This window comes from Ruditapes philippinarum, unplaced genomic scaffold (genome assembly GCF_026571515.1).
Source record: "Ruditapes philippinarum isolate M1 unplaced genomic scaffold, ASM2657151v2 ctg578_1_1_1_1, whole genome shotgun sequence".
Classification (NCBI taxonomy): Eukaryota; Metazoa; Mollusca; class Bivalvia; order Venerida; family Veneridae; genus Ruditapes; species Ruditapes philippinarum.
The window spans coordinates 436,937-581,115 of NW_026865402.1; the positions used below are offsets into that span (position 1 = coordinate 436,937).

The 144,179-nt window shown below is 33.3% G+C and overlaps 7 protein-coding genes and 1 long non-coding RNA gene across 10 annotated transcripts in view; all 8 read right to left on the reverse strand.

Moving 5' to 3' along the window:
• The window catches only part of LOC132728881 (zinc finger protein 142-like), a 9,233-nt gene extending 494 nt beyond the window's left edge, over nucleotides 1-8,739 (reverse strand). Inside the window, exons 1-6 of one of the 2 annotated variants that reach the window (XM_060714578.1) lie at nucleotides 8,608-8,739; nucleotides 6,390-6,789; nucleotides 3,536-3,607; nucleotides 2,109-3,010; nucleotides 979-1,194; nucleotides 1-113 (exon numbers count right to left, since the gene is read on the reverse strand). The exon at nucleotides 1-113 is cut by the window's left edge and continues 494 nt beyond it. In XM_060714578.1, the coding sequence (XP_060570561.1) occupies nucleotides 1-113; nucleotides 979-1,194; nucleotides 2,109-3,010; nucleotides 3,536-3,607; nucleotides 6,390-6,789; nucleotides 8,608-8,671 (1,767 nt within the window). In that variant the 5' untranslated portion in view covers nucleotides 8,672-8,739. Of the gene's footprint in view, nucleotides 114-978; nucleotides 1,195-2,108; nucleotides 3,011-3,535; nucleotides 3,608-6,389; nucleotides 6,790-8,580 lie in introns of both variants that reach the window. The other variant, XM_060714577.1, reaches the window with a different exon arrangement.
• A 4,412-nt stretch (nucleotides 8,740-13,151) lies between these two features.
• Nucleotides 13,152-18,552, reverse strand: LOC132728884 (uncharacterized). Its single transcript, XM_060714581.1, has 4 exons — nucleotides 18,405-18,552; nucleotides 17,165-17,474; nucleotides 16,203-16,307; nucleotides 13,152-13,589 (listed from the first exon to the last, which is right to left on the reverse strand). Exons 1-4 carry the CDS (start codon nucleotides 18,475-18,477, stop codon nucleotides 13,208-13,210), a joined length of 870 nt encoding a protein of 289 aa, XP_060570564.1. The 5' UTR covers nucleotides 18,478-18,552; the 3' UTR covers nucleotides 13,152-13,207.
• Nucleotides 18,553-36,253: 17,701 nt separating this feature from the next.
• Nucleotides 36,254-48,118, reverse strand: LOC132728877 (transcriptional repressor CTCFL-like). 2 transcript variants are annotated; one of them, XM_060714565.1, is made up of 8 exons: nucleotides 47,842-48,118; nucleotides 45,872-45,952; nucleotides 44,947-45,196; nucleotides 44,017-44,251; nucleotides 43,075-43,198; nucleotides 39,639-40,681; nucleotides 38,582-38,797; nucleotides 36,254-37,990 (listed from the first exon to the last, which is right to left on the reverse strand). In XM_060714565.1, the coding sequence occupies exons 1-8, from the start codon at nucleotides 48,024-48,026 to the stop codon at nucleotides 37,728-37,730; spliced, it is 2,397 nt and encodes a 798-aa protein (XP_060570548.1). In that variant the 5' UTR covers nucleotides 48,027-48,118; the 3' UTR covers nucleotides 36,254-37,727. The 2 variants fall into 2 exon arrangements, with proteins under 2 accessions (XP_060570548.1, XP_060570549.1); XM_060714566.1 differs by lacking the exon at nucleotides 47,842-48,118 and adding an exon at nucleotides 47,600-47,820.
• Nucleotides 48,119-50,037: 1,919 nt separating this feature from the next.
• Nucleotides 50,038-58,278, reverse strand: LOC132728876 (zinc finger protein 37 homolog). The gene is made up of 7 exons (XM_060714564.1): nucleotides 58,162-58,278; nucleotides 57,528-57,691; nucleotides 56,978-57,172; nucleotides 56,065-56,460; nucleotides 53,929-55,214; nucleotides 52,315-52,533; nucleotides 50,038-50,589 (listed from the first exon to the last, which is right to left on the reverse strand). The coding sequence occupies exons 2-7, from the start codon at nucleotides 57,686-57,688 to the stop codon at nucleotides 50,312-50,314; spliced, it is 2,535 nt and encodes an 844-aa protein (XP_060570547.1). The 5' UTR covers nucleotides 57,689-57,691; nucleotides 58,162-58,278; the 3' UTR covers nucleotides 50,038-50,311.
• Nucleotides 58,279-59,560: 1,282 nt separating this feature from the next.
• On the reverse strand, nucleotides 59,561-82,251 carry LOC132728886 (uncharacterized). The gene is made up of 7 exons (XM_060714585.1): nucleotides 82,229-82,251; nucleotides 74,679-74,860; nucleotides 73,954-74,148; nucleotides 71,998-73,281; nucleotides 68,386-69,509; nucleotides 67,456-67,674; nucleotides 59,561-61,842 (listed from the first exon to the last, which is right to left on the reverse strand). The coding sequence occupies exons 2-7, from the start codon at nucleotides 74,855-74,857 to the stop codon at nucleotides 61,547-61,549; spliced, it is 3,297 nt and encodes a 1,098-aa protein (XP_060570568.1). The 5' UTR covers nucleotides 74,858-74,860; nucleotides 82,229-82,251; the 3' UTR covers nucleotides 59,561-61,546.
• A 5,512-nt stretch (nucleotides 82,252-87,763) lies between these two features.
• On the reverse strand, nucleotides 87,764-90,001 carry LOC132728896 (uncharacterized). The gene is made up of 3 exons (XR_009625539.1): nucleotides 89,367-90,001; nucleotides 88,520-88,603; nucleotides 87,764-88,203 (listed from the first exon to the last, which is right to left on the reverse strand). It is a non-coding gene; the product is annotated as an uncharacterized LOC132728896 (long non-coding RNA).
• A 4,236-nt stretch (nucleotides 90,002-94,237) lies between these two features.
• Nucleotides 94,238-105,402, reverse strand: LOC132728887 (uncharacterized). The gene is made up of 6 exons (XM_060714586.1): nucleotides 104,547-105,402; nucleotides 103,832-104,026; nucleotides 100,658-101,815; nucleotides 97,482-98,584; nucleotides 96,621-96,839; nucleotides 94,238-94,751 (listed from the first exon to the last, which is right to left on the reverse strand). Exons 1-6 carry the CDS (start codon nucleotides 104,723-104,725, stop codon nucleotides 94,456-94,458), a joined length of 3,150 nt encoding a protein of 1,049 aa, XP_060570569.1. The 5' UTR covers nucleotides 104,726-105,402; the 3' UTR covers nucleotides 94,238-94,455.
• Nucleotides 105,403-125,376: 19,974 nt separating this feature from the next.
• Nucleotides 125,377-144,179, reverse strand: part of LOC132728888 (zinc finger protein 37-like) — a 19,202-nt gene continuing 399 nt past the window's right edge. Inside the window, exons 1-4 of the mRNA XM_060714587.1 lie at nucleotides 143,851-144,179; nucleotides 130,696-131,825; nucleotides 129,686-129,904; nucleotides 125,377-125,969 (exon numbers count right to left, since the gene is read on the reverse strand). The exon at nucleotides 143,851-144,179 is cut by the window's right edge and continues 399 nt beyond it. Coding sequence (XP_060570570.1) covers nucleotides 125,674-125,969; nucleotides 129,686-129,904; nucleotides 130,696-131,825; nucleotides 143,851-144,179 — 1,974 coding nt within the window. The 3' untranslated portion in view covers nucleotides 125,377-125,673. The remainder of the gene's footprint in view (nucleotides 125,970-129,685; nucleotides 129,905-130,695; nucleotides 131,826-143,850) is intronic.

Genomic DNA, 144,179 nt, shown 5'->3' on the forward strand with positions numbered 1-144,179 from the left:
ACACTGTGTACATTTGTATGGTTTTTCTCCTGTATGTGTGCGCATGTGTGATTTAAGCTGGTTGGATTGAATACAGGTAAATGGGCACATGTTGCATTTAAATGGGTGAATATCTGTAAATAAACAATGATATATATGACTTTGAAGAATTTTTTACAATTTCTAGCCAATTACATTTAAAAATGCATTTCATTTTTACTTTAAATGATTTTTAATCATATATAATATTTATCACATAAACCGAGGCGCAGGAGTGTAATAAATACATTTAATAAAAACGATATTACACTAGTGTAATAACACTTTGATGTGACATCATTTGTGCTATATATAAACATAGCATTAAAGCGCACTAATGATGGTGTTTCACTGTAGGCTCGTCAATAAAATTCTTTTTGAATATGTGATAAATAGAATATAATAGTCGTGTAGATTCAATACTAAATTTATTGAACGAGTTGAATAAAACAATCATTATGCTCGCCAGAGGCTTGCATAATATGATTTTATTCAACTCGTTCAATTTATTTAGTATTAAACCGACACTCATTCAATATCCTCTATTTACAATTCAAAATTGCTATAAAGTTTCCTATTTTTGAAAATATTTTGTTTTCCCCTTTACAATTTATGGCATCAAGTATACCATTGATGTCAAATGAGTTTATATTTATACGCTACTATAAACTATGCTGAATAGTGCAGACCATGGTTATTGTTAGACTGCATGAATGTGCTGGGTGATATTGGTCTGCAGTGATCACATGGGTAGAATTGACAGCAGGCTGAAGGTAATATCTGATAAATTCTTTAAATGTAATCAACAATGACTGCCCTCTGTCACCAATATAAAGCCTGCTTATCATTGCAGTATGACCAAAATTTAAATTTGCTGCTCATTGTTAATTTTTTTTACTGAAATTTGTCATTTAATTTGCTGTACACCTTTGAATTAAATCTTAAATTAACAAAACTTACTGTCGTGAGATAGAAGATGGGTTTTCAACCTCCTTAAAGTTTTTGCAGCATACGGGCACCTGTGACACTGATGTTTTCGAATGTTTTCATGCTTACTCTGAATATGCTTATTCATGCTCTTTGTTTTTACCAACAATCCACAAATCTGACACTGTACGCTTGAACTACAATTTTCTAGATGGGCCTTGAACTCTTCTTTGCTAAGAAGGTACTTGCCTGTTGAAGCAGAATAAATCATTTCTTGAATCATTCATAACTTTTAAAAAGTTTAATACATGTTTAGTTTGTCCTTTCTTTAATATAACCTGTTACAATAGAGTTTAGTGAATTTGAATAAGCAATTTTGTATTTGTTTTCAGTGCATTGTAATATATGAACTATTTTCTGATGTTTTGTACCATAAATTTTGAATTAAAATTGATATAGTGGTCAATTATTATATCTGATTAAGAGATAATGGCAAAAAAGCCTCAACTTTACAAAATTAATTCTAAACTTTAGTTCAAGATATTATATGATATTCATAAATTGGCAAAATGTTCACTGATCTTTTATGAATTTATCTTAGATTAATTAAAACATCTGACGCAAAACAGGTGAAACTCGTACCCAAATTGTCATGAAAGCATTGCCTCATTATACACTTGTACATCTCATGAACCTAAAATTAACTCTATGAATGCTAGCAGAGATGTTTTGCTTTGTTTGGATTCCAACTCAAACTGACACAGTAAAGAACATATGAAGACTTTCCAGAATTACTGGTGGGGAAGGATCTCACATGCCTCTTTATGCATTATTTCAGGCACCAGCAGGCACCTGAGTAGAACCACCAACCTTCTGTAAGCTAACTGGATAACTTCCTTGCATGAATGAACCCCAAGCACTGGACATGATTCGAACCTACAGTGGTGAGGGGCAAGTGATGCTAGCAGAGCATATGACCTAGTTTGGCAACCAGTATGAAGCCTAGGCAATCTGACCGGACTTCAATATTGCCTGCTACTTAATAATTACATTTTGATATCAAAACCATTCATGTTTATAACAGAAGTTCAAAACTCAATGTAAAACATGTCTATTATACAAAGGCAGCATGGTAAAGGATAAGAAAGCTAATAATAACATACACAATTTACAAGATTCACAGTACTGGCAGGCCTCCTCATGGACAGTTCTCATATGATCTTTTCTTTCATCCCTTGTTTTGAACATGTCAGGACAGAAAATACACTTCCAACTAGGTATACCATGAACTTTTCCGAGATGATGCCTTCGACTCTCAGAAGAAGCCGTCCAATGACCGCACAGCGGGCATACGCTCTCCCTCTTTGGTCTTTTACAACATGTCCACTTGTGTTCACGAATATCCTGTTCACTATTCCCTATATACTGACATCCCTCACAATCCAACACCTTGTTTATATGCTTCTCTATATGATTTTCAAATATATCTTTTGACGCACATTTAAAATGATTACAAACTAAGCATGAAAATAAAGTCTCGACAGCATCGTTACTCCTGTTCATACGTGCAAAAGATTTCAAACTTTCTACAAGATATTTATCCTCGTGTTCTGAAAGCTGTATTTTTATCCATGGTTTTTTAGGTTCAGGGCTTTTAGCCTTTTTCTTTTTACCATTCTTAGGTGTTACTTTTGACTTCTTTTCTTTACTCTCCTTTTTACTTTTCTGAGTAGATTTCCTCTTTTTTCTTTGAGGTACTGGTTCCTCATCATCGTCATCATTAATGTCATTTACATCATAATCAGGGTCATAAGATGCTTTAGGTTTCTTCATTTTCGTCTTTGTACCAGATTTATTTGAGTGCAGATTGCCTTTATTGTAATCTGAGATTAACCCAGCTACAAGGTACTCTGGCTCAATTTGTTCAGTGTTTTCAGTGCCAGTATTATTATCTTGTTTACCCCTAGCCTTGATAAAGTCAGTAAGTTCATCATAGTCTATATCTGTAGAATCATTGGACGCTTCGTCATTTATTTCCACCTTGACTTCTTCAGTCTTAAATTTCCTGTTTAAAAATATATGTATATATTACTTATTGACAAATACTTGTATTGGTTAAAGTACAAGGGAGGTAATTAGAACTTTATTTTCTATAAATTCTAAGTCAAATGTTCCAATAAGAAATCAATGCATGTAATTTATTGATTAAATATAATGTGCACAAATATTTGCAATAAACATTTTACATATTCTTTGATGTTTGAAAATGGTTTTATTTGCATAATTATATCCATATATATTTTTTTGCAAGATACGTGAACACAGTAACAATATCAATCACAAAACATACAGGTTCTTTAAGTCACATTGGTATATAGACAGATAGATGATATTGAGACTGTATTTAGAGACTCCCTGTCATATGCGACCTTTTTCTGAAGATCCCTTGGAAAGTCACATATGACAGTCTCGACTGTATTGGTTAAAGTACAAAGCTATGGCCAAATGCGAAGACAGATTTCAATATAAATAAAATTAAATTTTCAGCTGTTTCTTATTACATATTAAGTTAAAATACCAGTATACTCACACAGATTCATCACCATCACCATCATCAACATGTGTGTTTTGTTCAAGTCCAGAATTACCATGTCTTTCAAACCTGCAAAGGGATTAGGTTTAATTTACTTTATGATTATAAATACTTGGCAAAAACAAATAATTTATTCACACAACTAAGCTAAGCAAGTGGTAACTGAATAATTTTGGTTTATTGTAGCACTGCAAGACATGAACTTACAATCTAACAATAGCAAAACAAAAAAAACAAATAGTAAACCACACAACTAATCCATTTCGTCTGGAAGGGAGAGATGTCCGTGAAGTTTAGGTGTCTGCCTTTCAACCCAGGAATCATGGGTTTGAGCCCTACTAAAGTCATACCCATGTTTCCACATATGACAATCATACTGGTTAGTTCCAGAAAGTGGATGCGAAAGTGATTAATCTTAGTTGTAATCACTATTTCCAAACTAATTATTCTTAAACAATAAGCCAAAACATTGGTACATGTATATTAAAGGGAATTTTAAAAATTTGCTGTTGACTACTTATTTTTTTTACTATTTGAACAATAAGCATAAATTCATACATACATACAAATGTGTACTTAATAAAAGCTCTTGTATTTAATAAAATTAGATAATTATGTATGCTCTTGACTATTCTCAGGACTAGGTTGTAAAACAAAGGTCATGAAAGAATTTTCTATGCTACCAAGAGGAATACATGTAATTCAATAAAACTATCCATACTCAGGTAACAGTACTATGGTCTATGATCTATAATTATAAAATTGATGAAATGTATTGACTTTCAATTCAAGACGTTCAGTTTTTGTGTGTTGAATAGAGATATACATGTATCTTACATGCAAAACTTTGAACAGGGTAAAATTTCAGTAATCAAAGTGCTGCAGCACTGAATGCGACGGACATTCAACCGGAGAGACATTCAGGCTTTTTTTAGAAAAAAAAAACAAAACACAAAGTAACAGAGAAAATTTGTTCCATACAAGTTCGAGATTTGTAGAGCAATATATTTTGTGTCCCAAACTGTTATAATTCAGATTTTCTACTTTCAAGCATTAAATACAGAATGAAATTTATGCCTAAAAACTCTGGTCAAACTTGTAAATCAGTGCCCTTATCGATTTTGAAATGATATGTAAATAGAAGAAAAAACTGACAACGAAATATTTCTAAAATAAAACCATGCAAATAAACTTCAAGCATAATACATTATACATGTGAGAATGCTATTTAGAATTGCTTCGTGCACGGATTTATATTACATATTACATGTAATATAAATCCGTGCTTCGTGTTATCATAGTGGGCATATAGACAATAAAATATAAGTCATTTGTATTGCATGTAATCTGCTGGTTTATTACATGTATAATGTGTACTTATCGCCAGCATAAGTGAAGCAGAATCTATTTTTAGAATAGCGAAGGTTAACTTATATTGTGACCTAGAAATTTATTTGTAAACAAACCACAAGAATCGGAAGTAGAACTGATATTATAACTTCCTTCAATAAAGATAACCATGAAATACTAGTAACATGGTGGTAAAGTGTTGAAAAGCTCTCTTGATACATGCATTTTCAAAAATAGATATTTATACTAACCATTGTACTGTATCTAATTTATTAATAACTGCTGAATATTCAGCTAAACCCGCGGTATGAGTCACGAAAATAGTTCTTCTTTTATTAATGCGCGAGTTATTCTAGAGTCACGAAAAACTTTTGATTACTTAATAATAATGTTTTGTATAATGTAGAAATATTTATTTCTTACTAATAATTTCTTGGAACTCAGAGCTTACAGCTTTATTATAGTATAATTTGCTGTCCTACTTTTTCGACAGCGGTAAATCGTTTCGGCAGTAATTTGCATATTGCGCAATAATACTATGGGACTACAAAGTTTTTATCAATCATATACGTTCATATTTTAACTTGGATAACTTTATTTGAAATTGAAAAGGCTAAATATGGAAGATATTAAGATATCCCGACAAAGTATGGGAGTTTTAAAGGATCAAATTCATGTACTATTTCTTAGGCTGTTAATCGGTTGAGGACACCTTGCGCGATTGTAGCCGACGAAATCCCATGTGTAGATGACTTAGCTCTGAACGCGCCTGAGGGCGCGTCCGTCGCAAAAATCATACCATGAACTAAAGGCAGTAGGTATCTTGTAAAGTTCAGATGTTTAAAGTACTTTCATCATGGACATAAATAAATGCAAGTTAGTACCAGTACATTCAATGCACCCTTATTTACCTACATCTATAAAGTGTTTCATAAGATGAACATTAATGATGTTTGAAAGATCGTTGAATCATACATACTTGCTGATACAAAAAATTCAAACTTTGTTCTTTTATTAGCATCAGTGATTATACGCTTACATGACTGTACATTTGTTAAGAAACAGATATTTTCACAGAAAAAGACCATCAAATTGAAATTCTGCCATTTAACTAAATTTTAACAATTTTCTTAATTGAAATTGATATACTTTTAAAGGTCCTTAATTGAAATTGATATACTTTAAAGGTCCTTTAAAGGTCTGTCAGTCTTTATTTAAAGACTAAAAACAAATGAAACATTTTCAAACAATGGACGAAGCACTTTTGTTTTCACACTAAACAAAAATTACTATAATAAAGTTTCTGTACATATATGTTGAATTTTTTGGGAAATTTTCAATATATAAACTGACTGAGCAGCAAACAGTGCAGACCATGATAATACTGCATGAGTCTGTAAATTCAGTTGCCATAAGCAGGCTTTGGGTTAATTATTAAGTTAATACTACCAAATGTAAAAGAGAGATGATTATTTCAAATATTAGCAAACCGAAAACTTACCAGCAATCAATAAGCAGTAAAGCCAGGTCACTATGGGTTTTCACACTTAGACTTTTCTTTAAATCATTCCATCTATCCCATGCAAGCTTTGTAAATGTCAAGTTACGTCTAGTCTGCTTCTGTTTCTGGTTTTTCTCTCTGCTTACAATAGGCTTTTTTCTTTTGGGTCTCTGTTCAGGAGTGATTTGAACTGCATTATCTCCATCTTCTTTTTTCTCTTTTCCTTCTACTTTACCATCATCATCATCATCATTATTATCATCATCATCATCATCATCAATTTCTTCTTCTACCTTTTCTTCTTCTTCAATTATCTCTTCTATTTCAAGTTTCACGTATTCTGTACTCGGCAGTGATTGTATTAAATGTAAGTTGTTATTTTGAGAAAATGTTTCATCTCCTGCAAATGAAAAAATTTGTTTTCCTCAATGCATTTTTATGATGAGCCCATTGTATTTTTCTTTTAATTGAATGTTGTTTCCTTGTGTCATGCAGAGGAAAATACTTAAAAGTTGCAGTGTTAGTTCATTGTTTGGTTTTATGGTGCACCAACACAATTTCGGTAGTCATATGTGACTGCGGCAGTCATGTGGCTGAAACAAGAAAGCTGATTTTGGTTAACCTCGGGTGTTACAAACTTAAAGCAACACAGGGGTCAAAACCACCTCACCTGTCGGAGCTAAGAGATGCACAGACTTCACTAATTAGAATCAATTTAGTCGCCTCTTACAATCACCCAGGGTTAAGCGGTGACTGTTTTCTTTCTTGTATCAAAGCATCAAGAACTGTAAACTATTAAAGATAACACAGTATACCCGGTAATTGATATTTTACATTTTTGTCCATTTTTTTATAGAAATAAAAACAAAATGTCAGTGCAACTGGGGTTTTAACACGTTAAGCTTGGATTGCAAAACATTTAAGCTTGACTACAACCTTACAATACACCCTTACAACTCAGTAAAATAACACTTGATAATATATAAATCTGCAGCTATTTTTTGCAATCTCCTGGAATATATACCCCTATGTTTATCAATGTCTGTATTTTAAAGTAATATACTACAAATACAGATAAAGCCTACTTTATACATTGTATATATATCCTGTTCTTGTATCATCGTGGGACTTAGGCCTAAACTGGCAAAGATGAACTTTATATAACATTTTTAGAATGTGATTTTTGCCCTAAACACAGGAAAATATTAAATTTAGACATTATGTTTACAAAGAAAACATCATATCTTCAAAAGAAACAACAAAGATTTTTCTATCTGTGAATACTGACGCCCATCCTCTTGATGAACAAGGTACTTTCTTAAATTCTTGTATTATAATCTGTTAATATACATGTATGTTGCTGAAGGCTGGACACTTTATTATGATTTTATTCTATAAATCACCAAAAATCATTTGTGCCACTCTTAATTATGTGTTTAAGATACATTATCATAGAAATGTTTGTGTTTTATTATGCAAAATATTAAGTCTATATGCAAATTAATAAATCTACTGGGATCCTTTATATTTACCGGACAATCAGTTTACCGGACAAAATCTATTCCTTAATTTTTTACTTCGATTAAAAGTCATTCGGTCTGAATCTGACATACACATACTTTCTATTTCAAAGTAAATAACAACAAAACCACTCTCAGGTAAATATTGTTGATTCAGTTCTTTATCTACTAACATAACCTTTTGTTTACTAGTTATTTCATGACCTGGTCATGCGGGGGAATAATCCTGCGCATGCCCGAATATTCAGGCCCTTAATGGGTTATTTTATATAGGTTTTACTTTTAATTCTTCTCAACGTTATCTCAGGAGACAATCGTAACATATTTTAATGATAAAAAGTATTTTTTATGTGATGATATAAAAATAATTTTTATGTGATGGTATAGGCTCCGAGTCCAATTTCACATTGTTTTCTGTACCCATTAGAAATTCGAGGACGAATTTCAATAAAGCTGGGTAGGATATCACGGTTCAGAACTGTTCACTATTTAGGGGAGAAGATGTGTAAGCTCAGTCGGTAGAGCCACGGAACGGTATTCCAAGGGTCCAAGGTTCGGGTCCCGGTCAGACTGCACATTTTTCTCACCCTGGGACATGTCCATAAATATCATGAAATCTTAGACCTGATAACATACGAAGCAATATTATATTTTAGGTTTTTCATATTTACCAAAATCACAGCATGCATTTACATCACCTTGTTTGTTATTTTTAGGCTCAGTATTTTCATTTACTCCGTGTTTCACTTGATGTAGGTCCATAATCGTATCTGAAAAGGGGTAAAGCTTGACTTACAATCTGTACAAATGGCAAATTTATGAAAAAGGGAAGTAACTTTTATAATATATTTTTTCATATTATATTTTTCTCTTCTCTGGCTAAAAATAAATTCTGCGGTCCATAAAGTTGAACACCACTAAGCATTTTTCTTCAAACCTTGCATTATTTCATTTCTGAAATTATTTCTGAAATAAGTTATCCTTACAGTTTTTCGTAAACATACAGATTGCAATTTCGCAAGTGCATTTTGCAAGATTTATTTTACATATACACATGTAGTTGTTTTACAAAACGTGTCATTGATATTTTCCAATAACATGCACTGAAGTGTAGTCCTATACATGAGCAATCTTCCAGGTGATTTGAGGTGAATTAAATTAAATCATTTAATAAATTCCATTTTAATGTTAAGAGCTGAATTAATAAAAACAGCTGAATTTATCAAAACAAAACATATGTATACTATACAGTAAGTTTAGGATGCAAATATACTGCTAAAATGCTATTTTTTGCCCACATACCAAAGTTAACAAGATGAAAAAGGAGTATGATAATTGATACAATATATTAAAAGTCATATCGAATGCATATTGTCATCTTATTCAGGTGACATGCAGGCAAAATATTGCCAGCTAGCAATTGGATCCATTGTTATTTCTATGCAAAGTAGAGGAATTACAGGTACTGTCCTAAATGACTATTAACAACTGATATAGCCAATGTTTCCTCCTAAACACAGTGCAATGCCTTGTGTTTAATTTTTGGCAGAAAATGCCATTGTACGTAATGTATAATAATAAAAGGAATAATAGAATCTAAATTTGATCTATCTTTATAGATTATTTTGGTAAATAATAACCTTTAAGGATATGAATGGTGACATGTCCAGGGTCTGAACTCTCAGTGCCTAAAAGGGCAGATGGAGCCTAGAATACATGATACCTAGACATGATGCATATATTTACTCAATATGATTAAAATCAGCTCCTAAATAACGCTACGTTTTCAGATCTGATGATCAGCAATAGGTTGTCACCTTCTCATGATTTTTCAAACAACCAATCATCGGCGAGCTTTCACAATTTTGAAAGTGATGTTGTTTCTAATTTTAATAGCTGGAAAACCAATACTGAGTAGGTAATTTTCATGATTTCGAGAACAAACATGGCATTGTCCATATAGCCGATAGATAAACTGGCAATACAATCTTGCCCATTAAAAAATTGAGTCTAATATTTCCAGTTTACTTGTTTCAAATTACTTCAAACATTTTTTCTAACAAAAATCAACAATTTGTTTCACTTCCACGGAAAATGAAATTTTGATACTTCGTCTGATGCCTAAACCAGTTTGATTGCATGGCTTAAAAAACTTTCTTGGGAAATCCTAATTATAATGAAGGCAAACTATTTATGGTGGTTATCAGATATCCAAGTAAGAGTAGATCTGAACATAAGTCAGATTGATATTTGCTGTGTGTACAAATTTCACCACCACCTTTCATGGATTTTTTCAAGTGAGGAAGCTGTCTGGCTCATCGGTGGTTCATTCATGGCTGAAATAATGCATGGAGGGGCACTCAAGGTCTTCCTCCAACAGTAAAGCGGGAAAGTCACCATTATGACATTTACAGTGTTGGTGTGATGTAAAACCGGACAAAAAAGCATTTCTGTCTGTCATATAAAGTGCTTTTAGCTCTTTGATTGTATGTATTATTCCATTTTTCTCCATTCATCTAACATCAAGTTTATCTACAGGCATAATGACCACTCAACATATACTTCAAGTGTTTACGATACCTAGATGATTATTGTTTGGTCATTTCTGTTATAATTATAACTCTGAAATACAGCATACATTTTGCATTTCCTAGCAATCAGGTAGCATTAACTCTGGCCTTGTGATGTAAATACAGTAGAATGTTTTTCACAAAGTCTTCAATCAATGCTTCCATTTAATTTTATTATACAATGGATATCTAACACATTACAGTTAACACACAAAACACAAACAAACAAATTTAGCAGTTTTTTGTATATTTTATTTCAGAAAACTTATTACTACACTGTAGCTGAGTAAAAACAAACAGACATAGGGTGCATATTATTTAACTACTACTTTCTATAACAAACACAAAGTCATATGTGCATATAATTTTAGTACTACTATCTATAACAGATGTATAAAAAGAGGGCCATGATGGCCCTGAAGTCGCTCACCTGTATATAGGCCCCCGAAGAGGCCAGTTTAAACCCCAGAGCTTTTATTTGAACAAACTTTGTAGACACTCACTAGAAAATGCTTCGTGCTTAATATCTTAACTCTAGCTATTTGAGTTTTTTCAAAGAAGATTTTTTAAGTTTTTGTTATACACATATAAGGAAAATGAATGAGCCCTGGGGCAGGGCCAATTTTGACCCCAGGGCTTTTATTTGAACAAACTTGGTAGACACTCACTAGAAGATGTTTCATGCTTAGTATCTAAACTCTAGCTATTTTGTTTTTTTTTCAAAGAAGATTTTTTAAGTTTTTGCTATACACATATAAGGAAAATCAATGACCCCCGGGGCGGGGCCAATTTTGACCCTAGGGCTCTTATTTGAACAAACTTGGTAGACATCCATTAGAACATGTTTCATGCTAAATATCTTAGCTCTAGCTCTTTGGGTTCTTTAAAAGAAGATTTTTTTAGTTTTTACTATATGCATATAGGGAAAATCAATGACCCCCTGGGGCGGGGCCAAATTTGACCCTAGGGCTTTTATTTGAACAAACATGGTAGACATCCATTAGAAGATGTTTCATGCTAAATATCTTAGCTCTAGCTCTTTGGGTTTTTTAAAAGAAGATTTTTTAAGTTTTTATTATATGCATATAGGGAAAATCAATGACCCCCTGGGGCGGGGCCAATTTTGACCCCATGGCTTTTATTTGAACAAACTTGGTAGACACTCACTAGAAGATGTTTCATGCCAAATATCTAAGCTCTAGCTCTTTAAGGTTTTTTAGAAGAAGATATTTAAAGTTTTTTTCTTTTGGTTGCCATGGCAACCAGAGTTCTGCATGGAATTAAATTCTTTGAACAATTTTCAAAGGTGACCACCAAAGGAACATTCCTGTGAAGTTTGGATGAAATTGGCTTAGTGGTTTATGAGGAGATGTCATTTAAAGTAAAAGTTTATGGACGGACGGACGCTGGACCAAAAGCGATCACAAAAGCTCATCGTCACTTTGTGACAGGTGAGCTAAAAACACATCATATTTCTAACAGTATAAAAAGATGTTACCAGCTGTACATTGACAGACAAAGAAATCAACAGCAATAGAAATAGGTACAAAAATTTTATGTAATAAGCAAGACACCATATCAGGACAATAATATTTTATAATGTGAATGTTACAAACATTTTTTATGACAAGTTGAACAATCTTGATATGATGCTACATTTCATTAATAAAAATGGATTTCATATCAACTCCTGTTTTTATTTCATAAATAATAATATCTAAACATTATTTGATTAGATTCACAATACTGTTGGAAAGGTTTATGAAACAGTAGAATGCTTGGTTTTAGACTGACAGCAAAATTATTTTTACATATTTATAAAATGTAGCTTTAATACTAGCACTTATCCAACATGACAGTTTTCACATTCTTTTCAGAGGGCATAATCTCACCAAAATCAGACTGACAATTTCTAAACTTAAGATTTTTTACATTAAAATGTATATACTATTATGCACACCGCATGGTGCCTGTGAGTATGCCAATTAAGTTTTTCTATATGGACTAAAAACATGTGAAAAAGAATAACTTAAGAATCATTTTTGTGAAGTTTGGATGATACTGACTATGTGATTCAGCAGAAAAGGCTGTTTGGAGAAAATTTAAATTGGATGTCAATAATTAAACAGATTGATGCCTATCGGCACAATATCTAAAATGAGCACCTGACCCTAAACAGTCAAATTTAATATAAAAAGGAGTTATTCCTTAGTTTCAAATTCTCTAAAAAATTCATACTTAACTGCATAGGAAATAAATTTTTAAATGGTAAATAAATACATACTGACTTATATGTATAAGTACTGTTTGATGCATATGAAATTCATACAAATGTATTAACAGGTGAGTTTGACTATGTGTAATTTTGTACAATATTACAGTCGATGTGGCCAAGTGGTTAAGGTCGTCGACTTCAAACCACTTGCTCCTCACCGCTGTGGGTTCGAATCCAGACAGGGACTTTGGATTCTTTCATGTGAGGAAGCTATCCAGCTAGCTTATGGAATGTCGGTGGTTCTACTCAGGTGCCTGTTCGTGCCAGAAATAATGCACGGAAGGGTACCTGAGGTCTTCCTCCTCCAGTAAAGCTGGAACGTAGCCATATGACCTACATGTATACTGTGTCGGTGTGACGTACATGTAAAACCCAATCAAACAAACAAACAAACAAATTTACAACATTAAAGGAAGTTTTGACAACAATGGAATTCACACTATCCTTTTTTATTCACTGTATATCCCCCATCCTCTTTACCTTAAGATAAGATATTGCATCTGATAAACCTTTACGCTTTAAATTACCAGTTCTTTCCTTTTGTTGCAAGTTTTTTCCTTGCCTTTTTTGTACTATCTGTATTTTTTCCTGTGATTCATCACATTTTTCTGGATTGCTATGGTTACAGTTACTTACAGCTGTAGAGTTAGGTGTAAAAGATAAAGCATTGTTATAGTCACTGTCCTCTACTTCTACTTTAATTATATCAGAGTCAGGTTCAACTTTTATATCAGGTAACCTTGATAAACTTTTCTCCTGATCAAATACAGTATCATTTGCTATTTCTCCTTCAGATACTTCAACTTTGATTCTATGGCAATCAAGTCCAAGTTCCCTGAAATAACAAATCTCTTCATTATATATCAAAAGATCATAGGTACAATTTGTAATCTTTGTGGTCAACAGATAAATTAATTTTAAAAAATTTAAAAATTTACTAAATTTATTTATTATAGAGAATAAATGCACCTTTATTCGTGTATTTACATCTGCCGAGCACGAAGAAATATTTAAAGGGCAAATCCACAGGTTAGTCATTGCAGTCAGCTTTTTTTACATTGTGCCCTGATTCATGCCTATTAAAGTTGTGCAACAATGATGCACACATGCTTGATTTCATCCATCACTGCAGGTTTTTTTCTATGTTTATATTTATCTGGTAGCTGCTTATACAGTTTTTGTGCGAGAAGCGAGATGCCACAAGATTTTCATTTTCCAATTAAAGAATGGTAAAATTAGTTATAAGAATCTTAATTTTATTTAGAATTTAGATGAGACAAGAGCCATGTCAACATGGCCATCCCCCGCCGAATGTGTTTGCTCATTGGAAGAATGTATATGTAGTAGAGCGGAATAATTCCATTTTAAGAGGTCTTTTGGTAATGAAAACTGATGGCTATAGTGATTACAGATTTGAAACCTATGTGAATACTGATGGCTGAAAATAACAAAGGGCAATTACTGAAAAATAATGCAGGGTTGGTTATCATTCTTGTGTGCTGCATTCCTCCTCAGTAAAATCTATCCACCTATGAAGTTTCAAGTTGATACCTCAAATACTTTTTGAGAAAAAAATTGAATTGAAAAATTAAGTATGAAAAAGAACAAAGGGCAATAACACAACAATTATAAAAGGTAGAGTTATCATTCTTGTGCAGTGCACACCTCCTGAGTGAGATCTATGCACCTATTAAGTTTCATTTTGATATCTCAAAGGCTTTTTGAGTTATGCTCTGGACAAAAATTAATTTAGAAAAATAACAAAGGGCAATAACTCAAAAATAATGCAGGGTAGAGTTATCATTCTTAAGCACTGCACTCCTCCTCAATGAGATCCATCCACCTTTGAAGTTTCAAGTTGATACCTCAAATACTTTTTTAGATAAGCTCTGGACAAAATAGCATGAAAAAAAAACAAAGGGCAATAACTCAAAAATTGTATAGGGAAGAGTTATCATTCTTGCGCACAACATTCCTCCTCAATAAGATCTATCCACCTATGACATTTCATGTTGATATCTCAAACACTTTTTGAGTTACTGGTTGGGGAGGGACCACCAAAACCGGACAACCACCAAACCCGGACGGCCCCAAAAATGCTTGATTTAGAATTTTCTTTGTTCAGTGGTTGTCAGTCACTTTTTTATCAACAATAAATGCATGTTTCTTCTAAAATTAAGTAAATAAATTTATTTCAACCTCCGTAAATGGTAATATTTTAATGTCTATTTCAAGAATGTTGACGTTGAAATTTGGGGGTCAAGAAAGCAATGCCTGACCTCATATAACAGCAATAATTATTTGCAGAGTAAACAATAAAATATCCAAAACTTCAGCATTTGCTGCTGAAATATTGTGTGTAATGTTAAAAATAAAAAAAAGAACACCAAAGCTTTTATCTGAATTAAATCAACGTTATTACATATCTGTCCGGACACATGGTACTGTAATATGTACGATTTAGGTAATTTTGATACCTTCCTTGACGGGCCTCGGATATAAGTGTCAACATAATCAGAACTAAACAAACTAGTTTGTTAGTTAGGAGAAGAACCTAGCTGTACTGTGTCAAATTTTCGTACCTCTAGCTTTAAAATTATGAAATTTGTATAGAAAAATAATCAAAAACTGTCCGGTTGATGGTCCCTGACCAGTATGCTCCACTCAGGTGAAAAATTAGGTATGAAAAATAACAAAGGGCAATAACTCAAAAATTATGAAAGGTAGAGTTATCATTCTTGTGCACTGCACACCTCCTGAGTGAGATCTATGCACCTATGAAGTTTCATGTTAATATCTCATAGGCTTTTGTGGTTATGCTCTGGACAAAAATCAATTTTGAAAAATAAGAAAGGGCAAAAACTCAAAAATCATGCAAGGTAGAGTTATCATTTTTGTGCACTGCACTCCTCCTCAATGAGGTCTATCCACCTATGAAGTTTCAAGTTGATAACTCAAATACTTTTAGAGATATGCTCCGGACAAAAATGTCGGAAGGACGGACGGAAGGTCGGAGACATATCCTCCGCCGAAATTTTTCGGCGGGGGATAATAAATACCTTGTTATGTCATTTACACACTTAAACTGTTATTCAAATTACTTACATAACTATTAGGCTTAACTCCAAATATTTATCAAGCCTTTATGTTTTTTATTACATTGAATATTACAATTTACAATCCCTGGAAATAAATATGCTTTTTTTGGTGTGTCATTTACACATTCATAGTTTTACATTCTCAGTAATATTTTTTGACAAAAAATTTTCTCCTAAATGTAGCTGTACATTTCTATTCAAGGTTTCATATGGAAAAATAAGGTACAGTCATACCAGTATTAAACGCCTGAAGAATCAGTTCATGAATTTGTATTACAATTATAAATCTACAATATAAATTTTCTAGTTCATAAATGGTGTTGAATTAGAGTTTTGCAAAAACAACATACCTATTATCAGAATCTGTCGAGTCAGATATATTTGGACCTGCCTGGTCTGTATTACTCAATGGATTTCCAGGAATCATGGCTAGACCAGGGTGGTGCTGTACATAGCTTAAGAAAAAAAAAATGTCATGATTTCAAACATGATAATTACAATTTGAATTTGTATTCTAAAGTCTTAAAAAACAAAGCATTTAAAACCATACACACATGCATAACTTCCATATTTAGAATGCGAAACAGCAATTATGATTTAGATAATTATGTATAGTCAGGGCCAGTTTGTACAATTGGGTAGTCTGACTCGACCTTCTTCAGTAAACTGCTCAAGTCCAGCTCTTTGATATCAAAACAACTAAAAATAACAATTCAAAGCATAGCAAATCCACTATTCTATGTTTTTTATTTAGTAAGATTATGGTCATTTTTCCTGCAATAAAAATATTTTGAGATCTTCACAAATTTAAATAATTCAAAATTGTTTTATAAGAAAACATGAATAATAAACAATGATTATAATAATATCAAAATGATTTTCAACTTCACTGTTTAACAAGTAACAAAGATACTAAACTGTGAAATTTAATGTAATTCAACACTAAAAATAGTGTATTTATTCATGATTTCCTCTCTAACACCTAGAACTGGTAGGTACGCTTTTCTTTTGTAAACAAAAGACTAATTTGTAGTGTTTAAGTATAGTAATTTATCACATGATTAATTTTTCTACTTATGAACATCAGCATAAAAATTTTGGGTCATTCCAAGAGCCAAAATCATAATTATTATGGCTTTTCAACTTTAAAAGCATGTTCATCTTATGATTTACATAATTTATATTGTTTTCAATATTAATCTTTGTCACTGGTATACATATTATGGTTTTGCTTTTTGCTTTAAATATTACCAAAGATACTATTACAAGATTACAAAAATTCTATTAATAGAAAAATAATCAGAACACTTACAAATCTATAAGTATCTTTGCCATATCACTATTACTTTCAGTGTTTGTCATACACTTTACAAATGCCCATCTTTCAACTTGATCTCCTATATTCACATTTTTAGCTCTAAAACGACGAGCTCTTTCTGTTTGCTTCTGTTTCTTTTCAGATTCTGACTTTTTAGGACGCCCTCCTCTACGTTTCTTTATTTCAGGTTTCTTTTCATCTGTTTGTTGGATTTCATTTTCTGGATTATTGCTCTTATTCTCTGCACGTAGCTGTCTTTCATTATCTTTAACTTTCTTTGCAATAAGTGCCTTTAGTGTACTTGCTGTTTCATCACATAAAATGAAATAAATTCAACTGTAATCAGTCAATATGGTATACAGAAAAGAAGTGCTATAAGCTCAATATAAGCAATTAAAAATTTTGTGTGTGCTATAGGCCATTGAATTTAACAGAATATTAATTAGGTACTTTAAATGACAATGGGAGTTATTTAAAGAAGTCATAATATACATTTAGGTTATTATGAAAAATATTTTGAACTTTAACACTATCAATATCAATATTTTTTTTCATGTGAGTTCAAGACAACAAATATTAATGTAATTAAATATTCTAAAAAAAAATCATATCGAAAAACTGTTTAGATCTAGTTGTAATTTTATGAGTTGATTTTGGTAATGAAAATTTATTTTGTTGCAGTTGATATCCGTATCATAACCTATCAGACTATGCTATGTGACATCCTTAATTCTTGGCAAGGCAACTTGGCAAAATTAAAGCTACCTATATCTACAGAGTTTACGGTATCTACAGAGTCTACGTATACATTTTGGACTATGCAACAGCATAGGCCTATAATATATAGTCTCAACATTTCGACTGCAAGACCGACTGATTTTATAATCTCATTTTCATAGATGTCTGTCTTTACAGCGAAGGACAACCAGCATCTATATAATGAAAAGCCCTAAAGCGCACAAGTTGTTGGGCTAGGCCTATATATTGAATACCAGTAAAAGATCCATTTGATTAAAGGAGTACAGTAGAATGGACATTCAATGATGTATTGAATGAAAAGCGTCATGATTACCGTCAAAGTAACTGTAGTTCGTATCAGGTTTATAACAGTGTATTATTATATTCTATTTCTAAACATAAAATACTTCCTTTTCAAAAATAACAACTTCTTAGTCGTATTCATGAATTTCGGACAGGATTTTACGTCAGCACAAATTTTATTAACACGACTTACAGGTACTGTAGTTCGGCGGTTCCTTTTCTTCCTCAAAGTCGTCTATTTCTACTTTAATTGCCACCGGTTCCATTGTGTTTTCCAGTGCAGAAATGATGCTACAAATGGCAACTTTACATATAAGGGAGGTAACTTAGTATGTAAACGCATAATTATAATAATTCGTGTTTATATTACATGCATACTGTAAAACGGGGTCTTTCAATACAGAAATGTTGTTAATATAGAAATGAACGTAGATATAATAATGTTATTATACTAATAATCAGTATGAAAGATACAGTAGGGTTCAAAGATTTTTTATACCCGGTATATTTTTTTCACTTGTAAAATCAAATTAAGCACAGAAGGCGCTGAATTTGTTTGGGTCTCAGAATGTGAGAAAGGTGAAGGTTGTGAGATTATAAACCAATTTGTTTTTGTATAGTGCCACCAGTGCTTTCCAGCGTTTTAATTGTAGTTAATTGGCTTTAAGACTAATTGCAACACTGATATTCAATTCAATGTTTATTTGACTTAAACAATTTGAAAAAAAGAGTTGCCTTCCTGGATTTGAACTCCAGACCCCTCGGCCACGGTGAAGTTATATGTAGAAGGCCTGAAAAAAAACCATATTATTCTAAATTAGGGTTTTTAACCCTTATTATTTCGACGCTAACTGTTGTTTAACACAGATGTTAATAATCATGGAGCTTATTATAAGCATGTATATCTATAAAGGATAAAACAATATTAGAAATCTCGACCATTCGGGAATTATTTTGCTTGAAAATTAATGCGCCTGTCATTTGACCATCTTTACGCACAATCTCCACACAGTGATCTCCCCTTAATTCTTCGGCGTTACAATTCTGCCAAGGGAGGTAATCACTGTGAGGAGTTTGCTTTACGCAGTGATCTCCACTGAATTTTTTCGGCGTTAGTGTACATATAAAGGGAAGTAACCGCTTCAAAAAAGCGGCCTACTTTCGGCATTTGCAATTAACAGCATCATACTCTGAAATTTCGCTACCATTATTTGTTTGGTCTGACGACCCAAACAAATAAAAACTATTACAATAAGCTATGAAAAAATGCCATATTGTTTCCAATTTAACGTGTCGTCTGCTAGAGAGATGTCATACCTTTTAAAATCAAAGGGCTGCAAGCTCTGTGGTATTTTCTGATCTTTGCAATCTAAATCATACTGACTATCTGTATGTATTTTTCTATATAAGTTTATTCTATATTACTATAATTCATCTTACGCAGCGACTGCGTTAAGATTTTTTCTATAACAGTTTGAGATTGATACATATAGAATTTTGCATGACTAGAGTTGCATCAAAAATCTTTTTTTATGACAGCCACACTTTATCCTTGCATATCGTGGCTACTTCCTTAAAAAATACACTTCAAAAAAAAGTTGCCTCGACTAGGATTTGAACCTTAGGCCTCTCACACCCTAAACGAGCGCGATACCCCTGCACCACGGTGAAGTAATACGTAATATGTAGCCTGAATAAAAACAAATTCATTGTAATTCTAAATTGAGAATTTCCATTTCGAGGTATTTTGTTCACGATAAACCTGTTTAACACTGATAAAAATAATTTAGCGAAAATCTTCTCGCCAAAACAGTCCGACATGTATATATTCCACTACTCGGCAGTCAGATTTATTTGTGTACTACGCCCTGGACTATTCAGTAATCGACATAGCTAAAAATAGCATTTTCATTGATTAAAATGATATTCATCCGCAAAATTTGTGATTGTAACCTCGTATTTCTATTGACTAATCTGAACTTTCAATGCAATGTAATTCGTTAAATGTCTACATTAAAAATTATTCTGTCTTTTAAATTGCTGGTTTTTAAGCAGTTTTGAGTGGAACTACTTTGCGTTGTTAGGGTCTGTTAGGAAATTTTGTGTTAGACCGTGGATGTTAGCTATGTATTTACTGATCTTGCGATCAGAAAATACAAAAATGGAATAGTACATGTACATGTCGGAGGGAAAATACAATGTCGCCGTACGTAATAAAAAACACATAAATTGTATCTAAAATGAGTTATGTAATACTTTTATTGTCTGTATACAACATATTAAAATTAGTTAGTATTAAATACTATATTATAGCTGTGTTTAAAAATAGTCTAGCTCCGTGAATGAATTATATTTTAGAAATTTAAAAAAAAATACCTAGAATGAATCTCGCTGTTACAGTAAGCAGACATTATTCCAAAAGGATCCGTCAATGATTCTTTCATATCCCGCTGTTTGCTTGTCGTCTGCAATTATTTTGATCGTCTGCTACTGCTGGCATATAGGTTGTCGCGTGCTCGTCTTCAAGGCTTGATTTTGAGAACCGTGAAAATTCACCAACTGGATTAGGCGATCTGCTTGATGGTTTCTCGTTTGTAGTGAGCAAATGTTTTTGCTTAGGTTTTAACTATCCAAAAGAGATACGTCTGTATATGCTGAAAGCGTAAACTTGATCGCGTACTTGTTATACAAAGGTTTAATGTGGAATAATGCCAAATGAATCTTTCAATGTCAACAGACAGTATACCGGAAGTAAACAGTATCCATAACAATTGTCGTCTGCTGATTTTTTTGTATTTCTCCATGATGGAAACTTTTCTGCAGGTAAGTTAACATTATTGTTTGAACATTTGGCAGGCACGCAAATATAAAATTTATAGATTAAGTCTATCCAGTGCATTAAAGGGTGTATTCCTTTAAATGGCAGAGACAATGTTTGCGTTCGTGAATGCACGTGCATAGTGGCTCTTGAATAGCTTACATGCAGATGTCTCTCTTTTATGATCATTGACATGTCTTTTGAAACTATATATCACAACTCGGGCTTAAATTTGACACATTCAAATGGTTTCGGATCTGGACATGTCAATGCATTGCGAGCAGTTGAAATATGGCGAAAATTGTCGTTTGCTTTTTTGGCGTAGCATATCATCATGTGCTAAAGATATTGTTTAAATATATTCTTGCAGGTGACTTCTGCTGGAAACATTAAGCCATATCCAATAATGGCACGTTTTCTAACTCCAAAACTGTAAAACCCCTCGCGTTGCACACCATCTCCCCTTTTCGGAATATTTGATGTAAACTTTCGGTTTTTCTACATGTCTAAGGAAAGCGTCTACACTTTTGCAAAACTCGTAATATGAACGGGTTCGTTTCACCGCGTGCTTTCTAGCTTTTTAATTAAACTTAACAAGTTATCTACCTTACGTGACATGTTTCCTTCATCGACTCTTACGGATTTCTTTACAATTAATTTCCCTTTCCTTTTCGGCCCGACGCTCCAGCTTTCTGTTTTTCTAGAACGCTGGCATACTAGTAGGTTACAATGCCATGATACGAAGCATCAACTTCCGTTCCTTGATCAGCATCTTTGTCATGACCGTCTCCAACGCCATCACTGTGTTTGAAATGACAAAAGATTTCACTGTTGTCCTGACAATCTCTGACTGGTATAACAATTCTAAAATGAGAAGAAAATTGATTTTCATTTTTAGAAAATTACTTTGCAGAAAGATATTACTTGATTCGTTGAAATTAATTAAGATACATAAACGGAGTAAAACTTTAATTTGAAACTCGATTTCGGTAAGCCTGTTGCATTAAATAGAGCTACATGTCCACTATAATACTCTCAAACATCTTTGTTTCTTTCTTTTTTAAACAAATATTTCGTATATACATTTTCTACAATTTAAAGACAACATTTCCGTCTTCGTTTTTAAATAGCTGAAATCTGAATCAAATATTTTTTAATATTCTGCTGTTAAAAAGCAGCTGTCTTTGTGGGTAATGTATAGCGTATTGAAAACCACAGAGCTAACGTCTTTTTTTACGATAACTTGACGCTATTCTCAAAATATGTGCAAGGGCGACAATTTTGTAAATGTTTCTTGTGTGTTGCGCATGGGTATCGAGAACGTAATTTTAAGTCATACAAAACGTTTAACTCATTAATGCAGCATACAATAATTTGTAAGAGGATGCATTGTAATGTGTAGGAGAAGGCACGGTTAAACAGAAATTAAGTATCTGAAATTTAACTTGAAAGTATGAATGTATATGTTACTATTTGTTTCTTAGCGTAGGACTCATACGTGTCCGAAAACAGACGGAAAGGGCCGAAAAGTTGCGATTGGAATTTTACCCCGCCATATTTATTTTAACAAAAGAACACTTGGTTAAATCTATTGTTGTTTCAATAATGAAAAGGTCAGAGTTGACCGAAGTACGGCGAAAACCCCCGGACAATTTTCCCGCTTCACACATTATAGGTCACGTGATCATTTGAGCACAGAAAAGATCAGTTTAGGAGGGAACGTCGCACGGCGAAGATGGAAAATTGATTTTGCAGGTGTGTTAATATTGCGTCATTTGATTTTTTTCAGGTTTGTACAGTACTGGAAGAAGAAGTAGAAGAAGAAAAAGAAGAAGCCTGTTTAGGAGGAAGAGTTGCACGGCGAAGATGGAAGAAATGGCGTGCAGGTGTGTTGATATTTTTATTGTACTTTATTGTGTCATTTGATTTTTTCATTAGCCTATCGTATTGAATGCCTTTGTTATAAGACTGTTTATTTTTATTTTGATGATTTGTATACATAATTGCTCCTGATAATTGAGACACCTGGCCGTTTTATTACCCCGCCCCCACATGACTTGCTAGTTATCGTGTTGATGAAATAATTATATTATGGTTGATGTTTATTTTGACGATCTCGATTGGCCAGTCTGACCAGCCGCGTGACATACCGGTAACATACTTTGCGCGACATAACATACCTCGGCGTTTTTTGTTTAATTTTCTTATTGTTTATTGACAAACTCTCCCGCCGCGTTCTGATTATTAATACATGTATTTTGTGCATGTCAAACAGGTTTATTTATAAATATATAAAAGGATGTATGTTTAAAAAATGTGTATACAAAATTTGTATGAAAATTGGTATAAAAATTGGATATAAAAATGTTTTTGGTCGCTCGGTGATATATGTTAAATGCATAATGGGTATTAAATGCATAATGGGTATTAAATGCAAAAAAAAGGAGTGGAAAAATCGCAAAACAATAGTTTAACTGTAAACCATGTCAAAGCAGGTTTTTTAATATGTAAAATAATGAGTTTCAAAAAATGTGTATAAGACTGTGTATGAATGTGTATCAAAAATGGTATAAAGATGGTGTATAAAAATGGGTATAAAAAATTATGTATAAAAATGGGTATAAAAAATGGGTATAAAAATAGTTTCTAGTCGACAGTTTCTAGTACGAGTGGAAAAAAGTGGTAATTCTATCAGAGAAATCCTATTAAACTTAATTGTCAAAGGTTTTTTATAGATATGCAAAAAAATTGTTTAAAAAATGTTTATGAATAATTTGTATGAAATGGGCATCATAAAAGGTATCATAAAAAGGTATTGAAATGTATCTGGTCTCTCAGCCTCAGGTTGGCTGCTTCAAAAAGCGTGAACAGGAGAAATCCTGTTAAATATGTCAAAGAATGTTTTTTAAATATTTAAAATAGCGAGATTCAAAAAAAAATGTGTGTAAAAATGGGTATAAAAATGTGTATCATAAAAAGCATTAAAAAAATCTGGTCTCTCAGCCACAGTATAATTGGCTGGGGTCCATTACTCTCAACGTAGAAACATGTATAAAAAATGGGTATCATAAAATGGTATTAAAAAATCTGGTCTCTCAGCCACAGTATAATTGGCTGGGGTCTGTTCTCTTAAGGATCGGTATCATGAAATGGTATAAAAAAATCTGGTCTCTCAGCCATAGTATAATTGGCTGGGGTCCGTACGCTGAACGTAAAAACATGTACATGTATAAAAAATGGGTATCATAAAAGGTATAAACAAAATCTGGTCTCTCAGCCACAGTATAATTGGCAGGGGATCCGTACTCTCAACGATGGGTATCATAAAAATGTATAAAGATTTGGTCTCTTAGCCACAGGTTGGCTGGGGTCCACTTAATGCTCAACATAAAAACATGTAAAAAAAACATGTATAAAAAATGGGAATAAAAAAAGGTATAAAAAAATCTGGTCTCTCAGCCACAGGTTAATTGGCTTGGGGTCAGTACTCTCAACGATGGGCATCATAAAAAGGTATAAATGAGTATTGTAATGTGTATAAAAATGTGTATAAAAATTATTTCTGTTTTGCAGTGCTGAGGGATATGGAGTTTCATAGTATGGAAGTGGCCTGGATCATGACTGTAATTGGTAAATATCTTTTGGTAAGCAAACAGACACAAATATTTTCATTTTGTGTCTGAAGTGGCGATGCGGAATTTCTAGATTTTTGCCTTCATATCCTTACTTTACATCATAAATTGTTTTGTCATTTACTTATAAATTGTATTTATTTTCTCCCTCCGATACAAATATTTTCGTTTTGTTCCAAAACCCGGCACAAATATTTTCGTTTCGTGCCTGACTAGGCAATGCGGAATTTTCGTGGATTTTTCGTTTCTTTATGGATTTGTAAAAAAAAAACTTGTGTATCAAAATAATTTGTATGAATAATTTGTATAAAAAGGGTATTATAAAAGGGTATTAAATTGTATCTGGTTTCTGGTTGGCTGTTTCTCAAACAGGAGAATTTCAGCTAAACTTGTCAAATGTGTTTTTTATAGATTTGTAAAAAAAGTGTGTATTAAAATAATTTGTAATAATAATTTATATGAAAAGGGTTTCATATAAAGAGTATATGTATCTGGTTTCTGGTTGGCTGCTTCAAAAAGGGTAAACAGGAAAAATCCTGTTAAACATGTCAAAGGTTTTTTAATGAATAGTAAAAAAAACATCAGTTCACAAAAAACTGTATAAAAAAATTTGTATGAAAGTCCTTGTGTGAATAAAGAATATGTATAAAAGTTGTTTCTGGTTGGCTGTATGGAGTATGCTCCATAATATTCCCCATGAAATCAAAAGATGATATGAACTGTGTGGTAAAAAATATCGAAAAGTTATAATTTAAAAAAGGGTATTAGTTTAAAAGTGTGCATCTTTGATGTTGGTATAACACCTACTAAATTTGGGTTCTGAGCTCATCGTGCAACTTTATGCGATTTCTTCTTTATAGTTAGAAATTTTAAACACAAAGATGTTCAAAGGGTTAACACATATGTTAACATTGGTATGATATGCTAAGAATGGTCTTTATAAAGTGCAATACCAGGTATGTGGCAGTAATAATTAAAATACCGGTATGTAAAAAGAATGTTTTACAAAAATGTGCTTGAAAAATGTGTATCAAAAAAGGGTATAAAATTAAAAATGTTTCTGGTCAGCTCTTAAAGAGCTAAATAATGCACGTTGTGTAAAAGTATGTTATGGAATGTAAAATTTTTTTTTTTAAACTTTAATTTCAATCAATGTGACAGTTATAAAAAATGGTATAAATTGTCATGATGTTGTGTTCATGAAAAATGATAATAGATGCTATATGTAATAAAAGAAACAATAAAAAGAAAACATATAAAAAACATAAAAGCAATATTATTATAAAAAATAATAATTACCTAAAAGTAATAATAATTATAATAATAAACAAATTATTATATTAATAATAATAATAGCATAAAAGTAATAATAAAAAAATTAAATTATAAATATAATATTGATTTTTTTTTTATAAAAGTAATAATAATAAAAATAATAATAATAAATCACATACCAACCACATCGCAAGATTCGTAAACTGAATGGTGGGAGAAGTGTAGCGCGCTTTAAAAATAAAAATACAAAAATAAAAATCAAACGTCCATTCAGTCACGCGTTTATAACGGTTCGACGTATACTATGACTACACTTCTTCCAATGCTGCCTAGTTTTAATAACTAGCATGTCCCAAGCCATGATAAAAGCAGAGGGGAAGAAATGAAGTTAATAGATTTTATAGTGATATCAACAAAAGTTGTCTTATCACTGTTCACAATTCAGTCAGTATAATTATTTTGAAATTTTCCCTAAAATAAGATTGAAAGATAGGCAAGTCCATTTAATATACAGCTCGATTTCATTAGTTCTTTCATTAACCTGTTTTTCATTTTTTGCTCAGTTATGCCCCTTTTTACCACAGAAGCTATTACTGTATATATATTCACTTTAACCTTACGCATCCAATTGGCATGCATTTCTAATGGGAAAATAACCTTGACAGAATTTTTCTTAATTATCTCCCTTTTAGTTTGACATTTTCCTTATTTTAATCAAAAAGCATCATACATATTCACTACAAACTTGAAAAACTTGTTTACTATCAAGGGCATGTAGGTGTGTCCGTGGCTGAGTGGTTAAGGTTGTTGACTTTAAACCACTTGTCTCTCAACACTGTAGGTTCGAATCCTGGCAGGAAATCTGAATCTTTTCATGTCAGGTATCCACCAGTAAAGCTGGAAAGTCACCATATGACCTAAACTGTGTCGGTGTGACTTAAAACCAGTAAAAAACAAACACAATCAAGGGCATGTAATTCTGCCAAGCACTTGCAGAATTATGCCCCCTTTTTACTTTGCATTTATCATACTACTCAGCACTGAGTAAAATAAGAGTGTGCTGTTCATTGACAGATCTTGTAATTTTTATAATTTGTCTAATTTATGCCATTTGTACTCTTTTTATTCTCCAATTGGTGAATTTACATTTTTTGTATCTAACATATGTTAACCAATTATTCTATATATACTTGTAGGAGATGGGATGGTTCAATGGAAAATGTTGCAGTGTTTGTTGATGTCACAGCATGAACGAGTGAGAAAATTTCTATAATTTACATAAATATATTTATAAGTAACAGATCAAATAACCGATTTTTCTGTCGCCTTGAAAAATTGGACATATAGGGGTTACTTTTGTCGGCGGAATCCCGTTACGCTTGTCTGGTAAGCATATCTTACTCATTATATGTTGGATTGACTCCAAACTTGGTATTAATGCTTCTTTCAATGACTCAAAGTGCAGTGCACAAGAATCATTACTCTTCACTTCCTATTTTTAGAGTTATTGCCCTTTGTCCAGGCCATTTCTCCTAAATATGAAAGCTATGGACTTCGTTGGATGATAGATCTCAAGAAAAAGTGCAGCACACTTAAACTGGTACTTTGTATTTTATGATATATTTTTGAGTTATTGCCTTATGTAAATTTTCATAATTAAAATGTCCGGGCAAATTCTCCTACTCTTTAAAAGCTATTGACTTAAAACTTCATAGGATGATGTATCTCATTGAGAAGTGCAGTGCACAAGAACTTGTATGCTGCACTTAATGATTTTAGAGTTGTTGCCCTTTGTTAATTTCAGCGTCCCCTTGTCTGGAGCATAACTCACTGACTATCGGTCAGATTGACACCAAACTTGGTATGCATGCTTCATTTAATGAGCACAAGAATTGCTATTCCTTGCACTTCTTATTTGTTGAGATATTGCCCTTTGTAAATTTTCATATATGTATTTCAATGTTGCAAAACAGTTAAATATCAATTTTATTTCACAATTTCAAAACTTGTTATGCTTACAATGCCTTACATGATACACAACTCGTAATGCTTTGTGGCAGGAAAATGATGAAACATCACTTTAAATGTGCTCTTTAGCTCGACTATTCGATAAGAATAAGTAGAGCTATTGTAGTCACTAGTGATGGAAATCGGTTGAAATTTGTCCCAAACGATCATCGGTTCAGTCGGATGGGACATAATCGATAACTTTTCGAATAAAGTCGCGCTAAAAAGAAATTTGGAAGTAAGATTTCTTCACAAGGCACTTGATTATATTCAGTAACATGAACTTAATTTAGCACTTTTTAACACAGTTTTAACCTTATATAGTCATAATTTTACGAAATAGATTTTATGTTGCAATGGATGTCAAATAATAACACTCAAATCACATTATATTACTATTGTTTACATCACTTATTGAGCCTTTTCAACTCCAAATTGTCTCTGAGATGATTTTTTGCGATCGGCGAGGTGTTCCTAAAAGAAAATTGCCGTCAGAATTAATTACATTTGATTTTTAAACATTTTCGACATCGCTGAACAAATTTTTGTGAATCGATTATTGTCGCTTTACATAACAGTAACTGATTATCGACGACTTGCGACAATCGGAACATCACTAGTAGTCACCCAAGCATCGGCGTAACAACTTATGTTTAAGTTTTTGTAATACCTCAAATATTTTCAAAGTCCATTGACATATGGCTTTGAAACTTTGCACACTTGTTCACCATCATGAGCTCAACCTGTAGACAGGAGGAGGTAAACTGTATCAAGCATTTTGACAGAATTATGCCCTTTTCAACTTAGAATTTACATTTAGATTTGCATACCACCACAGATATTTCATATTCTATTGAAACAAGTTGAAATTTATACTCTTCTTTTAGAGCATAAAAGGACTCTCTTCAAGGCCTATAACTGTAACATGGATTTCAAAAAAATTTTGTTCTTTTGTTATTAACTATAATATTAAATAAAATTTTACATTATCAAGGCTCATTTACTGTCAAGCATTAAGAATACCGACAAGCTATTGTTTTAAAAACAATTCTTAAACATGCAGTTTGAAATGATTCTTGTAGTTGAATTGATTCTGAGAAATTCTTTTTACAAAAAAAATAAGAATTTTCAGGATAAAATAGTTTTTTATTTAGAATAGACCCAAGATATTTGGCACTTACCTATATTTGGCTGCTTAAAAAACTATGGATTGCAAAAAAAAGTAGGAAGAATGTTAATCTTTAAAATGTATTACAAGCCATGGCTAGTAAGTTTTAAGCTCTTGTAGTTTAATTGTCAAAATGCCTCTTTAGTGTATCACATAAGAGGAGTTCTGAGTTCAAATCTCAGCGGGAGCACTTATATTAATATGCTAAATTCATGGTTTGTAAAATTAAAACAGGGCTGTGAATGTTATGTCTATATCAAAGTCATTGTTTATTTGACATTTATTAAAATCAAGGTTTTGTAAATTTAATAAGATATTTGACAGTATGATTTTTAAAAACTGTATCACCTTAAAATAGTGAAACTACATTTTCTAGTGTGTCTCAAATCATTTTTGTATACATTGCTTGCATTTTGTATACATTGCTTGCATTTTGTATACATTGCTTGCATTTTGTATACATTACCCACACCCATCACCCACCTCCTGAAAAAAAATGTGATAAAATTGATAGAAAGTTGTAAAACTGTATAAAAATATGTCCAAACATCCAAATATAATTAATTATCCTGATTTACGTTTGGGCAATAAATTTTCCTATTTTTAAAAATGAGCATGGAGTTCTGTAACAAAAATTTAGCTGTGCATACCACAGGTTAGTCTTGTGAATAAAGGTCAAATTATCATAAAATAATCTCCCTTTGATCAACAAGAACAAAATTACTATCCAGCATTCATTTACTATATATACACCTGTAAAAAATTAAGCACACCCGGCATTTTGCCTCAATTTGGACAAGATGACAATTGAAATTTTATATTTTATTTGGGCGATGGTACGAACCACCTGTAGTCAACCTGCACCATCTAGAACAAGCTCTGCACCAAGAATGGCAAAATTTACCTCAATATCGCATTACACGCCTGTCTGGTAGTATGAGGAGAAGGATTGAGGCTATAATATGGGAACATGGCGGTTACACAAGTTATTAAAAATTTGGCTACATAATGTCATTTTAAGTTATATAATCAATAAAATTTACCAAAAAATATCCACCAGTAAATGTTTTGTTAACGCTCTAACATCATGCTCATAAACACTTACATTTTTTGGTAAAAAGAACCAACACATTTTGCTTATGCTTCAATAATTTGGTTAAGAATAAACTAAACTCATAAACTTACTGGTTTATGATTACTATAACTCATAAATTTACTGGTTTATGATTACTAAATTGGTATCATTAGTTATCAAATTACTGTTTTCCTAGCTCAATCAAGTCATCATCTCATGACAGTGCTTTCAATCACATTTAAAATTTCCGGGTAGTGCTTATTTATTATTACTTATTTCCAGGTGTATATAATATACATGTATACACATGAATTTTCCTTTTTAATTTGAATGCCTTAGATTTATGAACCTGAGTCAACAATATCAATAAACCTTTGAAACTTTTTTTAAACTGATGTAAATCAGTGAACATAAAGTGTTAAGAAATAAATACATTAATTTATTTTCACAAAAAAAAAACTCAGAAAAATACAAACATGATAAATATTTTTCCTGATTTTGCCCTCAAATTCTGAAAAGTGTTGTAATATTTCCCATTATACATGTAAATGTATCAATTAAGAAATACTGATATTATGAGAGAATAATTATAGTCTGCATATATGCTGCCTGTCACTTCCAATTTTATTCTTATTAACCGATTGATATTGATATGTCACAGCCTGAAAGGGGCTCAAACACCTAGCTAACCCTTGGAAACACTGTTCTTCGAAATGAGGCCGGTAATTTACCCCTATCAATAAGGAGAAAGTCACAAACTCTTATTATTAAACCAGGGTTCGAGCCTTAAGTGCAGACAAATATTAACCTGATGTTCGGGAATACAAGGGAAATAAAACATTGTTTTACATTTTATAACCTTTAATTTTCATTTGCAATAGTAGTGCCATTTAAGCTCTAAAATTGTTTATTTAGATATAATTTTGGTAAAAGATCCCAGTAGTACCTATAGTATTAAAAGTCATGACAGGTCTTTAAAGTAACATGCATTTCCTATTCCCTTCTGACATTAAACTGAAGATTTCATCAAAACTCTACTTATTGCAATGTTTCACCATCATATATCTATCTATCTATCACTTAATACAGGTGTTTATGAGGACCCTGTAAATTGTTTACTTTTGTCCTTTTTTTTACGTTTTGACACCTGTTTTTTTTTCATATAATTTGTAAGTTGTATCTCTAGTAAAGTCCATACCAGATTAGTTTTTTTGCATTAAAAATCACCTAACAACCTAAACTATAGAAGAGCCAAATTAATCTATAGATATTCCCTATAAATTAAATCAATAAGGATCATGTTTTTACTTAAATAATCAAATTCATTAAGATTCTCCTAAAAATAGAAAATATTTAGTGAAATAACCCTAATTTAATAAGATTATGCTTAATAAATCCCAAAAATAACCAAAACAGTTATAAAAATCTATACAATTGTATGATAATTATTAACAAACATCTTTAAGGGTCCAAACCAAAAAATCCCTATGAAATTCTATGAACTTGTATAAAAGTTACAATGATTATCCTATATTAGCCTAAACAATTTCAATAAGAAGTCAATCCTAACAATAAATGAGGTAATTTTACTCTAATTTAAATAAAAGGTCTATAGTTTATTTAATTTGATATAATAATATCTATTAACAAACAATATTTAACTGACTTGGAGAAGAAAACCCGGAAACAAAATAAGTTATGACATAATCAATTATAATGGCCATTTACAGTCCAAGGGAGAGAACTGTGAAAATGGACCTCGCACTGATTTTTCAGCATGCAAATTAAATTAACTGAATAAGTAGTTCTATACACACAAGATATATCCAATATATATTGAATACAACTTATTGAGAGTTTAAAAGAGTTAATCTAACCAATTACAACATAAGATTCTTTAATAGTATTTGGAAAAAAAAGAAACTTTTATAGCCAATAAATGAAAATACCACTAAATAGAAGGAGTTATCTGCTCTCCCCTTTATAACAAATACATATATGACTTATATGACACTATGATATGTTTTAAACTTAGTTTGTGTAAATATAATCATATGAAAAGTGCTGTGATAGGTCTACAATGTTAATAAAATTCTAGAAAATGTCCTTAAAACTACTTTATTTAATGATTATTCACTCCTTAAATATAACACTTAATTATAACATGTCAGAAGAAAAATTAAACATAATATGATAAATGTTGAAACCCTGATAAAATTATTTGTTTACCTGGGTGCCAGACCATTACTTTAAACCTTAAAAAAATCGAGCCGCGTCATGACAAAAACAACATAGAGTGTCAGTTCATGCAACTAGCATGGATCCAGACAAGCCTGCGCATCTGCGCAGTCCGATCAGGATCCATGCTGTTCGCTATCAGTATCTCTACTTGTTATAGGGTTTGTAAGCGAACAGCATGGATCCTGATCAGACTGAACGGATGCGCAGGCTTGTCTGGATCCATGCTAGTTGCAAACACTCTATGTTCGTTTTGTCATGACGCGGCTCATATGTTAATAATCTTATTATTTTCTATATATCTCAATAAACTAGGTAATTTATAGTCTTTTTACTCCCTACAGTACGCGCCTCCTCCATGAAAAAATATAAGTTTAATATAGTTTTTAATCTTCTTTTACTTTTAAAAAAAACTTAATGAGAAATTGTTTATTTAAGCTTAAATCTACTTCTTTTGATATATTAAAGACATGTTCAGATATAAATAAAAACATGTTGGTACTTTATGTTAGTTGTACAAATATATGTATGTCTATTGGCAATCTAATGCTAAATATTACATTGTTAAATTAATATTAGTTAATAGGAGATAGACACCAAGAATTCAAGATTGTGCAAAAAACAGATACGTTACCATTTTTCCAATTGCTTTCAGAGACTAGATAAAAATACTTAGCATGAATATACACAATTAGAAAAATTTATTATCAAAAAAAAAAATTATTTTAAAAAAAAAATCCACGTCAAACTGAAGCTGATGAAAATGTTACTTATTAATCAGACTGTTTATTCCAAATACATGATTTACTTATAAAAGCATTTTAGGTCAATAAAAATACTGATGTTCCATACTTATTCTATTGACACAATGTTGCTCGGATTTACTTAACAGTATAAATTTATTCCGCTTAGTGGAAACGAATATTAAAATCATAGTAACGTATCTGTTTCACCGTTCTACTATGAACAAAATTATGAAAAACCCTGAACACGTAGATAGATATTCATAAAGTTTTTTAAACAACTGAAGCCAATAAATAAATATGTCTGAACAGTACTTAATATTAAATAGAACACACAAAATCTTTTCCAGTTTTTAGGTTTTATTGTTTTTCTGACTGAATTTCAAAATAGTCAAATAACATTGTGAACTTTAACAAGAACATTTAAATAAAAGACACCCATCTATTAGAATATGTAACAGCTAGATTAATGTGAGTGTTTCATAGTGTGAATTGACACTTCTGTATTTCGTTTGTCTTTTTGGTTCATCTGCTGTCCATTGTTCTTATATACTGGTACAATCTCGAATCCTTGATTGTTCATACTTGGTGATATGAGTAAACTTACATGTATATGCTTATCTAAATTTAACAAAATTATATCAGAAACAAATGGTACCGCTTAAAAAGAAACCAACTTAGTTTATATCAATCCATATATATGTGCCACCTCCAAGATTTGTCTTATCTCAAATTATGTTCATTCCTACCATAGACAGACTATCTTGATACGACGCTGACTAAAATTTGGAAACTAACGGCATTCATTTAACCCTTTACCACATATATACGCGAAACAACGCACTTTCGACCCCTCCCCCCATTTTTGGGCCTCAAATAGGAAAAAAATGTCCTATTTGGGCCCCAAACATAAGTTTTCGTTTGAGAGATGTTGCTAAAAAAATTGAGCACTTTTTCGGCGCCGCCCCCCATCCAAAAGATACATCAGGGGTTGCCAGAAGGGGGATGTGCCCCCTTCTGTTAGGGGTGTTTGAAGGGGGGCGGAGTCCCCCTCATCGCCAAGAAAATTTTGGACTTGTGAGAGGCTAAAAATGACCCCAGGTCGATCATTAATGTAACGTTTAACCAACGCTGAAAAGCCTTTGACTTTATCTCAATCCCTTGAGAAGTTGCAGCACTTTGAAATAAATTTTGATGGAAAAAATCGAGGCAAAATAGTGATTTTGGCAATTTTGAGATGCCCCCTCGTTGCCATGGTAACAGGAAATTTAAGACTGAGCATGTCGTTACAAAGGCAATGGTCCAGTCAACATTTGTGCCAAGTTTGATTAGTATTGAAGCATTTTTCATAGTTTCATAGCAGTTTGAACTTGTAACAGGAGGCTTTTCAGTGAAAACGGCAATTTTTCACAATATGCTCATGGGGGAAAGGGTTAAAAATACTTCAATATGTTGTTTTTTTCATCACAGTGCCGTTATATACCGTTTAAGTGGTTTTTTCTGCGGTGACTTTATTTCTGGGGTCAGTTTCAGCACCGCAGAAATAAAAACCGCAGAATATTTTTCCATGTTTTTGTTTTTAGCCTGGTACTATAATATTATGTGCACTGCATTATGACCTGTTTCATCTAAACTTTAAAAGTAATAACAACTCACGGATTATAACGGTTAGTGGGTTTTCAAATTGAATAAACTGTTGTCTGCAAAGTATGTATTCTGTGTTTGTTTGTAAGGATGTACTTATTGTTAATTATTTTAACTTAAGAATAAAAATGTTTAAACAGCATGTAATTTATAGTGTTTGCCGATACACTAAAGGTTTGTTTATCACTAAATCATTCAAACCATTTCAACCCTTATACTGCTAAATAATCGTCGAATACTTTAATTGTCATCTGATTTACGATATTGCAATTCAAGATACTACCGGGGTATATTTTTCACACGTCATTTCAGGCAGATCAAAGAGGCATACTTTTCTTTTGTTGCGCATTAAATTTGTTTGCAAGCAAACAATTGTTTGTAATAACTGTACAGTTTTTTGGTGACGACGATAAACAAATGCGAATGTGTACATGAAAATAAACTAGAGAAATGTTACTTAGATAAGGGAAGTCGCAGAAATTAAATCACGTTTTGTCCAAAGAATGTGCCGCAGAAATAAAGTCCGCAGAAATAAAAACATGCCAAAATTTGGAAAAACCGCAGAATTTGGAGCCCGCAGAAAAAACCACTTATACGGTATTGCCTAACCATATATTACTAATTTAAACCAAAGTTTTGTTGAAGATTTAGCTATATATATTTAACAGTACTCAAATCTCTTTCTAAATAGATACGTCACAATGATAAACAGATACGTTACCACCCATAAGAAGATGTTTCATGCGAAACATCTAAGCTCTAGCACATTGGGTTGATTAAAAAAAGATTTTTTAAGTTTTTACTATACACATATAGTTAAAAACAATGACACCCCTGGGGCGGGGCCAGTTTTGACCCCAGGGCTTTTATTTGAACAAACTTTGTAGAGACTTACTAGAAGATGTTTTATGCTTAATATCTAAACTTTAGCTATTTGGGTTTTTTCAAAGAAGATTTTTAAGTTTTTGCTATCGGGACAAGGTGAAATTTATGTAAAGTGTAGCTCGTCAAACTATGATTGTTTGATGGGGTGGCATAATAAACATGCACAAGTAGCTTTCTTTCTATTTAAAGATATACTATATGCTCATCTTTGAGTAAAATATTTTTACCGCAGAAATTCATTAAAATCTCTAAAATTCTTAATAAATATATCTAATTAGAATAGAAGAATGAACAAACTATGTATTGGAAGCTGCATTCCCTATAACAGTTATACTTTCTTTAAAAAAACCCCAAAAAACTGCCAATTTATATTTTTAAATGGCACTAAATGTATATTTCATATTGTGTCCACATACAGTGTGTAGAGTCTAAAACAAACCATATCTACTTACTGTGAAGTCAAAACTTATTTACTTTATCTTTACTAAGAGACAGAGAAGCAATTATCGATATTTTCATAAGCAAAGTAAGACTTAAAAATAAAAATAAAAAAATAATATGGTTTTGATGGTTTAATTATTTCTATATCATTAAACAATCCATAAAAATACATACCTTGTATAGTTATTTGTATAAAATACTACTATCTAGTCAATTAAAACTCAAACAAAAAACATTTGAATAGTATCCTGTCATATACATTAACAGAAGCTTTAAATTAAAATAAAATATAAGATCCAATCTATAATAAAATAAAATGTAAATATACATGTACTTCCAACATAACAATTATCATAGTGAATTCTACTAAATTCCCTTATGGTTTATGCAGTCACAGAAATAGGAGGGATGATCCGGAATTACCCGGAATTAATCCATAGACTCAATAAAATGTATTTAAAAGTTAATATTACAAACATTATCTTTAAGAAATAATATACATGTATCCCAAAAACTGATTTTGTCACTTAATAAATTCACTGTTTAGAGTTCAAATGCGAGGAATTATATCACGAGGGCGTAGCATATTTACACACACCTTTGGTCTTTCTATCTTCAATATGGTCTTTCTATGTATGTTCAATATGGAAAAATGCTGATCATGTCGAATAATATGTAATATAACCTCTTTTCAGAAAAAAAAAATAGAGCACATCACTTAGCAAAGTGTCTTAAATTCTATACAGCAATCAAACACAATCTTTGTCACTCCACTCTCCATTATTGCCTTAATTTTGACTGGGAACCTATGGTACACCAATTATACCACTCTCTTATTGCCCCAATTTTGAGAGGGAACCTGCTGTACACCAATTATATCACCTTTCCTTATTGCCCCAATTATTAAAGGGAACCTGAGGTTCACCAATTATATCACTCTTCCTTCTTGCCCCAATTTTGAGAGGGTAACCTGTGGTATACCAATTATATCACTCTTCCTTATTGCCCCAATTATTAGTGGGAACCTGTGGTGCACACCAATTATATCTTAAACGTTGATCTTTAACTGCATTTCTAGATTTAAATCAACACTTGTGGAATTGGAAGGAAATGTGACTTAAATTATTGATTTTTTAATATCGGACACTAAATACACCTCTTACCATACAGCTTCAAGATCAAGTATTTTGTTCTAATTAGAGAGGTGGATCGACTATCACAACCAGGCAAGGAATGTTTTACATCACAACTCATATTCCTTCCATTTATAGTTAGTATTACTGAATTTTACCCGTTTAAATGTATTCAAGCAAATAATTGCTTTTAACGCCGTGAAATAAATAATTCAAATTTTACTAATATTTTCTGCATAATTGCAATTTTCAAACGAAAAAGACAAAAGTTAGACAATCTAATTTAAACAATTTGCAGCAGATCAGTGGAAAATTTACTTCAAATTTACTAAAAGGACAAAATCATTTTAGTAAATTGTACAGTAAAAAAACAACACTTTCCTTTAAGCAAGATCTGCACTATGAATACTAGTAATTGTCAAAATCTATATGATCTAGATACTAATTCTTAACAATATCATGCTACACACTGTCTTTTCTTCAGATGAATATTCCGCGTCTTTTCATTTTTAAACATAACCTCACATTTCTCACACATGATGGCTGTATCCATCGCATGAACTTTGACATGTTCCTTTAGTTGAACATTCCAAGCTGCAGCATATTTACACTGTGTACATTTGTATGGTTTTTCTCCTGTGTGTGTACGCATGTGGGAAACCAGCTGGTATTTTTGAACACATGTGAAAGTGCACTGGTCGCAACTAAAGGGGTGTATATCTGAAAAGACAAAACTTAACTTGTAAAGAGATTTTGCAAAGTAAATTAGGTAGTCTACATACATGTAGTATATGTAAACAAAATATGGAATTTTGTTTATGTCCGACAAAAATTGTCAGAAATGAATTCAAAATCCCTGTCATAAATCAAGAGATTTATTTGTTTTTTTGTCTGTTTGGTTCTTTATGCAAACTTCAACATATTTGATTTCAAGAGAACAAAAAAATCTCCTTACATTCAATAACAAAGCTTGCTTATTTGTTAAATATAAATTCTGTCATTATCCAAAATGTAAAATGGCATTATAATGCAAGCGGTTACAATAACTGACTACTTTAAGTTCAGTCTAGTCAGGTACTTGATTGGATACAGAGGATATTGAGGGTCTTTTTCAACAAGCAAACCAATAAAGTCAGCATGTGACGTCATCATAGGTAATCCTGGTGCCAAAAATTCTGACAATAAAATTGAAACTTGTATTTCACAAGAATTTGGCGTGCAATAAGAACATTTTACAGACATATAATATGTAAATACATGTTGCTTCATAATTGATATTATCACATCATTATTATATCTACTGGTACTTACTGTCATGGCTGTAGAGATGTGTTTTCAATCTTTTAAATGATTTGGCAGCATACGGGCACTTTTCACACTGATATTTTCTTACATTTTCGTGTTTATCATGAACATGTTTATTCATACCACCTAATGTGATAAGTTGTCCACATATCTCACACTGCTCCTTCGAGGCACAATTCTTCTTATGGTGCTCAAACTCCTCCTTCTTTAATTGATATTTACCTGAAATAGTAAGAAAAGAAGGGATATAAGTATGAAAGAAGAATTATATGTTTTAGCCAAGCAATTAAAAACTGAGAATTTAGATGTCTTTTGGTTTGTATAGAATTTATCTTATTTGATTGCCAAGGAAGCTATAAGCTTATAGACACTATTTTGGATCCTTTCCTGGAACCAACCAGTACTGAGCAATGAGTGTAAAGTTTCTTGCGGGCTTTTTTTTTTTTACAATCATGCAAACTAAATGACCCCTAGAACATAATTATATCATTTTAGTTGAGATTCATTAGTTAATCATGCATCCAATATATCTAGTGACGGCAAAGCTTACTATCTAAGGCATGATGGCTGTGTAGGTCCAAACCTGATCAGGGGCAAGCCATTGTTTCCCAAAGCAAGACATTTAAACACTCATTGCCTAGTACTGGTTTGTCACAGCAACATATTCAAGAGAGCATCTATTAATTTATAGCTTCCTACACAATGGAACTGAAATAAATTCTGTATAAACTAAATATCTTATTCTTGACCATAAAAGTGTCACATAAAAAGTGTTTCCTATGTATAAAATACTAAGTAAACGATCCCTTAGAGCAAGACCATATTAAATTTTATCTAACAAAATCTATTTTAGCCAACTCTGACATTGAAAAAAAATTGAACTGAAACCCCACAAGTTTATGACTACATGGTTTAAAACATAACAAATATCAAAAAAAAAAATTAAAAAATTATCACTTTTACTCTCAGTGACTTTGACCACACTTGCACGAAATGGTTGATGTGATATGATAAACAGTTAAGTTTGACTGAAGAAAGGAAAGTGAATGAAAGAACTACTCACTTTGTTTACAGGCCACACAGTATTGGCAAAGCTCTGGATGAACCTTCCTCATATGATCTAATCTATCACCTACACTTTTGGACAGGTCAGGACAAAATCGGCATCTCCATTCAGGAACATCATGAACTCTCCCCATGTGGTTCCTCTTACTTTCAATTGAATGAGCAGAAGTACCACAAATTTCACATACAAATAACGCCTTTACAATATTACAGCATTTTATTCTATGTTCACGTAAGTCTGCTTTACAGTAACCAATATACTGACAATTGTCACATTCCAAAGCTTTATTTATATGCTTTTCAATGTGATTTTCTATTACATCTTTAGTGGAACATTTGAAATGTTGACAAACCAAACAAGAGTACAGATTCTCACTTGCATCTATTCCACGATTCTTTCTTTCAAAAGACTCCATTTTTTCAGTTCGATATTTGTCTTCATGATCTGCTAATTGAATTTTGATCCACGGCTTTTTTATTTCTGCCACCTTCTTTTGTTTCTTTGTAGTAGATTTCTTTTTCATTCCCTCTTTTCTTGTTTCATATTTGCGCTTTTTTGGAATCTTTTTAGACTGTTCATCAGTGTTAGGTTCAGCAACACTCTTGTTTCCTTCAGTTATTTTAGTATCAATTACATGTACATCATCCCCACTTTCGTCCCCATCACTTCCATCATAATCAGCTGCAAATGAAATATCAAAGTCGGGATCTTTTTTGTTTTTTCTCACATATTTTGTACCTCGAACAACTTTGGACATTTTAGACTTCAAATTTTCTTCAATTTCTGTCTCACCTTTCCATTCTAATGCAGCATAATTAGGTCTGAAGCCCTTTTTCCTCATTCTTGCACTTTTAATAACACAATCCTGTGAATCGCTGTCACCGACTTCTGGTATTTTCAAGAGATTTCTGGCATTATTCAGCTGATTAAGCACCTCTGTAAACTCTTCATCAGTTGCTGAATCCGTTGCTGAATCACTGATACTACCAGCCTCTTCTACATCATGTAGTACTTCCATCTTTACCTCCCCATCACCATACCTAAAACAGTTCAATAAAATTTAACAAATAACTGTTTAAATTAAAAATAGGTCACAGTAAATTTTATATGCTCAATTGATAAGCCTACAGTCATTCAAAGCCAAATGAATGCAGCCATTCACATTTATTATATGTCACTGATTTTTTGAACATCTAAAACCTGCCTAAATTCCACTTGGAAAATCTGCCATGTGGCTACTTACTTGATTTCTCTTTATTCTTTAATAATCTAATTATGATGAAAATATTTAGTCATATACAATGCAAGTTCAGACAAATAAGTTACAATAATGGCAAAGTCATTAAGTGCAACCTAGCAGGTACAACTCTTGACGTTTTTTTTTTTTTTTGAAATCAAACACATAATGAAGATGATCCATTAAGAATTAAATAAATAATATTCACTGTTGATGTTTTTTGACAGCAACAACAACCTGACTGAGGCAATAGCTCAAAAATTTTCTTTGAAAAGGTTGAGGTTATAACAGTAAAATAACTGAGAATTATTGTGATGGCAGTAAAACAATAAACAATTTGATTGAAATCAGCTCCTGATTTTAAAGGATACTGAATGACTGTACATTTAATACTAAATTTATTAAAGGAGTTGAATAAGATCCATATTTATGAGAGCCTGTGGTGAGCATATTATTGTTTTATTCAATTCAGTTTTGAATCTACACAAATATAAAATTCTATTTATAACACATTCAAAATTAAAATGCATCAACATGCCTATAGTGTAACGCCAACATATTTCACTGTGTTTGATATAACACAAATGATGTCGCATCAAATTATTATTACACTAGTGTAACATCGTTTTTATTTCATGGTTTTATTACACTATTGCGCCCTGGTTTATGTGATTAATAAAACATAAGATTAGAACTTTAGTCAAACAAGCAAATTCGTTGAATTTATATCCCCCACCGAGTACTGGTTATTATTAACACAACAACTGAAGACATAAGGCTTTCTTTATATAATAATCATGGCATGAACAGTAATATTCTTTGAACCTGATAAATATTCAGGGAAATAACAGAGCCATAACTTTTTGTTAAATAGTAATATCTGGAAATGCCAATGAGATGTATGCATACTACATAACTATTCAAGGGCCATAAATCTGAGTTATAAGTATCTGACCGGAATAAGGCGACTATATGCACATCTCCTCTTAGTATCCCATACAGTTTCATTGAATTCCAGCCAGTAGTTACAGAGAAGTAGCACGGAAACGATTATTGCTCTGGTTGTATACTGCCTAATTTATCAAGGGTCATAACTCTAAGTTTAAAAGTCTGACCCAAACAAGGTGACAATATGCGCATGTCCTCTTCGTATTGAAGGTTCAAATAAAGTTTCATTGAATTCCAGCCAGTAGTTGCAGAGAAGTAATGAGGAAACAAACTGCATAACTAATCAAGGGCCATAACTCTAAGTTAAAGTGTCTGACCCCAACAAGGCAATGATATGCCCATCTTCTCTTGGTATTGAAGGTTCCCATAAGGTTTCATTGAATTCCAGCCAGTAGTTGCAGAGAAGTAGCGCGGTAACAATTTTTTCTCTATATGCATACTGCATAACTAATCAAGGGCCATAACTCTGAGTTAGAGTGTCTGACCGGAACAAGGCGACGATATGCGCATCTCCTCTTGGTATTGAAGGTTCCCATAAAGTTTCATTGAATTCCAGCCAGTAGTTGCAGAAAAGTAGCGCGGAAACGATTTTTACTCCATATGCATATGGCATAACTAATCAAGGGCCATAACTCTGGGTTAAAGTGTCTGACCGGAAAAGCTGACGATATGCGCATCTCCTCTTGGTATTGAAGGTTCCCATAAAGTTTTGTTGAATTCCAGCCAGTAGTTGCAGAAAAGTAGCGCGGAAACGATTTTTACTCCATATGCATATGGCATAACTAATCAAGGGCCATAACTCTGGTTAAAGTGTCTGACCGGAAAAGCTGACGATATGCGCATCTCCTCTTGGTATTGAAGGTTCCCATAAAGTTTTGTTGAATTCCAGCCAGTAGTTGCAGAGAACTACTCCGGAAACGATTTTTACTCCATATGCATACTACATAACTAATCAAGGGCCATAACTCTGAGTTAAAGGGTCTGACCGGAACAAGCCGACAATATGCGCCTCTCCTCTTGATATTGATGATTCCCATAAAGTTTCGTTGAATTCCAGCCAGTAGTTGCAGAGAACTACTCCGGAAACGAAATTCAGACGGACGGAAGGACGGACAACGCCAAAACTATATCCCCCTCCCGATTCCATCGGCGGGGGATAATTATGACAAACAACTGAAGAGTTTGAAGCAATGGCAGAATCAACGTCTATCAATACGCATTAAAATTTTCTTCACAAACATAACTTACATGATGTCCACAGAGGTGTCAGTCTCATCATTATAATCGTCATTTTCAGTTTTTACATTTCCATCTCCAGTTACTGAGAGATATTCTTGTTGTGTATCAATGTTCATATTGTGACATCCTGGCTCTATAGAAATACAAAATGATATCTTTTAAAGTAACACATTTTTATTTCATACTTATTAATGAATATTGAGAAATATTGATAAAATAAAATTTGTAATTCACTTTTCAGTATTTTCACTGTAAAAATTTATTTTTCACTGCAGTGAAACACATTTTCCATATTTTCACTGGTATCTTGCCAAACCACTTTTTTCTTAATTCAGCCATCAAATAAAATAGAAGGAGAAATCTTAAGGTCAAAAAAAGAAAGAGTATATAATAGAACAGAATATTCAAGGTTTTTCCTATAAATACATGATTTTTTTATTTCATGGTATGAAAGGCAATTAAGCATATAGCTATAAAGTTCAGGTTTTAATGTTGGAATGATTCATTCAGATCAGGAGTAGTATGTTAATGTCATAGGATGAGAAATTTTGCAACCTGACTGGGACTCTTACTCTTGGAACACAGTTCCACATCTCTACAGAGTCACCAGGCAGCTTACAAATTTTCTCCACAACAAAGACGTGGTTCTATACTGTGACATAAATTATACTGTTATATACATCTACATAATCACTTTCATGGTTTCTGAGTATATATCATACATGTATAAATCTTAACATTCACTGTAATCAAAATTGGACAAATTGATGTAAATTAATAGTCTAAGAGAAAACAGAAAGTTTTAAATTATTTGAATCAAATTATTAAACAACTACATTTTTTGTATCACAACAAATTTAGTAAATGGTAAACAAAATGTTATACATGTATTTTGCTTTAATGAGGATTATAATTTTGCAATAAGTGTTATTAATTTATATTATATTTTACCCATTTTCACGCTTGTATTATAACTGTCCGTATTCCCGGTAATATCCTCTCCAGCCCTATATAACATGCATGTAGCAGGTGGCATTATTTCTATACCAATCCTTCTAAATGTGATATTTACAGCCGGGTAGTCTGACGCTGGGAGGAGACAGGTGAGCAGTACATCCATGGGCGGGATATTGTTGATGTCTGGCTGAGAGTTCCATGTATGTACATGATGATTGTTGGAACATGTCTGATAACAATAATGACAAAAAATGTATTATGCTAGTAGATCTAGTTGCAATACTATCTGATATTATTTTTTCATTTATTTTCTTTTAAAGTACATGTATGACCCTCTTATGGGCACTAAAAAGAAAAATTGACAACAAAGTTGAGTTGTTTGCCTTAAAATTTACAGCACAGTTTTGGACTTCAGACATTTCTCTGATCTAATAGAATGCCATTTTTTTTCCAGAAATTCAGAAATAAGAAAACTTTAAATAAAATACCTATATAGAAAATATAATCAAAACTAAACATTTTTCTTTTCTATAATCTTTGAGCCCTAAATTTCCACTGAATTGACCAAACTCCTAAGAACATATTTCCATTAACCAGCAGCTTATTGGTTAATGTTGAAAGAGCTGCTACAATATCATGACTGCACTTTTCTCGATAGTTAAACAAGAGCCTTGATAATGTAGAATTTTTTAAGTACAAAAAAGGTCATAACTTTGTCAAAATCCATGTCAGACTTATGGGCCTTGGACATTGGAGTTTTTTCTATCATAAAACAAAAAATAAGTGTGTGATGTTTCAACACATTCCCTTAAATAGTTTTGGAGACACCCATTTGCACACAAAATATCAATTTGCACACAAATCTTAGCAATAGCTCTCCCTATTCTTCCAAAAGTCAAGCTAAAAATCAATTAATCAAATTACCCATTTTAACTGGACTGATGTTCCTATGTACTTTGCTGCCACTGATACCGGCTTATTACAAAACTTCTGTGAACAAATTCTCTTTATCCTTAGATTTGCCAAATTTAGAATTTCTGTATGCACACAGATAGCTTTCCTTTCTGTAAATATATCTCTGTTGGAACTAGTTTCTTCAACATTGCTTGTTTGGTTGGACTGATCATCAATATCCTCACTGTCCTTACTGCTTTCAGGCACAGCCTCTGATTCCCTTAAGAAAATAAAACCAACATGAACTTTAAATAGTATCAATTTCAAATCACCTTCTGATAAAATATTGTATTTTCTAACAAATATCAGGCAAATTTATCATAAATTCTAAAACTTTCACATCAAGTAAAACATTCCGCGCGAGCTGTACTGTAACTGTTACTCTGACAAAAGTTTTGCAGGTAAGAATGTGATCTTTCAGTCTCTCAGCCTCTCAGACTCATTAAAACTTACTTAGACTATAAATGTATTTAACATAACCCTTGCAGACTTAATATGTATCTTAATCAATTAATCTATAATGAGGGATCATACTTTTTTTCTCAGATTTTTATGTTTCAAAACAGCAGGTGTCAAGTGCTGTGTGGCAGTTGTAAAAAGTTGGCCTGTACTGTTATATTTTTCTGGTCCTTTGGGAGCATTGATCAGTGTTGAAGTTGAACTGTTGTTACTGCTCAAGCTGGTGCTAAAGGGCGTGAGAGATGTTGCATTTTTACATTATCTCTTATACACAAAGTCAATTAAACAGAGTTTGCAATTTTCATATAATGTAACAGTTGTTGAGGGATTACCCCTTTTTCAGATATTTTTAGTTGCTCTTGATCATGACTTGTTTTTTGTGATATGATAAGAAATTATGCATGATAGATATGATACCTTAGACAGTCAACCTTACCTTTGTGCACTCATTGCTGGCAAGTCTTTTTCTGTAGCAGTATGCATAGCACCATCATCATCTCTATGTCTAAATTTCACCCTGAAATACAGTTGTAGTTGATTTTGTTGCTGTTTTGTTTGTTTGTTTGTTTTTTGTAAGATTTTAAGCCACATTGACACATTATATTTAACACTGTTAATATCATAATGACAACTTTCCAGATTTCTACCTGGAGGAAGACCTCCCTATCATTGCTCAATAAAAAATCCAAAGTCCATTCAAGATTCAACTCTTTCAGCAGTGAGAGGCCAGTGGTCCCATTAAAATAGTGGGCAGATGAAACAGAAATTTTACCTATTTTTTTTTTCTTTAAAAATTTTGAATAAAAGTAATTCTGCTTTTGTATGTCTTATTTCCCAACATGTGTCACAGATTTTCCCTTTTTTAACTTAGGTTATTAATGGAATGAATCTCATAAAACACAGACTCTGAGAGTGTTAATTGGCCTGTACTAAGAGCAACTTACTATTACCCTATTTCTACCAATCAAACATAAAGCACAGAAACATGAAACAAGAGCTCTGTCAGAGGCACATGTGACTAAATAAATACTGACCACAGTAAAAGACAAAACTATGAAAAAAATAATCATATGATATAAATATATTTCTGTATAAGTATCAATAAAGCACTCAAATGTTTAACATTTTTGCACCAAATAAAATGCATGTGACAATGTCAATAAAAATTCAACAGAAATGTCTAAGTTTACATGTATAATGCAAAAGAACAACAATTTTGAAATCTAAAGTAAATTCTCAATTCTTTCAGTAACAAAAATGATAAAAGCAAGAAGTATGTAACATTTTAAAATTATAAATTCAGAGAGAATTTAAAACACCCCTTGAAATAAAATCAAACAGTATATAACATTTTTAACTAAAATTTTTAAGTTCAAAGATGAAATAAATTTTCTTGAAATTCTTGAACCTTGTCATACTGATACATGATGAGAATTAAGGCAAAGAACAATTATCTTAAGTTTAAGCAAGTTTAAAAGCATGCAGTTACCATTTATTATTTAAATAATATACTGTATAGTAAGTTAACAAAGATAATACATGTACATTGTAGTTTAAAAAAAACAACACTTTTTAAATAAATTCCAAGATCAAAATGGAGATATTTCTTGAAATACAGAATCTAGATTTATAAATTATAATCCAATTAGCCTAATTTATTCGGGGCGAACTATTAAACCCATTTTACAGACTATTTTTTGTACTACAGTACATTAGATAGTTTGATAATGATAGCATTTCCCACATATTAATTATAATGCAGCAAGGTTTATAACTCTAAAAGTAAAATACATTATGAAATAAGAGCAAAAAAATAACATTTTTAAAGAAAATTCTAAGTTCATGGGGAGATAAATTCTAAAAATGTGGCTTCTAGAGTTATGAACCTTATCACATATTATGTGGTTGATAGTAAGTAACATAGATAACATAACATCTATATTTGAAGTTTAAAGTATATTCCTTATTAAATTAAGAAGTAAGAGTTAAAAAACATATAAATTTAAGGAAAATTCTATGTTCAAGGGGAGAAAAATCTGAAAATATTTCTTAGAACTATAGAGTTATGAATTTTGTACATATATGAAACAGTAAATTATAAGGTCTAGAACTTGAAGTTTGATGCTGAAGAAAATTAAGAAATAAAAAAATGTAAAAACATTACTGCAAAAAATCTCTAAAGTCTGGATGCGGTCACCGACGTGAGCTTTCCAGTATACTTCGTATATTTAAAGTAAATACACAATGAGTAATGATATTGTATTAGCATTGTTCTTGCATTTTAATCATTTGGTGGTATACAACCTTATTCAAACGAAACCGGAAACATGTGCAAAACCCGAAATGAGACTATTAAACCCGAAAAGAAATATAAATCGCGTTGACCTAGTTTTAATGTTAACAAACCAGTGGTCCATTAAAATCGTTGCAAAGTTATCGTGCGTTTGAAACGGCAGTTCCGACTTTAATCTAACCCATCGCTCCCAGACACTTGTCACAAGTCTTAACGAGTGGTGATCCTTATGATATATCTTCCTCTTATCTGCATTTATTTTCCTCACACGAGTTATTAAATTGTCAGACATTTCCATTATTAACAGTGCGCATGCTCAACATATAATTTGCATATCTCACGATGCAGCCTACTGTACGGCGCGAATTCAAGTATCCTCACCGAGGCGGACCGTGCAATGAAAAAAAGTTTTATTTTACGCGATGTATCGATGTAAGGAACATTAAATCTAAACCACTTTTCATTCAACTTTTAACTAATGGATAGATGGATAGATAAAATATAGGCTCCATTCTGTTATTGTAGCTTTAAAGCAGAAAGACAGCGTCGTCCCGTGCAATTTACTAGGGCCGTAATTATGCGACATAAGATCAATAACTTTTATGCATTGGAAAAACACCTTTCTTTTGTTGTTTTACTGAAAAAAATAATGATGTTTTAAAACATTCTTAATATTTTTTTTTATAAAATATATAAAAATATAATGTACACGACATACTATCAAAGCCACTTACGATGCATCACTCAGATCACCCAGAAAAAATCAATTTTTGAGCATAGAGACAAGATTTCTGTACTTTTTGTAAAGATCTAGTAGGCAAACATAACATTCTTGAAAAATATGTATACACGCCCTATGCATTGCTTTTTGAAAGTCTTTATCTCTTGTGACCTACTTATGCATCATACTGGAACAATTAATCATTTATCTAACTTTTGTAGAGGATCACCTAGCTACATTTTTGTAAGGGTCACTCTTGTAAAGTTTGGTCAAAACTTCCTTATTTTTAAAGGCACATTATATGCTCCAGAATTGCTTTTATTTTTATTTCTCAAAAACTGTTTTGTTATAGTTCCAAAAAAAGTTACTCATTACTCAATTACCTGAACCATCTTTTAAATGTTCGAATCCTCGTTGTTGAATTGTGGACAACGACTAACGGCGGTTAGCAGAAAAATTTCCATGACAAAAGCTCATCACTCAACATTTTATGTTTTTTTTTTAAATGCATGGCTATTGAAGGATTAACTATTTAAACTTCAAATTAGAAGAATACATTATAGAATAATTAACATATGAATTTTACATGAATTTGCTTAAGATCTTGAAATAAAGATGCCAGAGTTATGAAACTTGGCATATGTGATGTGTTTCATGAAAAGGAACAACTATTTAATAAACCTGTCACATGACAAAAGCTTTCATGGTTAATTCAAAGGCCCTAGGAGGTACAACTTTTATCTTGAAAAATGCATGTCAGCTAGTTAGCATATGTTGTTGTGTAATATATGCTGTTTAACTCAGTGTAGACCAATGTCTCTTTGATACCAGTTTGATAGAATGATTTTACATGTAAACATATGCTTTAATTAGTACTTAGAATAAAACTTATATATATTCAAAAGTTTTATGTTGATAACTGACCATCGGTCATTTCAGATAATAGTACACAATGTGATGCGGATAATAATGATTGATTGAATGGTCATAGTTTTCAAAGAGTTACAACGACACTGTTGAGGTCTCACGGTAACTTCCCAACCTAACTCGAGTAGGAAAACGTCAGGTGCCCTTCCATGCCTTTTTTCACGAACGAGTAGAACCACCAATGTAAGCTAACTTGATATAGTTTCACCATATAAAATAATTCAAAGTCTGTGTCGATAAATTCGAAGCCACAGCGGTAAATGGCAAGTAGCAGATGATGATTACCAGAAATATAGACACCAATGCCAGCATTTGGGATGTAGTATGATAGTGCTCTACAGGAACGTATTACCTTGGAGTGACAAGCTTCAACTAGAAGTCAAGAAAAAATCTATAATTGGATTTTGACGACCAAGTTCATTTAAAGGAAACATCAAATTTGAGTTATTCAACACATCTGTTGTATCATATGTGCGTTTTGTCTAAGTATAATCTAATCTGTAAATGAATAATGTTATGAGAAGTCATGTAAAGTTCAAGGTCATAATCTAAGTTTTGTCGTAAGTATTTTTGTCAACTGCAAACGACATATGTTTATTTTGCAAAATGTTGGTTGTGTCAAAATTTATTTTGTTCAAGTAAAAAAGCACTGTGACAATAGTTGATTTTTTTTCATTCTTTTATTGAAAATTTACATTTTTTCTTAAATTACAGATACAATGTACATAACATTTACTAAACTATTGTTATCAACTCTTCCTTTTGCGAACTTTCGGAACTTATTCATAAAGAAACAGAAAACAAAGCAAAATGTGTACACCATTCTCAGTAATCAACTTGTCATTTTAGCGAAAATATAACTAGTTTGTGTCAAACCCTTATTTATAAAGAAACATACTGTACAGACTAAACACAAGAATGAACAATAACTATCGTTACTTTTTAATTCCAAGAATATCTGGATGATCTTTCTTCTCGTGCATTTTTAAAGCTTTTTGGTTACGAAAAACAATATCACAATGTGAACATGCAACTGTGTTTTCCATTCCGTGAACTTTGACATGTTCCTTTAGCTGAACATTCCATGCAGCTGCAAACTTGCATTGTGAACACTTATATGGCTTCTCCCCAGTATGTGTTCTCATGTGAGACTTTAGCTGGTATCTTTGAACACATGAAAATGTACATTTGTCACAAAAAAATGGATGATCACCTGCAAATAAATGAACAAATTAATATGTGCTTAAAATTAGCAAATCATTATTGTTAAAACATGTCTTTTAAAAAGGGACACTATCAAGGTTGTTTTTATTACAAAATGAAACTAGAAATTTTAGAGATTCGTGACAACTTGTAAGTCTGATGCTTGCGAAATTTTCCAGAATAATTGCTCAATCTATTTTTATATTATCTTAATTGTTAAAAATAATTTGAAAATTAAGTTGTTTAACCTTTTACCCCATGAGCGTATTGTGAAAAATGGCCGTTTTCATTGAAAAGCCTCCTGTTACAAGTTCAAACTGCTATGAAACTATGAAAAATGCTTCAATACTGATGAAACTTGGCACAAATATTGACTGGACCATAGCCTCTGTAACAGCATGCTCAATCGTTAATTTTCTGTTACCATGGCAACGGGGGACGTCTCAAAATTGCGAAAAATCACTATTTTGCATTGTTTTTTTTCCATCAAAACTGATTTCAAAGTGCTGAAACTTCTCAATGAATTAAGATAGAGTAAAAGGCTTTTCAGCGTCCGTTACTAGTTACCCTAAGATCGACCTGAGGCCATTTTAGCCTGTCACATGTCAAATTTTCTTGGCGATGACCCCTTCAAACCCCCCAAACAGAAGGGGGCACATCCCCCTTCTGGCAACCCCCTGATGTACCATTATGATGGGGGCGCCGAAAAAGCGGTCACTTTTTTAACAACATTTCTCAAATGAAAAACAGTGTTTGGGGCCTACATAGGGCATTTTTTCACTGTTTGAAGCCTCAAAAAAAGGGGGGGGGAAAGGGGGGGGGGGCAAAAAACCGTCGAAACACGTCTATATCAGGGAAAATGTTAAAAAATAACTTGTTACTAATTTCAGGATACTGTACTAATCTATTTTATATTTATATCTGAGTGAATGTCTTTAAGAGTTTGATCATCTTTTGCATATAATATTATGCTTGCTTTCAAAACCTCAATGAATCATTGTAAGATTTTGAATTAAGTCTTTAGGACCATAACTGACCTCCTTTTATAAAGCAGAAAATTAGCTGCCTGGTAAGTACAATAAATCTGGTAAAAAAAAGTCAAGCTTGAGAGAAAAAATGTTTTTAAAGTTTTGTTCAAGAAATCTCGAAATATTTCGACCAGTCTTTGTATAATTTCTGTGTATTTATATAGACAGGCTAGGTCTGCAGGGAGACCTTTCAAGATGATATTTCACATAATTATAATCTGCTGGAACCAAAAGCGATTTTCCATGGCCACCAGTATAGTCAGACCAGTCTGTACATCAGTGCAGCATAACTGCTCTTTATACAATTGATAGTTCACATTTTCTATTTTAATATTTTAATCCCTAGAAAGCATTATGGACTGTTCCAAGTTCATAGCTAGGCAAATACAAAACGCAAATGCAGCAGATTAAAGGTTAAAGTGACACTATGCTTATTTTCCTTATTGTCAAGTTGTTCAGATTATAGTATTGTTATAGTACATCCCAGTTAAAACATAAACAGACAGCACCAATCTTTTAATCAAGTAAATGTTACAGATTATAATCTGATGGATAATTATACAGTTTCTATTAGTTACTTTGGAAATTCCAAATACATTGTAAAGTAAAGTAGAATATAAAATTGAAAATAATTATAGCAAAATGAAAAGTTGTTAAAAGACTTGTAGCTTTACTAACCATTTACATCTATTGTAAAATTAACTTACTTCTATGACTCAATTCGTGCTCTCTAAGTCTTTGAGAATTTTTGGCAGAATAAGGGCATGTAGAACACTGGTAATTTCTCACATTCATGTGTGTAGATGCTAAATGTTTGTTTAATCCACTTTTTGATGCCAGCAATGTACCACATACCTGGCATTGATTTGTTGCCTTGCAAGAACATTGGTGATCTTTAAAGTCTTCCAAACTTAAGTGACCGTAAACTGTAATAGCAATTCATTTTTTTTAAAATACCAAAATTCTATACAAAATTTATATCTAACAAGAGAATTATTTTTGTTTAATAATTAGTAACATATAGCAATACATACACAGCATAGCCAAAAAGACTGATATGCAAATGAAACCAAAAAAACGTAGTTCTACATCTTAAAACACATGTTTATATAAAACAAGAGGGCCATGATGGCCCTGAAATCGCTCACCTGTATATAAGCCCCTGGGCCAAGGCCAATTTTAAACCAGGGGCTTTTATTTGAACAAACTTGGTAGACACCCATTAGAAGATGTTTCATGCTAAATATCTTAGCCCTGGGAGGGGCCAATTTTGACAGCAGGGCTTTTATTTGAACAAACTTGGTAGACACTCACTTGAAAATATTTCATGCTTAGCAATTAAACTATAGCTCTTTGAGTTTTTTTTATAAGAAGAGTTTTTACCATACACATATAAGCAAAATCAATGACCCCTCGGGTGGGGCCAATTTTAAACCAAGGGCCCTTATTTGAACAAACTTGGTAGACACCCATTAGAAGATGCTTCATGCTAAATATCTTAGCCCTAGCTCTTTGGGGTTTTTAAAAGAAGATTTTTACAGTTTTTACTATGTACATAAAGAGAAAACAATGACCCCCTGGGGCAGGGCCAATTTTTACCCAAGGGCTTTAAAAGATTTTTGAACAAACTTGGTAGACACCCACTAGAAGATGTTTCATGCTTTATATCTAAGCTCTAGCTATTTACATCTTTTAAATGAAGATTTTTTAAGTTCTTACTATATTCAAATAAGGAAAATCAATGACCTCTTGGGGTGGGGCCAATTTTGACCCCAGGGCATTTATTTGAACAAACTTGGTAGACACTGACTAGATGACGTTTCATGCCAAATATTTAAGCTCTAGCTCTTTCGGTTTTTCTAAAAACAGATATTTAAAGTTTTTTTTCTTTCAGTTGCCATGGCAACCAGAGTTCTGCTTGGAATAAAATTCTTTGAAGAGTTTTTAAAGTTGACTTCCAAAGGTACATTCCTGTGAAGTTTGGATGAAATTGGCTTAGAGGTTTATGAGGATATGTCGTTTAAAGTAAAAGTTTACGGACAGACGGATGGAGAATGGACGGACGCCTGACGATAATCACAAAAGCTCACTATGTCACCTAGTGACAGGTGAGCTAAAAAGTCTTTGTAGTTTGTCCTTGTAGTTTTGAAGAGGATGCTTAATTATTTCTACTCTAATTATATATAAAAGCACAACCCTTTGGCCAATTTTGACTCCACAACTATCATTTGAACAATCTTTATGGTATAATGTTAATTACAACTTACGTTTGCAGATGTCTTAAGAATCTTAGGTTTCAAACAGAGAAAATGCAAAATTACCCAATTGACAGTTGAAGCAATACTTGACAAGGTCAGTATGTACTGTTCTATAATGCTTCTTTCTACCACTATTTGTAGCAAACTTCTCATCACAGAACCGACATTGAAACTGAGGGTCGCCATGCTCCTTTCCAATGTGTGACAATCTAGCGTCTGATGTGTACAGAACAAGTCCACATATATCACACATAAACTGGTTTTTTCCTGATACATGTCCAACAGAAAACTTATGCTTTAATAACACTAATTCGGAGTAACCGACATAAGAACATTTGTCACATTCCAGGACCTTATTCACATGCTTTTCAATATGTGCCTCAAAAAGATCTCTAGCTGTGGACTTGAAATTGCCACATATTAAACACTTGAACAATTCTTCTGTTAAATCAACATTACGATCTTTTCTTGCAAATGATTTGACAATTTCTTTACTGTACTTGTCCTGATGCTCTTCTAATTTTATATGAATCCATGACTTTTTGTCCAAATGCTGATCGCTTTTTTTGTCTTTTTTTGCCTTTGGTTTCTTTTTAATTTCATATTCTGCATCATCCTCTTGCATTCTCCTTTTCTTACAATTTTTGCCAACTGCCTTACCAGTTTTTCTTTTTCTCTTTACCATATCTTTATTGGTTATTTTACCACCAGTTAAGCAATCACCTTCAATTTCATAATCTGCATTATCCTCCTGCTTTCTCTTTTTCTTACAATTTTTGCCAACTGTCTTACCAATTTTTCTTTTTTTCTTTTCAATATCTTTATTTGATATTTTACCATCAGTCAAGCTATCACCTTCATTTTTCAGTGTGTAGCCTTTGTCTTCATTTGTTTCAGTGCTATTACCACCTTTATCTAAATCTTCAATTCCACCAGGAAAAAAATCAGAATCTTCATTTACTTTTCTTTTATTGATTTTTTTCGTTTTATCTATAAGTTTATCATCTTCTGTCACTGCTGTTTCTGTAGGTTTTCTTCTCACATTATCCTGTTTCTCACACATTGTTACCACATTTTTAGATACATAAGAATCATCACTGTTTTTCTCACAGTCATCTGTCCACTCCAGGCTTGCATAATCAGGCCTGTAACCCCTTGACTGAACTCTTGAGCTTTTCCTTCTGTTTCCTAATTCTGCATTATCTTCAGAAGGATCTTCAGATATTTTAATCATTTTCTTTTCAGCTTCAAGATAATTCATAAAATCTTCAATTTCTGTGTCAGCATCTGATTCTTCACTATTGCAGTCTTCTTTTTCACTTTGACATGTAAATTCTGGTGACACTTCTCTAAATGGTTGTATAAAGAAATTATAATGAGAGTTTTACACAAAGTTTACATATAGGTTCTCATTTTTCATCAACATAGATTTAGTAATAATGATACATTGTATTACAAAAGCAGCTACAACAGTGAGCTGATTAATATTCTTTGTTTTATATATCAACTAAATTTAACCATATATTTTTTATATAATGTACATGTATAACAATTATAATAAATTAATATAGAGGATCTTAAATGAGTGCCTTTTCATATTTCATTCAAACTGCATGCCAGAGTTATTTGTCTTGATAAGTGACTTTCAATAGTGACCAAAACCATAAATAAGTTTCAAGAAGAATTTTTTTCCAAAAGGTAAGTGTTGCATGCAAAACTTCACAAAAATGTTCTATATCCCAAAGGGTCATAATACATGCAAGAATAATGAGTATTGGAACATGACCTCCAATAATTAAGCTTAAGTCATACAATTGTATGTAAAGTTTCAAGTGAATACCTCCAGTAGTACAGAAAATTGATTTTGATACCATAAAGTGCATGAAGTTACAAACAAATACCTTTCGCAGTTGATGAAATATGATGTTGAATAAGAAATTGCAAGTGAAACTTTAACCAAAGCCTTATGCAGATGCAAGCGGTGAAGGTAGCACCTGACTGTGTAGGATAGCTCCACTATTCTTGGAAAAGTCAAGCTTAAACTCGTTGTAAACAAATTTTTAAAAAGCAGTCTTTTCAAACTTTTAAGTTGTTTGCTTGTCAAATTTCTTATTAATTGTACATTGTAAATAATTTTAACTTGCATGGTCTGGCCGTTCAACAAATTAAGCAAGCTGTTAATAACAGTAACAATAATACCTGCTGATCATTTCTGATTGATCCGACATTATTTCTACCTTCACCATGACCTCATTCATAGGATCAGGAGCCTCATTTAGTGAGGTATCTTCCACAAGGTACCTATTCCTAAAGGTCTCATTCACAAAAGCATCTTCCAAAAGGTACTTATTCCTTGAGCTCTTATTCACAAGGACATCATCAACAAGATATTTATTCCTGAAAGTTTCATTCAAAGCAGCTACATTCACTGGAGCATCTTCAGCAAGATGTTGATTCATTGACTCATTCGAAGGTGCTTCAGCCACACCAGCTTCCTTCTTCATCACCTCCATCACTTGGGTCTCATTTATGGGAGCCTGTTGACTAGCTTTATAGGCATCACAAAGTTTCTGTATGTAGTCGGCTCTGTCATGCCTGAAGATTGATAGTAAAAAAGCTTACTTCTTTATGTAACAATGTAATAATAAAACACTTTTCTTGATAGCACTTATTTCGTACTGTACCAGTATTTCAGTGATATACTTGTTCTTTTTAAAATTTAGTACAAAGTTTGGGGATGGGCATGTGTGTTTGGGGGGGGGGGGCGGCGTGCATGCATATGAAAAATCCTACATATAAAACAGCAAGCAATGGAATTTGTATTATGTTGTTGCACTGCATATTATAAATGATAGACATGTAGTTGTTCAAATGTGACAGTTACTCTTATTTTTATATATTGGATATTTAAAAAAAACAACTGTTAGGAAGTTTCTGAAGAGTCAGTTTGCAAACAGTTTCAAAAGGAAAATGGGAATAAAAAAGAAATTTTGCCAAAATAGATGCAGATTGCATATGTTTCCATTATTTTAACATGTATAATATTATAAAAAGGTTGTTTCTCAGGATTTGCTAACATCCAAACATTTAACATAAGATTTATTATTGTTACCATGCATTCATCAATACATCTGCAAGTTGACTGTTAGAATTAATTTTAAGCGAATGTTTCAGTTCTCTCCAGTGTGCCCATACATCAGTTTGTAACGCGATAATCCTATGACTACCATGTTTTGGGATGTTTCTTCTTTTCCAGTATCTGGAAATATGACCTCCATACCTACTTTGTTGATCAAGCTGATGTAAGCTGCAAACAATACATTTCTCTATTAGTTTACTCTAAATTATTGTCTATAAGCTTGACTTATAGCAAGGACAAGTGAAGCACCTTCAATTGCTCTAAATAAATATACACCTCCTCCAGTTTGTCAAATTAATCCTCAAATTTAGCTTATAAGGCACATATGTATTTTTTTAACTCATTTTCATTTTTTTCTCCTAGCTTTAGCGAGATAAGTATTTATGAAGTTTTTTCTTCCCCTTTTTCAAAAATTATGTTATTATCAAATGGCTTTATCCCCATTCTGTCATCTGTGTGAATAGCTTAATGTAATAAGAACATGAATACTTGTAAGACACTTGCAAAACACAGTTAGCTGTACCTTTTGATCAAAAGTCGAGCAAGATCCTCATCAGATTTACAACATTTCTTTAATTTGATTTTCATCCATCTCCCTGTCATTGACCCTATATTCACAAATTTTCTTCGCGCTTTTGGACAATGATTTTTACCATCAGCTAATTGTGAAGATTGGTCAGACATCTTCTGTGGAAAATAAGATAAAATATATCTAATTAGAGATGTGATCCAATTAATTGCAAATTATGGCATTATCCAGTTATTACTGATATTATTATACATGTGTGCAAACAAAATCTATACACATTAAATTTAAATTACTAATGTGCCCCAAAAAAATTGTTGTAGACTAATGATGTACGTGTTTAAACCTTAAATAATGATACACAATATACTATAGTCACGGTATCTTTACTGCTATTTTGTGATATTTGTTACTTATCAGCAAATAGATAAGTAAAAATATCAACAATAAGTCTAATATTTTGTGCCGGGTAATAATTAAATGTTACATAATTATATCACTGAAAAAAAAAATCCAATAAAGTCCAACCACATACAGTACTGTATCTTGAGAGTTATTATTCGATGTTATTATTATTAATACTATCTTTAAATAGATGTTTTATGTTTAATGCCACTGTATCCAAGCTTACTCTTGTAAATATGGAGCTAGATTTTCCTGTATTGTATATATACTATTCCAGCTACTGTTCTGCTTTACGTCAAATAAAATGATTATTCTAAAATGTTTTCATTATGGGCAAATAGCGTCACAATTAGTAAGGGAAGTAACTCGGATGAGAATGATAAAGTTATAATGTTTATTCAGGTACGTATATTAATATACGTACCTGGTTTATTATAGGCAAAATCTCTCAGAGACATTTTCTAATCCTGAAAGAAATTAATAAAATATTCATATTGATATTTTTTGGCCATCCGTCACATCTATAATGTTTTACAGAACACAGCAGGCTTCTGTTTGCTGCAATATTTGCGTATTTTGGTGCCGAATCCCTTGAACAAATAACATTGATCAGTCTGACAGTCCAAGCTTCAAGAAAGTTCAACATATATATTCAGCCTTGGATTACAGTTCGACTGCTATAGATCTACATGTACACTGAGCTACCCAGAATCTTACACACTTACCTATAAGTCTATTAACACTTGACAAACTGTCCCCTACTCAATCATAATCCTTCCTCGAATGTCTGATGGATTCAGGGTAGTTTTCTCCGTGCTTAACGTTACAGAGTACAAACATGACTTAAACTACATTAAAGCCATTGTGAGGATATAAAAAAAACTTATATTTGGTTTACACTATGCCCCCACCTGCTGAGATTGTTGAGATCCTTGTCAGTAAACAATTTACCCAAAAAGGTTTGACTAATTATACTCAATTACGAAAGAGAAGATTAGAAACTTCGACGGGAGCGATAGCGACATGCAGGAGAATGTTTCTAATTCCATTTGTTACAATATAAAATACATGTTGTATTGAATTCAGTACTTGAAATGAACAATATGATCTCCTTTTTTGTTTATTTAGCTAGTCATAATTGTATTCTAGCTTATATTGTGATATTAGTGATTTTTGACTGTTATTTTCCTGTTTGTTTGTTGTTATAACCTTGCATATTATATGCCTTGGTTTAATAAAAACTGAAACTGAAAAATAGAAGTCGACTATGAACGAAATTCGATATAGTATTGGTTTTTTTCCATAGAATCTATGAAAATTAACGCACAGAATTTTGAAGAAATACAGCGTTTTCATTGGATGACAAATAAAGTTGGACACTAAGCATTTAGTTGTCATCCAATGAAAACGCTGTATTTCTTAAAACTTGTTTGTGTTAATTTTCATAGAAGAACAAAAGTCGATACTATATCGAATTCCGTTCCTAGTCGCCTACTATTTTTCATAGATCTTTATAAAACAGCGTAGTGACGTAATTAAGTGAATGATAATGAGGCCAAATAAAGCTTGACACTAAGTATGTTAGTATTTATCCGTAGCTGCACGGATAAACACTAACATATACATAGTAGGCATGTATAAGATGGGTGTAATAATCTGTTTTTAGCAATGATGACATTGATCTTGTGACCCCAAACTCAAGCATACTCATATGTTACCATATGGTATTATAAATGACGGCTGTGCTTAACTATACAAGGTCCTTATAATTTACAAGGAAATAAAAAAGGGAAATAAGTGGAGGAAAATGGGAGCCACAGTAAAGAAAATTGCCAAGTTTATGGGCTTTGTTCTGGTGTGTATTATGAGGCCAATGATACTGAGGTAGAACTGAAGATATATCCGACTTTCCGATTTACTTTAACCTTGTATATGAGACGATTGTGCAGACGCATTGTTCAATTATTGTTATGCCCAGAGGCATAAAAATGTGCAGTCTGTGACTGAAACTCACACCTTGTATGCCCTCAGAATAAAAGCTTATTGGCTGAGTGAACAGCCATATACCGTTAAGAATAGAAAAGACTAACAATGGATAAATATTCAAGTAACAAGAGAAAAAATCTTTTATTTTACATGAAAATATTTTTGTACATTTTTACATAAAGCTAAATTTTTAAGTATGTATATGTCAGATCTTATTCAGAAGGAATGCAGTGGACAAGGATTATATGATTATCTATATCCTTCATATTTCTTAAGTTACTAAAAAATTTGTTACTTTTCATGCTTATTTTTGTCTAGAGGTAAAAGTCTCAAGCATACCCATGTTACACTATATTGCAGCATCTGAGATGAAAGAACTAAATATAACTGTTGTTGGGAACAGACACCCCCAAGCTAGGCCAAGTAGTGCAACTCATCAAAGGCGATGTTACTATAAAAAGAGAGTTACAAGTATAAAGAACCATTAACAAATATTTTCTCATATTCTCAGCCAGCCCAAATGTTTAAAAAAAACATCTATGAATGACAATGATATGACCCAACACAATTCCATCAATGTACTTGTCTGACATACAAGAATAACCTTCATCTTGTAAACTTTCGACCTTCCGTTTGCCTGTGACAAGCTTTCATAATGTGCCGCAGAAGTATGCCTAGATATTTCAAAATTGATTCATGGATGACAGTATATAACCATCGATGTACTTTTAGAAATTATAAACCTTAAAAGTCCTAGCGTGATCTTGATCTACAAACTCATCTGTCGATCACAAATTGTTTTAAAGAACCATATCTTTAAACAAAGTTATTAAAAATGTGTCACTGAATGACATCACAATAAAGAGTGGGTAAGAAAGTTTTGGAAGCCAACTTGAAATTTCTTAGGTGGATTAAGATCATTAGAGTCCTCAAAATATACAATTACTTAATATATTTTCTCCCTTTTTGTATCTTTATATTTTCCTAACTTGCTAAATAATCAGATAAACATTGTAAAGACTTCAAAGTTGAAATATTTGTTTTCTATCAAAAGCAAGTAATTCTTGCATAAGTTTTAAAACAATTAGCCCCCTTTCTTACTTTGATTATACTATCCTGCAGTAAAAGCAAGAGGCTGGGCAATATACGCCAATAGTAAAGTTATAAGAGAGAAACACGGACAAAATATTAATGTTTCTTAAAGAAAGATATTGTAAATGTATCGGATTATGACTCTTCCATCAATATATAGTCTACTTTTTACACACGATGATGTTCCAGCTGGCCAGGTAGTATGCTTGAGGTACATACATTCTATTGTTGCAGGTCATAATCTTTAACTACTGATTCAGGCAAGTTACCGCTGTCAGGACTTTGGTCAATTCAGTCCAAACAAAGGCTTGTGGTTTTAAATCTTATTAAAGTGAAGATTTTTCTTTTTATTTTATTCTATTTTTGACTTGCCTCTATCAATTTACAGAAAACAAAGCAAATGCGTACAGGTATATAAAAATATCATATTCAATAATCAACTTGTAATTTTGGCGAAAATATAACTAGTTTATGTCCAACCCTAACTTATAAAGAAACATGTTTTACAAGCTAAACACAAGTATGAACATTAACTATCGTCGTTTTTTCGATTTTTTAATATTTCCAGGAATTTCAGGATGATCTTTTTTCTCATGCATTTTTAATGCTTTTCGGTTACGAAAAACAATATCACAATGTGAACATGCAACTGTATTTTCCATCCCATGAACTTTGGCGTGTTCCTTTAGTTGAACATTCCATGCAGCTGCAAACTTGCATTGTGAACACTTATATGGCTTCTCCCCAGTATGTGTTCTCATGTGAGACTTTAGCTGGTATTTTTGAACACAAGTAAATGTACATTTGTCACAAAAGTATTGATGATCACCTGCAAATATACATGTATGAACAAATTACCATAATAATGTGAACTTAAAATTATCAAATCATTATTGTTAAAGAGACTCCATAGAGGTTTTTGAACAATGACTTGCAAACAATATTCCCTATCTTTTGCTCACTCTGTATTTCTTGAATAATCATTGACAAATGACCCGAAATTGGAAACCAATTAAACATCCTGTATCAAATATAATTATCAGTGTCAGAATTGTTTGATTTAAATCTAAGTACATTTCTCCATTATCTTTTGTAAATATTCCCATTTTAAGTGTCTTTGCAAAATATCTAAATTTTGGCTTTTGGACCTCATTGGAGTTGCATTAAAGTGGCAATATTGCTACCAGATAAGTACAATATTATCTTTAAAAACTAAAACTGGTTAGGGACTTCATGATTATGCAGCTTTTCCTTTTTTATACATTTTATCCCTTCGATGGCAAGGATAAACAAATACTTTAAGGCAAAACTAGAACTATCACTAAATGTGATTAATACCCCCACAGGACTGCTTCGGAAATGAGGATGTTACTAGTTACAGAATATCTTGTAAAAGAATTGAAATATAGAGTTATGGTTGTGGGCAATTAAAGATAGTTGTGGTTCTTGTATATTGCATTTCCTTTCAATGTGGTTGGCCATTGATGAAGTTTTATTGAATTACTCTGTAATAAGTCCAGAAAGACAAAGAAAAGGAACAAAAGGCAATAAGTCTATAAATACTGAAGATGGAGTTATAGTTCTTGTGCACTGCACTTCCACTTTTTGTGCTTGACCATTGTATGAAGTTGTTTTGAATTCCAACCAGTACGTTTTAAGTTATGCTCAAGACAAGGAAAAGTATCAAAGGGCAGTAACTCTGTTTTTTTGTCAAAATGGAGTTATGGCTCTTATGCACTGCACTTCCTTTTAATGTCCTTGACAACTGTATGAAGTTGTATTGAATTCCAAACAGTAGTTTTCAAGTTATGCTCTGGACAAGGAAAAGTAACAATGGGCAATAACTCTGTAATTTGTCAAGATGGAGTTATGGTTCTTGTGCACTGCACTTCCTCTCAATGTGCTTGACCATTGTATGAAGTTATATTGAATTCCAACAATTAGTCTTCAAGTTATGCTCCGGACAAAAAATAGCAATGGAAAAGTAACAAAGGGCAGTAACTCTGTAATTAGTCAAGATGGAGTTATGGTTTTTGTGCACTGCACTTCCTCTCAATGTGCTTGACCATTGTATGAAGTTATAATGAATTCCAACAATTAGTCTTCAAGTTATGCTCCGGACAAAAAATAGCAATGGAAAAGTAACAAAGGGCAGTAACTCTGTAATTAGTCAAGATGGAGTTATGGTTTTTGTGCACTGCACTTCCTCTCAATGTGCTTGACCATTGTATGAAGTTATAATGAATTCCAACAATTAGTCTTCAAGTTATACTCCGGACAAAAGAAAGCAATGGAAAAGTAACAAAGGACAATTACTCTGTAATAACTTTAGATAGAGTTATGGTTCTTATGCACTGCACTTCCCCTTACTGTGTTTGACAATTGTATGAAGTTGTTTTGAATTCCAACCAGTAATTTTCAAGTTAAACTCCGGACAAGGAAAAGTAACAAAGGGCAGTAACTCTGTAATTAGTCAAGATAGAGTTATGGTTCTTAAGCACTGCACTTCCTCTCAATGTGCTTGACCATTGTATGTAGTTATATTGAATTCCAACCATTAGTCTTCAAGTTATGGTCCGGACAAAAGATAGCAATTGAAAAGTAACAAAGGGCAATTACTCTGTAATTACTTTAGATAGAGTTATGGTTCTTGTGCACTGCACTTCCCCTTATTGTGTTTGTCAATTGTATGAAGTTGTTTTGAATTCCAACCAGTAGTGTTCAAGTTATGCCCCGGACAAGGAAAAGTAACAAAGGGCAGTAACTCTGTAATTAGTCATGATAGAGTTATGGTTCTTGTGCACTGCACTTCCTCTCAATGTGCTTGACCATTGTATGTAGTTATATTGAATTCCAACCTTTAGTCTTCAAGTTATGGTTCGGACAAAAGAAAGAAATGGAAAAGTAACAAAGGGCAATAACTCTGTAATAACTTTAGATAGAGTTATGGTTCTTGTGCACTGCACTTCCCCTTATTGTGTTTTACAATTGTATGAAGTTGTTTTGAATTCCAACCAGTAGTTTTCAAGTTATGCCCCGGACAAGGAAAAGTAACAAAGGGCAATAACTCTGTAATTAGTCAAGATAGAGTTATGGTTCTTGTGCACTGCACTTCCTCTCAATGTGCTTGACCATTGTATGTAGTTATATTGAATTCCAACCATTAGTCTTCAAGTTATACTCCGGACAAAAGAAAGCAATGGAAAAGTAACAAAGGACAATAACTCTGTAATAACTTTAGATAGAGTTATGGTTCTTATGCACTGCACTTCCCCTTACTGTGTTTGACAATTGTATGAAGTTGTTTTGAATTCCAACCAGTAATTTTCAAGTTATGCTCCGGACAAGGAAAAGTAACAAAGGGCAGTAACTCTGTAATTCGTCAAGATAGAGTTATGGTTCTTGTGCACTGCACTTCCTCTCAATGTGCTTGACCATTGTATTGAATTCCAACCATTAGTCTTCAAGTTATGGTCCGGACAAAAGAAAGCAGTGGAAAAGTAACAAAGGGCAATTACTCTGTAATTACTTTAGATAGAGTTATGGTTCTTCTGCACTGCACTTCCCCTTATTGTGTTTGTCAATTGTATGAAGTTGTTTTGAATTCCAACCAGTAGTGTTCAAGTTATGCCCCGGACAAGGAAAAGTAACAAAGGGCAGTAACTCTGTAATTAGTCATGATAGAGTTATGGTTCTTGTGCACTGAACTTCCTCTCAATGTGCTTGACCATTGTATGCAGTTATATTGAATTCCAACCATTAGTCTTCAAGTTATGGTTCGGACAAAAGAAAGAAATGGAAAAGTAACAAAGGGCAATAACTCTGTAATAACTTTAGATAGAGTTATGGTTCTTGTGCACTGCACTTCCCCTTATTGTGTTTTACAATTGTATGAAGTTGTTTTGAATTCCAACCAGTAGTTTTCAAGTTATGCCCCGGACAAGGAAAAGTAACAAAGGGCAATAACTCTGTAATTAGTCAAGATAGAGTTATGGTTCTTGTGCACTGCACTTCCTCTCAATGTGCTGGACCATTGTATGTAGTTATATTGAATTCCAATCATTAGTCTTCAAGTTATGGTCCGGACAAGGAAAATGCAACGGACGTCTGGACCGACCGACCGACCGACCACCCGACCGACCGACCGACCACCGGGTGACTCCTATATACCCCCCAGAACTTCGTTTTTGGGGGTATAATAATATCATATTTTTGTGTTGCCTACTGTTACAGAAGCTTCAACACATAGGGATCACTTCTCAGTTGTCTGTCTGTCCATCTGTCAGTCTTTGAAAACTTTTACTAAATAAAAACAGGATATGTTTGTAAAACATGTATGTTCCCTATCGGCAGCCAATTAGTCATGTGGTCAGGTAATTGTAACTGACTTTTGACCTAGTGACCCAAAAATCAATAGGGGTTACCTACTGGTCATGACTAGTCACTTGGTAGGCCCTAATTGTGACCTATAGGTTGTGTGCAGCAATTTTATGACAAAGTGATCACAAATCTTACCAAATAATATATGCATAAATTTAATGAATCATGTAGGCCTCCTAAATGACAGCAAATTTGTTATATTTAATAGGACCTTGAAATGTGTATACCAAAAGTATTTTAGTTTAATGAAAAATATCAACCAAGGCAACTTGAGTTGTTGAGTTATTGATCAGAAACCGTCTTTACTTACAATGTCAATGTGACTTTGACCCTAAAATCAATAAGGGTCATCTACTAGTCATGAACAATCATGATACCAAGTTTAAAGTTCCTAGGCCCAAGTGTTCTTTAGTTATTGTTTCGAAACTGTTTTTACCTACAAGGTCAATGTGAACTTGACCTTTGACCCCAAAATCAATAGGAGTCATCTACTGGTCATGAATAATCATCATACCTAGTTAGAAGTTCCTAGGCTTAGGCGTTCTTTAGATATTGATCGGAAACTGGTTTAACCTAAAAGGTCAATGTGACCTTAACCTTTGACCTTTTGACATCAAAATCGATAGGGGTCATCCACTGGTCATGAACAATCAGCATACCAAGTTTGAAGTTCCTAGGCCTAAGCGATCTTTACTTATTGATAGGAAATCTGAAATAACCTACAAGGTCAAATGTGACCTTGACCTTTGACCCCTTGACCAAAAAATCAATAGGGGTCATCTTCTGGTCATGAACAATCATCATACCAAGTTTGAAGATCCTAGGCCTAAGCGGTCTTTAGTTATTGATCTGAAACTGTTTCTACCTAAAAGGTCAATATGACCTTGACCGTTGACCCCAAAATCAAGAGGGGTCATCCAATGATCATGAATAGTCATCATACCAAGTTTGAAGGTCCTAGGCCTTAGAGCTCTTTAGTTATATTTATCGGAAACCGTTTTTACCTACAAGGTCAATGTGACCTTAACCTTTGATTCCAAAATCAATAGAGGTTATCTTCTGGTCCTAACCAATCATCATACCATGTTTGAAGCTCCTAGGCTTAAGCATTCTTTAGTTATTGATCAGAAACAATTTGGTCTATGGACTGACTGACCGACCGACCGACAGACAGACAAATGCAAAGCAATATACCCCCCACTTCTTTGAAAAGGGGCATTACAATGGCACTGGTCATTCCTGTAAAGTTTGCAGTAGTTCTTGAGGAGTAGACCAGACAAGTTTTGTGACAAACAGACAGACAGATGATCTAACAAAACAGTTGTTATGTGGCAATTTTAGTGTTCTCGTTATTGTTCTTTCAGCCACATAAAAGTCTAACGGATTGAATAACATGAAAGAGAATGTACAGTTACCTATTGTTTCTGTAGTCACTCAAATATCCTAATGTAAGCTCGGAAGGACAGACAGAAAGACATCAAAGAAATGATTCCAATTAATTGCCACTTTTCTTACTCAGCTTCTGTGTAGCTGGCAACATATAAGTCATCAACAGGCCAAAATACCTTTTTTATTAAAGGGTTATAAAAAATATCATTCAACCTTAAAACCCATGTAGTATGCGCAAGAACCATGAGCTACCACTCAATCCTGTAAAGTTTTACTCAAATTGCATTTGTGGTATATGGGCAGTATTCTAGAAAACTTTAATAAGGGCAAAATGCACAATTGGACAAGGTACTGATCATTCATGAAATTTCAACTGTAGTTTTTGAGGAGTAGTCCGAACAAGTTGTGTGACCCTTTGACCTGCTGAATGAAAGACATTCAATTCTATGTATTCAGGCTTTTGGAGTTCCTAAAGGTGTAGAGGTCATTTTAAGTTTTTTCTATGTTCAGCCTTAGGAGCCATCTTGTTCTGCAGACCAGAACCATGTGTGCAATTTGTTTAGAGGACCGACTACGAAAGCTGTTATGACATGTAGCTGTACATACATTTACATTTGGCAAAATGTCATTTTAAAGAAAAGAAAAAGCTGAATCTGGGGTACAACAAACTTACTTCTATGACTCAATTCATGCTCTTTAAGTCTCTGAGCACATTTTGCAGAATATGGGCATGTAGAACACTGGTAATTTCTAACATTCATGTGTATAGATTCTATATGTTTCTTTAATCCACTCTTTGTTGACAGGCATACACCACATACCTGGCACTGATTTGTGACCTTGCAAGAACTTTGATGATCTCTGAAGTATTCCAAACTTAAGTGACTGTAATCTGTAAAAGCAGATCATTGCTGTAAGTTAGTGAATAACATGTCTATTTTCACAGACGCTTGGGGGTCAGATCCTGATTTAAAATAAATCAACAGTGTCTATTCTAGGATTCGAAGAACAGGCGGATTTTTTTCGAAAAGTCAGAATTTATTACATTTCAAAAACTGAGTGAATCCCCCAATCCCCGTCCTTGAATAGACACTGAATCCAACTTGTCAAAATAAGTTAACCATACAATACTATATTTTCAAAGTGTTAAAAAGTGGTAAGCGAAATAACTTAGAAAATGGATGGCACAGATATATAACTTGGCAATATCATGTACTTTGTATTCATAAGTAAGTGTGGAAATCATAAATCCATAGTATAGAAAGAACTTAAGTTATACCAACTTGCCGGTTTAGGTTAACCATATCCATTTTCAAAGTGATGAAATAGGCAATAACTTAGAAAATATGAAAGCCAATAGTTACCGGTATATTTCTTGCACAGATCATGAACTTAGTATTGTTAAGTAAGTGTATAAATTATTAAACCATTGGCACTGGTCGAACTTGCCATTTTAGGTTAACATCCTACGGTCATTCACACAGTTCAATTCCTATATGCCTATAGGCATAAAAACATGAAGAATGGACTATACCAGCAAAAGGCTGGATTTTATTTATGTTTGCAGATGTTAAATCAAACAGAGAAAATGAAAAATGATTACCAGATTCACAGATGAAGCAATACTTGACAAGGTCAGTATGTACTGTTCTATAATGCTTCTTTCTTCTACTATTTGTAGCAAACTTTTCATCACAGTACCAACATTGAAACTGAGGGTCGCCGTGTTCCTTTCCAATATGTGACAATCTAGCAACTGATGTGTATAGAACTATGCCACATATATCACAAATAAACTGTTTATTTCCAGATGCATGTCCAACAGAAAACTTATGCTTTAATAACACAAATTCAGAGTTACCTACATAAGAACATTTGTCACATTCCAGGACTTTATTCACATGTTTTTCAATATGTTCCTCAAAAAGATCTCTAGCTGTGGACTTGAAATTACCACATATTAAACATTTGAATAATTCTTCTGTTACATCAACATTACGATCTTTTCTTGCAAATGATTTGACAATTTCTTTACTGTACTTGTCCTGATGCTCTTCTAGTTTTATATGGACCCATGACTTTTTCCTTTTCTTACAATTATTACCAACTGATTTACCAATTTTTCTTTTTCTCTTTCTCAAATCTGTATATTTACTTTCGGTCAAGCTATCACCTTCATTCTCCAGTGTGTAGCTTTCCTCATCATCCATGTCATCAGTTTCAGAACTATCATCACTTTCATCCAAATTTTCAAAACATTCAATTTCATCAGGAAAAAAATCAGGATCTTTTACTTTCCTTTTATAATTTCTTTTAGTTTTAAAATCATTTTTAAACTTATCATCTTCTGTCACTGCAGTATCAGCAGGAGAAATATGCTTTCTTCTTCCATGTATCTGTTTGTCCTCCATTGTAACCACAATTTCAGATACATAATCATTACTCTTTTTCTCATGGTCATCTATCCAATCCAAGCTTGCATAATTAGGCCTGTAACCCCGTGACTGAACTCTTGAGCTTCTCCTTCTGTTTCCTAAATCTGCATTATCTTGAGTAGAAGTAGAATCTTTAGTTATCTTGATCAATTTCTTATCAGCTTTAAGGTAATTCATTATATCTTCAATTTCTGTGTCAGACTCTGATTCCTCACTAACACTTACTTCTCCCTCACTAACACATTCTTCTTTCACATTTGGACATTCTGGTGACACTTCTCTGCATGGTTCACTAGATAAAATATAAGCTAAAAAGTTTTAAACAAATTTTACAATAGGAATTTGATATTTCAACATCAGATTTTATGCAAGCATGATTTTGCAGAGGCAGCTTCAACTGTGTTTATTTCGTTTAATGCCGCAGCACCAGAATGATAGGTCAAATGGCAACTTTCAAGCTGAACTGGTAGAGAAGGACCTCTTTTGGACCTCTTTAAAGTTACTTTAAATATGCAATGTGACAGAACTGTAGGGTTTATTTTCCAAGACTTTTAAACATGTTACAATTAACTGAATTTTAATGCGTTATTCTGTTACAATAAAATATTCGTAACCGCTAAAGATTTGTAATTTTCATTAAACCTAGGAGTCATAGTCAAATCAGATATAAACTGAAAACTAAATAAATGCATATGCATCATCACATGTTTTGACTTTAGATTACATATGTTATATACATGTAAATCTAATACATGTATTTCATTTTTTTATTTGAAATATTAGGTGTAGGGTGTGATCTTTTTGCCCTATGCAGAATGCACATGCATAACAAAATACTGTACAAGTTTTGCATAGCAATGGACTGAGTTGTATCTAAAATAGTGCACATGTAAAAACATTACTGGTTGTTATTGCTAAGGGAAAACCAAACAATTACATAAGAAGTCTTTTGTTGCTGTACAAAATAAATCGTTTCCTTGGAAGACAGTGCCTGCTATGAAATTCAATGGTAGATAAGATAATGTTTGCTTTGGAATTAACTGGTTGCTATGAATTGCAGGGCCAATTTTGACCTGAGAGCTATTATTATAAAATTACTTGTATAGGTCCACTGTAGATGTCATTTAGATGTATGATATTTACCCAATAAAATTACGTTACATGATCTTCATATAGGACATAGCTGCAGTTTAAATTGCATTTACAGAAGTAACACAATGTAAGTTATAAAGGGATAATTCAAACTTACAGCTAGCTTTGACTTGTCAAGATGTGTATTCCTGCATTCATCAAAGTAAATTGTTGTATTTACAACTGCAGCTATGTGCTTGCTTATACAATATCCTACGTAGTCCAATTTATTTTAGGGCCATTATTTATTGACATTTATGTAGGCCAATTTTGACGACCCTAAGACTTTTATTTGAATAATTTGATAGACACCTAGAAAATGTTTCATGCCAAATATCTTAGCTCTAGCTCTCTGGGATTTTTAAAAGAAGATATTTTAAGTTTTTTCTTTCTTCATGGAATTAAATTCTTTTAACAATTTATTAGGTGAACACCAAGGGAACATTCCTGTGAAGTTTGGATGAAATTGGTTAGCTGTTTATGAGGAGATGTCGTTTCAAGTTAAAGTGGAAGGATGACAGGTGGACGTTAGATGAAATGTGATCACAAAAGCTGACCATGTCACTTTGTGATAGGTGAGCTAACAAGAGCTGTCACAGGAGACAGCGAAGCTCGACTAATAAAATACTGGACGCAGTAAGGAGGACAAAACTATGAAAGATTAAATCAATTTTGTATAATTATGTATTAAATTATAGTAAAAAAATAACATTTGTTAACATTAATTCCAAGATCAAGGGGAATAATTCTAGAAATAGTCATGCTAGAGTTATGGACTTTGTCACACAACATTTGTGTAATGATAAGAAATATATATTTGAAGTTTGAAGTAGATACCTCTAAAAGTAAAGAAGTTATTATATTTCTTAAAGAAAATCCTAAGTTCAAAGAGAGATAAATCTGTAAATATTGCTTCAAGAGTTATGAACATTGTCACATTAAATTTAATTGATAATAAGGAATAAGTATTTGAAGTTTGAGGTAGATACCTTTAAAAATAAAAAAAATATTATAAAAAATAACATTTTTCTAGTAAAAAAATCTAAGTTTATGGGGAGATAATTCTTCCAATATTCTTCGTATAGTCGAGCTAAAAAACCAATAATTCAGTTAACTTCTATTATGATTTTAAAAACATTGTTAATATTTGAGACGTGCTATGACAAAACCAACATAATGCGTTTGCGACCAGCATGGATCCAGACCAGCCTGCGCATCCGCGCAGTCTGATCAGGATTCATGCTGTTCGCTGTCAGTTTTTCTACTTATTAAAGAGTTTGTAAGCGAACAGCATGGATTCTGATCAGGCTGCGTGGATGCTGGTCTGGATCCATGCTGGTCGTAAACCCATTATGTTGGTTTTGTCATGGCACTGCTCATTTAGGTTTCAAGCAAATATCTTTAGTGGCTCATGAGATATGATGTTGTACAGGAAGTTGCATGAAAAGATTTAACCAATACTAATTGTGATGCCCATGCAAGGAGTGTAGAGGATAACCTAGCTTTTCTTCAAAAATTGAAGACCTTTAAAGAGCAGTCTTGTTCTGACCCTATGTTGTTTGCTTCACAAGTTCATTATTTGGATATAATATTCTTTATTACTTACATGACAAGTCAAATTAAACGTAATAGTAACAATCATTCCATACCTGCTAATCTTGTCTGACTGATCTGTCATTATTTCTTGCTTCACTAGTGCCTTATTTAAAGTGTCAGAAATCTCATTCATAGAAGCATCTTCAACAAGGAACTTATTCCCTAAGTCCTCAGCCACAGGAGCATCATTTCCAGGGGCAGGAGCCTTTTTCACATAAGCATGTTCAATAAGGACTTTATTCTTGAAGGCCACAGTCGCAACACCCTTATTCACAAGGACATCTTCAACAAGATACTTATCCCTGATGGTGCGTTTCGCAGAAGCATCAGGTACATCTTCCATAAGATAATAACATTTATTCATACAACCCTCACTTGAAGGAGCTTCATTCACAGAAGCATCATCCAGAAGACACTTATCCAAGGCCTCAGTCACAGGAGCTTTATTCACAGAAGCAACTTCCATGAGGTATTTATTCAAAGCCTCTGTCCAAGGAGTTTTATTCACAGAAGCATCTTCCTCAGGATACTTATTCAAGGCCTCAGTCACAGAAGCCTTATTCACAGAAGCATCTCTCATAAGGTACTTATTCAAAGCCTCAGTCCTAGAAGCTTTATTCACAGAAGCATCTTCCACAAGGTACTTTTTCAAGGCCTCAGTCACAGGAGCTTTATTCACAGAATTATCTTCCACAGGATACTTATTCAAGGCCTCAGTCACAGGAGCTTTATTCACAGAAGCATCTTCCACATGATACTTATTCAAGGCCTCAGTCACAGGAGCTTTATTCACAGAAGCATCTTCCACAGGATACTTATTTAAAGCCTGATTCACAGGAGCCTGATTCACAGAAGCATCTTCCACAAAGTACAAAGATTTTTTCCTGAAGGTGTTATTCACACAAGCGTCATTCGCAGGGGCATCTTCCACAAGATAATTCCATGTATTCCTGAAGATTCTAGTCGCAGGAACCTCACTTAAAGAAGCACCTTCAACAGGGATATTATTGTTTGAGATGTTATTTACAGAAGCGTATTTCACTGTGGTAATATCCACAAAGTACTTACATGTACTCCTGATGGGCTCAGTGACGGGAGCCTTATTCACAGAAGCATCCTCCACAAGATACTTATTCATGGAGGTCTCATTCACAAAAGCCTCATTAACATTAGCACTTTCCACAAGGTTCTTATGCATTGAGGTTTCATTCACATGTGCCTCTGTCATACCAGCTTCCTTCTTCACGACCTGAATTACTTGGGTCTCATTTACAGGGGCCTGTTGACTAGCTTTAGGGGCATCCCAAAGTTTCGGTATGTAGTCAGCTCTGTCATGCCTGGAGATTGCATTATAATTTGATAGTAAAATGCAAAAAGTTAAGTTCTTTATGTAACATGTAAAAATAAGTTTTCTTGATAACATTTATTTGTTTTAGTGTACCAGTATTTCAGGGATATATATATATAGATTTTGAAACACAGCAGGTGAGGCGAAGAAGGTGATCTTTCACATAAAACACTTAAATCAGTAAAACGATTAAATCAGGAAGCAATGGAATGTAAAATAGATATATACAGAATCCCTAAAGAAAGCCCAACGCGGCAAAATTGAAAATGTTGCAGACTCGGTTTGATTGAGTCTGTTCATGGACGGTACTAGAAAGTGCAAGTTACTATCCAAACCCCCTAGCACCGGCTTAAGCAGAATTCAACATTTAAACATGAAATAGTAAAATCATATTGATACACTGCACATCGCTCAAGTTTTTCAAATGTGACAATTAGTCTTAATTCAAAATGCTAATTACTATTTAATGTTTAAAATCAACTGTTAGCAAATTTTTGAAAAATCAGTCTGCAAACAGATTCAAAGAGAAAATGGGAAGAAAAAAAAACATTTGCCAAAAAAGAATATTCCTGTATTGCATATGATTCGATTATTTAAACATTATTATGAACACATTGCTTTTCAGTAATCTGATAACCTTCAACATAAGTTTTATTGTTACCATGCATTCATCAGCACATTTGCAAATTGACTGTTAGAATTAACTTGAAGTGAACATTGCAGTTCTCTCCAGCGCGTCCATACATCAGTTTGAAGTGTAATTATCCTATAACTCTCATGCTTCGGTATGTTTCTTCTCTTCAAATATCTAGAAATATGACCGCCATACCTAATTTGTTGATCAAGCTGATGTAAGCTGCAAAAAATACATTTTCTTTATTATTTTGCTTTTAAATACAGTCTATTATAGAGCCCAGCAAATACAAAAGTAGTACAGTAAGAGGCAGCATTTACTTCATCCCTGACATGGGTTCGGACCACTTCCAAACCTCTCACAACATTGGCAGACCTTCTACCACATCACTATATAAAAACTTGAGCAGGGACAAGTAAAGCACCTTCGATTGCTATTAATCTACATAAACATTCTCCAGTTTGCCAAGTGAATATTCACACATTTAGCTTTTTATTTAGGGACACGTGTATGTATGAGTCATTTTTTATCCCCCCCCCCCCAGCCCAAAGATGGGTACCATTGTTGAAGACATAAAATACTCTAGAGACATAAAATATTTGTTTAGTATTTTCTTTCCCTTTTGCAAAAATTTCATATTATTATCCAAAAATTTAAGGGAATTGCCACTTTCTCTATCAGTGAAAAAAATCCTGAATAACTTAAAGTAATAAGAACATGAAAACAAGAAAATTTGCAGAACACAGCTGTACCTTTGGATCAAAAGTCGAGCAAGGTCCTCATCAGATTTACAACATTTCTTTGATTTGATTTTCATCCATCTCCCTGTCATTGAACCTAAATTCACAAATTTTCTTTGCACTTTTGGCATAAAAAACCTTTTTCTTTGTCCAGGACATTTACCATCATCTTGTGAAGATTGGCCAGACATCTTCTATTGGAACATAAAATATATCTAATTACATGTAATTGCAAATTAAAGCATTATCCAGTTACTACTAATGTGTGCAAAGAAAATATAGAAATTTAAAACATGTGCCGAAAAGAATTGTTATAGAGTTTAAACTACTGATGGATGTGTTTTAAATAGGGATGGCAACGAATACCAAAATCAATACTCGAGTACTCGGTCATTTTTCCGATCGAGTACTCGGTTACTCGGATGATTTAAATGATCTTTAAAGTTTTATCACACAATCAATATCAACACCGTCTGTATGCTACTTTCGTTTTCTATTTTAATTCATAGAATTCGTAACTATAAATAGGACTGCAAGAAATATATAAACATAAACATAAGAAATGTCAATGACACCATTTCTTATATTTTAAATAAATTTTCTCCCTAAAATACAGGATGAACGCAAATACGCTTCAATTAACGGATAGAAATTGACAAATACGGTACCATATATGGAAGTGCCGGACTATTTTTGACATTGGTTCCGATCTTAGCTTTGTATAATCGTAGCATTTAAAACGGAAACCAAAATTATAAAAGGCGTGACCGCTTTTGCAAAAATTACGTATTCATCCGTCGGTCATAAATTTACTTCTTTACTTTACTTCTTGACAACTACATTTCATTTTCTGAAATTTCTTATAGTGTAGTATAATGAAAATCATTTATAACTCAAACGAAAAGGTATATAATAAGAAGAAAATTATGTCGTAGAAGCTTTCTGAGCCTATGCATTTTTCTACTCGCAATGTTGGAAAATTGATATCGCGAGATATCAATTTTTCCATCGCTGCTCGTAGCACAACATAATATTCCGTATATATTTACGTTTTTATAATTAACAAGTTTCGGCTACAAACTGTCTAATATTTAAAGGCGATTAAATATTATAAGAGGCCGAATGACGTAAACGACACAGGACTGTGTTCAATCCCATACGCGTGTCAAACTGCTGATCGTCTCGTTAAATTTACGATATCATTTTCACACCTCTGCAAGGATGTTTTATTGCATTTAACAAGTATTTATATAGATACGTGTACATTTCCGAATTTCTGAACTAATCTTTCTAAATCGCAAAAAAGTAGAAATTGAATATTTTTTTCCGAGTAATCGATTATCAATTTTGTTAACCGATATTCGGACGTTCGATCGAGTACTCGGTTAACCGGTTACTCGTTGCCATCCCTAGTTTTAAACATAAAATAATGGTAGTCACAGTAACCTTACAGTTGTTTAGTTTAGGGTTGGATACCAATAACAAGTACTTAGACCATATTGAAAACCATTTCATAATTTACCGGTAAATACTGTTTCAAAAAGTACCGGTTTTTACAAATGTAGTTTTAGCACCAGATGTCTCTGTACTAGTAAATGCAATATCACTTCTATCCAACTCTTACAAGGACAACAAGCAGTCTAACTATTCAATTCTCAAAATATTTTCTGAAGCAGCAAAGATATTTTTAGCACAAGGTATCTAAGATGTCTGGGTACTAGTATATATAATTACCACTTCGATCTTAACTGTTCAGAGACAAAACCATATTTAAACTAAACTAGAAATGTGTCCATAGGACACGGATGCCCCCACACGCCACTGTTCTGTCAATCTTATGATTCTAGGTCAAATATTTTTTGGACAATAGTGCCACAAGTTGAAAACTAAAAATCAACAAAGGGCCATAATTCTGTTAAATTTGGTTGCAGCAAAAATTCCTTACTTTAAAACCATCTACACATTAAGGTTGTTCATCCCTGGAAGTTTAAGCAAAATCTGCCATTTGGTTTAAGAGGAGTTGCATTCACAAAATTTCTACACAGTATATAGTGAAAAAATCAACAAAGGGCCATAATTCTGTAAAATTTGGTCGTAGCGAAAATTCCTTCCTTTACTACCATCTACACCTTAAGATTGTTCATCCCTGTAAGTTTAAGCAAAATCTGCCACCCGGTTTAAGAGGAGTTGCGTTCACAAAATTTCTACATAGTATATAGTGAAAAAATCAACAAAGGGCCATAATTCTGTAAAATTTGGTTGCAACAAAAATTTCTTCCTTTACTACCATCTACACCTGAAGGTTGTTCATCCCTGTAAGTTTAAGCAAAATCTGTCATCCGGTTTAAGAGGAGTTGCGTTCACAAAATTTCTATATAGTATCTAGTAAAAAAATCAACAAAGGGCCATAATTCTGTTAAATTTGGTCACAGCAAAAATTCCTTCCTTTACTACCATCTACATATTGAGGTTGTTCATCCCTGTAAGTTTAAGCAAAATCTGCCATCAGGTTTAAGAGGAGTTGCGTTCACAAGATTTCGGGACGTACGGACGTACGGACGGACGGACTGACGGACGGACGGACAAGTGCAACGCTATATGCACCCACATTGTGGGGGCATAAAAAGATCTATTTCTTAAAATTATTCATGCCCGAGGATTTTCACAGAAATCATAAAACGTTCTTAGTACCACATATCTGAGATTTCTGTGCACCAGTAAGTATTTACAACTTCGTTTACACTCTCCCACGGACAGGACCAGACTGAATCTTTCACACTGTACACGCTCTATTTATAGTTATACGCTGGTGAAGCATCATCCCCAGTGAATACAAGAATTTGTAACAGAGTTACCAACGTCCTCCGCCTTAAGTTAGTTTTGCATGAAGCACAAAATTGTGCTATTTCAAAAAATTGAGGTATGGATCTGGACTTTCAGTGCAAAATTTTGATCAATGTTAGATCTGTACCACAGGGGACCAACACAGTGTTTGGATGGTATATACTGCTTGATGGTGACCTTAAAATGAAATTAAAGTGATAACCTTATAATATGTATATAAATATAGATTTATACACATATGATAAGGTTATGACTTTAAAGATCCTGTATGTTTTGTGATTGATATTGTTACTGTGTGTATACCACATTTGCAAAAAATTATAAATGTACATGTATATAATTATGCAAATAAAACAATTTTCACACATCAAAGAATATGTAAAATGTGTACTGCACATTATATTTAATCAATAAACTACATGCATTCATTTCTTATTGGAAAATTTGACTTAGAATTTATAGAAAATAAATTTCTAATTACCTCCCTTTATTTACATGAAATGTTAAATTGGGTTATATCTTTATCAATAATGCTTATTGGAACTTACAATATTGACAAATCTTAATTTGAGCATCATATTTATGAAATACTAGAACTCCGCGAGTCGGATGTGTCGCCTTGTGAACAATGTAGTTTAGGAGAAATGGCCCGGACAAAAATGAAGTATGAAAAATAACAAAGGGCAATAACTAAAAAAATAATAAGTGCAGAGCAGCAGTTTCTGTGCACTGCACTTTTTATCAATAAGATCTATCATTCTATGATGTTTCAAGTCCATAGGCTTTCATACTTGAGGAGAATGACCAGGACAAAAATAAAGTAAGAAAAAATCAACAAAGGGCAATAACTCAAAATAATAAAGAAATGCAGAGTTCAATTCTTATGCACTGCACTTTTTCTTAATGAGTTATCTATCATCCTATGAAGTTTCAAGTCCATAACTTTTATACTTTCGGAGAAATTGGCCTGGACAAAAATTAAGTATTGAAAATTAACAAAGGACCATAACTCAAAAATAAGAAATTGCAGAAGTACCGGGTTCTTGTGCACTGCCACTTCTTCTTAATGAGATCTATCATCCTATTGAAGTTTCAAGTTCCATAGCTGTTATACTTAAGGAGAAATGGCCCCGACAAAATTAAAGTATGAAAATAAAACAAAGGGCAATACTCAAAAAATAAGAAATGCAGATAGTACCTGTTCTTGTACACTGCACTTCTTCTTAATGAGACCTATCATCCTATGAAGTTTTCAAGTCCATGGCTTTTATACATTAGGGCAATAACTCAAAAAATTAGGAAGTGCAGAGTACCGGTTCTTATGCACTGCACTTCTTCCTTAATGAGATCTATCATCCTATGAAGTTTCAAGTCCATAGCTTTTTTTTTGAAGAGAAATGGCCCGGACAAAATTAAGTGTAAAAAATTAACAAAGGGCAATAACTCAAAAAATAAAGAACTGCCAGACAGAGTACCGGTCCTTGTGCACTGCACTTCGGGTTTATTGAAAGAAGCATGCCATAACCAAGTTTGAAGTTCAATCAGACTTTTTATAGTGACTGAGTTATGCTCCGGACAAGCTTTAGGGGACGCCGACGACGACGCCGACACAGACGCCGCCGCCGCCGCCGACAAAAGTAACCCCTATATGTCACCTTTTCAAGGCGACACAAAAACCATAAAAAATTGTGTTATAGGATCTTTAATCTCATTTTAAGGTCACAATCAAGAATTATACACCATCCAAACACTATGTGGGTCCCTTGACCTGTACATGCCAGTAACTATAAATTCATTTAAGAAATACAATGAAATAACTCCTGTGTATGTGTCACAGAAACAGAACACATGTGTATACTTCTTATCACTATTCCAACGCCACAAAATGTGACAAATACAAAATCAATACAGTATATGGTCTGTTACAGCGTATATTTCGTGTCCAGTCATCAATCAAGGTATGTGGGCAATTCACCAATGATTTTTTATTTTCATGGGCCTGACCTGGCATCGTACCAATCAACAGACTATTTTAGGCTTTGACCTCCAAGTGTGATCTAGACCTTTGTGGTATGGGTTCAGGTGTTGCCCATGACATGTTGTCTTATTATTGTTAACATTTGTGCCTTGATTGAAAAAGTAATATACCACACACAAAATATACTCTAGAACAGACCATGTTAAGCTTTGGCACTCAAGTGCGACTTTGACATTGAAGGTAGGAGTCTGGCTGTTCCATATGACACACAGTGTCATTGTCATTATTGAGAATATTTGTAGCATGTAATTTCAAAATCCCTTGAGCAACAAGAGGCCAAAGATTTCCCTTGATCGCTCATCTGACCCATCAAAGTTCATCCGAGCAATTTACCTTAGACAAGGCAACCTGACCCCAAGTTTCATAACAGTTGAGTAAAAATGTGACCACTTAGAAATTATTAACAAGGTTTTTTCCATATTTTGAGCAGGGTGACCTAGTTTTTAACCCCCAGGTGACCCATATTCAAACTTGACCTAGAAATCATCATAACAAATTTCAGACCAATTTCTAGGATATTTGGATCTAAACTGCAGCCACTTGATTGTCAACAAGGTTTTTCTATTTTTAGCTCATGTGACCTAGTTTTTTTAACAAAGATGACCAATATTCAAACTTGACCTAGAAATCATCAACACAATTTTTCCTAAGCAATTACCAAAATATTTGAATCAAAACTGCAGCCACTAGAGTGTTAACAAGATTTTTTTAAGCCCCTGTGACCTAGTTTTTGACCACAGACAACCCATATTCGAACTTGACCTAAAAATCATCAAAACAACCTTTCGGAGAAATTTCCAAAATATTTGGATCAAAACTTTTGCCACTAGAGTGTTAACAAGATTTGTCTATGTTTAGCTCCTGTGACTTAGTTTTTAAACGGAGATGACCCATATTGTAACTTGACCTAGAAATCATCACAATAACCTTCCTGAACCAATATCCAGGATTTTTTGGAGCAAAACTGCAGCCACAAGAGTGTTAACAAGCTTTTTCTATTTTTTTAGCTCCTGTGACCTAGTTATTTTGCACCGAGATGACCCATGTTCAAACTTTGATCTAGAAAATCATCAAAAAAAAACTTTCATGATCAATCATGAGATCAATCCTCAGAGATATTTTTTGGATTCAAAACTGCAGCCACTTGAGTCTTAACAAGATTTTTTTTCTATTTTTACCTCTTGTGACCTAGTTTTTGACGAGAGACAACCAATATTCCAACTTGACCTAGAAATCATCAAAAACAATTTTCCTGAACCAAATTTCCAGAATATTTTTGATCAAAACGGCAGCCACTAGAGTGTAAACAAAATTTTTTCTATTTTTAGCTCCTGTGACCTAGTTTTTGAATGAAGATGACCGATATTGAAACCTCACCTAGAAATCAACAAAACAACCTTACTGACCAAATTCCACGATATTTCAATCAAAACTGCAGCCACTAGAGTGTTTACAAACTTTTACATTTTTAGCTCTTGTGACCTAGTTTTTGACCAGAGAAGACCCATATTAAAACTTGACCTAGAAATCATCAAAACAATCTTTCTGATCAGCTTCCAGGACATTTGAATTAAAACTGCAGCCACTAGAGTGTTAACAAGCTTTTTCTATTTTTCGCTCCTGTGACCTATTTTTTTTACCAGAGACAACCCATATTAGATCTTGATCAAGAAATCATTAACCTTCCTGACCCAAATTTTTTCCCGAAATTTTGGGTTTTTAAAAAAGCAGAAACTCCTAAAAAAAGGGGTTTAAAAAAAGCTTTTTTAAATTTTTTTAAATTTTCCCCGTTTTTAAACCTGATTTTTTGAAACCAAAAAATGACTTTAAAATTTTAACTTTAAAATTCATTTTAGACAAAAATTGTGACGTTTGATTTAATTTATTCCCCAAACAAAAATCCTGACGGCCCTTTGAGTGTTTTAAAAAACCCAATTGTTTGGGTTTTTGCACGAAAGCACAATGATTGGGGAAAAACGGAAAGCTGGAAAATAGCCCCCCTTCGTTTGGTTTTTGATGAGGGGTTTTAAAAAAAACAACAAGGGCCCCAAAAAGTTTTTATCTGCCAAATGCATTTTTTGGGTTTTTAAGCAAATTTTAAACCAGTTTCCCGTTTTTAAAAGGCCCATCTTACTTCCCAAAATGTGAAATTTCTATTTCTCCAAAAAAAAATTTTTATTTTTGTAACCCTTTTTACAGTTTTTCAAAAATTACCCCCCCTTTGGGCCCTAAAATTTTAAAAAAAACAATATTTTTCTTCCTTTTTGCAGTGTTTTTGGAAAAATTGGCCCAAAAAATTATAGTGAAAATTTGTTTTTTTTGTTATTGGAAAATCCCAAAAATTTCCCACTTTGTTTTTTATTTTGCTTAAACCCTTTTCGACACATTACTGCCCAAATTTAGCACTACTTTTTTTCAGTATCCCAAACATGTTACATTTTTCTAAATTTTATTTTTTTAAAAAAATTATTCAATACATATTTTTAAAATTTTAAAGAATTTTTTTAAAAAATAGAAATTTTGAGGATTTTAATTTTTGCCTTTAAAACACTACCCACTTTGCCAATTTTCTTTCCCGTTAAAAATTTAAATACCACCATTGGCCTGTGAAAAAATTTAGCAGAAAATAGGGAAGAGATATTTTAGAGTTAGAAAATAAAATGTAAGGAAAAAAACTTACTTGATTTTTTCTCTTTTTTTCAAGTAGAGGCTTCTGGAAGAATGTCTTCTCACTTGTGAAAGGCTTGTTTGACTGTAGCAGGAAAGATGGTGGGCACAGCATCGGTCTTTAATGTTCTCCTGAAACTTCCCTCTTATAACCAATTGACTCTAAAAAAATGCTGAACTGTGTGTAAACTGGTTTTTTCTCTTCAAAGTGTAAAGAAAACACAAACCGAACTGTTTTTATTTGGAGAATAAACCTTGAATTTATTAACACAGCTAGCTCGGCCCATCCTACTGCACCAAACTTTTCGAAGTTTTTTGTCTTTTGGAAAGCGAAAAAAGTTCACTTTATCACGTCCAGAGAGTGAATTACAGCCAAAGGCGGCACACAAAACCATATTTCATCTATATTTACAAATCCAAAGAACACGATGAGACACTTTAAACATAAATCCAAAGTATAATGTCCGTTACCGTATAAAAATATTTGATGAAAATCTGCAAGTAATCTGTAAGTAATGTCGTAAGCCCATTGAATTGTTTCAGGATACAGACACAGGTGCTTGAAACAAACTTTTTAAAGTTTTATATGGGCTATACAGTATACTATAATAAGATCTTTATATACATATTCTGTCATATATAGACCGGTTATGTAAAATATTTGATTATGTGACTAGCGCCTGTGCGATACAGACGGAAAGCCCCCCCCCCCCCCCCCCCCCTCCCCCCCCCCCCCCCCCCCCCCCCCCCCCCCCCCCCCCCCGATCTAAAAATGACAAGGGACAACCCCCATAAGATTTAAATTTTTTAAAGTACAAAACTGTAATAAAAAGATTCTTTTGAACAGTGTGAATTTGACCCTTTAACAGCTAAGGAAGTGGCTAGTCGTACGGGCCCGTACGGCTAGCCAAAAAGTTCTAGCCGTACGTGAGTCACGTACGGACTAGCCAGGACTCGCTGTATTTGTCTAGCCGTACGGCACTTTTCAAAATTATATAGAAGTCGACCATATGCATATGTTATTTTGTGCCTCATGATTATGATTTGTTGTTTTATTTGACTGAAAGATGTTTTTTTGTTAATTAAGCACATGGATCGAATAAATAATGATCGGAGTGAAATAAATAAATAAATACATAGAACATTGAAAAAAAAAAAAACGGTGTTGAAAAGCCAAAAATAATTGTATAATTTTCAAATACAGTAGATAAATATCGAACATAAAAGCACAAACAATTAATAAGCCATAAATAAAGCCTACCCAGGGACTGACAATAGAATTTTAAAATGCGTTTCACGGAACATGCAAACTTTCCTTAATGATGGACAAACTTCTATACCCTCGTATTAAATTGACGCAAAATATCAGAGCCTAACATTGATTTTTTTTTTTCATTTTAAAGGTGTCGAAAATTAAACTTTATGAAACAAAAAAGGATTATTATCAAAATTTTGTAAACTATGTTATTTAACTGCGACCTAACGCTATTTTTTTCTCGATGTCTTGAAATGATAAAAAATCGATATTCGTACTTCTTTTACTGTAGCCAAACAAGGCGATTAATCTCTATTTCAAGTAAAATATACGAAGACACAATTACTATTTCATGGTTAATTTAAAATCCTCGCTTAAAGTCATGAAAAAACATATATGTATAATTTCGACTTCTATATAAATTTGAAAAGTGCCGTACGGCTAGACAATACAGTGTGTCCTGGCTAGTCGTACGTGACTCACGTACGGCTAGAACTTTTGGCTAGCCGTACGGGCCCGTACGGCTAGCCACTTCCAACAGCTAAAGCCTTAATTTTGATACATTCTACATGTTTTATGTTGAAAAAAAGAGCAACATGCCACTCTATCCAACTGAATGCAAGTTTGCAATTGTTGATATACTTTTAGTTTAGAGCTTGTTTTCATGCAACCTAAATTTCCTTGCTTGTTTTACCTGTAATGTAACTGTGTAAGGCTGTTGTTTCTAAATGGGCAAATGGCGTCAAAATTTGTAAGGGGAGCAACTCGGACATGGATGATATTTTTTTGTTCCTTCTTGCCCGAATTTATGTAATATATAGAGGATATTTGTTTGTTTGTGTGTAAGATGAAATTTTATTTCATCGAGTGGGCTTTAAAAACAGTATTCTCACTCGTGGCGTAGCGAGAATACTGTTTTTAAAGTTAACGAGATGAAATAAAATTACATCTTACACAACAAACAAACAAATTTTCTTTTTATTTTATGCTAAAAAAACAAGTTAAAACGAAATTTCCATAATATTAACGTAAATATTAAAATCTGTTTTCCCCATTGAGAGCCCCATTTAGTCGGAATTTCTCATTAAAAACAAGAAGTCTTGAGCTGAAAAATAAGTCCGACAATCACATTAAATGACAGTGATATTATTTATTTTGTTAAAAAAATATGAATGATCGTTTGTTTTAATAATAAAAACAAACAATTCTTGTAGGGAGAAAAAATTCCAACCATCCATCCGTATTTCTGTTTACTTTACTGCGAATTTATATTAGACCTGGCTTTGTTAAATGTAAGCGGGCAGCCATTTTTTAAAGTTGTGTATTTCACGGGAGGAAAATAATTGTGTTTTTCAGAGGGATATCATTTGATTTGTTAGTCATACACCTTTTTAAAAAGAAAAAAAAACATATTTGAGGATTAAAACAGACAAAAAAAAATAAGTGTTGACATATGTGGAAAACAAGAAAAAAAAGCAGCTATGAAAATGGAAAAACTTGGAACTTGCTCCGAACGCTGGGTATTTAACTTGTTCTACGAGCTGATAGCTGTCATTGCTTTTTTCAACTTTTTTCATAAAGCATACGGCAGTTATTGCTTGTAGGATACTTTAATATGCCCCAAATGTCACCAAGAGCAGTTGCATGTGGAAGGAATGTATTTTTCAAGACTGTAAAAATGAAACAAACAAAATTTAGAAATGAAACTTGGTGATTGGTATTTTGAATGAATAGAAGTAAAGATTTTTCTTCTTTTTTATTACTTTTTGACATTTAAGTTATTATCCCAATTTCAGCTTTGCGTTTCTTTAAACAGCCTTTTGACATTGTCAGAAAATTGTTAGCAAAAAAAAATTGAGGTACCCCATGGGAAAAATCTTAAAAAAAGTAGTTTCGGCATTGAAAAGTGTGAAATTATATTTTGATAATTTTCACTGTAAAATTATCAAATATAATTTTCACGGATAAATCAGTAATCCACTGAAAAGCATAAAATAAAAATCCGTGCTTCTTGTGTTATTTTTTTTCTTCGTTTTAATAATACCCAATGATGACTATTATCTATTTGTCCATAATAGTGAGTAATGTTTATGATTCATAAGTCGGAGAGACAAAAATCCCAGAGACGTTGTCTCAGCCAGAAAGAAACTAATAAAATATTCACAAAACTCAACATGCTTCTTTAATTTGCTGCAATATTTGCGTATTTTGATGCTGTCTGACAAACCAGCCGTCAAGAAAGTTCAACATAAATATTCTGCCGTGCATTACAGTTCCACTGCTTTCTGAATACTAAGCTTCCTCCACCCTATAATTTTTATCCGTCCTCGAATTTCTGATTGGTACAGGTTATATCAATTTTCTCAGAGCAATTTACCATCAAGGTTTACTTCTATGAGCTAAACCTTACAAAGTGAAAACATAGCTTTTGATGTATCCACATACTGCCAGTTTTCAATCACAACCACTTTTCAATCATCCCTAGAATTTTTTTTATTTTTGACCTTATTTGTCATGTAACCAAACTGTAAGCACATCTTGCATTCACCTTGACTACATTTATTAGCAGCAATGTCAATTATGGCGATAAAAAAGAAAATGCTAGCATTTTATTTCAAAATATGTGAAATGTGTGTTTTCCACTAATCCTTTATTTAGCCAGTTACAAATCACAATAATTTTCTATAAATAATTGATTTACAGACTCAGTTTTTTGTCAGTCTGCTGAAACGGACATTAAGTTGGACAACTGTTTCAATATCATGAAGTCATAATATATACTGCACTTCAAAAGCTATAATTTTAATATGTACATATTTTACCATACAATTCTTAATTGGAAGGTAATACATCAGTAAAGTAACAGTCACTTAAACAAGGAAAAACATTCTCTTTGGTAACTTTTCAGTAAGCAGTCACTAGAATGGTGTCATATAGACCTTAAGATCCTAAAAAATTCTTGAGAACATGCTTTTTCAGTTATGCAAATTAAAATGTACATCCATACCCCAATTGTGACAGCTTTACCACTGCAAATAGATATCAAGATTAAAAAATGGCATTATAATTAGGTTAAACTTGTTTATTACAATTTATCTGAAGTTGAGTTTGTCAAAATTTCTCCATAATACATAACTAATTAAATTTTAACATTGTATGACAATTTTTATGTGGTACAGTTTATATTTTGTTAACTGCCCTTAGGAAAAGGAAAGGCATTTAACTTGCAGTTATTTAGCATTGTTTTTCTGACCAGTTTTAACCATTTATTAAGCAGTTTTCCTTGACAAATGTGATTATGTAGAAAGCATTTAAAATGCAGTTAAAATGCATTTAAAATGCAGTTATTTAGCATTGAAAAAGCATTGAAATCAGCCGAAATATGTAAATGAGATGACATCATAAAACTGCCTCCAAATATGGAGATAGCATTTCCAACCATTTATATGATCTCATAAATAACTGCCAAAAAAATTGTGTTTGCATTTTCAACCATTTATATGACATCATTAAAAAACTTTCAAAAAACTACTGAAGCCTTTATATGACCTCATAAATAACTGCAAAAAAACTTTCAAAAAACTGTTGCATTTATTTGAGCTAATATAAATAGCCAGTCTAGCTGCTGGTGGGATTTTGACCACAATTCGCAGGAGTGATCAGTCCCCCTGTGAAATGAATGCTTACAGTTCATGAATAATTCATGAAGTATTCATTCTAGTTCATGACCTAGATTCATGAATAGTTCATGGGATGTACATGAAGACAAAATGGCACAAATTTCTTGAAAAGTTCAGAGGACACCTAGTTCTTGAACTGTCCCATGTTCTTGATCAGTTCATGACTCAATAAAACATGAACATTTCATGAACTGTTCTTGAACAAAAATGCAATGAAATGCTCATGAACTGTTCACTTACAGTAAATTATGAACTGTTCATGAATTTTACCTCTACATGAACTTTTCTAGCACTTTTTCCAGTGCAAATTCATTGTGCCATTTTATCTTCACGAAAAGTACAAGAACAGTTCAAGAACTTCAGTTCATGAACAGTTCCTAAACTACATTTATATTATTTCACATTCATGAAAAATGCAAGAACAGAGCAGACAGATGATACCAATCAATTTGCAGACTAACAAGTCTAAACAATATACTATACATGTACTCAACATAAGCTCTAAGTTATATTGTTCAAAAGTAAACCACAAACATGTAAAACTGCTTGTAAAATTTAAAAACTACACATCTTTGTTTAACAAGAACTAAGAAATAGATTATAGTTTCTTCAATACAGCTTGCTGATTTTCAAAAGTGCAAAAATCAAGAACTTGAAATTAGAACAGTTTCCAATGTTTCACTTATTTTGTGATTTATTTCCTTCTGATGACCTTTTTGCAAAGTCTCTAGTTTTTTATTAAATACTTCTTTTGATACACCGGTTTTCCTCCTCACTAGTCTTTCAAGATTGCTGAGTTTCTAGGGTTCAAGTGGTGGTCTCGGGGAATCCTTACACTTATTGGTCATCTTTCCAGTTCTAGAGTGGGTTCTAAGTTCCTCCACAGTGAAGATAGTCTTTGCTATTGTAACCAAGACTTCTTGAGTATCACTAAGATGTTCCACAGCTTATAATTCAGGGTCCTCCACTTTTGTATTCTGACTCTCTAAAGCAGTATTTGGCTCCTCCATGCGTTGAATCTTTCTACGCAGGCTTCTGCACTCATCCTCCCATCTAGTTTGGAAATAACAACAACAAAAACAACAATATAACGTCTTGTGTTTGAAATGACAGTTTTAATCATCACACAAATGTAACAAAAAATGCGTTTCCATAGTACCCTTCAAACCTATTTTTATACCCCGATATCAGGGTATATAAGTTTTTCATTAATATTTAAGTAGAAAATGCTAATTATGCGAATTTTAATACTAGTGAAATTAGACTGAATTAAAATTCTAGGAATTTTGCCATGCAAAAATATCTGGTTCTACTGTAGACAATTGTAAAATTGGGTCCTTGTAACCTCAACCGTGAGTATATTGCTTACCCGTCAGATCTAGCCTCAACCACACAACCCCCAGCAGTTCCTGCATTTTCGATGCACTTTCACATTTGACACTGTCAGCAGGACCTATAATATTATATATATAGAGAGAGATTAAATCCAACACACCCCAAAAAAAAACAACAAAAAAAAAAACAACAACAACAGAAAACGTGATTTCTGTTCCAATTAAAATTTTGGATGTATCTTATTTGCTTTAAAAAAACAGTCAGTCATGTGTTATTTTCCTTGTTGATCATATTCCATTATAAAACTACATAAATAATGGTGATATAAAAATATTGTCTCTTTATGAAAAAATTTTTTCTGATATAAAGGAAAATTGGCTAAGGTAGTGAACTGTCAGTATACCAGGGTGGTGAACTGTCTGGGGATAAAAAAGACTTGCTGCCATGCATTTTTCAAAAAACTATTTTAAACTAGATTAAAGTGATCTATATCTTTGAGAAGGCATTAGCAAATAAGTTCCTGCAGGGAAGCAGAACCATGTTCAATCTTCAACGATGCTTTGTTTTTTATTCATTTTATATTGATCCTGTTCAACAATAAAGAAATAAATAAAAACGGGTCGCGAAAATATGTGACAAATGTCCGTTTACGCAATATTTCCAGTAAGGTTGAAGTATCTAAACTGTAACTAAGAATGAGCTGGAAATACAATTTTTATTTCTATTGTTACAGTCGGCAAATTGTTACAAAATAATGCTTTTAGAAGTGAAGAAAGTTCATTAAAATAATTATAGACTCTTCATTTTTTTCTTGGAGGAGTCATAAACACGCCGGCTCTATTTGAAAAAAAATCAACGGGTGCATTTATGATAATACTCACAGTGAATTTCACCGATTGCAGCTTTGAAGGTCTTCTTCTGATATTTTGCGCTTGAGCAATTTCACTTTCCTCGTTGTATGTCTTTATTGGGGAGATGATATCAGATATGAGACGAAGTTTTTGCCGTCTTTGAATATTGAATATTGCGCGCTTAATAGACCTGTGTACTACGTAATAAACCTGTGTACTACGCAATAAACCTGTGTACTACGTCAGCAACATGTGCTTGATTCTCATAATTTCGTGTAATTCCGTTGTTTTTGCCGTCAATACAATGACCATACATGCCATAATCTTTAGACTCATTTCCGAGACACTTTTCATTTGAAGGTGGGGCATTGATCAGCAAATGTATTTTTTTTTAATTTACATAGTGGCATACAACCTATAGGCCCTATTACCGGTAATTACAACTTGCAAATTTAATGACACCATAAACAAAGTCAGAATGTCAATAATTATTAACAGTTTTTCTATCTTTTAAAGTATTTAGGCATCGTAAATTCAATCAACCACAGAATAGAATAAAGATATGATAAGTAATGACAATTAGCCATGTCGTTTACCTGAAACATTCACTGAATCTTGTAGATTTTATCACCTCATATTTAGCGCGTATTTTTCACGGTGTTTGACCACTAATAAAATTTAATTTATAATGGCCAGTTGGCCAGTGTATGACACCTTCACTGGGGTAATTAATCTTTTATTTGATCAAAATTATTGCCGATAATTGTTATTTGGAAGGGGCACGTTGATATACCAATCAAAGGATAAGTGTCACCATTGCAAAGCTGTTCGGCCACTTAGGGGATAATCGTTCCTTATTAGCGTTCTAGATAAGTTTACAAAAACTTGACAATAAAATTATATAAAAAAGTAAAATTTCTTGCTTCAATGTAGATTATTTTAGATTTTTTACCGGGACATAAATCATCTCCAAGACAGACACCTTATTTCCGGGATTGTCCTGGACACACGGGACGTTATGGCATGTATGACAATGACTGAATAATTTCAATTAAAACATTGAGGCCTACAAATTTTATTTCACAAACCTATTATTTTTAGCCCAACAGGCACTTGAATTTCAAACAAAGCTACCATAGTTTCCAAAAAATTTGTGTTGCTACGTCAGTATAAGTATCCAATATATGGATAGATGAGTTGGTTGAGTAAAAAATGGGGAATTTTATTAAAGAAGTGACTGATTGAATTTCCATGGTCAAGCAATAAAAAAAAATACTGATGTCTTTATTTTATGCAAAAAAATGTTTTGGGCCTGTGCTAATCTACCCAGGTCTATATCTTTTCTTGACCAGTTATCATTCTATTTCTGTAGTTATTTAATAACAATTAAATCATGAACACAATCATGGTCTTCATCAAAAGTTCTTCAGAAATTCATTAACCAATGTATTTAGGTCATCAAGTGTTCTTGAGCAGTAATCATTTCTATTTCAGCAATTATTAAAGGACAAATCATGAACTCATGGTTTTCATCAAAAGTTCTTCAATAGTTTGTGACATTATTAAAGGACAAATCATGAACCCATGGTTTTCATCAAAAGTTCTTCAATAATTCATGATCCTAAGTTCATGAACCTTTAAAGAATTCGGTTTTGTTCTTTTTATGTCAATGAACAGTTCATGAACAAGCTTGTAGGACCAGTTCATGAACTGTTCTTAAATGTATTGAAAAGTTCATGATTTCAAGAACACTATTTCACAGGGGTCCCAACCCTTTGGTCTTTCTGCACGCAAGCATATACTCTTCAAGTACAATGTAGACCTAAGCTTGTTATCAAGTTAGGATATTGCTGAATTAAGAAACAAACTTACAATTAATGATTATTATTAGACCACTTTGTTTAAGTAAATGTCTAAATATAATTAGAAATGACAGTGGATTAGTCTGATAACATGGTATGATATTAGTTATGTGATGTACCTTACATGTACATGTATTGTACTTTTGATGTACTTTTGATAGTTATAATATGCTTATTATATATACAAGTTGTACACATACAATATTGCTATGATGCACTACAAGGTATTAAGTGAATATTAGTGTGCATGAATTATATTTTCCTAAAAGCATTTAAATAAAACTTGTAAAAACTGCAGCTTCTGTCACAATCTTTTAGCTTAAAAAAATGGTTCAAGAAAATAACTTGTAAAAAATGGTAATGTAAGTATTGTTTAACATCACCATTTATTTTTAAATGTTGAAAAACTGGTAAAAAATGCTGGACACAAGTTTTTTAACAACAAGTTTTTACCAGTTTTTTAAGAACTGCTGTTTAAATGGAATCCTACAAATTAAGATGAAGGGCAAAAAATTGTAAAAAAGGCATTTATTTGAAAAAACTGCTAAATAACTGCAATATAACTACAAGTTAAATGCCTTTCCTTTTCCTAAGGGTGATTGAAAAGTGGTTGTGAAATTTTGAAGAACAGGAAAATGGGTCAGTAATGATTTGTCCTGGATTCATAATAATAATTCAGGTAAAATTTTAAAAAGTTGGTGCATTTATTAGCTAAAATGATAATATTCGCAGAATTGAAAGAGAATTTTTTTTAATATAATTTCACTGTCAGTTATTGTAGAACAATCTGTAAGCTGATCGGAAAGAGGCAGTACGGGGATATTTAAGTCGCGGTGAAAATAGATCTATAAGCACTTTTTAACTAAATAAAGGTTGGTCCCAGCAAGAGCAGGACGTGGGGCGGTTGCACACTTTGGTTAAAAGCGAGAAGATTGGTTGCAAACTTGAATAAAAGGCTACGGAGTACGGAGTCATGGATATTTAGTATTTAGTATTTTCTACTGGAAGGTGGGTTTGTATGTTATTTTGATATTTGTTTGATATTTACTTTTCTAGCTTCTGATTTGACGAAGTTATTGAAGAAATAAAACGGACATGTTCATTTTTTTGTGATTTGACAAGTGACTATCCTTGGCGGTTTTTATGCTCATTCATCCACATCTGTAAGGTTTGAAGTTCACCAAACAAGACAAAATATGATTCTGTCAATACAGTGTAAATGTGTGAATTTGCATGTTCCAAGTAAAGTTTTGATACACAATTTAAAACACAATGTGAATTGACATAAATGTTTTAACCAGCTTGGAAAACTTTCTTAGAAATGGCAAGCATATCTGTTTGCTCGTGGTAGTTTTTGGAAATTCATTTGCACCAAACATGTCGACCTCACAATTTTAAGGTAATTTTTCACATTTGGTAATTCATTTATCGTAAATGAAGATAGATGGCTGTTATTGAAAGATAAATCTATTGTGCTATGTTTGTATGTTTAAGTATACATGTATGTCTCTGGCCTCTGTAAGTTTATTATGTTTTTGTTTTTTTTTTAATTTAGGTGAAAAACGTTTTTTACTCAACCTATCATATATGCATGGTAACCTTCTTTAAATATAAATACCATGCATGACAAGTGCATTGTCGTACGTTTTATGGTTTTTGAAAACATTGTTTGAATTGTGTGAAAATTACAAATGCAGCTTTAGTAAGTGACACGAGACGGAATAATTTTGTATCAAAATGAATGAAAATAAGCTTTCTTCCTTCACTAAAAACACAAAACCAAGAAAAATATTGACATCTTTTATCCTAGAAGTCCATATAAAATCTTGCTGAAAGATCTGTAGAGTAAAAAAGTTCTTTGCAGATGTACAGAAAGTAAAACAAACATTTCTGGATAGAAAGTCACACAAAAACAAAATAGTAAGTTTCACGCATGGTTTCTTATATTTACATATACATTGAAAAGAAATTAATGAGTATTTGAAAACAGTTAAAAGCATCGCCCGTCCAAAATTATCTCTATGTCTCTTTGACTAGTCTAATAGTGGACTACTATAAAAAAGAGTGCTACAAGTACATGTATAAAGAAATATTAACAAATATTTTCATCATATTCTCAGTGAGCCAAACTGTTTTAAAAAGCATCAATGAATGACAATGATATGACATGACACATCCATCAATGTACTAGTTGAACATTCAAGTATAACCCTCATCTATTAAACTGTCTACCTTGCCTTTGCCTGCGACAAGTTTTCATAATGTGCCACAGAAGTGTGCCTAGTTATTTCAAAATTGATTCTCGGATAACAGTACTTTAATGAAATTATAAACTTTATAAGTCCTAGCGTGACCTTGATTGTTTTAAAGAAGATAAATTTAACAAAGTTATTACAAAATCTGTTACTGAATGACAAAAAAAAAGATAGCAACCAATGCACTGTTTTATCAGGACTTCTGGCATTCAAGTATGAACTTGACCTTTGGGCTGTTGAGCTAGAACTTGCATATGACACATTGTTCTAATGTGTTACAATTTTATAAAAAAAAATTCAAATCCATCTACAAATGTATAAATGACAAAATTATGGACAGGACAAAATTCCGATGGAGGGACGAAACAAAAACTGTATGCTACCACATTGGTTAGATGGGGAAGGGCATAATAAAGAGTGGGTAAGAAAGTTTTTGAAGCCAACTTGAACCTTCTTAATTAGAGAGAGGATCGAGTCACCAAGATCAATAAAGGAGTCCACAAAATGTAACATTACTTAATATATTTCCCCTAAGTAAACTATCAAATATACATTGTAAAGACTTCAAAGTTGAAATACTTATTTTCTATCAAAAGCAGGTAATTCTTGCAATTAGCTCCCTTCCTTACTTTTATCATACTATCCTGCACGGGGCTATATACGCCTGATGTTCCAGCTGGCCAGATGGTATGCTTGTGGTACATGTACATGCTATTGTTGTAGGTCTTAACCCTTAACTGCTGATCAAGGGATGTTACCGCAGTGAGGAAATTGGTCAATTCAGTTCTGGTGGAGTAAAGTTTACTTTATTTCTATTTTATTCTATTATTAACTTTTTTCTCAATTTACAGAAAACAAAGCAAAATGTGTACATAAATATAAAAACACCATTCTCCGTAATCCACTGGTATGAAAGCCATTTAGGCGAAAAAAAATTACAAAATATTATGTTTAAACTTATTGTTGTACAATGTACAGTCTTAACACAAGTATGAACATTAACTATCGTCGCTTTTTCGATTTTTTAATATTTCCAGGAATTTCAGGATGATCTTTTTTCTCATGCATTTTTAAAGCTTTTTGATTACGAAAAACAATATCACAATGTGAACATGCCACTGTGTTTTCCATCCCGTGAACTTTGACATGTTCCTTTAGCTGAACATTCCATGCAGCTGCAAACTTGCATTGTGAACACTTATATGGTTTCTCCCCAGTATGTGTTCTCATGTGAGACTTTAGCTGGTATTTTTGAACACATGTAAATGTACATTTGTCACAAAAGTATTGATGATCACCTGCAAATATACATGTATGAACAAATTAATAATGTGAACTTAAAATTACCAAATCATTATTGTTAAAGAGACTCCATAGAGGTTTTTGACCAATGACTTGCAAACAATATTCCCTATCTTTTGCTCACTCTGTATTTCTTGAATAATCATTGGCAAAATCACCTGAAAATGGAAATCAATTAATCATCTTGTATCAAATATAATTATCAGTGTCAGAATTGTTTGATTGAAATCTAAGTACATTTCTCCATTATCTTTTGTTTATATGCCCATTTTAAGTGTCTTAGCAAAATATCTAAATTTTGGCTTTTGGACCTCATTGGAGTTGCATTAAAGTGGCAATATTGCTACCAGATAAGTACAATATTATGTGACCTTGACCTTTGACCTCAAAATCAGTAAGGGTCATCTACTGGTCATGAACAATCATCATAGTTTGAAGTTCCTAGGCCTAAACGATCTTTACTCATTGATAGGAAATCTGAATTACCTACAAGGTCAATGTGAACTCGACCTTTGACCCCTTGACCAAAAAATCAATAGGGGTCATCTTCTGGTCATGTACATAATATACCAAATTTGAGGTTCCTAGGCCTAAGCAGTCTTTAGTTATTGATCTGAAACTGTTTCTACCTAAAAGGTCAATATGACCTTGACCCCTTGATCCCAAAATCAAAAGGGGCCATCCACTGGTCTTGAATAGTCATCAAACCAAGTTTGAAGGTCCTAGGCCTAAGAGCTCTTTAGTTATTGATCAGAAACCTTTTTTACCTACAAGGTCAATGTGACCTTGACCTTTGATCCCAAAATCAATAGGGGTCATCTACTTGTCATAAGCAATCATCATACCATGCTTGAAGCTCCTAGGCTTAAGCAATCTTTAGTTATTGATCAGAAACCATTTGGTCTATGAACTGACCGACAGACAAATGCAAAGCAATATACGCCAACTACTTTGAAGAGGGACATTAATCATAAAAGAGCCATTATTGACAAAAATCAGTTAACCAGAATATGCTGACTTGGCACTGGTCATTCCTGTAAAGTTTGCAGTAGTTCTTGTGGAGTAGACCTGACAAGTTTTGTGACAAACAGACAGACAGACAGATGATCTAACAAAACAGTTCTAATGTGGCAATTCTAGTGTTCTCGTTATTGTTCTTTCAGCCACATAAAAGTTTTAATAACATTAAAGAGAATGTACAGTTACCTATTGTTCCTGTAGCCGCTAAATTATCCTAATGTAAGCTGGGAAGGACAAACACCAAGACACCAAAGAAATGATTCCAATAAATAGCCACGTTTCTTTGTAGCATGTTTCACTCAGCTTCTGTGTAGCTGGCAACATAAAAGTCATCAACAGGCCAAAAACCTTTTTTAATAAAGGGTAATAACTCAGCTAAATATCATTCAACCTTAAAACCCATGTAATATGCGCAAGAACCATGAGCTACCAATTAATCCTGTAAAGTTTAACTGAAATTGCATTTGTGGTATATGGGAAGTATTCTAGAAAACTTTAATACGGGCAAAATGCAGGTAGGTACTGATCATTCATGAAATTTCAACTGTAGTTTTTGAGGGGTAGTCCAGACAAGTTTTGTGACCCTTTAGACCTGCTGAATTGAAGACATTCAAATTTTATGTATTCAGGCTAGGTGGAGTGGTCATTTTAAGTTTTTTCTATGTTCAGCTCTAGGTGCCATCTTGTTCTACAGACCAGAACCATGTGTGCAATTTGTATAGAGGACCGACTAAAGATGGCAAAATGAAAAGCTGTTTTGACATGTAGCTGTACATACATTTACATTTGGCACAATGTCATTTTAAAGTAAAGAAAAAGCTGAATCTGGGGTACAACAAACTTACTTCTATGACTCAATTCATGCTCTTTAAGTCTCTGGGCACATTTTGCAGAATATGGGCATGTAGAACACTGGTAATTTCTCACATTCATGTGTATAGATTCTATATGTTTCTTTAATCCACTCTTTGTTGACAGGCATACACCACATACCTGGCACTGATTTGTGACCTTGCAAGAACTTTGATGATCTCTGAAGTATTCCAAACTTAAGTGACTGTAATCTGTAAAAGCAGATCATTGCTATAAGTCAGTGAATAACATGTCTATGTTCACAGGCGCTTGCGGGTCAGATCCTGATTTAAAATAAATCAACAGTGTTTATTCTAGGATTCGAAGAACAGACGGATTTTTTTCGAAAGGTGAGAATTTATTACATTTCAAAAACTGAGTGAATCCCCCCATCCCCCTCCTAGAATAGACACTACATCCAACTTGCCAAAATAAGTTAACCATACAATACTATATTTTTAAAGTGTTAAAAAAGAGGTAGTCTGGTAAGCAAAATAACTAAGAAAATGGATGGCACATATAAGTATAGATATACCAACATGCTGGTTTAGGTTAAGCATATCCATTTTCAAAGTGATAAAATAGGCATTAACTTAAAAATGAAAGCCATAGTTACCGGTATATTTCTTGCACAGATCATGAACTTAGCATTGTTAAGTAAGTGTATAAATTATTAAACCATTGGCACAGGTCGAACTTGCCATTTTAGGTTAACCTCCTACGGTCATCCGGACAGTTCAATTCCTATATGCCTATAGGCATAAAACATAAAGAATGGAATATACCAGCAAAAGGCTGGATTCTATTTATGTTTGCAGATGTTAAATCAAACAGAGAAAATGAAAAATGATTACCAGATTCACAGATGAAGCAATACTTGACAAGGTCAGTATGTACTGTTCTATGATGCTTCTTTCTTCTACTATTTGTAGCAAACTTTTCATCACAGTAACTGCATTTAAACTGAGGGTCACCGTGCTTCTTTCCCATATGTGACAATCTAGCGTCTGATGTGTACAGAACTATGCCACATATATCACAAATAAACTGTTTATTTCCAGATGCATGTCCAACAGAAAACTTATGCTTTAATAACACAAATTCAGAGTTACCTACATAAGAACATTTGTCACATTCCAGGACCTTATTCACATGTTTTTCAATATGTTCCTCAAAAAGATCTCTAGCTGTGGACTTGAAATTACCACATATTAAACATTTGAATAATTCTTCTGTTACATCAACATTACGATCTTTTCTTGCAAATGATTTGACAATTTCTTTACTGTACTTGTCCTGATGCTCATCTAGTTTTATATGGACCCATGACTTTTTCCTTTTCTTACAATTATTACCAACTGATTTACCAAATTTTCTTTTTCTCTTTCTCATATCTTTATTCTTACATTCTGTCAAGCTATCACCTTCATTCTCTAGTGTGTAGCTTTCCTCATCATCAGTTTCAGAACTATCATCAATTTCATCCAAATTTTCAAGACATTCAATTTCATCAGGAAAAAAATCAGGATCTTTTACTTTCCTTTTAGTTTTAAAATCATTTTTAAACTTATCATCTTCTGTCACTGTAGTGTCAGCAGGAGAAGTATGCTGTCTTCTTCCATGTATATGTTTGTCCTCCTTTGTAACCACAATTTCAGATACATTATCATCACTGTTTTTCTCATGGTCATTTATCCAATCCAAGCTTGCATAATTAGGCCTGTAACCCCGTGACTGAACTCTTGAGCTTCTCCTTCTGTTTCCTAATTCTGCATTATCTTCAGTAGAAGTAGCATCTTCAGTTATCTTGATCATTTTCTTATCAGCTTTAAGGTAATTCATTATATTTTCAATTTCTGTGTCAGACTCTGATTCCTCACTAACACTTTCTTCTCCCTCACTAACATATTCTTCTTTCACATCTGGACATTCTGGTGACACTTCTCTGCATGGTTCACTAGATAAAATATAAGCTAAAAAGTTTTACACAAATTTTACAATAGGAATCAACAACATCAGATTTTATGCAAGCATGATTTTGCAGAGGCAGCTTCAACGGTGTTTATTTCGTTTAATGCTGCAGCACCAGAATGATAGGTCATATGGCAACTTTCAAGCTGAACTAGTAGAGAAAGACCTCTTTTGGACCTCTCTAAAGTTCCTTTCAATATGCAATGTGACAGAACTGTAGGGTTTATTTTTCAAGATTTTTAAACTGAATTTAAATGTGTTATTCTGTTACAATAAAATATTCATAACTGCTAAAGATTTGCAAATTTCTTTAAACCTACGAGTCATAGTCAAATCAGATATAAACTGAAAACTAAATAAATGCATATGCATCATCACATGTTTTGACTTTAGATTAGATATGTTATATAAATCTAATATTTCATTTTTTTATTTGAAAGATTGAAGAACAAAAAGTGTAGGGTGTGATCTGTTTGCCCTATGCAGAATGCACATGCATGAGAAAATACTGTACATGTTTTGCATAGCAATGGGCTGAGTTGTAAGGTCTATACCCCTAAGGGCAATAATCAATACCAGAGTTATGCATCACGTCTTAAGTTTTAAGTGAATATTTTTTTTAATTTTTTAAATTATTGTTACATGCATAACTTTAACAAAGAATTTTCTAAGTATAAAACAAGAGAGTCATGATGGCCCTAATACTGCTCATGTGAATACATATACTCTCCATGACAAGCAACAAGTAATATTGTACACTATAAATAAAAGCAGATAAAAAATCTAAATCTTAAACTCCCATCACAAAGTTCGAAAATAGTGCACATGTAAAAACATTACTGGTTGTTATTGCTTAGGAAAAACCAAACAATAACATAAGAAGTCTTTTGTTGCTGTACAAAATAATGGTTTCCTTGTATGTTATAAAACCATAAACATTGTGTTACATGGTCTTCATATAGGACATAACTGCACTTTAAATTACATTTACAGAAGTAACACAATGTAAGTTACACAGGGATAATTCAAACTTACAGCTAGCTTTGGCTTATCAGCAATTAATGTGGTCAAGATGTGTATTCCTGCATTCACCATAGTAAATTGTTGTATTTACAACTGAAGCTATGTGCTTGTTTATACAATATCCTATGTAGTTCAATTTATTTTACAGCCATTATTATTGACATTTATGTAGGCCAATTTTGACGACACCAGGACTTTTATTTGAATAATTTGGTAGACACCTAGAAAATGTTTCATGCCAAATATCTTAGCTCTAGCTCTCTGGGTTTTTTAAAAGAAGATATTTTAAGTTTCTTCTTTCTTCATGGAACTCAATTCTTTTAACAATTTATTAGGTGAACACCAAGGGAACATTCCTGTGAAGTTTGGATGAAATTGGTAAGCTGTTTATGAGGAGATGTCGTTTAAAGTGGAAGGATGACAGGTGGAAGTTAGATGAAAAGTGATCACAAAAGCTGACCATGTCACTTTGTGATAGGTGAGCTAAAAAAACAATAATTCAGTTAACTTCTATTATGATTTCAAAAACATTGTTAATATTTGAGACGTGCCATGATAAAACCAACAAAATGGGTTTGCGACCAGCATAGATCCAGACCGCGTCCGCGCAGTCTGATCAGGATCCATGCTGTTCGCTGTCAGTTTTTCTACTTGTTATAGAGTTTGTAAGCGAACAGCATGGATTCTGATCAGACTGCGTGGATGCTGGTCTGAATCCATGCTGGTCGTAAACCCATTATGTTGGTTTTGTCATGGCCCTGCTCATTTAGGTTTCAACCAAATATCTTTAGTGGCTCATGAGATTTGATGTTGTACAGAGAAGTTGCATGAAAAGCTTTAACCAATACTAATTGTGATGCCCATGCAAGGAGTGTAGAGGATAACCTAGCTATTCTTCAAAAATTGAAGACCTTTAAAGAGCAGTCTTGTTCTGACCCTATGTTGTTTGCTTCACAAGTTCGTTATTTGGATATAATATTCCTTATTACTTACATGACAAGTCAAATTAAACGTAACAGTAACAATCATTCCATACCTGCTAATTTTGTCTGACTGATCTGTCATTATTTCTTGCTTCACTAGTACCTCATTCAAAGTGTCAGGAATCACATTCATAGAAGCATCTTCAACAAGGAACTTATTCCCTAAGTCCTCAGCCACAGGAGCATCATTTCCAGGGGCAGGAGCCTTTTTCACATAAGCATGTTCAACAAGGACTTTATTCTTGAAGGCCACAGTGGCAAGAGCCTTATTCACAAGGACATCTTCACCAAGATACTTATTCCTGATGGTGTTATTCACAGAAGCATCAGGGACATCTTCCATAAGATAATAACATTTATTCATACAACCCTCACTTAAAGGAGCTTCATTCACAGAAGCATCATCCACGGGACACTTATCCAAGGCCTCAGTCACAGGAGCTTTATTCACAGAAGCATCTTCCATAAGGTATTTATTCAAAGCCTCAGTCCAAGAAGTTTTATTCACTGAAGCATCTTCCTCAGGATACTTATTCAAGGCCTCAGTCACAGAAGCCTTATTCACAGAAGCATCTTCCATACGGTACTTATGCAAAGCCTCAGTCCTAGGAGCTTTATTCACAGAAGCATCTTCCACAAGGTACTTATTCAAGGCCTCAGTCACTGGAGCTTTATTCACAGAAGTATCTTCCATAGGATACTTATTCAAGGCCTCTGTCCAAAGAGCCTTATTCACAGAAGCATCTTCCACAATATACTTATTCAAGGCTTCAGTCACAGGAGCTTTATTCACAGAAGCATCTTCCACAAGGTATTTATTCAATGCCTCAGTCACAGGAGCCTTATTCACAAAAGCATCTTCTACAAAGTACAAAGAACTTTTCCTGGAGGTGTTATTCACAGAAGCGTCATTCACAGGGGCATCTTCCACAAGATAATTCCATGTACTCCTGATGGGCTCAGTGACGGGAGCCTTATTCACAGAAGCATCCTCCACAAGATACTTATTCATGGAGGTCTCATTCACAAAAGCCTCATTAACATTAGCACTTTCCACAAGGTTCTTATGCATTGAGGTCTCGTTCACAGGTGCCTCAGTCATACCAGCTTCCTTCTTCACGACCTGAATTACTTGGGTCTCATTTACAGGAGCCCGTTGACTAGCTTTAGAGGCATCCCAAAGTTTCGGTATGTAGTCAGCTCTGTCATGCCTGGAGATTGCATTATAATATGATAGAAAAATGCAAAAAGTTTAGTTCTTTATGTAACATGTAAAAATAAGTTTTCTTGATAGCATTTATTTGTTATAGTGTACAAGTATTTCAGGGATATACCTAATTGAAGATTTTGAAACATAGCAGGTGAGGCTTTCAAATAAAACACTTAAATCAGTAAAACACTTAAATCAGAAAGCAATGGAATGTAAATCATATTGATACACTGCATATCGCTCAAGTTTTTCAAATGTGACAATTATTCCTAATTCAAAATGCTAATTACTATTGAATGTTTAAAATCAACTGTTAGCAAATTTTTGAAAAATCAGTCTGCAAACAGATTCAAAGAGAAAATGGGTCAAAGACAGAAATGGCCGGGTTGCATTTGTACACCAAATATCATGAGTCTGTGATGTTACGAAAAGAAATTTCCATTGACCTATTAATGTCGAAAATTTAATTCAGTAGGTAAACAGGAAGTGGACTAGCTTCACACCTAAAATCGAATCCCACAGTATGGGACCATGTGTCAATGCTGTATGCCATATATCAAGAGGCTGTGATTAGTAGTTTCTGAGAAAAATGTTACGAAAATTTCCTACCATTGACCATTAATGTGAACAGGAAGTTGATGAGCTGCAGACTTGAAATCGAATCCCACAGTATGGGACCATGTGTCAATGCTGCATGCCAAATATCAAGAGGCTGTGATAGGTAGTTGCTGTGAAAACTGTTATAAAAATTTCGTACCATTGACCATTAATGTAAAAAATCTAACTAATTTAACTAAGTGGATAAACAGGAAGTGGATGAGCGACAGACCTGAAATCAAATCCCACGGTATGGGACAATGTGTCAATGCTGTATGCCAAATATCAAGTGACTGTGATAAGTAGTTGCTGAGAAAACTGTTACGAAAATTTCCTAGCATTGACCATTAATGTCGAAAAATCAAACTAATTTAACTAAGTGGATAAACAGGAAGTGGATGAGCGACAGACCTGAAATCAAATCCCACAGTATGGGACTATGTGTCAATGTTGTATGCCAAATATCAAGAGACTGTGATAAGTTGTTGCTGAGAAAACTGTTAAAAATTTCCTACCATTGACCAATAATGTCGACAAATCTAACTAAGTTAACTAAGTAGATAAACAGAAAGTGGAATGAGAGACAGACCTGAAATCAAATCCCACAGTATGGGACCATGTGTCAATGCTGTAAGCCAAATAACAAGAGGCTGTGATAAGTAGTTGCTGAGAAAACTGTTACGAAAATTTCCTACCATTGACCATTAATGTCAAAAAATCTAACTAATTTAACTAAGTGAATAAACAGGAAGTGGATGAGCGACAGACCTGAAATCAAATCCCACAGTATGGGACAATGTGTCAATGCTGTATGCCAAATATCAAGAGGCAGTGATCAGAAGTTGCTGAGAAAACTGTTACGAAAATTTCCTACCATTGACCAATAATGTTTAAAAATCTAACTAATTTAACTAAGTGGATAAACAGGAAGTGGATGAGAGACAGACCTAAAATCAAATCCCACGGTATGGGACCATGTGTCAATGCTGTAGGCCAAATATCAAGAGGCTTTGATAAGTAGTTGCTGAGAAAACTGTTACGAAAATTTCCTACTATTGACCATTAATGTCAATAAAATCTAACTAATTTAACTAAGTGGATAAACAGGAAGTGGATGAGCGACAGACCTGAAATTGAATCCAACGGTAAAGGACCATGTGTCAATGCTGTATGCCAAATATCAAGAGGCTGTGTTACGAAAGTTTTTTTCCCCGCCCGCCCGCCCGCCGCCCAACATTCACCATACTATAACCCGGGTTTGCACCAGTGCAACCCGGCCAAAAATGGGAAAAAAAAAACATTTGCCAAAAAAGAATATTCCTGTATTGCATATGATACGATTATTTAAACATTATTATGAACACATTGTTTTTCAGGAATCTGCTAACATCCAAACATTTAACATAAGTTTTATTGTTACCATGCATTCATCAGCACATTTGCAAATTGACTGTTAGAATTAACTTGAAGAGAACATTGCAGTTCTCTCCAGCGCGCCCATACATCAGTTTGAAGTGTAATTATCCTATAACTCTCATGCTTCGGTATGTTTCTTCTCTTCAAATATCTAGAAATATGACCGCCATACCTAATTTGTTGATCAAGCTGATGTAAGCTGCAAAAAATACATTTTCTTTATTATTTTGCTTTTAAATACAGTCTATTATAGAACCCAGCAAATACAAAAGTAGTACAGTAAGAGGCAGCATTTACTTCAGCCCTGACATGGGTTCGGACCACTTCCAAACCCCTCACAACATAGGCAGACCTTCTACCACATCACTATATAAAAGCTTGAGCAGGGACAAGTAAAGCACCTTTGATTGCTATTAATCTACATAAACATTCTCCCGTTTGCCAAGTGAATATTCACACATTTAGCTTTTTATTTAGGGACATGTGTATAAGTCATTTTTATCCTCCCCAGCCCAAAGATGGGTACCATTGTTAAAGACATAAAAAACACTAGAGACGTAAAATACTTCTTTAGTATTTTCTTTCCTTTCTGCAAAAATTTCATGTTATTATCCAAAAAATTAAGGGAATTGCCACTTTCTCTATCAGTGAAAAAAATCCTGAATAACTTATAGTAGTAAGAACATGAAAACAAGAAAATTTGCAGAACACAGCTGTACCTTTGGATCAAAAGTCGAGCAAGGTCCTCATCTGATTTACAACATTTCTTTGATTTGATTTTCATCCATCTCCCTGTCATTGAACCTAGATTCACAAATTTTCTTTGCATTTTCGGCATAAAAAACCTTTTTCTTTGTCCAGGACATTTACCATCATCTTGTGAAGATTGGTCAAACATCTTCTATTGGAAAATAAAATATATCTAATAACAATTAATTGCAAATTAAAGCATTATCCAGTTACTACTAATGTGTGCAAAGAAAATATAGAAATTTAAAACATGTGCCGAAAAGAATTGTTATAGAGTTTAAACTACTGATGTATGTGTTTTAAACATAAAATAATGGTAGTCACAGTAACCTTACAGTTGTTTTGTTTAGGGTTGGATACCAACAACAAGTACTTAGACCATATCAAAAACCATTTCATAATTTACCAGTAAATGTACCGGTTTTTTACAAATGTAGTTTAAGCACCAGATGTCTCTGTACTAGTAAATGCAATATCACTTCTATCCAACTCTTACAAGGACAACAAGCAAAATATTTTTCTCAAAATATTTTCTGAAGCAGCAAAGATATTTTTAGCACAAGGTTTCTAAGATGTCTGGGTACTTAGTACCTCATATCTGAGATTTCTGTGTATCAGTAAGTATTTACAACTTTGTTTACACTCTCCTACGGACAGGACCAGACTGAATCTTTCACACTGTACATGCTCTATTTATAGTTATACACTGGTGAAGCATCATCCCCAGTGAATACAAGAATTTGTAACAGAGTTACCAACGTCCTCCGCCTAAAGTTAGTTTTGCATGAAGCACAAAATTGTGCTATTTCAAAAAATTGAGGTATGGATCTGGACTTTCAGTGCAAAATTTTGATCAATGTTAGATCTGTACCACAGGGGACCAACACAGTGTTTGGATGGTATATACTGCTTGATGGTGACCTTAAAATGAGATTAAAGTGATAACCTTATTATATGTATATAAATATAGATTTATACACATATGATAAGGTTATGACTTTAAAGATCCTGTATGTTTTGTGATTGATATTGTTACTGTGTGTATACCACATTTGCAAAAAATTATATATGTATATAATTATGCAAATAAAACGATTTTCACACATCAAAGAATATGTAAAATGTGTACTGCACATTATATTTAATCAATAAACTACATGCATTCATTTCTTATTGGAAAATTTGACTTAGAATTTATAGAAAATAAATTCCTAATTGCCTCCCTTTATTTACATGAAATGTTAAGTTGGGTAATATCTTTATCAATAATGCTTATTGGAACTTACAATATTGACAAATCTTAATTTAAGCATCATATTTATGAAATAAAACCATGACAAAATTGTGTTACAGGACCTTTAATCTCATTTTCAGGTCACAATCAAGAATTATATACCATCCAAACACTGTGTGGGCCCCTGTGATATGTACAAAGTCAAGCCAGTAACTATAAATTCATTTAAGAAATGTAATGAAATAACTCCTGTGTATGTGTCACAGAAACAGAAACATATGTGTATACTTCTTATCGCTATTCCAACGCCACAAAATGTGACAAATACAAAATCAATACAGTATATGGTCTGTTACAGCGTATATTTCGTGTCCAGTCATCAATCTAGGTATGTGGGCAATTCATCAATTATTTTTTATTTTCATGGGCCTGACCTGGCATCATACCAATCAACAGACTATTTTAGGCTTTGACCTCCAAGTGTGATCTAGACCTTTGTGGTATGGGTTCAGGTTTTTTTGTTTTGTTTTGGGTTTTAGGTCACATCGACACAGTATAGGTCATATTGCGACGTTCCAGCTTTACTGGTGGATAAAGACCTCAGGTGCCCTTCCGTGCATTATTTCAGGCTCGAACGGGTACCTGAGTAGAACCACCGACGTTCCGTAAGCTAACTGGATAGCTTCCTCACATGAAAGAATCCAAAGTCCCTGCCGGGAATCGAACCCACAGCGGTGAGGGGCAAGTGGATGGGTTCAGGTGTTGCCCATGACATGTTGTCTTATTAATGTTAACATTTGTGCTTTGATTGATTAAAAAGTAATATACCACACACAAAATATACTCTAGAACAGACCATGTTAAGCTTTGGCACTCAAGTGCGACTTTGACATTGAAGGTAGGAGTCTGGCTGTTCCATATGACACACAGTGTCATTGTCATTATTGAGAATATTTGTAGCATGTAATTTCAAAATCCCTTGAGCAACAAGAGGCCAACATTGCCGTTGATCGCTCATCTGACCCATCAGTCATCCGAGCAATTACTTAGACAAGCATCCTGACCAAATTTCATGACAGTTGAGTCAAAAATGTGACCACTAGAATATTAACAAGGTTTTTCCATATTTGAGTAGGGTGACCTAGTTTTTAACCCAGGTGACCCATATTCAAACTTGACCTAGAAATCATCAAAACAAACTTCAGACCAATTTCCAGGATATTTCCAGCCACTTGATTGTTAACAAGATTTTTTTATTTTTAGCTCATGTGACATAGTTTTTGAACAAAGATGACCAATATTCAAACTTTACCTAGAAATCATCCAAACAATTTTCCTAAGCAATTACCAAAATATTTGAATCAAAACTGCAGCCACTAGAGTGTTAACAAGATTTTTCTTTTTTAAGCCCCTGTGACCTAGTTTTTGACCACAGACAACCTATACTCGAACTTAACCTAAAAATCATCAAAACAACCTTCCTGAGAAATTTCCAAAATATTTGGATCAAAACTTCAGCCACTAGAGTGTTAACAAGATTTTTCTATGTTTAGCTCCTGTGGCCTAGTTTTTAAACGGAGATGACCCATATTCTAACTTGACCTAGAAATCATCAAAACAAGCTTCCTGACCAATATCCAGGATATTTGGAGCAAAACTGCAGCCACAAGAGTGTTAACAAGCTTTTTCTATTTTTAGCTCCTGTGACCTAGTTATTGCACCGAGATGACCCATGTTCAAACTTGATCTAGAAATCATCAAAAAAACTTTCATGATCAATCATGATCAATCAGGATATTTGGATCAAAACTGCAGCCACTTGAGTCTTAACAAGATTTTTTCTATTTTTACCTCTTGTGACCTAGTTTTTGACGAGAGACAACCAATATTCCAACTTGACCTAGAAATCATCAAAACAATTTTCCTGACAAATTTCCAGAATATTTGGATCAAAACTGCAGCCACTAGAGTGTCAACAAGATTTTTCTTTTTTTAGCTCATGTGACCTAGTTTTTGAATGAAGATGACCGATATTGAAACTTCACCTTGAAATCATCAAAATTTTGCTCCTTAATGACCAAATTCCACGACATTTCAATTAAAACTGCAACCACTAGATTGTTTACAAACTTTTACATTTTTAGCTCTTGTGACCTAGTATTTGACCAGAGATGACCCATATTTGAACTTTACCTAGAAAGCATCAAAACAATTTTTCTGATCAGCTTCCAGGACATTTGAATAAAAAATGCAGCCACTGGTGTTAACAAGCATTTTCTATTTTTAGCTCCTGTGACCTAGTTTTTGACCAGAGACAACCCAAATTAGATCTTGATCTAGAAATCATCAAGCTTCCTGACCAATATCCATAATATTTGGTTCAATGCTGCAGCCACTAAAGAGTTAACAAGCTTTTCAATTTTTAACTTCTGTGACCTAGTTTTTGACCAGAAATGACTCATATTTGAACTTAAACTTCATTGAGACAAACATTGTGACAGTTTGATAATGATCCAATCAAAACTGTGATGGCTAAAGTGTTTACAACCTAATTGTTTTTTATGCAACGCACAATGCACGAAGACGGACGCTGGACATAGCCCCACTTTGTGGTCAGATGAGTTAAAAAAATACAATAGCACAACTGTTCTATCTGCAACTAGCATTTTTGCTTGCAAGCAATAAACCAGTGCAGTCTTAAAGGCCCATTATACTTCAGAAATATGATCATTTTTATTTCTCAAAAACTTCTTATTTTTGGTAACTTGTTACAGTTTTCAAAAATTACTCATTTGCCATATAAAAAAAATCTTTGCTTCCTTCGCGGTGTTGGAAACTGCAAATAATTATAGTGAATTAGTATTTTGTATGAAAGTCAAAATACTACTTTGTTTATATTTTGCTACCTTTACAACACATTACTACAAATTCAGCACTACTTTTATCAGTATCTAACATTGATTCTCCACTAAACATTCAAATTAGGCTCTAAGTAATAGTGAATAATTGACATTTGCGAATAGTTACCAAGACACCTTTTTTTGTTGGTTTAACTCATGTATAACATTGAACACATACTGGTTCTTTTAACATTTCACCAAAAAACTTGTAATATTTCCTGAAATTAAGTTACCAAGAATTCGAGATTTGTGCAAAAACAGATATGTTACCATTTTTCCAATTGCTTTAAGAGACTAGATAGAAATAATCAGCATGAATATACATGATTTAGAAATTTATTATCATTCTTTCATCATTATAGCACCAGTATATTTGCAAAATAGTATGCATCAATATACATTTAAAAAAAAAATCTACGCCTATGAATAGCTTGTGAACTGATAGCTGGTGAAAATGTTACATATTAATCAATCTTGTTTATTCCAAATAAATGATTTACTTGTAAAAGCATTTTAGGTCAATAAAAATACTGATGTTCCATACTTATCTATTGACACAATGTAGCTCGGATTTACTTAACAGTATAAATTTATTCTGCTAAGTGGAAACGAATATTAAATCATAGTAACGTATCTGTTTCACAGTTCTTCTATGAACAAAATTATGAAAAAAACCCTGAACACGTAGATAGATATTCATAAAGTTTTTTAAACAACTGACCAATAACTAATATGTCTGAACCAGTACTTTTAATATTAAACAGAACACACAATTTCATTTACAGTTTTGTTTTTTTAGGTTTTATTGTTTTATGTGTAGCTTCAAATAGTCAAATAACAGTGTGACTTTAAGAAACAGATTGAACTTAATAAGAACATTTGAATAAAGACACTCATCTATTAGAATATGTAACAGCTAGATTTAAATGCTAGTGTTTCATAGTGTGAATTGACATTCTGTATTTTGTTTGTCTTTTTGGTCCATCTGCTGTTCAATTATCTTTTTTTTTTCTATATACTTTTTCTTTATATACTGGTACAATCTCGATCCTTGATTTTGTCATACTTGGTGATATGAGTAAGCCTACATGTATATGCTTATCTACATTTAACAAAATTATATCAGAAACAATGGTACCGCTTAAAGAAAACCAACTTAGTAATAATCAATCCATATATATGTGCACCTCCAAGATTTTGAGCTATATCCAATTAGTCCATCCCTACCATAGATAGAAAATCTTGATACTACCCTGACTAAAATATAGAAACTAACGGGCATTCATTTAACAAGAGCCACCGCCAAGCGGGGGCAACGCTCGACTTTTTACTTTTTCTAAACGCAAACATAGAAAGGTTTGAACATATCTTAATGTTTCCTTTTTATAAATTAGTTGGTCTGTCTTGTCACATAAGTTTTGTTTATATATTTTGTATATATATATGAATGGAAACATTAAGCAAATTTCTAAAAATAGCAACATTACGCAATTTCTGAAAATAGCAACATGACGCAATTTCTTAAAATAGCAACATGACGCAATTTCTAAATAGCAACAATGACGCAATTTCTAAAAAAAGCAACAATGATGCAATTTCTAAAAATAGCAACAATGATGCAATTTCTAAAAATAGCAACAATGACGTCGACGCAATTTCTAAAAATAGAAAAATGGCGCATTTCTAAAAATAGCTTCAATGACGCAATTTCTAAAAATAGCAACAATGACACAATTTCTATAAATAGAAACAATGGCGCAATTTCTAAAATTAGCAACAATGACGCAATTTCTAAAAATAGAAAAAATGACGCAATTTCTAAAAATAGAAAAATATGACGCAATTTCTAAAAATAGCAAGAATGACGCAATTCTAAAAATAGCAACAATGATGCAATTTCTAAAATTAGAAAAATGAGGCTATTTTTAAAAATAGAAAAAATGGCGCGATTTCTAAAAATAGAGAAAATGACGCAATTTTTAAAAATAGCAACAATGGCGCTATTTCTAAAAATAGAAAAAATGACGCAATTTCTAAAATTAGAAAAAATGACGCAATTTCTCAAAATAGATAAAATGACGCAATTTCTATAAATAGAGAGAATGACGCAATTCTATAAATAGAAACAATGACCCAATTCTATAAATAGAAACAATGACGCAATTCTATAAATAGAAACAATGACGCAATTCTAGTTGTTGTTGTTGTAAATATATTATATGAATCTTACACTGGCTGCCGGTACAGACGGAATATCTAGCTCGAGGGTGACTGTTTACGGCGGTAACGAGGCTCTGCCGAGTTTCCGCTAAACAGTTACCAGAGAGCTAGATATTCCCGTCTGTACCGACAGCCGGTGTTTGATTCTTTTTCTTGCATATTACATATCTATTATTTTCAGAACAGAAATTACGAAAACTGATATTCTCATTACGCACTTTTTTCTTATAGTAGCGTATGAACTTACAACTTCATTCATAACGGTTAAGTGACGTCATCCTAAGAACGCAATTCATTCATAAAAGGCGCGCGTCAATGACGTCATTTAAAGCACGCGACTTGTCTTACATGGGGGGTGTAAGACAGAGTTTTCTAGCACCGGTGTAAACGGTAGATAATCCTGTCTGATATGCAAGAAATATATATATAGACACACACACACCAATAAATATATAATTATCGTCATTTAATGCACAAATCTGAGAAAATTCAGTAATTTAACCTTCAAGGTCAAGGTCATTAAAGAGCCCAAGCAAATTTGGGTTTGATAAACAAAAAGGTCTGGTCCTTAAAAATGTTCTCTTCTAAAATGAAGTTGATCCCTTCAATAATAGCAAAGTTACAGTCAGTTACCGCCAAAACAATGAAAATTTCAATAATTTGACCTTCAAAGACAATGTCATTAATGAGTGAAGGTCAAGGTCTTTCGGTATATTTTTAACAGTAATCTTTGAAGATTATTATGTTCAAGTTTCAAGACAAACAATTCAAAAATAACAAAGTTACAGCCAATAAAAGCCAAAAAAAATGAAAATTTCAATAATTTGACCTTCAAAGTCAAGGTCATTTGTGAGTGAAGGTCAAGGTCTGGCTGGTTATTTTTAAGGGATATTCTTAAAAATTATTATGTTCAGGTTTGAAGACAATACATTCAAAAATAACAAAGTTACAGCCAATAACAGCATGAACAAGCAAAAATTGGACTTTTAACCTTGAAGGTCAAGGTCATTAATGGATGAAGGTCAATGTTATTGTGGTCTACTAAAAGGTCTTGTCCCAAGGGTTGTTGTGGCCAAGTATAAAGACAATACACCAAGAAATAAAAAAGTTATGATCCAGGTACAAGTTTGCGGACGGCAACGGGAACGCCGACCTGACTATAACAATACCTCTACTTTTTTTTTCAAAAAAAAAAAGTCGAGCTAAAAATACTTTTTTTCCATTAAGTTACAGCGCTGTTATATATTGTCTAACCATATAATGTAATGATCTAGAAAAGTTTACCTGTTTACTTCATTTGTTCATTTTTAGCTCGACTTTTTTTTTTTTTGAAAAAAAAAGTAGAGGTATTGTTATAGTCAGGTCGGCGTTGCCGTCTCCGTTGCCGTCCGAAAACTTGTACCTGGATCATAACTTTTTTATTTCTTGGTGTATTGTCTTCATACTTGGCCACAACAACCCTTGGGACAAGACCTTTCAGTAGACCACACTAACCTTGACCTTCATCCATAAATGACCTTGACCTTCAAGGTTAAAAGTCCAATTTTTGCTTGTTCATGCTGTTATTGGCTGTTACTTTGTTATTTTTGAATGGATTGTCTTCAAACTTGAACATAATAATCTTCAAGGATATCCCTTTAAAATAACCAGTCAGACCTTGACATTTACTCATCAATGACCTTGACTTTGAAGGTCAAATTATTGAAATTTTCATTTTTTTGGCTATTATTGGCTGTAACTTTGTTATTTTTGAATGGATTGTCTTCAAACTTGAACATAATAATCTTCAAAGATAACTGTTAAAAATATACCGAAAGACCTTGACCTTCACTCATTAATGACATTGCCTTTGAAGGTCAAATTATTGAAATTTTCATTGTTTTGGCAGTAACTGACTGTAACTTTGCTATTTTTGAAGGGATAAACTTCATATTATAACAGAACATTCATGAGGACCCGACCTTGTTGTTTATCAAACCCAAATTTGCTTAGGCTCTTTAATGACCTTGACCTTGAAGGTTATATTACTGAATTTTCTCAGATTGTGCATTATTGGTGTGTGTGTATGTATAGTATATTTATTATATATATATATATAAATGTGTGTGTGTATATATATACATATATGCAGGTATATATATATATATAAATATATATATATATGATATATATATGCATGTATGTATATATATATACATATATAGATATATATATATATATATATATATATCAAATATATATATATCAAATATATATATATCAATATATATATATATATATATATATATATATATATATATATATATATATATATATATATATATATATATATATATACATATATATACATGTATATAATTGCGTCATGTTTTTCTATTTTTAGAAATTGCGTCATTTTTTCTATTTTTAGAAATTGCGTCATTGTTGCTATTATTAGAATTTGCGTCATTTTTTTCTATTTTTAGAAATTGCGTCATTGTTGCTATTTTTAGAAATTGCGTCATTTTTTTCTATTTTTAGAAATTGCGTCATTTTTGTTCTATTTTTAGAAATTGCGTCATTGTTTCTATTTTTTAGAAATTGCGTCATTTTTTCTATTTTTAGAAATTGCGTCATGTTTTTCTATTTTTTAGAAATTGCGTCATTTTTTCTATTTTTAGAAATTGCGTCATTGTTTCTATTTTTATATATTGCGTCATTTTTTTTTCTATTTTTAAAAATTGCGTCATTGTTTCTATTTTTAGAAATTGCGTCATTTCTTTCTATTTTTAGAAATTGCGTCATTTTTTCTATTTTTAGAAATTGCGTCATTTCTTCTATTTTTAGAAATTGCGTCATTGTTGCTATTTTTAGAAATTGCGTCATTGTTGCTATTTTTAGAAATTGCGTACTGTTGCTATTTTTAGAAATATTCTTAATGTTTCTATTCATATATATACAAAATATATAAACAAAACTAATGTGACAAGACAGACCAACTAAATTTATAAAAAGGAAACATCAATATATGTTCAAACCTTTCTATGTTTGCGTTTAGAAAAAGTAAAAAGTCGAGCGTTGCCCCCGCCCGGCGGTGGCTCTTGTTACTTTCTGTCATTCATTGATCCTACTTTCGTTTTTGAAGCTTTTACTGGCAATAGCACATTAGTTGACTGGTGTCTTAGTAAATTTTCACAAGACATCAGATCAATGTCACGTATCATGCCAGATTTTATTCTAGTCTGTAAGAAGTTTAAATCCCTATATGTTTTCCATTCCGTAATCTGTTGTGTCATGTGTTTTCACGACTTGTTTATCTTTCCATGTAATTTGAATAATCCCTCTTATAGCGAGCTCGACGAGTTGGCCCGAAGGGCCTGCTCGCAAAGCGAGCTTTACGGTAACGCGAGTACCTGCTAAGTGATGGTTTTGAAAACTTTCGTCCGAAGTACCGAATTGGACACATCGCAACTTTTCGAATTACAAGATAACGATAAAAGCCGATGTACTCTGATTGAAAACGGAAGCGTAGACTGGTGTCCTGCGCACTTATATAGGAACCATAATAGAAAGGGGAACCAGAATAAACAGAAGCAGTGTATAAAATACCGAATGAATATTTTAAAACGGAAAATGTAAAATAAAAATGAACGATTATTTTAATCTATCTAACGGTAAAAGAAAATCAAGCTCGCTTTGAGGCTTTGCCTTTTTCATATTAAGTCACTATTTAGGTTTCACATCAAATTAATCCATGTTTATGAATGTTTCTGCAAGATAACTTTTCTAGAAACTTGTTAAATCCTTCACATTTTAATATTTGGCTTGCAGCCACGGCTGCAAGCCATTTCATATGGAAAACTTGTTCCGGTTAGGTGGTTTTCTGCTTACATTTGTAAGTGCATGATTGATCGGGAAACCAGCTGAAATCGTGCCAATCGCAACTTTTCGGCCTTTTTCGTCACTCTTCGGATTAATGATAATAGCCGATGAAGTTCCGATCGCAATCGTGACAATTCGGGCGATTCCGTCATATTGCAGAATCAATCGCAACTACTGGGCCCTTTCCGTCAGTCTTCGGTTAATATTATAGATAATAGCCGAGGCAGTTCCGAATGCTGCGGAATCAGACGAAGTAATATTACGGAAATCTAAGCTAGTTTAGTTACTTCGGTAATCCCAGTTTGTTTATATAAATAGGATTCGTATTTTTACTTGATTTATTGATTTAAACCGTAATAAATTATAAACGAAATTGTTCCGTTTCAATTCTTTTTCAAGACGCAAAAGTTAGTTTCTTTTATAATTGTTTTTTGTCTGTATTAGTTTTATACAATAGAGGATGTTGACTGTAGTAGTATTCCGTCTTCAAAGGGTGGTCCAAATCACACAGAATATTAGTGCATGATCGAGTTATATTTAGATCTACTGAAGTTGGTGAGGTATCTAAAAATAGTCCATGCATATCATTAACCTTACCACGTGATGATCTATAGATAGCGCATCGTATCTGTGAACATGCTTATTAATTGGTACCACGTAACAAAGTTGAAATGAAATGTGCACACTTGTTTCCTTTCAGTATGATAGATAGATCTCCACGTTAGTATTTTTACGATTGATTATTTTCTTTATTAGTTTTATACAATAGAGAATAGATTTCAAATCGTTTTGACAAAAATATTCGTTTTTACAAAAATAAAAACAACTAAATATGTTGGGATAAAGGCACAACTGTGCAAGTCTTTCCTTTTAAAAGGAAACTTTATTTATATTTGACCTCGTTCTGTATTGTGCAGATCCGCCATCTTGTTTATTATTGTTTAAACTAGCGTATTTTTACGAAGAATGATGTTTAATTCAAGAAAGAGAACCTTTGAGGTAAATGAGTGATTTATATATGAATTATGTATTTTTCCTTATATTTTTAAGTAAGATATTGATGTTTTTTATTATTAAGAGCACCTTGCACTTTGTACACAATACACAGTTGTGAGCTGTGAGCCGCACATCTCACACTGGTGGGCAGTGAGTCTCACATCACAGACATGTGAACTGTGAGCCCCACATCACACATTGTGAGCTGTGAGCTCTGCTAGTATTTAAACCCTGCTCACAAGTAATCTTGGCTTCACACATTTTTTTCTTGCTCCGAACTTACGGACGTTTTCGTCAGTATTTTAAACTTAAGGTGCGCTCTAGATTTTTGAAGATAAATATTTTTCATAAGTAATAACTTTACAACAGTCATTCTAAATTGTTTAGAAAAGTTAAATTTACACATTATATAGAGTTTTGTTCTTGGTTATTATATAACAAAGAATTAGTACTTGAAATAGATCTTTTTATGCTTAGTTCAACTGGTATCTCAATTCGGCGAATCTGTCAGTCTTAAATTAAAGACTCGTGTATTTTTCTGGATACCGTATCATCTCGTGCATTTTTAGAGAAATAATAGCGATTGTAAGAATTGATTTACTGTATATTGCTAATGCAAACATTGATGCATACATGTTTTGATCTCATTTATTTATTTAATGTTATTCAAGTCTAATTATTAACTGTTGAAATATACTAAATTTCTATATACTTGATAAATAAATTCAAGTGAAACGTCAAAATTGAAACAGACTTATTTGTTCTTCTTATTATAACTCAAACATTTGGTGAAGCCCAGAACTCTAGCAAAGTTCTGATAAGTAGTACCTGGTCCATAAATAACAGGCCTTAGAAAGCTACCAAAACTATACTGTCTTGATATACTGGTTTCAACAAGAGTGCAGCAAACTTTTGAACTCCAGTCGACAACTTCTAGCCTAGAATTTCTATATGCAGACAGACTGACAAACAAGGAAGACCAGGTGCAAAGAGACTCTCAACTACTAGAGCGTAACAATATTACTTATTTAAACCAAAGTTTTGTTGAAGATTTAGTTATACATGTATATATTAAACTGTACTCAAATCTCTTTCTAAACAGATACGTTACTATGATAAACAGATATGTTACCAAAAGTTATACAGTCCTCTACATTTTATTTTTAATACAAATTCTGCAAACCAAAAAGATATCAATATATATTTATTCCAGGAAATAAAACAGAAAATCTTTATATGTTTCTTGCCTGTTTTTCAACATTTTATTTTCTACAAAACTCAACTAATCCTTGAATTTTAAATTCCTGATCCACATTTTCAGTTTTCCAATAAAATTGAGATCAAAGCATCATTTATCGGCTACACATACATTATGCTGTAATTGTTTACATGAAACCATTTCAAAACTGAGCAAAATCGTCAATTAAGGTTCAAACAATAAATATTGGTAACGTATCTGTTGTTAACGTATCTGTTGGTCAAAAAACTAAAATATATCAGATATACACATATGTTTGCCAAATATATTGAAATATTAAGTTTTGTAGAGCATAAAATTTGAATAATGCATAAATGCGATCCTACTTTTAAGTGCTGGTAATAGTAAATGTTTCTCAGTGGGATATCATGCAATGTGGCCATACCACGTGACTTTTCGGGTACGGAACACGCCGATTTTTCACCCGATTCAGGTATGTTTTTTCTTCATCACTTATTTATTACTCAACCGATTTTGATCAGATGAGGCGCAGAGTACCCGTAATTATATCAGCTATCCACGGTATATCAAAATTCTGAAAACCTCTGAATGGTTTTTGAGAACATTCGAGTACAGTTTTCTTTTCATAGCCTTGGCCGAGGGAAACGGTACACACTCATTTGTCATAACAAGCAATTTCTAGCAAGTCATATGTTTTTTGACACTATTTCATAGAAAAATACATGTTAAATCTGATGTATTTACTATGTCAAATGTATCGAGTGAATGCAGTGATGTTTTAGCATATTTTCATAAAGTTATGTTGAAATGGTACGGAACACACTGTTATTTCAAAAGATACGGTACACACAATTTCTGTCTTTGTAATGATTCTAAAATAAAATATATTAAAATTTAATTTCAATTATAATGTGAGAGATTTTTTTCACAGTTATACAGTTTATTAATTTAAACGAGAATCAAGGGACCTGTTTTGCAATGTATCATATTGCTTACTTTTAATGTTTATATGTATTTGTGCACTATATTTCAAAAGAAAACACGCTTAACATTTACAACCTCTATGTAAATGTCCTATTTAAAATCACCTAGGGTATGTTAAACACTTCGATCTTCAAAGAATCAGGTAGATGCGCTCTATAGAAAGTTATGTTGTTATATAATGCTGTGTTAATTGCTCTTTATTGTTGTTTTTTATTTCTTTTAGTTTAAGGGATATGTCTTTTTGCTTCATCTTGAAAAAATAAAACAAGGTCATGACCTAAATCCCGGAAAGTATCATTACTTGATAACAATTAATATATTTAAATTTTGTTAATAATAAGCAAGTCATTAGGTACAATTTTGCAATATCATAGTCATGTTTAATTAAATCAAATCACAGAAGGCGCTGAATTTGCTTGGGTCTCAGATGTCAGAAAGGTGAAGGCTGTGAGATTGTAAACCAATTTGTTTTTGTATAGTGCCACCAAATTTGTTTCTAGTGTCATAACTGTAGTAAATTGGCTATAAGGCTTATTGCAACACCAATATGTAATTCGTTGTTTATTTGGCTTTAACAATTAAAAACAAAAACAAAAACAAAAAACATGAGTTGCCTTCACTTGGATTTGAACTCAGGACATCTCTCTTCCTAAACGAGCGTGTAACGCCTCTACCACGGGGAAGTTATAAGATAACAGCCTGAAGAAAACCATATCATTCTAAATTAGGGTTTGAAACCCTTATTAATTTCGTTTGACACTGATGTAAATAATCATGGACCTTAATATTACATGTATATCTGTAAAGAATTACACAATACAATGTATTTGAAATCTGTGACCAATCGGGAACTACCTTTTCTTCTCCCGAGAAGGCTTGAAAATTAATGCGCCCGTCATTTGACAATCTTAACATAGTGATCCCCCTTGTTTTTTAAGTAACCGCTTCCGGGGGTTCGGACTACTTTCTTATTTTGCAAATAAACATATCAGAGCCTGAAATTTTGCTACCATTATTTGTTTGGTCTGACGACCCAAACAAATAAAAATGTAGTCGCCATTGCTTAAATTTTTAATGTTCAAAGGCATGAAGCTTTAAAAATAACTTTTAATTCATGTAATTAGGTCATTTTTGGTTCGGTTTCACGGCTCATAAAACTGACATTATCATGTGGCGACTTTCGTGTTTTACAAGTGCCCCTTTGGGTATAAATAAAGGAACGAACGGGCACCTGAGTAAAACGACCGGCATTCTGTACGGTAGTAAGAAAGCTTACTCACATAAAAAATCGAAACATCGAAGTCACTTGTGGTCTCGTACCTACTTCACAGAACGCAGCCTCCAAAATCCACAGCATTTGATTGACAAAATGGGTATTATTAAAATATCATTTTATTTTTAACACAAACACGCAAGCACACATATCCATGAACTCAATTGTTAAATGCATCTTGCAATGAAAGTCCAAGATAGGCATAAATTTTACCAAATTTCCTAACATGTATACCTTACATGTATATGTAACAAGGTTACCTTGTATAAACTACGTTACGTTATATAACAGGCCTTGTTCCCATATGGGTTCTTCAAATTATCAAATTATTAATTTTGATTGCACGTAAAACTGCGAAAAATATTTGTCCATATGTAAAAAAACTGCGAAATATATTTGTCCATATGTAAATAATTTGATAATTTAGATACATGCAGTTAGATTGGGACCCTGGCAGATGATTTATAGCAACTATCATGTGGTCGAAAAAATCTTTAAACTTTCCGTGATTTAAAAAAAATCCACTTACATCAAAACCAGCCTTTTTTCTCCAAATTCGATTATTTAACCAACATTTTGCACGGAACGTATATTTCCAACTTACTCCTAACTTGTTTGTTTATATATTCATACTACGTTTAGACAGTCATTTATATATTCGACAAACAAATTAAATGAAATAATAATCGCACATAACAGATGACCACGAATTTCACAATTCGTTTTATGATCCAAAAAGAATATACCTAATTGTTTCAAATGAAAATCAAAACAAAACAAAATTTTGAATGTCTTCCGTATCCCTCCCTAAAATTTTAACATTTTATAGCCAAATATTAATTGCTCAACATATAAAATCGAATTTTGCGCAACGTACTCTCTAAATGTTCTTTTATTTTTTTAATAATCCTGTTTACATCAAACTGTAGGCATAATGATAATCTGCAAAACAGGTCCCTGGGTTCTCGTTTAAATTAATAAAATGTATAACTATGAAAAAAATCATTCACTTTATAATTGAAATTATTTTTTTTTACATATTTTATTTTAGAATTGTTTCAAAGACAGAAATTGTGTGTGTACCGTATCTTTTGAAAGAACAGTGTGTTCCGTATCATTTCAACATAACTTTATGAAAATATGCTAAAACATCACTGCATTCACTCGATACATTGGACATAGTAAATATATCAGATTTAACATGTATTTTTCTATGAAATAGTGTCAAAAAACATATGACTTGCTAGAAATCGCCTGTTATGCCAAATGAGTGTGTACCGTTCCCCTCGGCCTAAGCTATTGAAAGAGAACTGTTACTCGAATTGTTCAAAAAAACCATTCAGGGTTTTCAGAATTTTGATTTTATAACCGTTGGAATAACTGATATAATTACGGGTACTCTGTGCCTTTTCTCGTCAAAATCGGTTGAGTAATAAATAAGTTTTGAAGAAAAAACATACCTGAATCGGGTGAAAAATCGGCGTGTTCCGTACCCGAAAAGTCACGTGGTATGGCCACATTGTCATAGTCACGTATCCGTTTCACTTTAAAGTATAATCCAAATTGCCTCATCGTTGCAAAGTCATTGTGGTTCTAGCATGTATATTGTAGTCAAAATTATTTTTGAATAATGAAATATGATCAAACTTGAGTTCAATAGCAAACTATTAATATGTTACAAGTTCATATTACTCTTACTCAGGTTTACCTGAAGTGTGGTAACGTATCTGTTCAATATATGAGGGACATGCATTTCAGCTGGTAACTTTTTTCCAAATTCACTGTAGAAAACAATAAAAATCGCTCACTTAGACATTTAAACTAAAACTTAATACTAAAGTGGTTTTTCTTTAACACGTTTCAGGTTAAATTATGTAAAAACAACAGTTATATGGGTGCCAAACCTGGGGACATGACATAATGGGTTATACTGCACCTCTGCCGTGATAATATTTTCGTATTAATCCAGCAGACTAAGTCATTAATTTGAATGCTTTACATAAATGACCATGGAATGAAGCAATATAATGCCCAAAAAGTATTTTTCAACTGCAGTAAAACAAAATATACTCGAGGGACAGAATATTTTCTAATTTGCACGTTTAGTGGAGAATCAATGTAAACATGTAACATGTTCTAAATCTTTTATTAAAACATTATCAAATACATACTTGATATTTTAAAGAATTTTATAAATATGGATTTCTGAGGTATAATGTGCCTTTAAGCACTAGCCCACTAGCCAATTGCTCCAATAAAATTTACTAGCACCATCGGCCTGTGAAAATTTAGCAGAATAGGGAAGAGATATAAAGCTAGAAAATAAATGAAAGGAAAACTTACTTGATTTTTTCTCTTTTTTTCAAGGAGAGTTTCTGAAGATTGTCTTCTCACTTGTGAAAGCTTGTTGACTGTAGCAGGAAAGATGGTGGGCACAGCATCGGTCTTTAATGTTCTCCTGAAACTTCCCTTATAACCAATTGACTCTAAAAATGCTGAACTGTGTGTAAATTGGTTCTCTTCAAAGTGTAAAGAACACAACCGACTGTTTTTATTTGGAGAATAAACCTTGAATTTATTAACACAGCTAGCTCGGCCCATCCTACTGCACCAAACTTTTCGAAGTTTCTTGTCTTTTGGAAAGCGGAAAAAGTTCACTTTATCACGTCCAGAGAGTGAATTACAGCCAAAGGCGGCACACAAAACCATAGTTTATCTATATTTACAAATCCAAAGAACACGATGAGACACTTTTAACATAAAACCAATGTATATAATGTCCGTTACCTTTTTAAAAATTTGATGAAAATCTGCAAGTAATGTTGTAAGCCCATTGATTTGATTCAGGATACAGACAAAAGCCCCTCCGGACAAAAGCCCCCTCCCCCCATCTAAAAATGACATGGTGGTCACCCCCCCACCCCTGAAAATAAACACATAGGACAACACCCCCCCCCCCCCCCCCCCCCCCCCCCCACCCCCCCCCCCCCCCCCCCCCCCCCCCCCCCCCCCCCCCCCCCCCAAATCCATCAAAAATTGTTAGAATCTCGTCGGTTTTTAAATCTGGAACTTGATGTATTGACAAGTTAAAAGACCGTATGTTTAATTTAAACAAAAAAATGCAATAGTTTTAAAAGATAATTTACATTAAGGTACAAACTGTAATAAAAAAATCTTTGAACAGCGTTGAATTTGACCTTTACAGTGACAGTTATTTATTAAAGCCTTAATTTTGATACATTCTACATGTTTTATGTTAAAAAAAGAGCAACATGCCACTCTATCCAATTGAATGCAAGTTTGCAATTGTTGATATACTGTAGAGCTTGTTTTCATGCATACTAAATTTCCTTGGCAATGCTTGTTTTACTTGCGGTGTAACTGTGTAAGGCCGTTGTATTCTTAATGGGCAAATGGCGTCAAAATTTGTAAGGGGAGCAACTCGGACATGGATGATATTTATTTTGTTCCTTCTTGCCGGAATTTATGTAATATAAATCCGTTCTTCTTGTGTTATTATTTTTCTTCGTTTTAATTATACCAATGATGACTATTATCTATTTGTCCATAATAGTGAGTAATGTTTATGATTATTAAGTCGAAGAGACAAAAACTCACAGAGACGTTGTCTCAGCCAAGAAAGAACTAATAAAATATTCACAAAAACTCAAACAGCTTCTTTAATTTGCTGCAATATTTGCGTATTTTTGATGCTGTCCTGGAACAAACACAGCCGTCAAGAAAGTTCAACATAAATATTTGCCGTGCATTACAGTTCCACTGCTTTTTGAATACTAAGCTTCCTCCACCCTATAGTTTTTTTATCTGTCCTCGAATTTCTGATTGGTAGTACAGGGTACTGTATATATCAATTTTCTCAGAGCAATTTACCATCAAGGTATACTTCTATGAGCTAAACCTTACAAAGTGAAAACATAGCTTTTGATGTATTTAAGTCGTGGTGAAAATAGATCTATAAGCACTTTTTATCAAAATTGTTTCCAGCAAGAGCTGGACGTGGGGTGGTTGCATACTTTGGTTAAAAGCGAGAAAGATTGGTTGCAAGACTTGAGTCCTGGATAGTTTACAGAACTAGCAGCTCCTATTTTTCTACTGGATAGGGTGGTTTGTTTGTCATTTTGAAAAATTGTTTTTTATATTTATTTTCTAAGCTTTTCTGATTTGACGAAAAGTTAAATTTAAGAAATACAACTGGAACATGTTTCATTTCTTTGTTGATTTAAACAAATGAAACTATCCTTGCGGTGTTTATGCTTCATTCATCCACATCTGGAAGGTTTGAAGTTCATCAAAGAACAAGACAAAAAATGAATTTTGTCAAACACGTGTAAATGTGTGGGAAATTTGCATGTTCCAAGTTAAAATTTTGATCCCCAAAATTTTAAAACACAATGGTGAATTGACAAATAAATGTTTTTTAACCAGCTTGGAAAAACTTCTTAGAAAAAGTGGCAGTCATATAGTTTGCCTCGTGGGAGTTTTTGGAAATTCAATTTGCACCAAACCTTGTCGACCTCACAATTTTAGGTAATTTTTTCAAACATTTGGGTAATTCATTTATCGTAAATGAAGATAGATGGCTGTTATTGAAAGATAAATCTAGTTGTGCTATGTTTGTATGTTTAAGTATACATGTATGTCTCTGGCCTCTGTAAGTTTATTATGTTTTTTGTTTTTTTAAATTTAGGTGAAAAACGTTTTTTACTCAACCTAATCATATATGCATGGTAACCTTCTTTAAATATATAAATACCATGCATGACAAGTGCATTGTCGTACGTTTTATGGTTTTTTGAAAAACATTGTTTGAAATTGTGTGAAAATTACAAATGCAGCTTTAGTAAGTGACACGAGACGGAATAATTTTGTATCAAAAATGAATGAAAATAAGCTTTCTTCCTTCACTAAAACACAAAAACCAAGAAAAATATTGACATCTTTTATCCTAGAAGTCCATATAAAATCTGCTGAAAGATCTGTAGAGTAAAAAAAGTTCTTTGCAGATGTACAGAAAGTAAAACAAACATTTCTGGGATAGAAAGTCACACAAAAACAAAATAGTAAGTTTCACGCATGGTTTCTTATTTTACATATACATTGAAAAGAAATTAATGAGTATTGTAAACAGTTAAAAGCATCGCCCGTCCAAATTATCTCTATGTCTCTTTGACTAGTCTAATAGTGGACTACTATAAAAAAGAGTGCTACAAGTACATGTATAAAGAAATATTAACAAATATTTTCATCATATTCTCAGTGAGCCAAAACTGTTTTAAAAAGCATCAATGAATGACAATGATATGACATGACACATCCATCAATGTACTAGTTGAACATTCAAGTATAACCTCATCTATTAAACTGTCTACCTTGCCTTTGCCTGCGACAAGTTTTCATAATGTGCCACAGAAGTGTGCCTAGTTATTTCAAAATTGATTCTCGGATAACAGTACTTTAATGAAATTATAACTTTATAAGTCCTAGCGTGACCTTGATTGTTTTAAAGAAGATAAATTTAACAAAGTTATTACAAAATCTGTTACTGAATGACAAAAAAAGATAGCAACCAATGCACTGTTTTATCAGGACTTCTGGCATTCAAGTATGAACTTGACCTTTGGGCTGTTGAGGCTAGAACTTGCATATGACACATTGTTCTAATGTGTTACAATTTTATAAAAAAAATTCAAATCCATCTACAAATGTATAAATGACAAAATTATGGACAGGACAAAATTCCGATGGAGGGACGATACAAAACTGTATGCTACCACATTGGTTAGATGGGGAAGGGCATAATAAAGAGTGGGTAAGAAAGTTTTTGAAGCCAACTTGAAACTTCTTAAATTAGAGAAGATCGAGTCACCAAGATCAATAAAGGAGTCCACAAAATGTACCATTACTTATTATATTTCCCCTAAGTAAACTATCAATATACATTGTAAAGACTTCAAAGTTGAAATACTTATTTTCTATCAAAAGCAGGTAATTCTTGCAATTAGCTCCCTTCCTTACTTTTATCATACTATCCTGCACGGGCTATATACGCCTGATGTTTCCAGCTGGCCAGATGGTATGCTTGTGGTACATGTACATGCTATTGTTGTAGGTCTTAACCCTTAACTGCTGATCAAGGGATGTTACCGCAGTGAGGAAATTGGTCAATTCAGTTCTGGTGGAGTAAAGTTTACTTTATTTCTATTTTATTCTATTATTAACTTTTTTCTCAATTTACAGAAAACAAAGCAAAATGTGTACATAAATATAAAAACACCATTCTCCGTAATCCACTGGTATGAAAGCCATTTAGGCGAAACAAAATTACAAAATATTATGTTTAAACTTATTGTTGTATAATGTACAGTCTTAACACAAGTATGAACATTAACTATCGTCGCTTTTTCGATTTTTTAATATTTCCAGGAATTTCAGGATGATCTTTTTTCTCATGCATTTTTAAAGCTTTTTGATTACGAAAAACAATATCACAATGTGAACATGCCACTGTGTTTTCCATCCCGTGAACTTTGACATGTTCCTTTAGCTGAACATTCCATGCAGCTGCAAACTTGCATTGTGAACACTTATATGGTTTCTCCCCAGTATGTGTTCTCATGTGAGACTTTAGCTGGTATTTTTGAACACAAGTAAATGTACATTTGTCACAAAAGAATTGATGATCACCTGCAAATATACATGTATGAACAAATTAATAATGTGAACTTAAAATTACCAAATCATTATTGTTAAAGAGACTCCATAGAGGGTTTTGACCAATGACTTGCAAACAATATTCCCTATCTTTTGCTCACTCTGTATTTATTGAATAATCATTGACAAAAAGACCAGAAAATGGAAATCAATTAAACATATTGTTTCAAATATAATTATCAGTGTCAGAATTGTTTGATTTCAATCTATGTACATTTCTCCATTATGTTTTGCAATTCTGCCCATTTTAAGTGTCTTAGCAAAATATCTAAATTTAGACTTTTGGAGTTGAATTAAAGTGGCAGTATTAATACTAGATAAGTACAAAATTATCTTTAACAAGAACCGGTTGAACCGGGTGATGCTCCCCGAGAAGGTTCTGGACACAGGAAAGTATAAAAAAAATGAACAAAGGGCAATAACTCCAAAATTACACCAGGCTTTGTTTAGGTTCTTGAAGCGTTGCAGTTCTATCCAATTATATCTAGCTACCTACAAAGTTTCATGTTGATATCTCTAATAGTTTTAAAGTAATGTCCAGGACAAAAGTCAAAAAGTAAAAATAAACAAAGGGCAATTACTTCAAAATAAGGCAAGGCAGAGTAATGATTCTTAAGCACTGCACTTCCACCAAATGAGACCTATCTATCTACAAAGTTTCATGTTGATATCTCTTATAATTTTAGAATAATGTCCCAGACAAAGTTCAAAGTGTCAAAATGAACAAAGGGCAATAACTACAAAAGAAGGCAAAGACAGTGTTACAGTTCTTGTGCACTGCAAACTTACTCAATGAGATCTATCTACCTACAAAGTTTCATGTTGATATCTCTTATACATTAAGAAATATGTCCCGGACAAAGTTCAAAGTGTAAAAAATAAAACAAAGGGGGATAATTCAAAAATTAGGCAAGGCAGAGTTAAGGTTCTTGTTCACTGCACACCTACTCAATGAGATCTATATACCTACAAAGTTTCATGTTGATACCTCTTATACTTTTAGAGTTATGTCCCGGACAAAGCTCAAAGTGTAAAATAAACAAAGGGGGATAATTCAAAAATTAGACAAGGCAGAGTTACGGTTCTTGTGCACTGCATACCTACTCAATGAGAACTATCTACCTACAAAGTTTCATGTTGATACCTCTTATAGTTTTAGAGTTATGTCCCGGACAAATTTCAAAGTGTAAAAATAAACAAAGGGGGATAATTCAAAAATTAGGCAAGGCAGAGTTACAGTTCTTGTGCACTGCACACCTACTCAATGAGATCTATCTACCTACAAAGTTTCATGTTGATACCTCTTATACTTTTAGAGTTATGTCCTCGACAAAGTTCAAAGTGTAAAATAAACAAAGGGGGATAATTCAAAAATTAGGCAAGGCAGAGTTACGGTTCTTGTGCACTGCACTTCTACTCAATGAGATCTATCTACCTACAAAGTTTCATGTTGATACCTCTTATACTTTTAGAGTTATGTCCCGGACAAATTTCAAAGTGTAAAATAAACAAAGGGGGGTAATTCAAAAATTAGGCAAGGCAGAGTTACGGTTCTTGTGCACTGCACACCTACTCAATGAGATCTATCTACCTACAAAGTTTCATGTTGATACCTCTTATTCTTTTAGAGTTATGTCCCGGACAAAGTTCAAAGTGTAAAATAAACAAAGGGGGATAATTCAAAAATTAGGCAAGGCAGAGTTACGGTTCTTGTGCACTGCACTTCTACTCAATGAGATCTATCTACCTACAAAGTTTCATATTGATACCTCTTATACTTTTAGAGTTATGTCCCGGACAAAGTTCAAAGTGTAAAAATAAACAAAGGGGAATAATTCAAAAATTAGGCAAGGCAGAGTTACGGTTCTTGTGCACTGCACACCTACTAAATGAGATCTATCTACCTACAAAGTTTCATGTTGATACCTCTTGTTGTTTCAAAGTTATGTCCCGGACAAGAAAAGGGGACGGACGGACGGACGGACGGACGGACGGACGGAAAGACGGACGGACGGCCGGACGGACGGACGGACAAGGCGGCGACTATATGCTCCCCCGAAATTTTTTCGGGGAGCATAAAAACTAACACTGGTTAGGGACTTCATGTACATGCAGCTGTATCTTTTTATACATTTTATCCATTCGATGGCAATGATAAACAAATACTTTAAGCCAAAATTATATCATATTTTTGTGTTGCCTGCTGTTACAGAAGCGTCAACACATGTGCACAGGGATCACTTCTCAGTTGTCTGTCTGTCCATCTGTCAATCTTTGAGAACTACAAGATATGTTTGTGAAAAATGTATGTCGCCTATCGGCAGCCAATTAGTCATGTGGTCAGGTAATTGTAACTGACTTTTGCCCTAGTGACCAAAAAAAACAAAACAATAGGGGTTACCTACTGGTCATGACTAGTCACTAGGCAATTGTGACCTATAGGTTTTGTGCAGAAAGTTATCACAAATCATTTCAAATGATATAATTATGCATAAATTTAATGAATCATGTAGGCCTCCTAAATGACAGCAAATTTGTTCCATAACACAAGACCTTGAAATGTGTATACAAAAAGTATTTTTAGTTAAATGAAAAATATCAATCAAGGCAACTTGAGTTGTTAGGTTATTGGTCAGAAACCGGCTTTACTTACAAGGTCAATGTGACTTTGACCATTGACCCTAAAATCAATAAGGGTCATCTACTAGTCATGAACAATCATGATACCAAGGGCCTTAGTGTTCTTTAGTTATTGTCTGGAAACCGTTTTTACCTACAAGGTCAATGTGAACTTTACCATTGACCCCAAAATCAATAGGAGTCCTCTACTGGTCATGAAAAATCATCATACCTAGTTTGAAGTTCCTAGGCTTAAGCGTTCCTTAGATATTGATCGGAAACTGTTTTAAACTACAAGGTCAATGTGACCTTGACAGTTGACCCCTTGACATCAAAATTGATAGGGGTCATCTACTGGTCATGATCAATCAGTATACCAAGTTTGAAGTTCCTTGGCACTGATCATTCCTGTATTCAGTAGTTCTTGAGAAGTAGCTCGGAAGGACAAACACCAAGACACCAAAGAAATGATTCCAATAAATTGCCACTTTTCTTTGTAGTATGTTTCACTCAGCTTCTGTGTAGCTGGCAAGATAAAAGTCATCAACAGGCCAAAATACCTTTTTTATTAAATAAATTTCAAAGTGTAACTCGCTAAATATCATTCAACCTTAAAACCCATGTAGTATGAGCAAGAACCATGAGCTACAAATTAATCTTGTAAAGTTTTACTAAAATTGCATTTGTGGTATACAAAATTTTAATATTGGAAAAATGCACAATTGGACTAGGTACTGATTATTCATGAAATTTCAAATGTAGTTTTTGAGGAGTAGTCCGAACAAGTTGTGTGATCCTTTTAACCTGCTAAATGGAAGGCATTAAAATTTTATGTATTCAGGCTTTGAAGTCCCTTAAGGTGGAGTGGTCATTCTAAGTATTTTCTATGTTCAGCTCTAGGAGCCATCTTGTTCTGCAGACCAGAACCATGTGTGCAATTTGTATAGAGGACGGACTAAGGATGGCAAAATAAAAAGCTGTTTTGACATATAGCTGTACATACATTTACATTTGGCAAAATGTCATTTTAAAGTAAAGAAAAAGCTGAATCTGGGGTACAACAAACTTACTTCTATGACTCAATTCATGCTCTTTAAGTCTCTGAGAACATTTTGCAGAATATGGGCATGTAGAACACTGGTAATTTCTCACATTCATGTGTATAGATTCTATATGTTTCTTTAATCCACTCTTTGTTGACAGGCATACACCACATACCTGGCACTGATTTGTGACCTTGCAAGAACTTTGATGATCTCTGAAGTATTCCAAACTTAAGTGACGGTAATCTGTAAAGGCAGATCATTGCTATAATTAGTTAATAGCATGTTCACAGACCCTTGGGGTCAAATCCTGATTTAAGATAAATCAACAGTGTCTATTCTTTGTGAATAACATGTCTATGTTCATAGACGCTTGGGGGTCAGATCCTGATTTAAAATAAATTAACAATGTCTATTCTAGAATTCGAGGAACAGGCAGATTTTTTTCGAAAAGTGAGAATTTATTACATTTCAAAAACCTGAGTGAATCCCCCAATCCTCCTCCTAAAATAGACACTGAATCCAACTTGCTAAAAGTTTACCATAAAATACTATATTTTCAAAGTGTTAAAAAGTGGTAAGCAAAATAACTAAGAAAATGGATGGCACAGATATATAACTTGGCAAAATCATGTACTTTGTATTCATAAGTAAGCATGGAAATCATAAATCTATAAGTATAGAAAGGACTTAAGATATACCAACTTGCCGGTTAAGGTTAAGCATATCCATTTTCAAAGTGATGAAATGTGCAATAACTTATAAAAAATGAAAACCATAGTTTCCAGTATATTTCTTGCACAGATCATGAACTTAGTATTGTTAATTAAGTGTATAAATTATTAAACCGTTGGCACTGGTCGAACTTGCCATTTTAGGTTAACCTCATACGGACATCCGGACAGTTCAATTCCTATATGCTTAAGGCATAAAAACATGAAGAATGGAATGTACCAGCAAAAGGCTGGATTTTATTTATGTTTACAGATGTTAAAAGAATCTTTGGTTTCAAACAGAGAAAATAAAAAAAAGATTACCAGTTTCACAATTGAAGCAATACTTGACAAGGTCAGTATGTACTGTTCTATAATGCTTCCTTCTTCTATTATTTGTAGCAAACTTCTCATCACAGTAACTACATTTAAACTGAGGGTCACCGTGCTCCTTTCCCATATGTGTCAATCTAGCAACTGATGTGTATAGAACTATGCCACATATATCACAAATAAACTGTTTTTTTCCAGATGCATGTCCAACAGAAAACTTATGCTTTAATAACACAAATTCAGAGTAACCTACATAAGAACATTTGTCACATTCCAGGACCTTATTCACATGTTTTTCAATATGTTCCTCAAAAAGATCTCTAGCTGTGGACTTGAAATTGCCACATATTAAACATTTGAATAATTCTTCTGTTACATCAACATTACGATCTTTTCTTGCAAATGATTTGACAATTTCTTTGCTGTACTTATCCTGATGCTCTTCTAGTTTTATATGGACCCATGACTTTTTCCTTTTCTTACAATTATTACCAGCTGACTTACCAATTTTTCTTTTTCTCTTTCTCATATCTTTATTTGATGTCTTACTTTCCGTTAAGTCATCACCTTCATTATCCAGCATGTAGCTTTCCTCATCATCCATGTCATCAGTTTCAGAACTATCATCACTTTCATCCAAATTTTCAAAACATTCAATTTCATCAGGAAAAAAATCAGGATCTTTTACTTTCCTTTTATCATTTCTTTTAGTTTTAAAATCATTTCTAAACTTATCATCTTCTGTCACTGCAGTGTCAGCAGGAGAAGTATGCTTTCTTCTTCCATGTATCTGTTTGTCCTCCATTGTAACCACAATTTCAGATACATAATCATCACTGTTTTTCTCATGGTCATCTATCCAATCCAAGCTTGCATAATTAGGCCTGTAACCCCGTGACTGAACTCTTGAGCTTCTCCTTCTGTTTCCTAATTCTGCATTTTCTTCAGTAGAAGTAGAATCTTCAGTTATCTTGATCAATTTCTTATCAGCTTTAAGGTAATTCATTATATCTTCAATTTCTGTGTCAGACTCTGATTCCTCACTAACACTTTCTTCTCCCTCACTAACACATTCTTCTTTAACATTTGGACATTCTGGTGACACTTCTCTGCATGGTTCACTAGATAAAATATAAGCTTAAAAGTTTTACACAAATTTTACAATTACAGGAATTTGATATTTCAACAACATCAGATTTTATTCAAGCATGATTTTAAAGAGAGAGCTTCAACGGTATTTATTTCGTTTAATGCCGCAGCACCAGAATGATAGGTCATATGGCAACTTTCAAGCTGAACTGGTAGAGAAAGACCTCTTTTGGACCTCTCTAAAGTTCCTTTAAATATGCAATGTGACAGAACTGTAGGGTTTATTTTCCAAGACTTTTAAACATGTTACAATTAACTGAATTTTAATGTGTTATTCTGTTACAATAAAATATTCGTAACCCCTAAAGATTTGTTATTTGCATTAAACTTAGGTGTCATAGTCAAATCAGATATAAACTGAAAACTAAATAAATGCATATGCATTATTACATGTTTTGACTTTAGATTATATATGTTATATAAATCTAATATTTCATTATTATTTTTGAAATACTGAAGAAAAACAAGATATGTTTGTAAAACATGTATGCCCCCTATCGGCAGCCAGTTTGTCATGTGATCAGGTTATTATGCAGGACTTCTGACCAAGTGAACAAGCAATTAATAAAGGTTATCTAGTATCTACTGGTTGTCACAATAGGGACTACGATGGGATACCAGGCCGACCACAATTGCTATCTAAAACAACCAACAACTCAGAACAGAAAAATATATACAAATATACGCCACATAATAACCACCAATAAATAAACGTCTTCCAATCATGCCACTGAAGATCCTTCTCTAGAGATACGTTGATAGTGTTTGTTTGTGCAGTGACTTATCATAGTAGTTTATCATATACAATCATTTTTCATTTATAAATATTCATTTCTGTAAATAAATTTGTATATATTTTTCTGTTCTGAGTTGTTGGTTGTTTTAGATAGCAATTGTGGTCGGCCTGGTATCCCATCGTAGTCCCTATTGTGACATTTGGTGACCTCGACGTGATTGGATACCGGTTGACTATAGTTGTTATCTGAAACAAACCACACTCATTTTACTGCAGCTAGGTTATATAGCTAACACTAGAAACTTTGGTTTTTATTTTAAGTAAAAAGTTTTATTTACAATTAAAAGTTAAATTTAGTTTACTTAAAGGTAGTTAAATTTTGTATCACTTTTAATTATTTTCTTTTTTTTATATTTCGTGTGATTATAATTTCTTAACATTTTCAGATTGATACCGTGACAAATGAAACGGACTTGTGTGTGTGACAGCTATCCAGCTGAGAGGTTATAACAGCCACACAGACCCGACAGTGGACGTTTGGACGTTTAGGGTGAGTTCGTTCCATTTTCCTCCTTTTAGGTGTCACTTTATGATGAGACCACCAGTTTTGTAATCTGAAAGTGACCTTTCGGTAAAACACCGGAAGTACATATATACACACATACACTCTGCAATGTAAGGTACTACCCGCCTTGTGTACTTTTTCTAGATAAAGAAACTGTGTCTGTTATCTAGGTGAACATTTAATTTATTGTGTCATTTACAATTTTACTTTGTGTTTACTTTGTGTCTGTAGTATATTGAAACTGGCCATATACCTTTTATATTTTTGCACTGTGGGGTAAGTGCTACACGACATTGAGATTTGGGTCGTAGTTTGGACTTTGAAGTTTAAAGTATTTTGAACAGTTTTAATTATTGCCTACTGTCTACTGTACACTTAAGATTATTATAATACAACCTTAGTGAGATACTTAGATGAGTTTGGAACTTAGTGTTTGTAGTGATGAGGTATAGTGTTTAGAATATATGATACATTGTTTATTTTAGTACTGTGTACAGTGAAGGTACATTTTGTTTATAGCGCTAGAGTGATAAATGCGTTTAATTATATGGTGTTACACTGAAGTGTAGTGTTATAGTGCACCGTGATTGTACTTAGTGAATATAGTGTTTTGTATTTAAGGGTTGTAGTGTTACCCTTTAATGATACTTTGATATCATTGTTCTACCTCACGGTAAGATTTTACTTGTATCCTAAGTTGTTGTTGTAGTAGTGTTACAGTGTAGGAAATATACATAATAAGTTCAAGATGACTAGTGTAAATGAGTTGATGAAGGTAGGTCAGGAGTTAGGGTATACAGATGAGGCTTTGAGAAACTTTGTTAAAGAGGAGCAAGCAAGGGAGCGTGAAGAAAGACATAGTAGGTTAGAAGCTGAGAAGGAACGTATAGAAGCTGAGAAGGAACGTTTAGAAGCTGAGAAGGATAGGTTAGAATTAGAAGCTAGGTTAGCAAAAGAGAAGTTAAGTAATGAGAAAGAGAAGTTAGATTATGAGTTCCAGATTTCTAAGGAGAAGTTAGAAATAGAGATAGAAATGGAAAAAGAGAAGTTAAGTAATGAGGCTAGGGTTGCAAGGGAGAAGTTAGATTATGCTCGTCAGTTAGAAAGAGAGAAGGAGGAAGCAGAAGCTAGGAAGTTAGATACAGAATATAAGATGAAGATAGAGTTAGATATGTTAGGTAAGAAGAGTGTAGGTAAGGTTAAGGTTAAGATGACTCCATTTGACGAAAAGATTGATTCTATGGATGCGTATTTGAATGTTTATGAAACTTATGCGTCTGCTCAGAATTGGGAACATGAAATGTGGTCACTAAACTTACCGTTTCTGTTAAAAGGTACTGCTAGGGAGGTATTTGATAGGCTTCCATTAGAAGATAGGACGGATTATGATAAGCTGAAAGATGCTTTGTTAAGGCAGTTTGAGTTGACTGATGATGGGTATAAGAAGAAGTTTAGGAGTGAAAGGCCCCGTGAAAATGAGACTTTTGTGATGTTCCTAGCTAGAATTTCTAGATACTTAGATGGTTGGTTAAGATTGAGTAAGGTGGAGAAGACTTATGAAAAGTTGTTAGACTTCATAGTAAGGGATCAATTTTTAGATATCTGCAATAGAGAACTATATCAGAACCTTAGTAGTAAGAAGTTGTTTTCAGCCCGTGAAGTAGCGGAAGATGCAGATTTGTTTGCCAAGACTAGAGGCGGTCCAAAGTATGTAGTGAATCATGGAATTAAAGACAGAGCTAAGCCTTATGCACTGCCGAGTAGACCTGTAGATAGAAATCAAGGTAGTAGTTATCGTATGCAAAGAGGTAACGATAGACTGGTAAATAGAGGTAGAGCATCTCAGCAGTATGAAGGTTATAAATGCACATCTTGTGGTCGTTTAGGGCATACAGCATTTTTCTGTAGAAATAAGGCTACAAATAAAGCTAACGCAGCGGAAGACATAGAACCGAACTCAATGAATCCAAGTAAGAATGATAATAGTTATCAGGGTAATAGAAGGCGAGGAGGTTATAGAGGTAGGAGTAGAGGTAGAGGAAGAAATAGAGATGCAGATTCGAAAATTTCGATGCCGAGATCAGATAGTGGTAGTAGTTTGATAGAACTTGGGGATTTTGAAGACGTTGGTACAGTTACTATAAATTCATGTCCGACAACTAGAGGTATATGTAATGGTAAAGCTATAGTTGCAATGAGAGATACTGGGTGTACATGTGTCATAGTACGAAGGAATTTGGTAAATGCAAATCAATTGTTGGGGAAGTCCAGACGATGTAAGTACATTGATGGTAGTGAGCACAGATTAGACATGGCGTTAATTGATCTTGATTGTCCGTATTACAGGGGTACTGTAGAAGCACTATGTGTAGATAATCCTACAAATGATGTAATTATCGGTAACATAGAGGGTGCTGTAGAACCAAATTTTGGTAAGTTAGCTTCAGCAGTAGAAACAAGATCGCAGAGTAAAGTTAAAGCTCATAGAAGACTTAAAGTTCCTTCACAGATTTTAGACATCACTAATGTAGAGTTTGTAGAGAAGCAGCAGGCAGATGGTACATTAGATGGATGTAGAAAGAAAGCAGAGGAAGGTACTGTTAGAAACTGTAGAGGTAAAGGGCAAGTGAAGTTTCAGGTCAGGAATAAGATGTTGTTTAGAGAGTTTACGGCAGGAAATGGTGACGTAAGTAGGCAGTTAGTAGTTCCTAAGGATCTTAGGGAGACTGTGTTAAAAGTAGCGCATGACTCGCTTTTGGCAGGACATCTTGGTATTAGGAAGACAAGTGATAGAGTCTTAGGGGAGTTTTATTGGCCAGGTGTTCTTGTAGAGGTTAGACGATATTGTCAGTCTTGTGATATTTGTCAACGTACTATTTCTAAAGGTAGAATAAGTAAGGTAACTTTAGGTAAGATGCCTTTGATTGATACTCCTTTTAAGAGAGTTGCCGTTGACATTGTTGGTCCGATCGAACCTATGACTGATAGGAAGAACCGATATATTTTGACCATGGTAGACTATGCTACCAGATATCCTGAAGCAATTGCATTGCCTAGTATAGAGACTGAAAGAGTAGCCGAAGCATTAGTTGACATGTATAGTAGATTAGGTGTTCCAGAGGAAATGCTTACAGATTGTGGATCACAATTTACTTCACAGATTATGAATGAGGTTAGTAGGTTGCTATCTCTTAGACAGTTAACAACTACACCGTATCATCCGATGTGTAATGGTTTAGTGGAGAAATTTAATGGTAGTTTAAAGCAGATGTTGAAACGGATGTGTAGTGAAAGACCTACAGATTGGGATAAGTATTTGAATGCTATGTTGTTTGCGTATCGGGAAGTTCCACAAGAGAGTTTAGGATTCTCGCCATTTGAATTGTTATATGGACGTAGTATAAGAGGTCCAATTACCATTTTGAGAGAGTTATGGTCAGGAAAAGCAGAGAATGACGAAGTTAAGACAACTTATCAGTATGTAGTTGATTTGCAAGAAAGACTAGAAAGTACATGTAAGATAGCACAGCAGGAGTTAGAGAAGAGCAGTATTAGGTATAGAAAGTATTACAACAGGAAAGCTAGAGATAGAACTTTTAAGAAGGGAAGTAAAGTACTGGTTCTTATACCTACAAAACGCAATAAGTTGTTGTTACAATGGAAAGGTCCATTTGTAGTTTCCGAGGTCGTGAACAAATTAGATTATCGGATAGACATAGGTAACAATAAGATCAAAACTTTCCATGCCAATATGCTGAAGGAGTATGTTGAAAGAAATTTCGAACCAGAACGAGGTGCATTGGCAAAGGTAAGTGCAGCTGTTGTAGAAGCGGAAAATGGGTATGATAGATTAGATGAAGATGATAGTTTAGAAACAAGTTATCAAGATAATAGTGACATATTGTTATGTCCATTGAAGAAAGGTTCAGAGACATATAAAGATGTTCAGGTCAATCGTGACTTACAAACAGATTGTAAGACTCAGATTGCAACCTTGTTAAAGAAATTTTCAGATGTTTTAACAGATATACCCGGAAATACGTCATTAGTTCAGCATGACATTAAGTTGACTACGTCAGAACCGGTAAGGACTAAGGGTTATCCTATTCCTTTTCACTCACAGCAGATAGTAAAGGAAGAAGTTGATAAAATGCTAGAGTTGGGAGTTATCGAACCTTCTAATGCTCCGTTTTCTAGTCCAATTGTCCTTATCAGGAAAAAGGATAACACGATTAGGTTCTGTATTGATTTTAGACAGATCAATAAATGCACAGTATTTGATGCGGAACCGATGCCCAATATGGAACAGATATTTTCGAAATTATCAAAATACAGGTATTTTTCGAAAATTGACCTTAGTAAAGGATACTGGCAAGTTCCTTTGTCTGACAATGCAAAACCTTTGACTGCATTTGAAACCCCGTCGGGACTTTTTCAATTCCGGAAAATGCCCTTTGGTTTAGTCAATGCCCCTGCAACATTCTGTAGACTGATGAGAAAGGTTTTGAAAGATCTAGATCACTCAGATAGTTTTATAGATGATATTTTGGTCTATACAGTCACATTGCCAGAGCATATCAATGCATTGTATGAGTTATTTACCCAATTAAGAGAGTCTAGGCTTACTGCTAGACCGTCCAAGTGTTTCATATGTTTTGAAAAATTGGAATGTTTAGGTCATATGATAGGAGGTAGTAAGTCCATTGAACCTGTTCTCAGTAAGGTCAAGGCAATTCAGGAGACCGAGAGACCCACGACTAAGCGAGGAGTCCGGCAATTTTTAGGGGTTGTGTCTTGGTACCGGAAGTTCATCCCTAACTTTGCCGCCATTGCGTGTCCGTTGACCGATTTGACAAAAAAGTTTCAACCAAATCGTATTGAATGGGGTGAAAGTCAGGAAAAGGCTTTTCAGACTCTTAAGGCTAGTTTGACCGGTCCGCCAATTTTGAAATTACCAGATTTAGACAAGATATTTATTCTCAGAGTTGATGCTTCTGATTGTGGATTAGGATCTGTATTACTTCAAGAACAAGGTGAGGAGAAATTTCCAGTAGCTTATGCCAGTAGAAAGTTGTTACCAAGAGAACAGAAGTATTCTGTAATAGAGAAGGAGTGCCTTGGTATTGTTTGGGCAATTTCTAAATTTCACAGATACTTGTTTGGTAAGGAATTTATTCTAGAGACAGATCACCAGCCGCTTTTGTATCTTATTTTACATAACTATTTTTCCCGCCGTCCCAGCTTTATTTCGTGCAAATCGATTTTTCATGTTTTGCACGATCTGTTTTCCCGCTCAGTACTCAGTAGTTTGCTATATATTGACTAAATTTTAAGTGACATATTGCAATGCACTGGACGTTATACAGGTCACTATGACGGTGACAGACAAATTATATTTGTCATAAAATTACAGCTTGTACAAGCTTCTTATTTGAGGACACACCCGAAGATGACACGGGCCCTCCACACGTATGTCCATGGCTAAAGGGTGACGCATGCCCTTGTTCAGGATCCTATCAACTGTGCCAACACTGTAGGAAGTACAGTTACGCTTGATAAGATTTTATACAAGACGCCCGCCATTGTGACGAATTTTGTTTAACAACGCCACCACTTTATTGATACATCATGACAGAAACTTTACGGGAGAAATAGACTGAGATACGTTGATAGTGTTTGTTTGTGCAGTGACTTATCATAGTAGTTTATCATATACAATCATTTTTCATTTATAAATATTCATTTCTGTAAATAAATTTGTATATATTTTTCTGTTCTGAGTTGTTGGTTGTTTTAGATAGCAATTGTGGTCGGCCTGGTATCCCATCGTAGTCCCTATTGTGACACTGGTCATGACTAGTCACAAGGTAATAATTATTGTGACCCCATAGGTTGTGTGCAGCAATTAAAGTTATTAAAAATCTTACCAAATAATATACATAAATTTTATGAATCACATAGGCCTCATTAATGACAGCCAAGTTGTTGTATTACATTGACCTTCAAATGTGTATACCAAAAGCACACAAAAATATCAACCAAGGCAACTTGAGTTGTTGAGTTATTGGTCAGAATCTGTCATTAAGTACAAGATCACTATGACATTGACTGCGTGACCCCAAAAACAATAGGGGTCATCTACTGGTCATGACCAATCATCATACCAAGTTTGAAGTTCCTAGGCCTAAGGGTTCTTTAGTTATTGATCGGAAACCGGTTTCACCTATTAGGTCGATGTGACCTTGACCTTTGACCCCTTGACCCCAAAATCAATAGGGGTCATCTACTGGTCATGACCAATTATCATACCAAGTTTGAAGTACCTAGGCCTAAGCCTTTTTTAGCTATTGATCGAACCCGTTTTTAAGTAAAAGGTCAATGTGACCTTGACCTTTGACCCCATAATCAATAGGGGTCATCTGCTGGTCATGACCAATCACCATACCAAGTTTGAAATTCCTAGCCCTAAGCTTTCTTTAGTTATTGATCAGAAAACATTTTTACCTACAAGGTCAATGTGACCTTGACCTTTCACCCCTTGACCCCAATATCAATAGGGGTCATCTGCTGGTCATGACCAAACATCTTACCAAGTTTGAAGTACCTAGGCCTAAGCCTTTTTTAGTTATTGATCGGACCCGTTTTTAAGTAAAAGGTCAATGTGACCTTGACCTTTGACCCCAAAATCAATAGGGGTCATCTGCTGGTCATGACCAATCACCATACCAAGTTTGAAATTCCTAGCCCTAAGCTTTCTTTAGTTATTGATCAGAAACCATTTTTACCTACAAGGTCAATGTGACCTTGACCTTTGACCCCTTGACCCCAATATCAATAGGGGTCATCTGCTGGTCATGACCAATCATCTTACCAAGTTTGAAGTCTCTAGACCTAAGGGTTCTTTAGTTATTGATCGGAAACCGTTTTTACCTACAAGGTCAATGTGACCTTGACCTTTGACCCCTTGACCCCTTAATCAATAGGGGTCATCTGCTGGTCATGACCAATCATCATACCAAGTTTGAAGTTCCTAGGCCTAAGTGTTCTTTAGTTATTGATTGGAAACCGTTTTACCTTAAAGGTCAATATGACCTTGACCTTTGACCCCAAAATCCAAAGGGGTCATCTGCTGGTCATGACCAATCACCATACCAAGTTTGAAGTTTGACTGTTTCTAGACCTAAGCGTTCTTAAGTTATTGATTCGAAACCGTTTTAACATACAAGGTCAATGTGACGTTGACCTTCGACCCCTTGACCAGGGGTCATCTACTGGTCATGACCAATCACCATAATAAGTTTGAAGATCGTAGGCCAAAGCCTTCTTTAGTTATTGATCGGAAACCGTTTTAACATACAAAGTCAATGTGACCTTGACCTTTGACCCCTTGACCCGAAAATCTTTAGGGGTCATCTAGTGGTCATGACCAATCACCATACCAAGCTTGAAGATCCTAGGCCTAAGCGTTCTTTAGTTATCACTCGGAAACCATTTGGTCTACGGACCGACGGACCGGACGGACCGACAAGTGCAAAGCAATATTCCCCCTCTTCTTCGAAGTGGGGGCATAATTAGGTGTAGGGTGTGATCTTTTTGCCCTATGCAGAATGCACATGCATAACAAAATACTGTACAATTTTTGCATAGCAATGGGCGGAGTTGTAAGGTCTATACCCCTTAGGGCAATAATCAATACCAGGGTTATGCATCATGTCTTAAGTTACATGAATATCTTTTATAGTTTTGAAAATTGTTGTTACATGCAAAACTAGGTCCACTGTAGATGTCATTTAGATGTATGATATTTACTCATAAAAAATGCGTTAAGTGATCTTCATAAAGGACATAATTGCACTTTAAATTGCTTTTACAGAAGTAACACAATGTAAATTATAAAGGGATAATTCAAACTTACAGCTAGCTTTGGCTTGTCAAGATGTGTATTCCTGCATTCACCATAGTAAATTGTTGTATTTACAACAGCAGCTTTGTGCTTGTTTATACAATATCCTATGTAAATCAATTTATTTTACAGCCATTATTATTGACTTTTATATAGGCCAATTTTGACGACCCTAGGACTTTTATTTGAATAAACTTGGGAGACACCTACTAGAAAATGTTTCATGCCAAATATCTTAGCTCTAGCTCTTTGGGTTTTTTTAAAAGAAGATTTTTTAATTTTTTTTTCTTTCTGCATGGAATTAAATTCTTTTAACAATTTATTAGGTGAACACCAAGGGAACATTCCTGTGTAGTTTGGATGAAATTGGTTAGATGTTTGAGGAGATGTCGTTTAAAGTTCAAGTGGAAGTATGACAGGTGGACGTTAGATGAAAAGTGATCACAAAAGCTGACCATGTCACTTTGTGATAGGTGAGCTAAAAAGACAATAATTCAATTAACTTCTATTATGATTTCGAAAACATTGTTAATATTTGAGCCGTGCCATGACAAAACCAACATAATGGGTTTGTGACCAGCATGGATCCACAACATCCTGCACATCCACGCAGTCTGATCAGAATCCATGCTGTTTGCTGTCAGTTTTTCTACTTATTATAAGGTTTGTAAGCGAACAGCATGGATTCTGATCAGACTGCATGGATGTGCTGGCTGATTTGGAATTCCATGCTGGTGGCAAACCCATTATGTTGGTTTTGACATGTCGCGGCTCATTTGGGTTTCAAGCAAATGTCTTTAGTGGCTCATGAGATATGATGTTGTACATAAAGTTGCATGAAAAGCTTTAATTAGTACTAATTGTGATGCCCATGCCAGGAGTGTAGATGATAACCTAGCTTTTCTTGAAAAATTGAAGACCTTTAAAGAGCAGTCTTGTTCTGACCTTATGTTGTTTGCTTCACATGTTCATTATTTGGATAAAATAAAGCGATTAATTACAAGACTAGAAATGTGTCATCATGCCACGGATGCCCCCGCATGCAGCCAAAATTTCAGATGTTATAATATTTAATTCCAAATTTGTTTGCACAAATTATTTTTTCATTTGCAGTTCAAAGCCCTTAAAACTTTTCAATGTTAACACAAACCATTTTCATACAATGTTCAAAGCACTGAAATTATTCAGTCTTAACCTTTTGAAAATAGCATATTTCATATTTGTAGCCAAAATAATGGCTACATACATTTCCACAAAAGTATGAGTGCTGAAACTGAAAGTTCAAAAATTTTCCAACATTCAAGAAAGATAAGTTTGTCCAAAATCATTGAACCACGACCAAATTCAAACTTTCCACAAAAGTATGAGTGCTGAAACAGAAAGTTCAAAATTTTTTCAACATTCAAGAAAGATAAGTTTATCCAAAATCATTGAACCACGACCAAATTCAAACTTAAACTGCTTATTCCTAAGATGTATCTATATTATTTTCAAAGTGAAAGGGACATAACTCTGCCAAAAAATCATCGAACCATGACCAAATTCCAACTTGACCTGCCCATTCCTTTGACATATCCATATGTCAAATTTGAGTTGAATATGTAACACTGTTGGGTAGATAATGAACAGAAACTGTAAATTTCATATTATTTTCAAAGTAAAAGGGGCATTACTCTGCCAAAAATCATTGAACCATGACCAAATTCTAACTTGGCCTGGGCATTCCAAAAACATATCCATATGTCTAATTTGAGTTGAATGTGTTGTACTGTTGGGGAGATAATAAACAGAAACTGAAAATTTCATATAATTTTCAAAGTGAAAGGGGCATAACTCTGCCAAAAATCATCGAACCATGACCAAATTCGAACTTGACCTGTATTTTGTCAAGACATATCCATATGTCAAATTTGAGTTGAATGTGTTGTACCTTTGGGGAGATAATGAACGGAAACTGAAAATTTCATGTTATTTTCAAAGTAAAAGGGGCATAACTCTGCCAAAAATCATCGAAATATGACCAAATTTGAACTTGACTTGTATTTTCTCATGACATATCCATATGTCTAATTTGAGTTGAATGTGTTGTACTGTTGGGGAGATAATAAACAGAAACTGAAAATTCCTTATTATTTTCAAAGTGAAAGGGGCATAACTCTGCCAAAAATCATCGAACCATGACCAAATTCGAACTTGACCTGTATTTTCTCAAGACATATCCATATGTCAAATTTGAGTTGAATGTGTTGTACCTTTGGGGAGATAATGAACGGAAACTGAAAATTTCATGTTATTTTCAAAGTAAAAGGGGCATAACTCTGCCAAAAATCATCGAACCATGACCAAATTTGAACTTGACCTGTATTTTCTCATGACATATCCATATGTCAAGTTTGAGTTTAATGTGTTGTATCGTTGGGGAGATAATGAACGGAAACTGAAAATTTCATATTATTTTAAAGTAAAAGGGGCATAACTCTGCCAAAAATCATCGAACCATGACCAAATTCGAACTTGACCTGTATTTTCTCATGATATATCCATATGTCAAATTTGAGTTGAATGTGTGCAACCGTTACTAAGATAATGAACGGAAACTGATGATGACGGAATGACAGAATGACGGAATGACGGAAGGACGGAATGACGGAAGGACGGAATGACGGAAGGACGGAATGACGGAAGGACGGAAGGACGGAACAGGGTAACACTATATGCCCCGGCCATTACATGGCGGGGGCATAAAAAGACAAATTAAACAAACTATTCATAACAGTAACAATCATCCCATACCTGTTAATCTTGTCTGACTGATCTGGCATTATTTCTTGCTTCACTAATGCCTCATTTAAAGTGTCAGGAATCTCATTCATCGAAGCATCTTCAACAAGGATCTTATTTCCTAAATCCTCAGCCACAGGAGCATCATTTCCAGGGGCAGGAGCCTTTTTCACATAAGCATGTTCAACAAGGACTTTATTCTTGAAGGCCACAGTCGCAAGAGACTTATTCACAAGGACATCTTCAACAAGATACTTATTCCTGATGTTGTTATTCACAGAAGCATCAGGGACATCTTCCATAAGATAATAACATTTATTCATACAACCCTCACTTAAAGA

Coding starts and splice junctions, on each gene's coding strand:
- LOC132728876 (XM_060714564.1), bottom strand. CDS start 57,688: ATGTCTGACCAATCTTCACAATTAGCTGATGGTAAAAATCATTGTCCA. Junction 57,173..57,527: donor GCTCGACTTTTGATCAAAAG/GTACAGCTAACT, acceptor TATTGTTTGCAG/CTTACATCAGCTTGATCAAC. Junction 56,461..56,977: donor GATGTATTGATGAATGCATG/GTAACAATAATA, acceptor ATCAATCTTCAG/GCATGACAGAGCCGACTACA.
- LOC132728886 (XM_060714585.1), bottom strand. CDS start 74,857: ATGTCTGGCCAATCTTCACAAGATGATGGTAAATGTCCTGGACAAAGA. Junction 67,675..68,385: donor TTGCTTCATCTGTGAATCTG/GTAATCATTTTT, acceptor CTGCTTTTACAG/ATTACAGTCACTTAAGTTTG. Junction 61,843..67,455: donor GCATGAATTGAGTCATAGAA/GTAAGTTTGTTG, acceptor GTATATTTGCAG/GTGATCATCAATACTTTTGT.
- LOC132728884 (XM_060714581.1), bottom strand. CDS start 18,477: ATGGAACCGGTGGCAATTAAAGTAGAAATAGACGACTTTGAGGAAGAA. Junction 16,308..17,164: donor GCAAAGATACTTATAGATTT/GTAAGTGTTCTG, acceptor TTTTTTCTTAAG/CTATGTACAGCACCACCCTG. Junction 13,590..16,202: donor TCGACAGATTCTGATAATAG/GTATGTTGTTTT, acceptor TTGTTATTTCAG/GGAACTTGGACTTGATTGCC.
- LOC132728887 (XM_060714586.1), bottom strand. CDS start 104,725: ATGTTTGACCAATCTTCACAAGATGATGGTAAATGTCCTGGACAAAGA. Junction 98,585..100,657: donor CAGTCAGACAAAATTAGCAG/GTATGGAATGAT, acceptor TATTTTATCTAG/TGAACCATGCAGAGAAGTGT. Junction 94,752..96,620: donor GCATGAATTGAGTCATAGAA/GTAAGTTTGTTG, acceptor GTATATTTGCAG/GTGATCATCAATACTTTTGT.
- LOC132728877 (XM_060714565.1), bottom strand. CDS start 48,026: ATGGAAATGTCTGACAATTTAATAACTCGTGTGAGGAAAATAAATGCA. Junction 45,953..47,841: donor ACGATTTTAATGGACCACTG/GTTTGTTAACAT, acceptor ACTGTATTTCAG/GGTGAAATTTAGACATAGAG. Junction 43,199..44,016: donor TAATACAAGCGTGAAAATGG/GTAAAATATAAT, acceptor GTATTTCTATAG/AGCCAGGATGTCACAATATG.